Here is a 144,179-nt window from a genome sequence, read left to right on the forward strand (position 1 = left end):
TACGTATGATGACGTTAGCACGTATGATGACGTAAGCACGTTAGTGCATGCCCTCCCGGAAGCCATAGAGAATGCATTGCAGCGCCCCCGTTAGAAAAAAATCATCTTTGAATGTAAGTCTATGGGGCCACTCGGGGCGATTCTCAGCCGGAGTGAAATCGCCCAAAAAGAGGCGGTACTCCACAGAACGTGACATGACGCTGATTGGACTATATCCAGAGGCTGACAGTGACGGCTAGCGTGACTCTGGTTGAATGACATTGGTGGTGCGTCGCCCAATCGCCCTAATGAAGAAACCGCCCCTGGTTGTGTCTACAAGGAGCCAGATAGAAAACAAAATCCACTCCGTGTGTTCTCCCAAATAAGGCGACGTTGCTGAATAATGGTTCCCCTTCAAGATATTTGCATCTCAATTTATGTTTCTTTGTTTAAATATTTTCCCTGGCGGTGCAAATAATCAGAAAAACTAATGTTTGGTTACACCTCTCGTGTATATTTAATAATTTCGTCCAATTATCGTCTTCAATTGTTAATTTTTCACCTCCGTCAATTATTTTGATTAGCTTTAAACTTGAGGGATTTGTTTTCTAAGATTTTGCACGCACACCCTTTTACTGTTTTGTAATTGCCTCATTACTTGCGTTTGCCGTTGTAAGCCAGGTCCCCCCCCCCCCCCACCTTTGGTGTTCTTTTAGTCTTACGCTGATGTTACGTCCCATCTGTCCAATATAGCTTTTACATCTTTAAATTGTCTGAATATATTCAACAGAAACCATGCAACTGCCCATAAATATCATAAACAAAGACCCCCCCTCCCCCATATAGTCTTAACAGACTGCTGGGACAAGGACTGCTGGGACAAGTGCTGTTAGCGAGCGCCTATGAAGGCCGGAACGGCACACGAGGGATGGGTGGTCAGCACAACGCCCGGCCGCCTTTGTCTCCCTAGTGGCAATGTTTACATATATACACACAGACACGTCCATACCCAGTGGTAGCAATCACTACTAGCGGCAGCGCGTACACATCAGATGAACGTCGTGGTGTACAGCGTGGGCCAGATGTCTTGTGACCCCTAATTAATTGAGCCATAATATATTGTTTTTCCTGTGCATATACATTTCCTTTTTAAATAAACCTTGCTTAAACAACAACAAAAATTTAGAGAATTAAATCGGGGGGGGGGGGGGGGGGGGTTGGGGTGGTCACCAGACATCTAGACCACCCAGTATAATTTTCGCGAGCCTGTTCACAGCAATGGGATCTCCCTTCCCGGTCGCCCCACTCGAGCGCTTCACCTCTCAGCCGTCGCCTCGCTCACGAGGTGCCCGCTGCCCGCTACGAAGCTTTAAAAAAAAGGTGCATTGGAATAAGCAAGTCGCTTTTGCGATCCCGGCTCCAAATAATTCAAATTATTATTACAGATAATGTTAAATCCGTTTACTAAATACATCATCAAAATTGTTTTACGAACTGGGTGTACATTAAGAAGCACGGATTCGTAATTATTTTATATATATATAAACGATAACATTCAATTGACTTACATGCAACGTATACTTTCTCCGCAGTGAAAAAAAAACAGAATCCACGATTTTCTCAGTTACCCTAAATCCACAAAGGCAGCAAGACCCTCGTCACCTCTCCAAACACCTCCGTGTTTAAATATCGCGGCGCAATATTGAACCTGCGCGTTTACATTCGGTCAAGGCACGAGAGACCCAAGCGCGAATCCATCTTTATCCGTGTGAAACCGGTTCCGCCTGCGCCGTGCACCGCAACGGCTGAGTGGGGGAGATAATCTGGTCACGTGCCAGAAAAATAAACAATCAATTAACGACCACACCTGGATCACGTGACACCCAGCTCACCTGCAACGGCGGGGGGGGGGAGATCCCCCAGAGCTGTGACCAGGTGTTGTTCATGCGCTGTGAAGTTCATCACCTGGCAGACTTCTAGACGTTTCGGTGACACATTCTACACCTTCGTCGTGACACCGCCACAAACTCGACACGTTGATCGGTCACACTGCTCTGAAAGGCAACGTTTCGGGCAATGCCCCTTCTCCGCAGCAGAGAGATGCTGTTGCCTATTGCAATGGCATCGCTGCCAACGCAGCGTCACAAACAAACTCAACGCGATTTTTGTTAAGGCGCTCTTCCACCTCCAACCCAGCTTATATATAAGCTCCTAGCTTGGTAGTGTCTCATTATTCACCTGAAGACGGCTGCTTGCGTTGTAGCCGAAACGTCGTGAGAATTATTTTATTTTATTATGTTTTATTTTTATTATTTTATTACTTCCCTTCTACGTGACTTTACCGAAAGAACCAAGAAGAAAAAACTCGACGCGGTTCGCCGCATGCGGCCAATGTGTCCAAGCCGCCGCGGTGACCGTGAACCCATAGCGAGTGGGCTGGGGCAGGGAACACGATGCGACACGTCACTGTGGGATCCGTGGTCTTGTCTCGTTGTGGTCTGGGGACTCATGTTGTTCTTAACACGTCGTAGGCTTTCGCGACCAATATCATCCAGAATAGAGTGGTTTTTGGGGGGTTTGATCGCGTAAATGTATAAATGTGTCGTTAAAACCCGCCACCACCCGACACGGCCAACTAGTAAGGGTTGTTACGTAAACAGAACGTGGCCAATTCGTCACTAGTACAGCACGCCGGTGTGTTGGAGAGCCAAGCCACAACATTTACAATCTGAGAACGACGTTTCGCCAGTTCTGTTTAAGTACCAACCTTTACTAGTTGGCTGTGTCGGGTGGTGGCGGGTTTTAACGACACAGTTATATATTTACGCGATCTAACCAAAAAAAACCTCTTATGGGTTGTTGTTGTTCTTGTTGTTTTGCTGCCTTGCCCAAGCTTAGGTTTAGTGTTGGGAAATCGGCAGGAATTTATGTACATACTTACGCAATGTGATACTTTATTTATTTATTTGTATATATATATTTCAGTGACTTGCTTACCTTTTCTCTATTTTGCACTCCTATCGTTGTCGTTGTTGTTGTACTGTTTGTTGTTGTAACTTGCTGACCGGCGCTTACTGGACATCGGTGAAGCAGAGCTTCAAAAGTTCACCGGATTCCTCCTCCCGTCTACATTTTGCCATCGCTAGAAAGGATAAATCGGGCGTTCGAGACTCACTGCGGAGTTGCGGCCAAAGGAGGGAAACTCACTGCCGATAGGAGGCGCGTGGTGCGTGCGGAGCGGCGGACTTGAGCTCGTGTGCAGGAGCCAGACGGAGCGGTGCGAGACCACGCGAGAGAGGGAGTCGCGGTCTGCGGAGGCCTTCATCCAACGGTGGATAAATCGTGACCGACGACGATGATGATGGTGGTGGTGGTGGTGATGAATGTGTCACGAGTTGCAATGTTCATCGAAGGAGTTTAGTCGAGAAACACCGATCTAGAGGCATCACCTCGCTGCGTCTGGAGGGCGGGGGGGGAGGCTGGAGTGGCTGGTGTGTGGAGATCGCGGTGGTCTCACGCCACGCACGCTCCATCTCTGCGCGACCCATCAACCCCTACCGTCACACAGTCACTGGGAGGCCCAGGACCGATTCGGAAATTCGTCAGTAAGTGTTGGTCGTGAGCGGGAATCGAACCTCGGGAGGCCGGGTTTGTGACGAGCACGGAGGACAAAGACCACCACCACCACCACCACCACCACCACCACCACCACCACCACCCACCACCACCCACCACCATCCACCCGTAATGCCTTCGTCGCGAGCAGCAGCAGCAGCGTGCAACGGGGTGGACGATGCCGCTCGCGCGCGCTTCTGTGGAAGCGAGGAGGAGAAACACGAAGGGCAGAGGAGATGCGGGCAGCCCCCGGGGTCTGAACGGGCACCTCACATTAACAGCAATATAACAGACAAAGACCCCCCCCCCCCCGTGTAGCCTTAACAGACTATTGGGGCAAGTGCTGCATGTGGTCGTGTAGGGGTGAGCGCTACGAAACCGGCCAGCCGAGTTCGATTCCCGCCCACGGCCACCAACATCAGTGACTATTATCCGTGTGTAAACATCGCCACTCGGGAGACAAAGGCGGCCGGGCGTGGTGCTGGCCACCCACCCCCTCGTGTGCCGTGCCGGCCTTCATAGGTGTTGCTCGCGAACAGCGCTTGCCTCAACAGTCTGTTACAGGCTACACGGGGGATCTTTGTCTTTGTAGGCTAAAGTGACTCAGTGTCCCCTCCCCCCACTGCTCGTAGCGGATCCTCTTCTGGCCGTGTCTAATTGAGACGGACGCGCATTACGGGGCCACGGGGGAAAGAGGTTTTTGGAAGCCGCGTGGACTCCCGCGGAACATATCACGGTCTCTGCTGAAAATCCGTGGAAGGGCATTCGTTGCAGGTAACTTGGTTGAGCGGCAAAGGCGTACAAGGGCCGCGGACACGTGCGCAAGAATGCAGAGATTTTTGAGCTTCCGCGGATTTCTCATGGATACGCTTACAGGTGCATGCATACATCGGCGCGCGCGTGCGTGCGTGTGTACAGGGCCCATCTCTAATATCAAGGAGTCGTTCACGGGCACGCTCACTTGTCATTATTAATGGATGCCTCGCGTGCCATGAGAACATTTTAAATCATTATATCCTTCTCTACTTTATTCCTCTCTGATATTCACACTTTGTTGATATCAACCTTTTTCTCTCTCTCTACCTAATCACACAATTTGGGGCACACCACAATGACAAGACGGTGGGCAACCCGCGGGTGGTGGGGTAAAGTGTGGACAGTCCCACCTCTTCCAAGACGTCTGTCCAGCGTGGAAGAGTAGGCCAAATATATACAGACGAGACTTGTGCCCGTCCAAGGACGGGTGTGTTGCAGTAAATCTGAAACTTGCAAGCGAAAAGCAGACCGCGACGTGATATATTCATTGCATCCATTCGTGTGCAATTTGTAAGGCCGCGGTGACAGACTTATTTTATTTTAAGGTTATAATCCCTTGTTCATCGTGACGTCCTTTTTACTTTGATGTCTCAACAGCGTTACGGAGACCACGTGACGTGAGGGTTCTGACTTTGTCGTGAGGGTTGTGAGTTGACGCCGAGGAGGGGGGAGGAGGCGCCTCGGCCCCCCATGTGGAGTGACGTCACCCGCTAATTATTATTAATGGCGGGGTGTCCATTTGGAAGACGTCACCTCTTCATGATCATTAATATGGGGGGATGTTCGATATGGAGTGACGTCACCTGCTCATGATTATGAATGAGGGGGGCTGGCCGACGTGGAGTGACGTCACGCGCGGGACACACAGACATTCTTGGCTCATTATAGTAGTAAATATATACTCTAGAGGGGGTGGGGGGCTCTCTAGAGAGGGCAAACTCTGTAGAGGCCTCCCTAGAATGTTGGTAGTGGAGGCCCTTTCATCCAGCAGTGGAGTTAGCAAGATATTGCGGGGGCTGCGATCGGAAGGCTTCGGAGTTCCAACCATGGCTGGAGGTTGACTCAGCCCATCGTCCCTCCCTCCGGGGTCGATAAAATCGGGGGAACCAATTTATGGGGAAGTCAACTCGCCCCCCCTCCCCGCTGCGATGCGAATCGCTTAGACTGATTTATACATTTTTAAAAGCCTACACACGAGCACCTGGGTTAGAATCGTGCAAGCAAAGCGTTAAACGCACGTCCGAGACTGTTGCTGTTGTTGTTATTGTCCATTAATTTATATTTGTGGGTGGGGAAGGGGTTTGGAAAGAAAATGCCGTGACCGATGCCTCGAGTCAGAACTTGGATCAATTTTGGGGCGCAGCGTTGACAATGGCAGGTATTTATCAGGCCCGGGTCCCATTGTACAACAACCGAGAGCTTCGCAGGAGGAGTATAAGGGTGGACGAGAGGCCACTTTAGCATCGCTCAATGGCGCGCCGGGATTGATTGACTCTTGCTCCGCTTGCAGGCAACCGGGTCTCGTCGGCGTGGGAGGCAGAAATGTATTGCCGATCTGACTTGCGAGAGTATTGTCCCGGTCATAAGATGCTTCCGGATGGTAAGACGCACCCAAAACTTTGTTTTGCCGGTGTCCGTTAAAGTTATACAACTTTGGGCTCACACACACAAGTAAAGACAAAGATCCCCTTGTATAGCCTGAACAGACTGTTGGGGCAAGTGCTGTTAGATGGTGCCTATGAAGGCCGGCAGGGCACACGAGGGGAGTGGGTGGACAGCACCACTCTCGGCCACCTTCGTCTCCCGCGTGGCGATGTTTACACACCGCACCAGGTACTCATTTGAGGCTGAGTCAACCTAAGGGAGGTCCATGACCGGTTCAGATTATATTATCGTCACTGGTGTTGTCCGTGAGCGGGAATCGAACTCAGGTGGCCGGGGTTCGTTCGCTTTTCTGTATATCGCTGTTGTTACCGCATTGTTCCCGATTGTAAGATGCTCGGGATATTTCGACATGTGCAACCGGCGTCAATGGAGTTGTACAATTTACACTATGAGACCTCCTTTACCAGTGGCAAGATATAGTAATAGGTTTTTACCCTTTCATCCGGTACAAAAACTGACACCTTTATACAAGGGATCATGTTTGCAATAACCACAACACATGCAGTCAAAATGCTAACAAAAATAAACAACTCTGATAATGATAATGATATGCACTGTCCTTTAAACTCTTAGGCTTTTTCGGTAAAGTCACGTAGGTAAAAAATATAATTAAAATTAATAAAAGCAATAATATAAATAAATATAGAAATAAATATTATTTTATTTTATTTCTATTATTACTTTTATTAATTTTAATTTTATTTTTTACCTACGTGACTTTACCAAAAAAACCTAAGAGTATATGCATCCTTGCAGTCACGAAAGCTTCAAATCTAGAACTGTCCTTTAAGTTGATTGGTCCACACCCGAGACAGCTTTTCTTAGAGCCTCGTCTCCATTGGTGTTGGACCAGATGACTGCTTGTGTTGTGGTTATTGCAAACACGATCCCTTGTATAAAGGTGTCAGTTTTTGTACCAGATGAAAGGGTAAAAACCTACTACTATACTGGAGTTGTACAAGTTTTGGTCTCGACGCGCCGCCAATCTTTCAAACACCAGCACTCGTCTCTCAACCAATCAGGCAGCTCGCTCCGACAGTCGCCTCTCGCGAGATTATGATGACAATGAATACGCAAAACCGACTGCTGCTGCTGCTGATGATGGTGATGATGATGACGGTGTTTATTGTATTGTGTTTGTTGTTACGGCGTTCTGACCCCGTGTCCCTACTGGACATCTGTGGAAAATAAGAGCTTTACAGCGCATCGGATTCCTCCTCCAGAATATACTCTGCACCGCATAAGGGGCCGAACATAAATGACGTCACGCGATTTTGGACGATGTTTGACCCCCCCCCCTCGTCATAGGGCGTCACAAAAAGTCAGACCCCCCACTCAAATATGACGTCACAAAGCTCTGCACCCCCCCCCCCCCCCCGAAAAAATCAAACATGCTTCAAATCGCTTTAAACTATTGTCATTGTAGTGCGTATGTAATGTGGCGCTGCACTCTGATGTTGTAGGAGAAAACATTCATTACAAAGTATATTTAATTGAGTAGAACGTCTATATTTATTGAAAGTTGCGCATTTTGATGTGACGTCACATTTCTCAACCCCCCCCCCCCCATCGTCACACATCGCCACAAATGTCTGACCCACCCCCCCCCCTAAGCTATACGACGGCTCGACCTGAGATATTTGTGTTGGTCGTGCCCGCTACAAACCCGGCCATCAGAGTTCAATTCCCACGTGCGACCCAACAGACGAACACCGCATCTGTCTTGGCAACTGCGTCAGGTCTCCTCAGCCGACACACCGCACCCGGAGCGGTTGTGCGAACAGCAGCACTGGAGCGATACAGGCGACCGGGGCGTGTTGTGTTGGCCACACTTCAAAGGCGACACTCGCTAACAGCACTCGCGAGCAGTACCTGCTGAAGGCACGTGGCATCTTTGTCTTTGTATGCTCGCCGATCTCTCTCTCTCTCCGCGAGAGCTCAACAACACTCGTCACCGAAACCAGATCCCGACGCAGATTCCGTTTGAGTGAAAAGGTCCACTCCGTGCGAGACATTGCGCCGCGTGCCAATAGCTACGCACGGAGAAGGGTCTCACACGAGCGAGAGAGAGAGAGAGGGGGGTGGGGGAGGGAGAGATGGAGAGTGTCAGCCGCATGTCACGAGCCCTTTAAAGGACGCCAATTAAAGTGCGAGAGAGAGAGAGAGAGCGAGTCTCAGATTTACTTCACCCGTCGGCCCTGGGTCTATAGTCACCGATTGCCATGTTGCCTTCATGCTCCGCTCAATAACTCTCCGTGTGTCCCGCATGTGCGTGTGTGTGTCGTTGTCTATGCGGGGAGCGGTGGCGTAGCGGTTAGCGCTACGCTGCACTACGAACCTTGGTCACCCGAGTTCGATTCCCGCTCACGGCCAACACAAGTGACGGTTATCTGAACCGGTCCTGTGTCTCCACAAGGTCGACTCAGCCTCAAATGAGTAGCCTGCGTACGATGTGTAAACATTGCCACTAGGGAGACAAAGGCGGTCGGGCGTCGTGCTGGCCACCCAACCCCAACAGTCTGTTACATGTTAGACGGAGGATCATAATCAACGATTTTTGGGTTTAGATCGCGTTATTTATAAATGTGTCGTAACCCTCCACCACCCGACACGGCCAATCAGTAAAAAAAAGTGTCACGTTGCTCTATATAAGAACGGGAGACACAGCAGAGCCTCACCATTCTGGCGAATTGCCCGATGATGCTGGATGCAATTACCAGCGAAACGTCGTACAACTCAAATTGTAAATGTTGTGGTTTCACGCTTCAACACACCGGTGGGCTAAAGCAGTGAACTATTTGTCTTTTGTCAACGTGACACTTTTTTTTTTACTGATTGGCCGTGTCGGGTGGTGGAGGGTTACGACACATTTATAAATAACGCGATCTAAACCCAAAAATCGTTGATTATGAACAATATTGGTCGCGAAAGCCTACGTGTTTATTAGACGGAGGATCTTTGTCTTGCTTGTCTATGCGCGCGCATTGGGTATATTTTTTCAGACTATTGGGCAAGTGCTGTTAAGCGGCACCTATGAAGGCCGGTACGGCACACAAGGGGATGGGTGGCCAACACCGTGCTGTTATTTACACACTGAACTAAGGTACCAATTTAAGAATGAGTAGACCTAGCGGAGGCCCAGTACCGATTAAGATATTTGTCACGAAATGTTGATCGTGAGCTGCAATCGAACTCCGGTTGCCGCATTCGTAGCGCAGTTCGATAAGCACTCGGCTACCGCTCCCCACGTAGACACACACACGCACGCTCACACGCGCGCACACACACACACGCGTGTGCAAAAGGAATATTCAAAAACGCGTGCGCACGCATACACACACACACGCTCACACGTGCAGTGGCACGCAGAGCCCGTGGCTCGTGCCCACCGCGCGTGCCGTAGTTGATCGCTGCGCGGCTCTCGTCAGTCCGCGTCTCGCCGGATCCGAGCCGAGAGGAGCCGATCCCGACTCGGCGTGTGATTGGGGCGGGGGGATTTATTGACCCATTAACATTTCCCAGCCCCCACGTGAGCGCCGCGACGACCTTAAGCCAGATCCCGCAGGGCACGCGGGCGCGGCGCTGGTGAGGCGAGGTGAGAGGGAGACGCGGCGGGCGTGTTGAGCCACCAGCCTGGGAGCCACCAACTTGGGGAATAACAGTATGGGAAATAGCAGTATGGGAATATAACAGTATGGGAAATAGCAGAATAGAAAATAGGAGAATGGGAAATAGCAGAATGGGAAATAGCAGTATGGAAAAATAGCAGAATAGGAAATTGCAAAATAGGAAATTGCAAAATAGGAAATAGCAGTATAGGAAAATAGCAGAATAGGAAATAGCAGAATGGGAAATAGCAGTTTGGGAAATTGCAGAATGGGAAATAAATAGCAGAATGGGAAATAGCAGTATGGGAAAATACCAATATGGGAAATTGCAGAATAGGAAATAGCAGAATGGGATATAGCATAATGGGAAATAGCAGAATGGGAAATTGCAGAATGGGAAATAAATAGCAGAATGGGAAATAGCAGAATGGGAAATTGCAGAATAGGAAATAGCAGAATGAGAAATAGAATGGGAAATTGTAGAATAGGAAAGAGCAGTATGGGAAATAGCAGAATGGGAAATTGCAGAATAGGAAATAGCAGAATGAGAAATAGAATGGGAAATTGTAGAATAGGAAAGAGCAGTATGGGAAATAGCAGTATGGGAAATAGCAGTATGGGAAATAACAGTATGGGAAATAGCAGTATGGGAAATAGCAGAATGGGAAATAGCAGAATGGGAAATATCAGTATGGGAAATTGTAGAATAGGAAATAGCAGTATGGGAAATAGCAGTATGGGAAATAGCAGTATGGGAAATAGCAGTATGGGAAATAACAGTATGGGAAATAGCAGTATGGGAAATAACAGTATGGGAAATAGCAGAATGGGAAATAGCAGTATGGGAAATAGCAGTATGGGGAATACGAGCATGGTGAAGCATGCAATCCAGCAGTAGATACAATTCCTATATACACATCGTAATAATCAATTAATATTAAATGGTTACTGATTGGACGAGGATGCACATGATGGTCACACACGCGCGCACATCACATCCCCATAAACAAATTATAAAGATCCCCCTTATAGCCTTAACAGACTTTTGAGGCAAGTGCTGTTAGCGCGAACCTGTAAAGGCCTTCCGTCCACGGCACACGAGGGGCTGGGTGACCAGCACCACGCCCGACCGCCTTTGTCTCCCCAGTGGCGATGTGTACACATGACACCAGGTAGTCATTTGAGGCTGTACCGACCTAGGGGTGGGCCGGGGACCGGTTCAGATAATCGTCACCGGTGTTGGTGGGCACGAGCGAGACATCACAGGAATTCACTCCGCTGCTCCCGAATCGGTTGTCCGGCTTGAACACTTTCATGTGAGATCACCAGGTGAGGCCCACCGAGGCACGGAGCTCTCTTTCAGAAGCGACTTGGCCACAAACGATAGCTTGCTGCAGTGGCTCACCACGTGGACATCGATAGCAGCCAAATACTCTGAACGCGTGTTCATTCAAAATGTGGAGGGAAAAACCGAAGGACCCGGAGAAAAATCCTCGCGACCGCGGGGAGAGAGACACGCAAACTCGAAATATATAGCAGGCGTCAGGGTCGGGATCGAACCCACGGCCTCCTGTACACCAGGCGAGGTAGTTAACACCTCCTAGCCACCGTGATGATGAGAGACAGAGAGACGCAAACTTAAAATATACAGCAGCAGGCAGCAGGCATCAGGGTCGGGATCGAACCCACGGCCTCCTGCACACCAGGCGAGGTAGTTAACATCTCCTAGCCACCGTGATGATGAGAGAGACGTAAACTTGAAATATACAGCAGCATGCGTCAGGATCGGGATCGAACCCACGGCCTCCTGTATACCGCGCGAGGTAGTTGACATCTTCTAGCCACCGTGGCGAGAGCGAGACTCGAACTTGGCTCGCCGCGATTCGTATCGCAGCTTGCGAACCGCTGCGCGACCGCTCCCCGCACATCCTCATGGGCCCTCCTTCACATTCGCAATTAGGGGCCTTGGCGCTTGGCACAGATATCAATGGAGGTGGTGGGGGTGATGCGTCATTAAATGCGCTTCTCCCAGCCTGCTCCCCCCCCCCTCCTCTCTCCTCCGATCAATGTGCGCTCCTCGCCAAGCGCTTCACCTGCGAGAGAGAGAGAGCGAGCGAGCGAGCGACGTGCATTTCCCAAGTCGCATAAAAAAATAAAATAAAAAATTAAAACGACTTCTACTCGCGTGCGCTCCACCTCGTACCCCTCCTTCTTTTGGGGGGGTGGGGGTCACCGTTTCATCGATTTGGCACAATTGCAATGGACGCGCGTTTCCCATTAAAGTCGCCGCCGCCGCCGCCGCTAACGCGATGGCGTGCAATATGTATGTGCGCGAATGCAATGTATTCCCCATCGCCGCCCTCTTTAATCATCCACTCATCCTCGCCGCGCGTCGCCCCCACGCTTTGTCGCCTCGCTAAAGCTGCCCCCGTTTCGCTTTAATTAAAAGGGTTTTAGAGAAATGCCAATTCCCCCTGCGGCTGCAAAGCATATTGGGTTCTACATGCGCATTGTATTGACTCTTATAGGTGGAGGGGGGAGGTGGGAGGAGGGGAGAGGTGGGGGGGGGGGAGGTGAGTGGAGGTGGGGGGGTGGGAGGAAAATGCGGCGCGTGCCGCGCGCTGCTCCGCACGACGTCCGACGCGTCGCTCCCACGTGCTTCTGCAGGAAGGAGCCGTCGGAAGTGGGAGCGAAACGTCGGACGTAGTGCCGAGCAACACGCGGTAGAAGTCGAAAACGCATCGCTGGGCCGTACGGCACAACCGCGAATGGCGACGCAGGAGGGTCAGCGGCGAGTGGCGTCTGTACCAACCAACGCTGGCGAGCGTGGTGGAGTGTGGTCAATAAATCCTCATTCAGCAGGCGACTGCTAACGGGTGTGTACATTAGCTCGACTGCTACGTTTGCTCAGCGCAAAGTGAACATCTGGCGAGGTGGTTGGTGGCAGAGGTGGGACAAAGTCATTGTTATGCAAGTCCAAGTCGAGTCGCAAGTCATCAAATTCATGACTCGAGTCTGACTCGAGTCCAAGTCACATGACTCGAGTCCACATCTCATAGGTGGGACAAAGTCATTGTTATGCAAGTCCAAGTCGAGTCGCAAGTCATCAAATTCATGACTCGAGTCTGACTCGAGTCCAAGTCACATGACTCGAGTCCACACCTCTGGTTGGTGGTGTAATGTAGTCAGCACCAAAGGTGAAGATGGCGGCTTGAGCGTGCTTGGCGCTGTTCCGCATCATCTGTTCCGTCCGTACGGGATCGAGTTTTGCCCCCTCGCATGCGTGGGATATCTCCAGGCGCCCCGGTTTCCTCCCCGCACGTAAACGCGCATTCATTGTCCGATAACATCCGAACACGTAGAGGGTCGCAGATCTTGGGCGACTGTTGGTAGCGGCGTGTCCGGTTCCTCCTCCTCCTGCTCGCGCCTCTGAATCATCGAGAGCGAATACTGGGACGCTCGTTACAAGTTGATATTCGTTTTATTATTGTACCATTATATATGATCAACTTCTCGCGTGCTGCCTCGACCCGCTTGAATAGGTGACTCACCAAGTGATGATTAAAACATCCGCATTACCGACTTAAATCGTGTTCCATCCTTTTGAGTTTTTTTTAGTTTTGCCCAAGGGGTGCTCCGAGGGGGAGTGCTGCACGGCGCCTCTTCATTAACGTCTCGGGCACGAGCAACTCTCGCAGCACGACGTTCACACGTGCTGCGTCGGTGTGCTTCGTGGACTATGGATCTAAGTTGAACTTCCATCGCACCGCACGTAGCCAACCGCGCTAATCGGAGGTGCGGGAGAAATGACAAACTAAACACAAAAAGCAGTCCTCAAGAAATTCGTTTTCAATCTAGATTTGAAAGTGCATCGCTCCAGTGGCTTCTCAATGCTTGAAGGGAGAGCGTTACCTCCCCGAAAGCGTGCGATGCAGTGACCGGTAGTGTAGCGGGTCGCGCCACGCTGCGCTACGAACCCGGCCACGCGACTTCGATTCCCGCTCACAGCCAACACCACGATGACGATTATCTGAAGCGATCCTGGGCCGTCATTAGGTCGACTCAGCCTCAATGAGTACCTGGTGCAGTGTGTAAACATCGCCATTTGGGAGACAAAGGCGACCGGGCGTGGTGCTCACCACCCACCCCCTCGTGTGCTGTGCCGGTCTTCATCGGTGCTCGCTAACAGCACTTGCCCCAACAGTCTGTGAAGCCTACACGGGGGATCTTTGCCTTTGCGGTGGGATGCTACTGTGAGCGAGCCTTCGCGCATTTCTGCACGTGGGTTCGGAGTGCACCTGGCCCGGCACAAGCGCCGTGGTGACGCCAACACAGCCACTTAGTTGGCGTGTTGTTGTTGTTGTTGGGACGGTGCCGTGGTGTGCCGGCCAACAGAGGATTTGCAATGCAAAGCGGTTGCCGGTGCCATCTCTGGGCACACGGCAGTTCAAACCACGGCAGCAGTGTGAGCTTGTATGGGCGCCACGGTGGCTTTGAGATGTTGTATATTTGGAGTTTGCGAGTCTCTCTCTCATCGTCATCACGGTGGCGATGAAATGTTAACTACCTCGCCTGGTGTACAGGAGGTCGTGGGTTCCCTGACGCCTGCTGTACATTAGGAGTTTGCGCGTCTCTCTCTCATCATCATCACGGTGGCTATGAAATGTTAACTACCTCGCCTGGTATACAGGAGGTCGTGGGTTCGATCCCGACCCTGACGCCTGCTGTACATTTGGAGTCTGCGTGTCTCTCTGTCATCATCATCATCAAGGTGGCTAGGAGATGTTAACTACCTCGCCTGGTGTACAGGATGTCGTGGGTTCGATCCCGGCCCTGACGCCTGCTGTATATTTGGAGTTTGTGTGTCTCTCTCTCCTCGTGGTCGCGTGGATTTTTTTATTCGGGCCCTCCGGTTTTCCCCTCTACATTTGGCTGCGATACATCCCACGTGGTGATGACAAGCCACGCAGTTGAGCTCCCATTTGTGGCCAGGTCGCTTCTGAAAAATGTCTATACACATCAGCGGGCCTTACCTGGTGGAAAAACTTTCGTTTCGTTTCTAGTTTAACTGTAGACCACAATTAGTCGATCGGCAGATCGCGTGTAAAGTCTGCCCAGTGGGGACGAGTAGGCCAAAAGCTCTCTGTCGAGTGGGCTCACTACGCCCCCTCCCCAGTGCAGGTCCCTTCTGCTGCGCATTTACCCCACGGTGCAGTCGTCGTGCAAATCAGCGTTACGATCTGCGTCGTGGGCGAAGCTTTTCACGAATCCGCGCGCATCACCCGGCGTGGCACGTGGGGTTGGAGACGCGGACATTGACAGCGGATGAGAGATAGTGGCAAAAAATAAAATTACGAAAGGTTCGCAAGTGAAGGCGGAGAGACGCACACCGGGAATTCGCATTCGAGAGGCAACGGGACAGGGAACGCGTGGAGTATCGGAGAAACAGACGCAAATTAGAGAGGCCACATTTTCTGTCATGAAACGGTAAGCGCGGGCTTGGGCAGGAATAGGAGCACAACTAGCAGCGTGGGGCAGGCTGGGGGGGGGGGGGTGCCTTGACCCCCCCCCACCCGTGGTGGCAAAAGCTACGAGTTGTACAGCCCTTGACGACCACCGTCAGATCTGTTTTCAACAACAAGTGTCAAAAAACAGCAACTTGTTTTTCCACAGCGTTAAATGTTCGAGACCGTGAGCGTAACAATGATGTGATTAGGCCAGAGGAGCCCCGATGTGTATCTATAATAATAGCTCCGAGGTGCGACCGTGCGAGACAAATCAAATATCGCCGCACCCCCCGGAGCTGATAACGTCGTCACTACGCCAGTGGGCAGGACGCGTCGCTAGAACGAGGAAGAGGAGGCGGCATGACGGCTGATGGCCAAGAAGGAGATGAATGGAGTGGCAGGGCCAAGGATCGTGAGGCGTGCGAGGAGGAGGACGCGCACCGAAGAGAACGTCTCGCGTGCAGCCCCGGCACCGTCCGTCGTCTCGTCGCGAGGATCGCGAGAAGTGGCGGCGGATTCGGGAGACCTTCCTTCATCCAGCAGCGGATTGATCACGTCCGACTACTACGACCATGACGATGATGATAGTGACAATATCAATATTAGCTGGGCTTGAGGCAGTTCTGGATATGCGATTAAACACGCGCGCGCGTACCAAAAAAAAAAAGTCCCCAAACAATCAAATAAATAATCATCACCATGATGATGTTGTTGATGAATCATTCCATAACCAATATCCGGCAGCGACATTCCTCGTTCTGCTTGGACGCGCGTGGAGAATGAGCTCGAGGGCCGTGAGCTCAGGGCCCGCTAATTGAATTAAGAGCGGCAGCCGGTGGCGGCGGCGGCACGGCTCCGTAACGATCCCCACCTGCGCCACCTTCACTGCACGGAGGAGCTGGTCATCACCACCACCACCGCCACCACCACCGCCGCCGCCACCAGCCCGGAGCAAGTGGTGGAAATTCTACGTTCTCCTGGCGGGGGGGGGGGGTGAGGGCGGTGGGGTTGGGGGCTAGTCCATTCATAGGATAACCACTGCAGACTGCAAACTTCACGCAGCGGTACTCATTGACAACAGAGGAATGCACGGGGTGAGTCAACGCCCCCTGCTCCACTTGTACGTATGTTGAACTTTTTTCTCACCGTACGTTGCCAACCTTGCGAATCGGACAAGGGGGGCGGGGGGGGGGGCAACAAACCAAACACAAACAAAACAGTTCTGAATAAGTTAGTTTTCAATTTTATATCTAAAAGTTCATAGCTCCAGCGGCGTCCAAATATCGGAAGGAAAAGCGTTCCAGACGGCCGCACCATCGCACCTAAAAAGCGCCGTGAGATGCGGTGACCACCACCTTTGTTCGATGGCTCTCCTAAACGCCGCTGCTGTGTCCTCCACTGGTCTCGATCATCTGCAATTTGATTTGCGTAATAACTGCGCGCCGCACACCTGTACAAAATCCCGCCGCTGCTAAGTGTGTCTCGTGAATGTTGTTTTAACGTCCGCCCCCCCCCCCCCCGATTGTCCATCCGCAACACTCCCGCGCGGTGCACGAAGCGGCGAATCAATTCGGTCCACCTCGCACCGAGGAGGGCCACGCGTGTGACCTCCAGACGCATCCTGTCAGCACCGGCAGCAATTCCTGCAGCTAATAATAGTGCGCCATGTCTCCCACCCCCACCCCATGTACAGAGAGAACGTGCTGAACTCGCAATTCTGTTCATATGGAGGAAAAAAGAAAGTGGTCCGTATCCCAAAAATTCCGCTGCACTCTGCACCAGTTATTGAGCGCGCGTACGAATCTTACGAGTTTCGACTGAATGATAATAATAATGATCTTCTTGGTTCTTTCGGTAAAGTCACGTAGAAGTGAAGTAATAAAATAATAAAAATAAAACATTATAAAATAATTCTCACGACGTTTCGGCCAGGTGAAGAAACAGGTCTGTCGAGAAGACAGCGTCTGACCTGTTTCTTCATCTGAGGACGGCTGCTTGCGTTGTGGCCGAAACGTCGTGAGAATTATTTTATTATGTTTTATTTTTATTATTTGATCACTTCCCTTCTACGTGACTTTACCGAAAGAACCAAGAAGATGAATCCCTGCAGTCACGAAAGCATTAAATCGAAAAATAATGATATCGCTGCAAGTGTTATGCGTACCAAAACAGAAGTGTGTGCGTTTTAATACATGCCCTCTCAAAATGATTACGGCTGACTTGCCAATTCGTGACGAAGCCAATTGGCCACTTACTGACACGCCAAGTATTCGCGTGTTTACCGTCTTGTAAGATTCACCCCCTCATTCCCAGTGTATTTTAAAGAACGGTTTTGGGTTCATCTTGTCATCTGGTAGGTGTGTGTGTGACCGGATTTCTATAACCTTACTGGCGTCAGAAATAAGTTTTGTGTGCAGCTTCTAACTTGGAGAATACGATAGTCCATAAATGGACTCATACGTACTCCACAATTCAAAACACAAGTCGCATAATAGGGTTAATTACGTGAATAGGACGAATACAAGCAATCCGTGGCTGTACACGTCAACAGAAAATACCCGAAAACGCACACCTCGGTTAAATGTTGGTAAACCTTCGTTTGGATCAGCGCGTGTCGCATTCCCATTACAGGACGTATATTTCGCCAAATTGTTCTTGGCATTGTCCTTACAAAGTGTCATTTTTGGCCTCAAATTGGGTAAAGAGGGGGGGGGCTGTCACACGAGATGGGATTTAGACCCAGCAGCGCATCCAGAATCAGATTTGTGAGAGGCACGGCACGGGTCGGAAGAAAATCAAAATGACCAATGCTCGCAAGCTCACACGAGTGCGCGCATACGCGGACACAAATGTCCACAAAGATCCCCCATGGGGCCTATGGAGGACTGTTGAGGCAGTGCTGTTCGCGAGCTCCCATTAACGGCGGCACGGTGTGTGAGCGGATGACGTGGTTAGCACTATGCCCGGCCGCCTTTGTCTACCCCCAGTGCTGATGTTTACACACTGCAACAGGTGTTGATTGGAGACCGAGTCGAGCTAGGAGATGCACGGGAACAGTTCTGATACAACCAATCGCCGATGTTTGGGTGCTGCCAAGAATTAAACTCGGGTGACGGGTGAGTTCCTGGCTCAAGCGCATACAGATAAAGATTCCCGGTACAGCCTTGGGACACGTGCGATCAGTGAGCACCTATGAAGGCCAGCATGGCACACGAGAGGGTATTGGCCAACACCACGTCCGGCCGAGTTTGTCTCTGCATTGCTGATGTTTATTACACACTGCAACAGGTACTCATTGAAAGCTGAGTAGACCTAGGGGAGACCCAGGACCGATTCAGCTATTCGTCAAAAGGGGGTCCTTTGGCGTTCGTAGCGCAGTGCGCTAACAACTACGCCACCGTTCCCCACCAAAGACAGAAGCGTTTTACACAGAGGAGTGCAGTTTAAACATTTTAATATACAATTTTACACACATTCTATTATGTATACGCTGAAAGTTATTACAGGCACTGGCATCAGCAAGTGCACCATTGTTTAAGAAACACAGGGAAGCTTTCAAATTAGCCGAACACAATCTGAGAAGCAAACGTCTCGCGTCGATACAAATGAAGTTTGCATTAAAAAGAAAAATGTGGACACAAGAGAGTAAAAACGTTTATCCCAACAGAGATATTTAAAGAAAAATGCATTTTCACAAGGAAAATGTTACACGCTGTAACACATGCACGTTATGTATATGAATTTAGTTTGCACGCCACCAACACACAAAGCCAATGTGCGCCGATCAGATGGAACAAGCAAATGACACCGTGCGAGCGATTTCCTTTCCGTTGTTTTGTTAATGCTCCGCTAAAGTTAAAGCAAAGAAAAGGTTATACAATCGATGCCTGCTTTAAAATGTCTGTTGCTTCTTATTGATTACCATTTCATTAAATTATTATTACTTTTTACCCGCTACACGCTGCCAAAAGTTTGTTGTATTCAGCGACACGGGTTTCAGAAGGCGCAATTTGAGTCAAAAACCCACCAGCTGGGCCCCTGACCTTTCAAGCTCTTACCGAAATACAAGGCCTTTGTTTTTTTGTTATATATAATTTTTGTTTAAAGGAGCACCGTATGAGTACAGTATAAACGCGCGGAGGAATCTCAGCCGTGAACATCGACGGTATTGGATTCCCCCCCCCCACCTTCCATAGGGTGAGAAAGAAAGACCCGGAGTAAATAAGAGGGCGTCTCTCTTTTAATCCAATATATAATAAATAACAAGTTACAGGTTATAAATAAACTCAACGAGGAAATAAACACGTGAATAAAATGCTACACGTAAACCCTAAAACGTCATGGGGTTATTGGACGTGTTAATAGTAGGGGTGGCGACAGGGCTGTAAGGCAGAACGATTCGGGGTTTTTTGTTTTAAATCCGGGAGTACACTTCTTCGCTTGTTCATTGTGCCGAGCAATCAGACGCACGCAGGTGCAGACCCAAATCAATTCAGCACCAGCACCACCGTCGTCACTTTCAACAGTTTCCATCAAGTGAAATGGGTCGATGGCCAAGCTATTTATCACTCTGTGGTTTTTCATACGAAGTGAGTTTCAGTGACAATGGTGGTACTGGGTTTTTTTTAGTCTCCAGGCTTTACTTTGCGAGGCAAAAATATTAAATTTATGCAGCCAATATCCAAAATACTGTCGGAACGCTCCCGATCCCATCAGTTCTCGTAAGCCGAGCAGCGTTGGGCCCGGATCGTGCTTGGATGGGTGACCACCACGCATGAAACAAGTGCTGTAAGCCACTGCCTGGCTACGTTGTCAGCATAGGGCTCAACTCCAACCTTCACCAACAACCGGCAATGACCAGCGTGGCCAAGTCAAATAAGGCCCACGACCCACAGGGCATTGCGGCCACCCTCATCCAGCAGCAGCGGACTGACAGAACGGGCTGTGCACGCACACACGTCAGCGCGCTTGTAGATGAGAACGTTTGCATTTGCATTCGGAACGCTATGTAAATCCAAACTCAAATCTACCGCATTGCTTGGTTTGCTTTAAATTGAATGGATGGGGGGGGGGGCGAGGGGGGGCTACAGACAGAAGATTTGGGTGGAGAATGGCGGAAGTGGGTGGTGGGCTTGTGGGAGGAAACAGCGCCGTCCGCTTGTCCGAGGCGAGCGCCGCCACCCTCTTAATGGGCCTGGGAGTGCCCGTGTTGGGCGACGACCTCCGCAGGGCACACGCATCGATGCGTGAAAGGCAAGTGCCAGTCGGCGTTCGCCGCGAGCGGATCAATTGGCGGCGTTCGACCAAACTCGATGCCGACAACTCTGTCCACCCCCCCCCCCCCGCCTTTCGCTTTGCCGTGCGGCGGGGTTCTTGTCCCTCTGCCTGCGTCTGTGTCGACAGACCGGCCGGCCTTCACCTGTCCGTTCGTGTAAACACGAGCAGTTTCGTCTGTAAGCGCGTGTCGATCATTGAATGTTTGCACGTCTGCGCGTCTCGCTCGGACCGTGCGAGATTCTAGACTTTGACGGTAATGAGCCAACTTTGGCAAACGTCATTCCCATTTTTGAAACCGAATGATCGTCGGAAGGTAATAAGACAAGGAAACTGGTTGCTTGATATTAAAAGTTCAAGAAACAATACGCGTTTGTATGAAAATGCATGGCGTTAACCTAATTTCAAGCTTATAACAAAGCAATCAGTGGCTTATTTCTCTTCATTAACTACTTCGTTTTCCATAGAGCTGACATTTCCTGTATACACTGTCAATTGAGTATGTGTATCAGTGACTCATGCTGAAGCTTCTACACAGCATGGCATTGTATAATAGAGAAAGAAATTATTTTTTTGTCAATGAAAGGGGCCCAAACTTTGACACTTCCCAGAAATTTACAAGGAAATGTTTTTTTTTTGTCTCATGAAATTGTGTACATTCACAGAAGTGGTAGGTTCCAATATACACTGCATATATACACACACCGTACATAAGAAGAAAGTCTAAACATTGACTAGCCAAACAAAATTATGCAAGCCTAATATGCTAGGCATATTTGCATGAAATTAACATAATTTAAATCATAGCAGAGATGAGCGTTCTGGAAAAGCAAATACAAGCAGCCCTGTGCCGACATCGTATATTCAAATGAAGAGACAACAGACTCGTATTGTGTCTTTCAACGAAACGTATTGTACGTATCGCAACACGTCAAATGTGCTCGTGTCAAGCCCTTTCTGTCCCCCATTTAATGACCAAGGAATAAACTGAGTGGTGCTGCTTGTTGGTGTCAGCCGAGTCCTCCGACGAATCAGGCGAGAACCCAAAGAAATTCGTTATTTTATTTTACACGACAAACCTCGGTAAACCATCGTCGCGTAGAAGCGATTTTTTTTTCCTCCTCTCTCTCCTTTAAAGTTTACTTAAGGGTAATTTTCAAATGAACGGGCCGGCCATGACAAACCCTGCATTTCATGAAGTGAAAATCGATGGCAGAAAGAGGTTTCACTTTGCTCTTCCACTTGTGTACACACTTCACGGTTCAAATTACCCCGCATAGCGTTTCGACAGCGCCTACACGCACCTCGCGAGCATGCCGTCTGACGACCATTCAACGCGGCACACTAATCCCCTATCCTCTCTCTCTCTCCTGCGACAAGACCGACGTTCCCAGCCTCATCCACGTGCTAGAGCCTTCTACCCCCCCTCCCCCCCGCAAACCGCCAACACAGCCGACGTTTCTTCGTAAACCATGACGGACGCCGCGGCCGTCTTTGCGTCTGCGCCGACTCAACCCAGCGAGAAGCCACGTCGCACGCGCGCTACCCAAGTGGTCCCACCGGACTGCTGCCACGATGTGACCCACTGGCAGGGCGCGCTGGAGCTGAAATCAATCTCCCGACGAAAGGCAAAACGGCACTCGCTCCTAGCGTTGCAAGGATTCAACATCAATTGTGCACGCGTGTCTAGGGCAGGCAAGCTTTCGCCAGGTGTCCTCTGACAAGTAACCAATGCATTGCTGCTCTGTGGAACCGAGTCCAAAAAAACACGCCATTTGAGCGGGTCTCGGCACTAATTTTAGTCCCCAATGCACTTAGCGTTCCGAGTTTGGTTTGCACAACACAAGTGAAAACAACAAGAAATTCATATGGCACATCTGCAAGCCCAGGACGATATGTTTGTTCACCAGTGAGTTTTGTTTTGCTGATGTAAAATGCGCCCAGACATGAGCAGTTCACTTCAAGAGAATGTCAGCAAAGCTTGCGTTTCGCTGTACTGCGGGCCAAGAGGCTATTTTTTTGTGCTTTAAGACTTTTCATGACCAAGTGAAATTTGCAATGTCGTCGAGTCAATATTGTCATGACGAACATATACATAAACTAAACAAACGCTATCATGGTGGAGCCCACTGCGCAAAAGTGCACGGCGCCTCCACAAAAGCCTGGCTAAAGCTCATGCCGGCACTGTTATGCTGTGGTTGGACACACCCGCATATCACCATCAATTTCAATGACCACGAAGCAGAAATAACATTAAAAAATCACCTACTTCAAGTGACTCGCAAATTGCTAAAGAGTTTTTTCAACGTCGCCGCAATAAAACGTGTAATGGTATTAACTCAATTTTTGTTTTGCGTTGTATTACGTTAAAAGCCTTCATTGCACCACCGAACGAATCCCGACAAAGTCACTGCCGGCTGACGCACCCCGCAAACAGCAAAGTCCGATTTTTCTCAACGCCCCCGGCGCCAACCTACAAGTTCTCCCATCGATGAGCGACGCACCAACCCCCGAAGTCGGTGGAGCAAGTGAAACACTGGTGAGCACCGCCACACCTGGCCAAGTGCATGGCTCTTATTAAAGAAAGAAAAAAACTACTTAAAAAATCTAATCGCCCCCCAGCCACAACGGTGGAAAAATCCAAGCCGTTAAATAATGCCCTAAACTGTGCCAGGGTTGCCGAGATGAAGAGGATATCGTGCACTAGAAACAAAAAGTAAAAAAATTCTCACATGATCCCTTGTGTTTACGAGGACCCCTTGTGTTTGTTCCATCAAGTATACGCCACATCCACGTTTTCCCATTGCATAACAATTCAGTTAAGATGCTGCATCACTTGCCAACCCTAAGTAATCAATAAGTTAAAACTTTCAAAGTCTGTTACGCCAGTTATAATTGGACGCAAAATTGATGCAACGGGTTCCCTCGTTTGTCGTAAGCGACAAATACATCTTAAAATGTTTGTACTTTGTGGCCTATGACCTGACCACTTCAATGGATGCCATCAACAACACGACGTGACAAACAAACATAACAAAATCTGCATACGTTTCATCTCATTTCAAACCTATTCTGCTTCTTTCTGATATAAAAGTGGAAGGCAAGGAAAAAAAAATCCACTCATCTCACATCTCATTTTTCACTTCAATATGTAATGAGATGTGCAATGTAAATAAACGAGGCTTCCCAGAATTACCAAACGGGTCAATCCAAGATAAATACAAAACGATCGTGAAATAAATGACAAGACTTGTCAATATGATGCTACAAATGGAGAGTGGGGGACCTCATCATAGCGGCGCTCTCCAAAACGGGCCACACCAAAGCCTTGTACACTCCAATCAAAACGACGCCATGCAATCGGAGCTCAGTAAGAATTGTGGAAGATATAGAAGGGGGGATGGGGGGTTATCCATCCGGTTGGCCGGCCCAAGAGGAATATCCTAGCTTAACTCTCGCGGGTGGAACGCTGCAGGTAGTAAAACAAAAGACGCACGCCATCGACAAGGGCGCAAAACAGGCAGGCAGCGTTCGCTTTGAAATGAAACCACGCGGACATTCGTGACAGATGTGAGCCGATAGCTTCCAACGGAGGGGGAGGGCACGATGAATATTGAGCAGCAGCAGTGGCATTGATAGCGCTTGACCACTTGGAGTAAATGCAGGGCCCATATCTACTGTTGACGTGTTCACCACATTCTAAAGCCCTGTTGAGTAAAAATTTTGCACGTTTTCATTTTCGTCAATTTTTTTTTTAAATCATATCCGCCTCCACTCTACGATGGCGGCAATGAAACACATTGTAAAAGTGCAATTTTTATTAACAGCGTCCGGAGTTATAAACAGCGTCCTGTTAGCCCCTCACCTATAACGCAATTCGGATGGGCGGTTTCTCGTCTCTTTTGCCATATTCTTGACTTAATAAGACGTTCTGAACGAGGGAAGAACATGTTGCAGTTGATTCTATTTGTTTGTTCCTCTCTCTGCGGCCTTTTAAACTCCGTAATAACCGATGCAGCATGTGTACAAACGCACGCGCAAAGTCAAGGATCCATTCGAAAAGCAACGTCCGACACGCATGCAGAGAGAAGGCGGTGGCGAGCGGTCACGGAGTGAGCTGAGCTGCACACGGGGCGACAGGCGCCCGTGTCCGGAGATGAAACCGCTTCCCGAGACGTGCTTTGGTGGATGTCGAGCCGGCACAGCAGGGAAGAGCAGACAAACTAAATGGATGGCCACACGTGGAAAAAAAGGTGTTCTTGCGAGGCCAAGAACACCTCGCGCTCTCTCTCAGAACACTTGCAGGATCCTAGAGTTCCACTTGCTGCACGTTTGGACTTGGTGGTCCCGTTTGTTTTGCAGACTGCTTCGCACCCCCCCCCCCTCCGCCCCACTGCTGCTCACGCATGCGTTACAATGAGGCAATCCCGGAGTCAACTTTACCTTCGTTGTGGGTTCCCCGCGTAGATTCGCATTGCTCACTTGGCTCCACTGGCCGACAATGACCGCCGAATGCGAGCTCCGCTGCTTTTCTCACCGGGCTCCACCACGACCGGATGACCACAACCGTGACGGCAGTTCAGGGGGCTCGATGCGAATGCGGCCAGGGCCATGAAGCGAAGCATTTGTCCTCAGTTCGACGCGGCTTCCTCTTTTCTCCTTGCTTATCTTCAGCAATGTTAATACATCTTTAAAAAAAACATACGCTATCGTAGTAATAACAATTTCATGACGAACGAAATTTTAATAACAAAATCCCAGTGAAGCTTTTGTGTCGGGGGAGGGGGGGGGGGACACGACGGAGACGACGGAGACGACGGAGGGAGGAGGAGGAGGAAGGCACGGGCTGAGAGAGCGGGCTCATGCCGCCCTCTCACGACTGCTTTAAGCGCTTGCGAGGGAAGCCGAGCGGCGGGCACTGTGCCGTGGCAAGCGCCCGGAAGGCATCCGCCACCAGGTGCGGGTGAGAGCGGATCATGGCCTTCCAACCCGGGGTCTCCATCACGTCGGCCGCGTGGCTGCGGGTGGAGGAACAGGCGAGGGAGGGGTGGGGGGGGATCAGGAAAATAAATAACAGCGACCACCTATACGGCCAACTCTTAATGCTTCCCGTGAACAAAAAGGAGCTCATCAAGAACGCAAAAAGCGCGTGCAGCAATCATCATCCAAGTAAGTCAAACGTAATATTGCCACTTCAACGGTGCACCCTGATCCATGGGCCATGCGATAACTGTCACTTCAAGTGTAATATTACAACACGCAAAAGTGCCATTGTGACCACCAAATCCGTTCTCCCATAATGCTTTGCATGGCAAGTGACGTCATCGCTATGTGTGTATACAAAAAACACCCGGACTTATCTTAGGCCACAAAACTCAAGAGTAAAAAAAAAGTGATTATTATAGCCAAAACATCGAGACAGTATGGTGATGTCGTGCAACAACAAAGGCACAATGGGAGGACTTATCTTACAGTAACAACTGCTCCTTCAGCTCTCTGGAAATAACCTCTTGCATGTGTTATTATTACTTTTAAAAGGGACAGCTAACACGTGGCACAACAACCTAGCTAAAGGGACCACGAGCCGACTAATCGGTTCCCCAATAACAGTGCTGTTACTTTTCAAGTGAATGTGTAACTCACGGTTACCCCTATGATATGCAACATTTAGTTAAGGGCATCATGGCTTCCAATCGCGAATTCAGATTACAGGCATGGTAGAATCATCGTCACCTCCATCATCATTGCAAAACCTTTGGTGGGGCAAAAAAACAATGATCGCCACCTGCCGAGGTTGCTCCACTGCATGGGAAATCAACAGCCGTTATCCTCGACACGGCAAAACATTTTCACCCCGTAATTAATGCACAGCAGCGACGCTCACCAGGCACTAAATGAAGCCGACCGAATAGGGATTAAAGGGTTACTGGCGACGGCGAGAGGCAAATTAAATTGAGACGGCGCGACGCTGAGTGAGCTCAGCACATCGGAGGCGCAACGATAAAAAAGGGAGGGGGGGCACAAACACTAGGAAATCGGGCTCCCTGGGGAACATTCCTCGCGCGACGGTCATCGATCGTGCGTGAGCTATGGACTGCATCCCCGCCGGTCTCCGCACGCACATCAATCGGCAGCGCAAGCTCCACAACGCGGGCGGACAAACGCGCCGCGCTGCTCGCACGCCAAATATAGCCACCGATACCGGGCACCCTGCTGTGAGCAGATGCTGCTCATGAAACAATACAATTACAAGGCGATGCTCCGCGGGTTTGTGTAGCGTCTCGATGCGACGATATCCTCGAGATGCCGTGCAGGAAGAGGGCTTGCATGTTTACATTGTGAGCTTTCATTATTTACCCAGGAAAGTTTCGCAATGTTAAGAGTTGAGCGAGGGTCTTTGCCCGACATGTTATGCTAGAAACAGACGGAACAATTACGTTTGACAACGTGACAGCCCATTAACGCTCAGGCAAGTGTCTCTGGCACAAATATAGAAATGCCACCGCACAACGGAAAATGTAACCGAGATTTCAAGTCATAAGCAAATCATGCGATTGTAAAGAATGCAGAGCGGGAAACACGTTCAACATAACACAATTCAAATGTGATGAAGACTATGAGGCCGATTGCGATTGCGGGCATCTGCGCGTGGGAGGAATCTGGAGTGCCTGGAAAAATCGACGTGAATGAGCGACTAACCACACAGGCGCAAGGGTCGGCAAACCTTGCTGCTGCTACGCTCGTCCCGGCCGACACCTTGCCAGTGTGCCTCTCACACACAGTGGCGGCGGCCCAAAGATCCCCGCACGATCCACCAACAGCGCACCCTCAAAGTCACTCGATTACAGGCATGTGCGCCATCGCATGCAGCAAATACATTTACATTTTTGTTATGCACGCAGAGATAATGACGTGACTAATTAGCTGTAACAATTCATTAGCGTGGCTTGCTTAGTGTGGTAACCGCTACGGCCGTTTGCCCTCAAGCATACGCAGCGCATTTATAAAATGTGACGGTATACACTTGTTTGCGGGCGGGTTTTTTTTTTTTTGGTTCCCTTGAAACGTGCTCATCACTGCAGTCTCGCGTTTATGCTCGGAAATAAGTTTCGCGACCTATCAAACTTTCCCAGAGTTTAAACTCTTTGCCTAACGGGTCAGCACGTACCACTCGAGTATCTCTGCATGCCGATTTCGCTTTTATTGCGCATGGAGCGACAGGTCAGCGACATCAACTATCCGCGGCACTTCACTCCGCCCCCTTCACTGCGCAACAAAATAAAAAAAAGACTCGGGGCACATTACCACGCAACAACGTGCTAGACACGAGCCTCCCACTCGCTCTTCATCACAAATTGTAATTCGCGATCCCTTCAGCTCAACTGTTTAACAGTTCCAGAGCTGGCACGGAGTCTCGACGCGACGGACACAATGCACAGCGGAGACCGAACAAGTCGGCACTGCTGGTCAATGTGCTCATCCAGCTGGGAAAAGAGCGTGGTGGATTTTATAAATGAACCTAATTATTTTTGACCGTGTGCTAATTTTTTTTTTTTTTCACCGACTGCCTTTGAATTATGGAGCTGGGGTGAGCGCGCATTTGTTGTTTTGAGGGGCGTGCGTGAACAGTTTCACGAGTGAAGCGACAAAAACTTGGGGCCAGAAGAGCACGTCAAACGAGGAAACACCGGCCCGGGAAATAAAGATTCACGCGTTATTTGTTCACTCAACCGCACGCATGAAAGATGGCCCCCAGTGGTGACACACATGTGCCGGACAAACGCAAAGAGTGGCTATATTAAAACGCCCAGAGGCTACTACTTACACGCACTCTCACCCATGCCCCTCTCGAAAAGGCGCACCACTCCGAGAGTGAGCAATAAGCGCTTTTAATAGACGTCATCATGACACAAATGGCATGGCTTGTTTGCGCAGCGTCATCAAGTTCGCCGCCAATATGCCACGTCGGCAGATTCCAGTCACTAAACAGGGCACACGTTTTGCTGGTCTTCACTGCGGCTCATTAATAAGTAACACCTTCACCACGTCGCTGCATAGAAAGGCGCCTTTTGTTAGACTCCTGTTATTTTTAAAGGATGCAACTCAGAGAACAAATAGGTCTCTTGGATATGTACTCAGGCTCTATGTCCTGGGCTGTCCATCCCAAATGAGACAAAAAAATACTTAAAAATCACAGAAATTAACGATCGTATGCCAGACAAGTCAACGATGTCGCTCCCATGCGTTTTAATACGACCATGCAGTGATGTTACTAGAGAGCTACAATGAAGCGCACGATTGCCATTTAAAATCTTCACATTCGTATTCTATTGGGCAGCCTTTATAACAGACAGTCAAGGTAGGAATCCACCGGATAAGTGCTATTTATTTTTTGCGTTGCGTCTCCCTTTGCATCATCGTACCCCCTGTACGAAAACGCTGAAAGGCAACACACTTAACAGACCGTGATGGCAACAAACGCATTTCAAACCCTTACGGCAAAATAAAGCCAAGCTGCCCAAGTCCATCTTTGAGTCAAAGAGCGGCAATATCCTTAAATGACTGGAATGGGCCCGATCTTAACAGATCTTGCAAGCTAAGCAGGGCAGAGTGTGGATATGGATTGGATGGGCGACCAACACCCTGCACGAAACAGGTGTTCGCAGGGCCACATTGTCAGAATTCTGACAAATGTGCAGGGCCACATTGTCAGAATTCAGCGCGTCAAAATCCATTGTTTTACTGTACTACGCTCCCAAGTCTACAATCCCCGCGACTTCACCAATCTGCATAAACCAACGCGGTGAAGTGAGTTCAAGCAAAACCTCACAACTGGCACGGCATCGGGAGGAGGACCCCCCCCCCCTATCCAGCATTGGATCGCTGCATCGTTACCCGTAAAGGCCACCACTCTGTCAAATTTATGCTCCCAAAGTTGACAAAACGCCGAACAAAATGACGTGAGCGTCTCGGGTTTTTTTCGGGGACACAGCGGCCCCGTCACCCGCGGGGGTTTTAGCGAGCGCGGCGGCGACGACGTCGCTGCTTCTTCACCTGTTGATGAACTCGATGGCCTGGGCCTTGAGCTGCTCGGCGCTGTGCAGGTCGGCGAGGATCAGCGTGTCGGCCACGTTGTCCACCGACAGGTTCAAGCAAAGCGCCTCCTCGCACATCACCTTTAGGCGCTCCAGCGCGTACTGCCGTTGGGAGGGTGGGGGTTGGGGGAACAAAAAAAACGGGCGAGCGCACGCAGGCGGGCTCGGCGTCAGGGACGAGGCGGCGACGTTAAGGACGACGCAATGATTGAGCGATGTTCGTAAATCGGGAAAGGGCTTTCATCACAACACCACTCATTCTCCCTGCTTCACTTATTCCCCACACCACCACCCACTGACTCATCATCATTGCCACCACCATCATGAATTAATACTTTGAATGTGCTTCACATGCCATTACAATTTGAAGTGCATGCAAAAACGCTGCATCATTATCAGATGCAAATAAGCACGATAGAAACATTCAGTTTCCGTCTATTTCATCGCACAATGCTCGCAAGTCATTGTTCATAGCCTATTTAACAAGAACTGGTCTTGAGGATGTTTCAGAACGTATTGGAAATGATCCATACTGGGGTATGGTAAGCCAGACTGCCCGTTAACTTCAGCGTGGTCATAGTAAAGACATTGTACTTCACAGTTCTCATTCAAGCAACTGCCACCATTCGGAGTCACAATTCCACTCATAAGCATCAACTCATTCGTATCATCTACCTTGTTTGTGCTGTCTCGTTCGTTGCGTCGCGAGTTCTAACAAGTCACATTTGAAGAGATATTAACTACCTCGCCTGGTATACAGGAGGTCGTGGGTTCCATCCTGACCCTGGCTCCTGCTGTATATTTGGAGTTTGCATGTTCTCCCCGTGGTTGCATGGATTTTTCCCCGGGTCCTCCGGTTTTTCCCCTCCACGTTTGGAAACATGCGTTTTAGAATATTTGGCTGCTGTAAATTTTCACGTGATAAGCCACTTTGCTGAGCTATCATTTGTGGCCAGGTCACTTCTTAAAAAGAGGTATATAGTTCAATGGACATTACTTCATAAAAAAAAAATAATGGTATCGTTAATAACTGCATACATCGAAAGTAACTGATGTATTCCTACAACCACGAATCGATTCACATATCGCGAGTATACGATTCGATTTTAACCATAAAAATTCTTGCATGCTATACCAAATGGTCCACGCCCCCCCCCCCACCCTCCCTCTGCCCTAATCCCCACAGCACAGCACACATCATTTCACCAACACTCACGCCCGCAGGTTGGGAGTTTGATTGCTTCGCTCGAGTTCGGGTCCATTCATTGAGCACCTATTGGAGAGAGAAGTTGGTGGGGGATGAAACACCGCACACCTTGTCTGCTGCCGCCAAGAGGTCGTCGGCCATCTTGGTGAGGTTTGGGGCCTTGCCCGTGTAGACGAAGCGCATCATCTCAATGAACACCTCAGGTTCCACGTCGTGAATCTCCACGCGGTTCTAAACGTGAAAGCAAGCGGAGCAAAGGCAAAAAAACTAAATACATGTTTCAATAAAATTAAGTCAAAGTAATGCAAGCTTTTGGAAAACTGTTATTCAGGCTTGGCCGGCAGAGGGATTTACAGTAACGTATGATATAGTGGACATTTGTGAAAGATTTACAAAGCAAACTGAATGAAGATATCAATAACAAACCCATCTGTAGATGATAATGAGGTTCCCTGGTTCCATGGAAAAACAGAAATTTGTCAACATGCACAATGACCTAATTATTTTTTTTCATCATTCAATGACCACTACCAGTCACTATCCACTGCTGGATGAAGGCTACCTGACACCAAAGGCTCTTAGTTCTGTGTACATTTCTTCGGAAATGTTTAAATGAAATTTCTCGAGAAAACTGGGTGAAGAAAAAATGTGAACTGAACCCCGACGAGGAAAGCTCAAGCTAGAAACGTGAAAGCGTTCAAGCAAATACAAGCAATCATTTTTGTGTACTCAACTCGTGAAATGTGAGAATCCAGAATTCCGCTGTCATGGGAAAAAAAGAATGACCCGCAGACTGCCGCGCTTGATATCTCCGTCAAAAAATAAAGGTCTCAAAAACGTCCCACGTGTCGTTGTTGTTGGTGCATAAGAGTCGCTTCTTACCAGCTTGCTTTCCTCCATTTCGTGTTCAAACATGGCATTGAAGACCGGAGATCGGGCTGTAAAACAGCATTCAGAAAAATGTATAATTGTGTGGGTGTGTTATTCATATCTGGATGGAGGTCAATTTTGTCAAAAGAAACCTCCCCCTCCCCACCCACCCCCCCCCCCAAACATCTTGCTGGGTACAGCATTGAATCTCGCAAGCACACGAGCCTTGAAAGCTTTAAGTTTGTATAACTGATCTGCATTGCATGCAGTCAAATTGCAACATGGATATTTTGATTAATATTAATGAAAGCCATAATTCATGTCATTGCATCTTTGGAGTATATTGCATACTTTTAACCTATGAAACACGATATGTGCGACCCACTTTGCAAAGCGAACCGAACCCAGATTAGGCTGTGCAATTTTGCCGCATGGCAGAGAGCAAGAAAACTGGAGATGATTAAAACTGGGAAGAGTGTCTTGCTTGCAGAAACCGCTGCGAGGTCCTTCCCCACATACAGCCCATACAGACCAATGGGGCAAGCGCCGTTAGTGAGCTCCTATGAAGGCCACCAAGGCACACCCAGGTAGTGGCATGGCAACCATGAATGCCCGGCTGTCTTTGAAACCCTCGCATCGAGGTTAACACACCTCACCAAGCGCCCATTTAAAGCTGCGTACCTGTACGCCGCCCTATTTCTATCCAGTTCATTGCATGAAACACCTCGCATGTTAATTTTCACACAGTCTGGCAAGCCTGTACTGATATAATGGTGCTTGACTCACACTTGATTACAGGTTCAAATCTCAGTCGGAGTACATCTCAATTTAGCTTTATTCCAGGGGTCGGTAAAATGAGTACAGCTCATTGTGAGAGCTCAAGAATGCTCGAGGCTGGCCACTGCTTGAGGAATCTGGACTTTCCACTACTGGCTGAGGGACGTGAATAGATGCGAGCTCTAACCTACGCTATATTAAGCAAAAAGTGAGCATTGTTCGTCAGTCAGTCGTCAGTTTATTTCGTAAGACTCACCGAGCTAAGAAATTAGGATTCATCATCCATTAATGTACTACTTTCAAAATATCACTGAGAAAAGTGACTCTGATATGGCTGCAGGAGCCACATAAATCAATTACGTGCAACATTTTGTAATGGGCCTCTCTCCGATGACCATCAAAGCTCAGCCGAACAGCCAAGACTCACCTGCAAGGATGGCCTTGTGACCCTTGAACTCTCGTCCGCTCACGCAGAGCGAGCAGTCGGTGAAACGGGAAGCCTCCCACAGCAGGCCGATGTCCTCGCCCAGCTGGCACTCGGGCACCTTGAGCATGGTGCTGCTTGCGTGGCCCGAGATGTTCACCGAGTCCTGCACCACGCTCACCTGCGGCGGGCGGACACGCGCACCACCACCCACGCTTTGTCACAGCAGGCCAAGAGGCCCCCCCCGGGGGTGGCTTCTCCCGGTAGTCTTTAAAAGAGAACTCGTTGTCCTTTTCTGGCCACTGAGTTTATTGCTCATTGACAAAGGCTCTCCAATTCTTTCTGTCGTAAAGCAGAATCAGGATCTTTATTTATCCTGGAGAAAATCCGATGAGCTATGAAGCTCTTTTTCACGGATGTCTAGTGTGTGTGCTGCAGCTGACCTATTGCCTACCGTGTGCCTCTTTATTTCCATTTCCCGTCACTGAAGCCTTTGATCCGTCTTTCTCTAGGCCTTACCTGCAATCGATTTCCCTATATCATAGTAGCCAACATAAGTGCTGCAAGTCTTTGATGGTGCATTCATCGTACAGTGGACAAGTTGGGAAAAAATCACGCATATACATGGATTATGCAATGCTTTTCCATCAAGCGTTTGACAGAAAACAAACAAGTGCCTGCATGCAAAATAGTCTCCTTGGATCTGGTTTTGGGAATTCAAGTTTTGGCCAACCTTTTGGATCAATCTGGCCAGTTTTCTATTAGGCAAATCTGTAAAAGCAACGCAATTTTATGCAACGTAGTGAATCATCTCTACGCGAGTTAGTGCCCTGCAAACCCCTCCATTGCGGACGAACACATAGAGCGTATGCATAAAGGCTTTCAACCTGAGTTGGCAAACATTGGAGAGTCAGGAGGCCCAATTACCCTGTTGGTCAAGGTCCGCTTTGGCCAACATTTTGGAAAAACTTTGCTGATGTGTCCATTACCAATAGTGGAGTAAAATGCTGAGTCCATGTGCTTTGGCTGTTTCATCGAGTAGTCAATCGATCCTGATGTGTTACCTCGCTCATATGAGCTTGGGATGGTGCTCATTAATAGCCCCGAGCCAGTGGTGCCAATTCCACATTCCTATGGCAGATGGATAGATAACCACTGTTTAACTTCCTACAACACGATTCCCATTTTACCACCCTCAAAAATAATGCACAGTCATGACAACGACAATGCTGCTTCAATTATGGTAGTACATGCATTTTCTTAAAATAATAAAACGGCCAGATATATTCTGCTCAACTCTGGGATGACAGACCTTTAAAGAAGGTCATCAGGCAGCACTGGGAGAAACAGACGAGTTTTGCATTCATAAGATATCATCAGCATGCCAACCCCATCTGTAGACAACATTAGTTCCCCTGATTCCCCAAAATCAGACAATATATACTGTTACATTATACTTATCATTCACCCCTAATGACCAGCATTATCATTATTGGCCACCGTAAATCCACTGCTGGATGAAGGCCTACCCACCCCACTTCCAACGCTCATGGTTCTCTGGTGCCACAAGTAATCTCACTGATGCACAGGAATTTATAGCGTCGCTAGAACTAAACTGAACTATTGTTTTATTTGACCAGGTAAGGCCCACTGAGCTATGTAGCTCTTTTTCAGAAGCAACCTGGCCACAAATGATCGCTCAACGAAGTGGCTTATCATGTGGAAATTTACAGCAGCCGAATACTCTGAAAGCATGTTTCTAAATGTGGAGGGTAAAACCAGAGGACCCAGAGAAAAATCCACGCAACCACCGGGAGAACATGCAAACTCAAAATATATAACAGGCGTCAGGGTCGGGATCAAACCCATGACCTCTGGTATACCAGGCGAGGTAGTTAACATCTCACCATGATGTCCAGAATTTGCACGTGTTTCCTGACCCATGGATCCCGGTTCCGTTCCAAACATGATAATATAGAAATTGAAGTAATAAAGTTAATTATTAATCTATCTCTATATACATATATATATTTAAAAAGGTCATCACTGCGATTCGGAGTGGCTTTTTTTTCCACAGCCGCGAAGACGGACTCAAAATATACAACAGGTGTCAGGATCGAGAACGAACCCACGACCGCCTGCATACCAGGCAAGGTAGTTAACATGTCGCCACTGTGGTGCCCGTCATGCTCTCAGGCTCATTCGCTCCTTTGGATGCCCCTTCCATCATCGCCAGTCTTGACCATCGGCCATCATCTCACCAAGGGATGTCCTGCCCGATCCCACAACTTTTCTTAGCGGCCAATATGACGTCCCTGAGAAGCGTCCGTTTCCAGATCTGATTATAATTGACTTTCATCAACAAATATACAAGACAATAGTTTTCTATTTACTTAATGCTACAGCCACAGGATTGAATACCCATTAAAAAAAAAATCCACCAACGTATCTATCACTCCTGCATCCAGGCTCTTTACATGTACAGACAGGGCAGACGCATAAATGTATCGCCGAACAATTCAAAGACCCAAAGGAGTGTGGAAAAAAATCAAGTTGAGTACAGAATCGTTTAGCACATGCTCCTTTGTAAGAGCGTGTTTACAGAAAAAGCACTCGCACACAGGACTCACAGTGCTTTTAAAAAAATGTACCGAGTAGGTGCCAAAATGTGCCCTTTGCTAGTAACATCCAACTCGCTGCCAGTGATCAACCAATGTGCACAAAAAAGACGTAGGCTATTCAACAAAAATAAAATACTACTAACATTCTCCCAGTGCGTCACAACACTTTGGCAATGCTATTTCAAGAGTGTGCTTGTAACTTTTAAACGAACATGCTCCAATGGACAAAGCAAAAAAAATTACAGCATGTTATACTTTTCCGCATTTGCGCATGAGGATTTTTAAAATTATAACTATGAAATATAAATTCTAAAGTAAGTTTTCAGGATAAAACATAAGGCATACTTTCAAAATATAATCCTATCTGAACATTCTTTTTTTTGCCCGCAGCCATACGCACTTCACAGCTTAATTGCATCAGACTACAGATACTCAATAATGCTGGGCCTGGTCACTATTCGGATGGGTGCCCACAAAAGGACACTTTCCAAAAATACGCGGCGCCTATGGCTCCACCGGCAATGCATTTCCCAATGGATGCCATCAGTGCGAGAGGTGGAGGCATCGCTGTGGTTTTTCGGTATACACATCAATTTAACTTCCTTTTATGTGATGGTCCATAGAGGCTCATTATCTCGTTGGCAAGAAAGGCTTTGCTAAACATATCTACAGAGGCATATCTTTTTTTTTATTTTAGCAATTTAATTGTGGGTCATTTGTCAAATGCGGTGCTTAGGCTATGACCTGGGTAAATAATAGCACGCTGCTGCCAAATGATATGGCAGGGTCTTTAACATCTGCTTTACACCACACTTTGGTGATTTTTCGAGTCAATTGGTTTGACTCAAATATCTGCTAAAAACAGATCGCGCTGCATGGTTAAACACAACGGTGAACGGTCCACAAGATGAAACCTGGCTTATCTCCTATGTGCACACGCTCAAAAACGGAATGCTCTAAAAATGTATCACAACCCCAGCACTCGTGTCAATGCACGAGATCCAGTGCATGGTACTTCGTTGACTTGATTTTACTCGGTACAAGATGATGAAATAAAGGCAGATAAACATGATACAGAAAACAGGTGCAAAGAGTGCCATGCAAAAAAAACTAATTGTGGGAGTCGCAATTGCGCGCATTCGTTACTTGCGCTGGCGTGTACCATCTGCGCCGTGGAAACAAGATCTCCCCCGGGACCAGCTTCCGTCGCTTACACGCCAACCGCGGTGCTTTATTAGAGAGCTGCGGTTTTAAAAATCAAACGGCAATAATAATGTCCCCTTTAATGTAAAGACTCAAAGCACTGGCAGGTAGTAAGCCACTGCGCCTGTGGAGGCCGAAATATGTTTTATGGTCAAGAGGCAAAGCGAATGAGCGATAACTTGATTTAATTCTCCACTTCCGTCAAACGAAAACACATGGCGGCTTTGATAGCTTCATTGCAATGTGCAATTAAAGCCGAACGTTTGTAAAAAAGAAATGTTCGCTAAACAATTATATTATTTGAAACGACGTACGTACAAAGTTAAAGTAATCTGTAATTCAGTGCCCTATGCTTTCATCATACACATGCTGACATGTCTGTGTATGTGTCAGCCTGAGTGAAGGGTCAGACGCAAGCACGGTGTATTTCCTCTCATGATCTCACTCAGACTGCTCATTATTGAGTCACTACAAATAGATGTGTGCATTCCATTGACTCTCCAAAAATAAAGGGCCATTACTAAATTCATGGCAAATAAAAACACTGCCACAGTATGGATGTGAATGTGCATTGGGACTTGTTCAAATGAATAGGGCCTGTAATAAAATGTTGGTCAAGTGCATTTGCTCAACCCAGAGTGCCTTTTTAGTAACAAGACAAAGCAAATGCAGCGCTTGCTAACCATCGCAAATTACAACATCATTACGGCAGAGAGGCACACACATTGTTCGCAACAGTACTGCGAGTAGGTGCTCAAACGCTTTGTTATCGTCATGGCAGAAGGTCTGCAATGGTAATTATTTTGATGAGTTATTAGACGGTGTATTTATGTGAAATTTGCTTTCACTGAACAAACATCGATGTAAATTAAAAGCGGTCTGAAAAAATCCAGCAGGTTTCAGTAGAGGCATAAAGAAACGTGTAACTAGTGAGTATAGTTTTCATTTATAGTTTTTATTTCAAAGTAAACCTTGACACTGGAAGGCATTTTCCCATGTGCAATAAATCTAAAATTAACAGCAATAATTGCTCCGACAATAATTAAATGTGAATGCTCAAAGCAAAGAGCAAAGATTTAATATGAATGGATATAGTCAAGTCCGAAGGATATACTGCCAAAATGTATATGTCAACTAAAAAATCTGAAGCTTGGCAACATTTCAGATATTTTTTAATTATATATGGTACCTTGTAAATAAAAGCAGTAGTGATGAAAAACTAAGTCCTTTCATGGCAATTTAAACAAACACATAATTGGTTTTAAAATGTATGCCTTGTTTTGCAATTTATTTACATTTCAAACGTTTGGCACTTTAATGAACATATTTATGATCTCTTATTGAAATAAAACACCAAAAAAGGATTCCATTGCACACAATGAATCAAAGGAATTCAATTAAACCCTGGCAAGTGTTATGCGATACCCATTGTAACGGGGAAATATTTTTCTTGCGTCAAAACAAATTTTCCCCATTCCTCCGAACAGCAGCCACGTAATCAACGAGCAATTAAGGGCCCTCCTTCTAATTCTACCACAGCTGCCAAAGGAAACCAAATCAATCAGGTGCCCCCAATGGCCAATATTTACCAATTAGCAATGACAAGAGCACAGTCATCCATCGTTAGAAACATCCAACCCACGCACGCAAACCCGGTTACAGACACCGCTCACATCGGCGCACGAACCACGGCGAGCGCTGCGAACAGCACACGCGCTCGTTTCAAAACCCTCACGAAAAAATACACCACGAAGAAATGAGCCGTTGACAGCTTAGGTGTGCTCCTTGAAAAAAATCATCAAGAGTTCAGGGAATGCAGAAGGAATGGTTGCTCGCTTTCTTAAACCTTTATTTACAGCGACTTGTCACGTGTCTGCGATGCTACATGCATCGCAGGGACTTCAAACTGATGCGGCCAAATTCGGAAAACTAATTGGACAGATTCACACCCGGGCACGCATCCCACAAACTGCCAGTCAGAGCGAGCGCCGAGAGGAACACAAAAAAAAAACATGCGCGTGCCTTTGGACGATTTTCTCCCACTCCAGAGGCCCACATTTGCTCAGAGTGAACCCTGGCTGGAACATGAAGTGTAACTCTTGATCACATCGCAGTCCATAAACGCATCTTTTCACGACAGATAGTTTTTGCCAATGCTACGCAAAGCGGGAGAAACTAAATCCCGATAGCTTGGCAGCTGTAACACTGTGGCTGCTGCGCTTGTGCAGCAAGCAAGGCAGGATGGTGCAGAGGGGCACGGCTCACCTCGCAGAAGAGTGTCAGCTTGTCGTCCGGGAGCAGCCCATTGGCCTCGTCCAATAGGAAGTCGCGTCGAATGAACTTCTTGAAGCCCCAGTCTTTGCCCTGAACAAACCGATATGCCCTCTGGCTCTCTGCGTCCACAAGAGGGAAAAGTGACAGGCGGAGAGGGAGGAGGAGAATGAGGCTTGGACATGGCACGGTCGCAACATGTGCCACTACACTTGCACTCTGCTGAGATGTTTTTTTTTAAGTGACCGGGCCATGGGTGGCTTGGCTGTTGCGTGAGCTTTGGCAAAGCAATTCAAGAATCAATGAGCAATTTGGTACACAGCCAGCCATGAGCAAAAGAGGTAAAAATAGGGCAGATATTTTGTAAATAAAAAAGCCACAAACACACACAGTGAGGAAAGGTGGGGAAGAGAGGAGAGTCATGATGCACTTGCACCTGAATAAATGTCAATTCTCTTAAAACAAAATAAGTTTTCTACCGATGTTGTTGGCATGCGATGCATGTGGCATGTGCTCCAAAACAAAATTGCAACCAACATGCACTTGTTTAGTTGCAGTTACTCATTCCTCACCACCCCCTCCCCCCCACAGATGCATGCATACATTAGACGTAGTCGAAAAAGTGGCTGAAAATGAAATATCGCTAAAACTATTTTGAAAATGCCAATATTGCTGTAAAGTTTTTTTTTTTTAAACAAAATGTTACATTAAAACAGCAAAAGCGGAACAGCACGACCGAGCTGCCAAATTAAATAACCATCATCGATTTTCTGTAGCAAATTATTTATTTCTAAAGTGTCACGGAGTCGAAACACATGGGCAGTCACAAATCTCAAAGTGTCAAATGGCTTAGGTTAAAAAAAATGACAGAGTTATCTCGGGTCATAAAACCACCCCAGGCATGACCAAGGAATGTCACATCATGAAATAATGGAAGCCTACAAGCTGTTTTTTTTTACTTTTTTTCTTCCTGGCCAATTGAATTACTGGAGGAAGAAAGACGGATTCCTAACTGCCAGCGTTGGCAGGGCAGTTTTGACAAAGGGGCATTAAGCTTCGCCATAAGCAATGGCAAAAAACTCTACATTAACTTATTCGACGATGAAATTGTTTTAACGCTCTTCCCCTTTCAGCATGTATTGCATTTCTGCATTCTCAAACAGATCCAGTGGCATCTCAATTGAATGCCTGTCCATGGCTGTTATTGTTCACTGTGATTTGCATTGTACTCTCAGCATAGAATTATCTACATACGTTGTAAGTGGTGGGATGTGCTCCCACCTTCAAGTAAGCCACATGGCAATAATTGAGACCTCTACCAATAACTGGATTGGAAAAAAATGCTCTACTGTCAATGATTAACATAAAGTAGCCCATCATTATCATCAGAAGCAGCAGAGGCACAGTGGCTAGTACACTGCAGTATGAACCTGGCGATCTGAGTTAGACAGCCGACCATGACTAACATCAGTGGTGGGTGATCCAAAACACTCTTAAATGCCTCCAAGCTCTCACTTCACCAACACCCACTGCCCATCAAGAAATATGGCCAAACAAGCCCCCATGACCGACATGGCTTGGAGAGGCCTTCATCCAGCATTGGATTTTCAAAAGACTGCCAATTATTGATAATGTAATTTACTCCGATCGACACCCTCGTCTTGTCTGTAACGAGGAAATGTGTGGTGACAGCCCCCACGCCACAGAGTAAAAAAATCCCAAACCTTTCATCAGGCTACAAGCCTCTGTGCTTCACTCAGCAATCCATTAACCCCAAATAATTTTCGTGACTGCAGGAATTCATATTCTTTGGGTTTTTCGGTAAAGTCACATGACTTTACCGAAAGACCCAAAGAATAATAATTAGCATCCAATTTGAGATGTGAGCATTGCATCACTTAATTAACATACTTCTTTACCCAACGGTTACAAATGCCTAACGGATTTCTTTTGCATGCAATCTCATAGATATGAGGGTAATTTCTGTTCTTTAAGTTTCCACTAACAGAGCAGGCCTCCCTCTCACTTTGCATGGCTCCAGGTCATAGAAGCACATTGGATAAAACCATTGGGGAGACCTGACACTCAATTAGATCCCAAACTTGTACCTATCCAGATCACAACCTTCACCCGACTTCGTCGCAGCCCACCAGGGAGCTCTGAGCCACAACCGTTAGAAGCGGCAAAGCCCAAAGGCAGCAGTGTACTTGTATGAGAGGGAGAGAGACTGGGAGAGTGAGAGAGCGGCGCGATAACGGATGTGAACAAAGGTGGGAAGGTGGAAAAAGGGGAATAGCAGTGAGAGATCTTGATCTAAGGCAAGTTGAGATGACACTAGACTTGTCATGATTAAATTTCACGCCAATGCACGAGGGCTTTGATGGCACGAGAGTTTTCAAGATAAAAGAACGCAGCCCAAGGGTTTTCGTTTACTAAGCTTGAGTGGCATTGTTCTATGGTGCTGGAGACAATGAAAAACACCCCAGTGAGAACACAGTTGGCTCAGCAGAGATGCAACATTTCAACGTGCTTATATTTCCCTTGTTAATTCCGACATCAACTTATGAAACTGAGCAAAGTGCTCTTCCCATTTTACCATTTGCTCTGTATAGACAATCGTAAATCTGTGCGCCAATGCCCAAATTTGTATGCATGTACGTGCTTGACTTTGCGCTACAAAATGCCTCATTATGCAACATGATGGTAGCTCACCGATGATTGCAAATCTGATTACGTGTAAGTTAACATTGGCAGTATTTTCATTTCTGCTTGTGCATGCAAATGCAAGGGTGCGTATGTGTGTGTGTATGTGCTTGTTTAGCATGCAACGCACACCGACTATGGCATTCTGTAACTCCCAGAAAATTAACTGTAAATGAGAACTTGTGTGTGGTGTAACATCAACACGAGGTAGACAAAAACTGTTTGGGTGTGGCCGTAAACCCCACCACCTTCTCTCATGCAATAGCATCCTTACGGTCCAAATACACTCTGAAATTTAAATGCAATCAATGGTGGTAGGACCAGATGCATTAGGATTGCAAGCAATCGGAGGCAAACACTACCACAAAAGATGGAAGTTTGGGGAAAACAAAGAATCATATACACTTACACACACCTACATAAGCAAACACAGTAACCCATGCATAACCGACACAGACTATCAGAGCAAGTGTTATAAGCGACCACCAGTTAAGGCCGCCACAGAACACGAGGAGGCCATGTGGCCAGCGACACGTAGGGCCACCTTGGTCTCACCAGTGCTAATGTTTACACACCATCAAGGTGCATTATTGGTGGAGTCGGCCTGTATAGGCCCAGCTATTAATTTGCTAAGATATTCATTTGCACCGATGGCAATCGTGGCTGGAAATCGAGCTCAGGTCATTGGGATTCATAGAGCAGTGCACTAACCACCATCACCGAGCCATTTGATATGTCTACATTCATATACACAAATAGCCAAACGCGCCATGTGCACGTACATATTACACTGGTCACACTTTTTCTGGCATAAGGTATTCCAACGGTTTCAAGGTAATTTTGGGGTGCTGATTCCAAATCTGGCATCAGTTTTGGGCTATCACATCAGGTTTTTGAGATATCAAATATTGCATTTTCAATAAAAACTGCAGAAGAAAAATATTAAATAAGTGTGGATATCTACATACAATTATATTATAAACACACTATCCTAAAAATACAGCACCATATTTTAACACTAAAGCAGTCACTGACTCGCAACAACTTGCAATCATAAGTGACAGAGTTAATTTCGGGTAAAATCAATGAAAATGGGGTATGCCGATAACATAAAAATGAGATGTGATAGAGCAAATCTGAGATCAGATTTGGAATCAGCACCCTGAAATTAGTCTAAAACAGCTGCAAAAGTCCAGGCCAGAATTTTTGTTTTTGTTGACCAGTGCTATCTGCATAGTCAGGTAACTCTCACTTACTCACTAAATAGGTGAATATTGGATTGCGATCGCGTCCAATCTAAAAAATTAACAACGCAGATCAATCAAGCGTGGCAGTGTGCGACTGCATCACAACCGATTGCATGGCGCAATAGTCACGCAATAGCGCGTTGAGTCGTGCAATCGGCCGCTCGTGATAGGATCGTACCCCCACCGATTGCACCAAAATTGCATTGTGCATCTAAACCCTTTATAGATTATTGCCAACACCATATGCATTTAGTCTGCCAGGGCTGAACAAGGGTTAATAGGGCACTCACTACCTGTGTGTTTACATTGCTGCAAATGCAGTTCTCTAAAATTGGAATTGGCAGTTAAAATGCAGCTAATTCTATGTACGTTTCGGTATGCTACAAAGTAGCTCCTGTCAAAGGCCCCCCATCTTCAGTGACTTCAGATATATTCATTGGGTAATTTTCTAAATCGCAAGTGTCACGTAGCCAATTCAGTCAAATGTAAAATGACACGCTAAAACTTCGTCACCAGTTCAAAGATGCACTCAGTAAGGAAGCTACCAGCGGTCATATGTGATCTTGAAACGCAGTGTCACTAGTTCACTATCGAGGGAGAAACACTCTCAATGAGGCCGAGTTCCCATACACACACACACATTTACATTGCCTCCATTGCAGCTAATGTGAAGAAGGCTTAGTATACAAGTCTAATTCATCTTATTAAAGTACTCCACTTCAAACAAAGATAACTGCATGAACCAGATTAGTTTCACAGTGCATATATCAAATTCACGGGGGCGACGTCGCAATTAAAGAACACTTGTTGTAGCCCGATTTTAAATTAATGGGGGCAGGACATTTAGCCATTTTTGTTGGTGTCGTTTGGGGAAAATACTAAATAGCTATTGTTTGAACGCGCAGCTCTTTGAAATGCAAATATTCGATTGGAATACAGTCGGCTGCAGCTCGGCTTCTGTGCCAAATACAGTAAGTGCACCTCTTAACAGGCGCTATTCCCCGCGCGCCCGCAAGCGCACCAAAGCTGCTAATTAGATCTGAACAAGTGAGCAGCATGCGGCCGAAAGCGGAGTGCTATATCGCAGGAGTGTGCCGTGCCAGGGGAGATGGGGGTCGGGGGTGCGCGGGGTGGCGAAGGATGGGAGGGATGGTGCCAAGGATGAGGTGGGGGGAGAAGGAGAGAGGTGGGGAGGAGAGAGGTGGGGAGGAGGCAGGGGGATGCGAGCAAGGGAGGCGTGGGGCCACGACAAGAAGAACTGCAGCCGACTAAATCAACATCCCAGTTGCTTGATTAAGTGCGCATGACGGTGTGAAATCCCGAGAGCATGCTTTTCCAAGAGACGCCTTATTACACAAGCCCTAGCGAGGATAACGGCAGTGTAAACCCTTCCTTTAACTCCCTGCAACCCCACCTCATCGCCCTTTCGCTAATAAATGCGCCCCCGACGGAATCCCCGTGGAAATAACTTACGTTATTGTAAAATTGTTTAACATCTCAAATCCTGGCTCCCTCTCCCCCATCTATTGCCACTAATGGCCGTAATGTGAGCCTAATTACGATGAGGGATTTGTCGCGCGGTGTGCAGAGCACTTGTTTGTCAGCAGCCCGTCACGTTGGTTGAGCGACGGGTTGTTTTAGCGCAACTCTGACGTGACTGAACCTGGCAGCGGGAAGCGCTGCTCGGAGCAAAGGTTGTCGACAATTTGCTTGTGCAAAATATTACCATGCAGTAAAACCTTGGATTGCGAGCATAATTCGTTCCGGAAACGTGTTTGTAATCCAAAGCACTCGTATATCAAGGCACTGGTATATCAGTTGTGATCACGTGATGCTCGGCAGACAGAGCGTATACATACTACTCGTATTGCAAGACCTCACTCGTTTATCAAATTTATATTTATTTAAAAAATTTGCTCGTCACGCAAAACACTCGCAAGACCAAGTTACTCGCAATCCAAGGTTTTACTGTATATATAAAAAAAATATCTGGCTTCGATTGATTAAGGAAGTGTACATACGACGGGGAAAGGCTTGTAGAAAAATAATTTACAATGTAATGATCCAAGCTGGCAAGATAAGCTGGAATCGTGGGACTCTGCTTTCAGTCTCGTTGAGTGGAAGAGTAATGAGTTTGAATGCAGTTCAATTTGGCCTAACTGTCTTGAGAAAAGCCAAAAACAATACACATTATGAGTGTACAAATACACCCCTTTGTCAATCCAATAGGGCCACCCCATGTCATGTGGGTGGTGTGATTGTACTTCACGAAGCAGGCTGGTGAATGTGGGGAGCATATATGGAAGAGCATAGAAGTATAGTACAATGGATTATTCTGCACTGCCCTCTCCTGCCCACAATGTATCCCCACCGCAGCCTATAACCTGTTATATGCAGTGGTCACCCATTGAAGCATTATCCAGGCTCAAATCCCACTTAGCTTCTGAGATCACACAAGTCTGGGTGCACTTCAGGTGATATGATTATAATGATGGGTCTAATTTATGTTAATCATTGACGGTAGAGCATTTTTTGCCAAGCCAGCTATTGCTGGAGGTCTCAATTAATGCCATGTGGCTTGTTTGAGGATGGGAGCACATCCCACCACTTACAAGTACGTAGATATAAAAATGAGTGTGCAGAGGAAAACGTTTGGTCCAAGGATAATTCGCGAATAACTAATTTAATGAAAATATACCTTCAAACATTTCATGTCGGTATCACAGTCATTACGCTGCTTGCGGCAACAGCTGCGAATGCGGAATTCATTACGGTCTCTAGAAAATGTGACAGGTAAGATTTCCTGTGGATTGGGTGCACGGAATTCCCTTTCCATACGCCGCGTGTGGGGAGACGACGGAGTCGGCACAACGTCGTTACGCGAGCAGGTGGTGCCCGTCTGTGGGTGGTCGATCGTGGGCGTGTGCTCGCTTGCATGGTGTACAACGAACGGTGGAACAGCGGTAAGCGCACTGCGTTAACAAACCCAGCGACCCGATGTTAATTTCCGGGCAAAGTCTAACATCAGTGGCGAGTGACATCTGAACCGGTCCTGGGTATCTACGTTCACCAACCTGCACTGGTCAACATGATCAAGTGTGGTCGAACAAACCCCCGTCGTCACTCTCGTGATGTGGGGATACCTTCTTACACCTCGGTCTTAGGCCTCCCCTAGGTTGACTCAGCCTTACACGAGTGAGTACAAGATTGCAGCGTGTATCCTGGAGCACTGGGGGGAGGGCAAAAATGGCAATGCTGGTGACCCACCCCCTCGTGTGACGTGCCAGACTTAATAGGTGCTCGCTAATAGCACTTGCCCTGACAGTCTGTTAAAGACTATATAGGGGATCTTTGCCTTTGTGTGTAGGTATGCTGCAAAGAGCACTTGCCTCAACAGTCTAAGAGCTATAGGTGGAGGGCGGTCTTTATATCTGCGTACCATGAACATGCATTGCACACGTGTACTCATGTACATGTATGTGCAAAGAGCACATCGTGTGTACTCGGTGTTGTGTATTGCGTGTTTCGTGTGTGCCGTGAGTGGTGCAAGACATACAGGACATTCCGTGTGCATCGTACCCCAGGTACGGTGACGCGTGCAAATACAGCGTTCTGGAGGCAAGAGTTTGTGGATCGTGCAGATCCTTGAGATTCCCAAACCCTCTGGGGGTGCTCGACGCCAAGGAGTTGGACGTAGGGCAAATGGCGTTTGTGAAACCGTCTACGTTCTGGTCATTCTCCAGGCACTCAAGTTTCCTCCCACAGCCAAAACGCTCCTTAAAATAAAACTGGCTAAACGTCCGTATCGCCCAGACTGCAGCTGATCTCGTCAGATCTCAGAGGCTAGGCTGAGCCTGGATAGTGCTCCAAATGGTGAGCCCCAAGCGCAAACAAGTTGCCATAGGTGGCTGCGAGGTTACACTGCGAGCGGCAGAGGGCAGCGTCGCAAACGCCGTCGTTAAATAAAATTATACTCGCACGTCGATGCTTGCTGCCTTCACCAACACGCATTGACCAGCATGCTGAAGTACGGTCGTTATACTTCCATGACACGAATGGCATCGTGAAAAACCTCATGCAGCGGTGGAATGAGTAAAACACATGTACATCTCAAAGTACGACCGTGGAAAAAAAAAACTCTTGAGTGTCTGAGAATGTGTGTGAGCATCAGCATACGCACGGGCATGCGCACGGGCATGCGCACGGGCATGCGCACGCACGCAAGCACTCGACGCCATCCTCACCCATTGCCTTGGTCTCCTCTCCCTTCGCGTTGAGAATGGAGAACTTGAACTTAGCCCGGACCTCCGACTTGGGGCAGCTGACGAGCAGCAGGTAAAGCGAGAGGTAGTCTTTGCTCTCCTCATCCAGGCCTTTGGGGTTGACGCGCAGGCACCTGTGCGGAGATGACAGCATCGATCGTCACGCGAGCCCTGCAATCCGTCCCTGCCCCCTTGCCCCGACCAAGCTCCCCTGAACGCCCGTGACGTCGACGAGGATTCAAGAGAACAGAAAGCTTTTTATTGACGGATGGATTGATTGATTGGCCGGACATGGGGAATTCCATTAACCTTGGCAGCAAAGCTCACCGTGGGCGCTCGGCGAACAGAACTGCCGGAGTTTGTTAGCCGAGCAAACGCAGCTTTCCACACACCCAATCAATTTTCAATGAAACCGCGCAGGTTCATCACATCAGCGGCAACGTATTAGGAAGGATGCTTGCTTTTTTTTACGCTCTTAGGCTGTCGGCTACATCAATGCATAGTCTCTTAATCTGAATGGCTTCACCAGCCAGCTGTTTAAAAAGCAACAGAAAAAAACATATGGCACCTAATATACCTCCAACGAAGTACACAGTTCATAAATTCAGTGGAAAGATGGTTTAGTGCCTGAAATTAAGTGTCAACCTAATTAAACAAATGTAAACATAAAGAAGGATTTTTTCTTTCTCATTTTTTTATATAAATATTGTCAATTGGGACATTCCTGGCTCACTGGTTGGGGAAAAAAAAAGCTATGGGCAAGAGATGAAATCCTATAACAACATACAACCTACACAGTGATATTTACACAGTGAAACCCACACGTGCCAATTCAAGCTAAAGTTTAAACTCACAATACGCGGCAAGAAAGTATCATAGATGTAATCCGGAAAAGGAGGTTGTGATGGGTGGGGCATGTGTGCATGAATGGAGGAGGGCCGGGTTACCACTGGAGGTTGGGAACAAAGGGCAAGTCCAACAGCCAGATAGGGACATACTGTAAGAGCAGGTCTGGGAAGTCGGGTTTCGATTTTACAACGACGACATCTGCAGACAAAGTGCTTGCCACAAATGAACCGCAATACCTTGCTCATCTCGTCAAGAGGTATAAACCACCATGTGAACTCCGTGCTTCCTCGCAGTGGCTTTTGGATAGCCATCGAACAAAAACGATCACTGCATCGCGCACTTTCAGATGTTCTTCTGCGACCGTCTGGAACGCTCTTACTTCCAAGATTAGGAAGCCACTGGCGCTATGTGCTCTTAAATCTTGATTGAAAAGTAATTTCTTTACAGCTGATTTTTGTGTTTAGTTTGTTGTCATTCCCCCCCGTACCTCTGATGAGCACAGTTGGCTATGTATGGTGCAAAAGAAGATCGACATACATAAATACATTGCGATGTGTGGCCGATGACCTCTTGATCGAGACCATGACTACGAACATATGAAGGAATTCCAAAGTGTCACTGTGGACGCTCGGCACTTTATCTCCATGAGATTTTAATCACAAAATATTGCAATGAGCGATTTGCTGCCCCGCGTACGTCGACCTACCATTTCAGCTTGTCGTTGGCTCCCGACGAGAAGGTCGAGCTTTTAAGCACTTCACCCATCTCCTCCCGCGAGAAGCTGAAGTTGTTGATGGTCCACATGTAGGAGAACTTGACCACTTTCACCTGCGGCCACGCGCAGCGACGCACAAGGTCACTCCGACTCCGTCACCCCCCCCCCTCACGCATTTGATGACACAGCCGCGCTTTGCATCACTCCCCGCAGACCAACGCGGCCCAAAGAACGCTACTATCTCCGAATGGAATTCGAGATTATTTTTAAACCGTTTTTCGAGAAGGCTACTAATGGAAGACATTCTACAGCACATGGAGTTTGCTGTGGATATTTTGAGTCGGTATGCATGTTCTTCATTGTTCAGCTTGTGTAAGAAAGTTATGAGAACAACAGATTAATGTGCTGCCATTGTGTGAAATTGTATTTAATTACTTTACAAAGATAAAGATGAGTCCTTAATTTATGCAATAATTCCCGAGGGGCCCTGCTGCGAATGTTTGACCAATTCCTTAAGGCAACATTCATTTAAAATAACATGATAATATAGTAATGAGAACAACTCTAGGCAGTGGATTGTAGTTAGGCAGTAGATTGTGATGAAATGTAGTCTTCCGAACGAACAGAAATGAACCTCTAAACGAAAGACATGTCATTTGTTGACATACAAAAGTACATATCACACGGTCAAGTGTTTGTAACCAAAAGACTTGTTGTGTAAATGTGCTGACCACACTGCACACACACATATGCTTACACACACGAGTTGGCTCAGCTCTGCCATACACATGACCTTTTGCATTGAGCCCTGCGCTGAAATTCATGAAACGCTGGGTCAACGAAGACCAAAATGCATCGACTGTACAACAACCCAATTCGCAAAACGACACCGTGAAGAACCAATAATGAAAAGGCAACAAACGAGTGAAAAGAGGGTTTATGTTATACACAAGAGGTGGGGGCAATAAGAATGCGGTTCACGGTGTACAGGGCTCATGCTAGGGGGCTGCTTGGTTAGTTTGTTGGGAGTGAAAGGTAGGGTTAGTGTAAGGTTCACTAGAGTCTTTCTGCCCCTCAACAGTTTGCCCTTCACACCCTGCCCCCTCACCCACGCCCAAGTTTGGCCTTTTCACGTTTGTTTGATATTCACTAGCCGATGTTCACAGCGGCACAAACTATAATTTTTTTTTATTTTACCAGGTAAGGCCCACTGAGCTATATAGCTCTTTTTCAGAAGTGACCCGCCCACAAACGATAGCTCAACGAAGCGGCTCATCGAAACGCATGTTTCTAAATTTGGAGAGAAAACTGGAGGACCCGGACAAACATCCACGCGGACACAAAGACAACATGCAAACACCAAATACACAGTCGCCGGGGTCGAGATCGAAACCACAACCTCCTGTATACCAGGCAAGGGAGTCAACATCTCGCCACAGTGGCACCCTCAAGAGTTGCAAATGCGGCCGCTGCTCGCGCACTGACTGCATTTGGAAACTGGAGCATGGCAGTGCGAACTACCAAGCACCCGATTGCAGCACCGCTTCCAACATCTAGTGCATGTTCACTCACCACTGTTGGAAAAGCTGCCATTAAAAAAATGCATGTTTGGGCGTAATAAGCTCTTAACATTACACACTTCCAATTAACACCACGGTACAACAGCAAAGGAAAACAAATAACACTGATGGGGGTGAACCTGCACAAAATGCATTATTATTGCCGATAACATAGCTGCTGCATCGTGTTTAGGCATGCTGTTAGCAAGTGTTAATGCTGATGTTAATAAGTAACAGGATAAAAAACACATCAGATGGCATAAATTGAATGTTCTGTTGGAAATGAGCACACCATTCAGTGCTGTTGTAGGAATGCGTGAGGAACAAGGGCTCTGGCCAATTTCCCTGAACTCAATGCAATGTCATCTTGACACTATAAAACAGATGGGGAATTTGTATCTTTGCAATAGGAATAAAAGTTTGTGCAAAATTTTAGTCTGGAAATGTTTTAAATCGGGCAAGTTTAGAAAGTCATCTCAGGATTAATATAGGCATCTTAGCAAAAAGCACACGTGTTATTATTCTTACTACCTTTTTTTTGCAAACAAAAAAATAGACTTGCTGCAATGAATTCATGATGTCACCTCTGCCGGCCACCGTTTGGCATTATATATTTTAATCACGGTAGGGCTCTCTGTATATTCGTGCTTGTATGAACTTTCAAAAGAAATCGTTCAAAATCCTTGTCAAAACATATTGGAGTGTACAACTGAAAGATTACAATGTAAGTAAATGCCATAATGCCATGTAAATAAAGAAATGCTGAACATTTTCTTTTGGGGGGGGGGGGGCTATTGAGTTTCGTACATTGTTAAGAGGTTGTTTCCCCAATGGTGGAGAGGTTTTAAGATTCCATAACTATATGAAAGGTTAAATCATATATTGTTGAACAAATGACATTTCTAAACTCATTTTCACTTCCTAAAATTAACTGAATAAAGAGATCAATGGAGCAGGGATTTTGTTTTTACATTTGCAAAGAACAATGAATACTGTTTGGATTTATGGCACTTCTTCATTCAACCGCATCTCAAGAACACGTGAAATAATCGACTACAGGTTTCCCTCGCTCTACGCAGGTTCGGTTTGTGCAATTTCACGTAAATGCAGCGAACCTATTCTTACCAAAAATTTGCTATCGGCAATTTGAACTCGCTCATATGCGGTTGGACGTGGGACAACGCTGTGTGTACTGTGTCTACTGTGCGTGTACTGTGTGTGCTACTCGGCAAGCAGCTGTCTCGTGCGGTTACGCTTTTGTTGGAACGCATCTACCGCGTAAAATGAAGAAACCTGTATCTCCATTACGAGGAAAAGGTAGGCATTCCATTAGATAGAAATACAAAATGTGTGCATGCATCATAGATGTGCTCACAAATTTCGGGATTAAAACCAAAATCGGACATACACATGAAATGTTGCATCCGAAACTGGAATTGGTGTTACGAACACGACCTCACTTCCACTACTTTCCCACAAAAAGTGGTGTCACAATTGTTAGCAAAAATACATTTTAAATTAGCACGAAATGTAATTACATGAACATCTGAAATATTCAAAAGTCTGTTTTCATGGGTAACTAATCCCCTAGATACATATACATCCAACGAAAAGAAACAGTCGTAGGCAGTAGAGCAAGTGATTCATCTTGAGGCAGCTTGGGGCAGGGAGTCAAAAGCATGAATGGCTGGGGGAGTGGCTCAGTGATTTTGAGCCAGGATTAATCTCCCTGGATCATCAAACAGGCTTTGCAGACTGCCTACATCAGGTGTCACTGATTAATGCACAACGTAGGCAGATAGTTCTCACCACGTTCCATTCCTGGAGTTGCACAGGAATGGAGTATTCTGTGAACCTGGCAGCTACTGATAATGAACTTTCAACAGAGCTCAACCTTCGATCGAGAGGTGCACAATGGAGAATAAGAGAGGCTTGGCTCCACAAATAAAGTCTTACTGAACTGCTACGCAGCAAACATTCATATGCTTATGAATAAGACTAAAAATACGAACAGCCCTTTGTTTATCCAGGGAAGCGTCATTCAATCAAGGATTTTGAAATCAAGATATTACTTGGGATATTCAGGCAAAATACTTTATTTTCTTTCTGTGTGTATAGCGTGCAGCGAAAACCCATGCATAGCAGGGCTCATATAAACATACCAGGTCTGTATGAATAGGTCAACAACCTATTCTCTATCACCTGCAGACCAATGTCTCGCAAACATGACATCGAAAAAAATCGACCAACCCCTCCTGCAAAGCACCCAGTTAAACACCCGCATCACCAAGATGTCCTCTTTTGCCTCGTCACATAAACGACAACAACAAAAACTCACATTCAAAACAACACTGCCCCCAAAATCAAAAGGATACAACAGGCGACGTCTCAGGACAATGGCCACTCATGTTGTGCTTTATATGGAATGTATGGTGGTTGACTTCAAAGACTTGAGGAAAATATACAGTGTACTTTCGTTGTACGTTCACATGCACGATATGGCATTAACTCGTGGGCACTGGGGGACGTTATCATGTTCCATTTCTCTTCGGGGCATCAGTAATAGGGGACAATCAGTCGGCAGATGCTGGTAATGTTATCGAAAACAACGGTCGTGCTGTTTGCAGCGTACATCTTTCTGGATTTCTTTTGTTGAGTTTAATATTTATTTATATGCAGTAAATGGAAATGCAATATCAATTTTACCCGCAGGGTCAGAAAATGAAATAAAAGACAAATCAGGCAATAAAAGCTATTATGGGCAGGATAAAAAAGGACCATGGTTTGTTTTTTTTAATAGAGCGCATTTATGATGACATTTGATTAGGCCAAAATGCTGTGTTTTTAGCAAAAATACAAAAAGCAAGCAACGTTTTGTATATTTTGTTTGATCTTTTTGTTCCCCAAGGCTATATTTTCATCTATCAAAAAAAAGCATTCTGGAAGGTAACCATTCCCACCGTATTATTGCCAGCAATGCCTGAGCTCAGCACGCATTTACTGCAAATTACAACGTGCGTACTTAACACATTATGCTAAGCGCAACCCTGTGTGCCCTCTGGTTGTCAAATGCTGAAAAATCCAATAGCAGATTTGCTTCGCAAACATTACAAGTTGAATTTTAAACGACTTCAATAGCTGCCGAAATACAAGCTCTAAGGAAAAGGAATAATAACGTCAGACATCAAGCACCAACATTACCAAAGCCCGACCGACACTTAGCAGACAAACACTGCCGTTTTCGCTAGCGGGTCTTAATGAGAAATATAAAGTGCCATTGGCCACAAAGTCAATTTCCTACCAAGGAATGTTTTTTTTTTAAACTATAATTCTACACTATCACTGTAGTGGTTTTGTAAGGGTTAGCCATTCACAATGTCTGACACTGCAAGCTTTATTCATATTGCTTTCAAATGCCTCATTTCCGAACGAGCGGTATGCATTGCACACTGGGAGACATTTAGTAACGGGGGTGCGATTTTGCAGACATTGGCGACGGCACAAGCACAAGATGCCATCGTATTGCAAATAACATCATGGAATATTTTGCCAGTCACAGGACATCCTCTGCAGGGAATGGTATGCGTAATGGATCGTTTGCGCACAACTGTTAAAAACAGTGGCTCGAACCAGGTGAAAGTGCATGCGAGGCTTGAAGCTGAGCGAGCAGAGCACAATATAACTGACACCACATTAATCGTCTGAATATCAGAAGTTTACATGTGCACCACACACCACCCGCCACATCCAACATTACTGGAATCCACCAACGATCCTCATTGCGCATCTGTTTCTCCTTTGACCGCATAACCACTTGGATAGAGAACCACAATCACCTTCAGCTGGCATATCATGCATGCCAGGGCACCCCACTCATTCCGGCAAAGCGAGGCAGGACTGTTAGTACGGGATCTCTCAATGGTTAGAGCGCTAGAGAAAACAAAACTGCATAATTACAATGCATTAGTTGCTGGGAGGGCATATCCTCTTGCTGTTTGTTTGCAGTGAGTGCGCATTAAGAATGAATGGCGAAACAAACCCTGGTTCTAGACTTTACATTGGGTCATTGAGATCGTGTTCAAATGCCCAGTGTTGTAATCAGCTGTTGGCGGGCGTGCTGGATAGGGCGAGAGGAAACAATAAATGTGCCTCACTCCATTGGAGCACCCTGAATTGTCATTTTTTTTCGTTATTGTAACGGCATTGTAAGGTCTGACATTTGACGCCATTATTTTAGCACTTGAGTGCAGCTGAGCTGTAAATTAAAACCAGCATGCAGAGGGTGGAGTCGGGGAGGGGGGGGGTAGCTTTCCTACTTAAGTGTAACCGATGCTTGGTGCCAGTGCCAATCACAAACGTGGACACGCAATTAAATGGGGCTGCGGCACGGTGTAATCAGCTTAGTTTGCCATGCGGCAGCTCGCAAAGGCCTCATTCTCATGGTGTCCCTAAGCTGATATAGGCCCGTGATTGTCTTTACGCAGGTGGATTTGCTACCGAGGCAAAGTTGTGTTTGCTTGCCACAGTAAGTACGTGTGCTGAACCAGGATTAAAGGGAGGCCCAAGTGGTGTTAAAGGCCATTACGAGCAATGATATGTGCAAAGCGTAGACCTTAATAATGTCCTCTTTTCAAAGCTATGTCGTGATGGCATAACTATCAAAATATTTGGCTCTTCATGCAGGTTGTCTCAGGGCACAATACACAGTACAGGCAGCTTTTGCTGCAGGTAGCATAAACACATTCTAGATAACCAATGTTTGAATAAGATGAGACATGGCTTGTGAAAGTAATTTATCTAAACGAATTATTTCACTGTCAGGCAGGTATATACAACCTCATGACATGTTGCAGGCCACCACCAACCCAGCCAACACAAATGACGTCTGTCTTATAACCAACTTGCCCCGACAGATTTCTGGTTTGTTAGTAGATGAAGTCATATTTCAGCAGTTAGTTTTTCTAACTACATTTTCCACCTCCTGGTATATTCCAGTGTATTTTAAATGGTGTCCTCAATTTTTAGGCTTACGCATTCATGTAAAAAAATATTTAAATGTAAGCTCAGAATATTGGTACATCTCTGATGCAATGTAAGATACGCTTTACTCTGGTTACATTGCCGTTTAATATGAAATATTTCTCTCATGATCATATCCAGAGAATAATTTAAAAAAGGCATTTGACAAATGCTTTATATGTAAAAGAGGTACTTGGAGGGCATGGGTCAGATATTTAGGATAGATTTAGGTACACTTTCATCCATATGAAATCCAAAAGGGGATATTGGATTCATAAAGTGATAAAAAACAAGGGGCTTAATAACGTTTTCTCTCTCCCCAACAACTGCACTCAGCTCTTATCCTGCAAATTATTTTCTTACACTCGAATATTCTACACCAGCTGCAGATTTTAAAATAAGGAGCAATCTTCTCACGTGTTCTACATATAAATAGCATTTACTGCACACCAATTCTCAAGAATTCCGCTCACCCTATCCGACATTAATCTCAAAAAGGTGACCACCAACTCAAAGATGGACAGGCACCCATGCAGCTTGTATCTTGGGATCAGTGCTAACAGTGTCACGATAGTATTGAGGCTTGAGCCAATAGCAATAGTAAGTCAATTATTTATCCAGGAAAGCCACAATGGGTATTAAGACTCTTTCAGGAGCATACTGCATGGTACATCTGGTCAAATCCACATTGAGCATTTACATGTGTGAAAGGAAATCAGAGGGCTCTGTTTCACAAATAACATAACAAACAGACAAAGATTCATTTTTACCAGTGAAACAAAGTGCCAGACAATAATATAGTCTCTCAGCCAATGGGTCAGGCAATACAATTTTTATATCAGGGTTCGATTAAGCATGGAAACTCTGGACCAGTCCCCCACTTGCAGTACTGCTAACTCCTGGCCACCTTGTAGCCCCGCAGCTTTGAGTTCTACACACATGAGAAGGCCTGCATGATTTACCCATCCCGCCTACACACAAGCGTGGGATTACAGGCGTGTGCCACCACGCCCGGCGCGTCGGTGGTAAATAATCGCGCAGGGGCTGCCTGCCTGCCCCCCCTCCCGTGTGTGTTGTGCGTGTGCTGGTGGTGCCCCGGGGGGTGTGGTGCCGCACCTGCGTGTAGCACCAGCTCTCGGCAACGGGGCCACTCGACATGTCCGCCGGCGGGGAGGGGCTCGAAGCTCGAGACATCACGGTCGTCGGGGTGTGGGTGCCGATTCACACCGTCTGGAAACGTCAGCGCATGAGAGACACACAAACAGATAAAAAAAAACGTATGTAAAAAGTGGTAAAGATCCGGCTCTGCAATGGTTTGCTCATGCCACTGCTGCTGGAAGGGCCTACACTAGAGGTAGCTCTAGGGAACACCTCTGGTGGGTCTTTGGTTTATTCTTCCATGCTGGCCACAGGTCTCGGAAGAGGTGGGAGTACGCACACTCTACCAGACCACACGAGACCTGCCAATTGGCTAAATATACACAGATAACAGCAAGTAAGAATTAAATGGAACATCGTTGTGTTTTACATAAAAAATGATGTCCTTTGTACAGCCTCTTGTCTGTCAATGCACTGTGGTATGGGGGGACTACCCAGCCTGTGCGGGTCATGGGCATACTTCACCACACTGGTCAGTGCACGGTTGGCTACGTACGATGCGTAAGAAGTGCAACATACATACATGTCGAGTACAGTACAAAAAAATAATGTGCTGCAACTGTCCCCTGCTGACAATGTAGCCCTGTAAAAGCCTGCAACACCTGTTTCTGTGCATGGTGATCACCCGTACAAGCACTATCCAGGCTCAACCCTGCTCGGCGTATAAGACCAGGTGCATGTCATGTGATTTTGTCACAGGCAAATCCTCATTATTTATCATTTTAAAAAAAACTCAACAATTTTTTAAGGGTTCTGCTATGGATACTTGGCAAATTCATGATTGAATATTTAAATACACTATACCAAAAAGATTTCTGCATGGCAATTCATTAATTTGGCTTATTCTTTAACAGTAGCATACAAATAATGTATTATTTATAGCAGTTTGTTTCAAAAAATCCCAAATGTCTGAAATGTATGGATACATTGTATTTAGTGTTCGTTTACATTAATAAAAAAAAAAGCAATTTTACAAATTGGGATTTTAAATTAACACTGGCTGGTATGCAAAGCGAAGATATTATTTCTGTTTACTGTACCAGTGATCATGTTTCCAGATGGCAACATGCCTTCAAAATCAAGCTGAGAACACACCCGTCAACGTCATCTGGGCCAGAAAAACATCCCCGGTTCAGTCTTTTTTGCTTTCAAGTCATTGGCAGATCAGACGGTTTGCTGTGCCTCATATTTCAAACACAATAAACATGATGAGGATAGGCTGTTTTTAAAAGTATTGCATATTAAAGGCTTTCAAACAGATTTGGAGATTGGTTTGCAGTGATATATTAATCTGAGTCTGCATCTGTCCATCAAGAAACGCAAATCCGGCTGCAGGGCAACTTTAACACAAGGATAAACATGATTAACAAACCACAGGAATAAATTATGGTTCGGGTTCATGCAAGCCGCCAGCCGCATGCAAATTCACCTACCGACCCGAGGCTGTAGCAATAATTTAAAATTTCCTAAATGTAGATCTATAAATTAATCTGAATGATCCCTCATCAGTTATCAAATAAAACACTATCTAACCACCATGTCTGAAATATCCCTCACCAAGAGAAAAAGCCCCTCTGGCTGCAATCATAAACTTGACATTTTTTTCCACCACATCTGAAAGGAGAAAAACATTTCTGGTGTGCCTTTATTTGCCCTATATCTGAAAGGCCTTGAAAAAGTACACTTTCAGCTTCACCAGCATAGCAACAGAATGGCAATCGTGCACAACGTGATACAATGGGCTGTTTCCCGGACAAGTGACCACAGCTGCTCTGTTTAGGCACGCTGACAATTTTACTGACGTCACATAAATGCTGTTTTATTTAGCAGTTTGAGTATAGTGCAATTATACTGCAAAGACATGTGGCCACTTGTCCACTTACGTGGCTATATTAAACCTAACAGCTAACAACTGCACTGGTTGTTAAAAGTCGCTCTCGACTGCGGTGTCATATTCCGGGTGAAAAGTCACACACGTTCAACATTTCACTTTTATTTCACATTCCAGCTGGAGTTCCAAATCATTAACAAGTCTGTGTTAATTTCCGATCAAATGTAGACAAACATAGTTAATGTGTTCCATGCATGTAATGTTATTTAAACACGCAACCAGCCTTTACGTATCAATCGAGTATTAAAAAAAAGAATTCCGTGCAAATTTTCAGCAGATAATAACTAGTGTACCATAAATTATATACACGCTGTGTATCAAAACTTTAAAATCCAAGTTTTGCTTGTCGACAAATATAGCTCAAGCATTTGGCAGAGATACCTTTTCAGAAAGACATCAGCAGTGTCTGCAGCAGCATGGCAGAACAGCGTAGTCACTACAGTTAATCATCGCACAAAAGGGAGTCTCTACCACCGGATTAGTCTCTCAACTGTTCTTTTTACGCTATTTGCATCGCGTTCTGCTGTCGAAGCATTATGGAGCTATATGCCAAGCATCGTGTGCCTCTCACATCCAGCTTAAAAGTAGCATTATAAAACTATACTCTTCTTCATCTTATCAATACTAGAAGCCCGTATCGTGAATCTACGTACTCTCTTTGTATACGTGGCACGTATTTTCCCATAAAACGTGTTGCGTCTCGGTTCTGTCCTGTTACAAGACCCTTAAGTGGCGCGTATTGAACCTTCATAATCTCAGCTAAAAAGGACATTTACAGCCATTTGTCAATTCACTTATGGATGAATGCCTCCCCACAGTGTGTCGGACGTGGCAGCCGATTGACCAGACGAGCAGAGTACTTCACTACGCGCTGGTCAGTGACCCTTGCTGGCTGCGGGGTGGGGAAATCATCAGAATCCGTTCAAATGTCAGTCGCCACTCACGTTAACCGTGGCCGTGAATCGAACGATCTCCGGTCACCAAGTTCACAGTCACCGCTCCTCCCCCAAAGGATATTACAGATTAATAATATGATTCAGTAAATATCTCACCAATTACATTCCTCCACTACGTTCCGAGTGAATGCGTTGAACAAAAACCACAACAGCACAAAGCCCTTTTTGGCGTATTCATAAACTGCTGTAGTGCAATCGATTGAACTAATTTAAACCAGGTCAAACATGACTTACTGCTGAAAACGTAAAAAATGTATAACCCATCCGAAGCAAGGAGCTTAATCTCATGAAACAGTTTAGTTTAAATTAAACAAAATACATTTCGTTATACCACACTGCGTTGGCTGTAGTGGACAAACGATAATTACAAAGGCCATTCATCTCCCTTAAAGGGCCATTGCCCGAAACGTCGCCTCTTGTGTATTCCCCCTCACCTCAGCCACCACCTTTAAGCGGTGTTATTGATGAATGTGTTGAGCTTATGTGAAATGAGCTGCATTAGAGGCACCACTTAACATTAAACCTGACGGACGAAGCGCTACACTCGTGGTTTACTCGGCACAATAGTCAATTCCGACTCCCCCCTCCACTCACACTACCCGACCAGGGCCTCAGCAAACTTTACCAGACGCGACCAACGACGTCGGCACGATATTTTCACTCGCTCGGCCTCTTCCAAAAGCCTCCAAACATTTCTTACTTTGTGTTTCTACGTTAACGGCGGCGCTTGTCCAGAAAAGCGAAAAGACCGAGTAGGCCGCCGCGCCTACGGCCTTGCCTGCGTCGTTCTGCCGGCCTCGCTGCGCCGGGGTCCCGCGGGAAGCCGCCGCCGCGGCCGGCGTTGTGGGGGGAGGGGGGGGGGTTAGGGATGGGAGTCAAGACGCGATCACCTCACCGCCACAAAGCTCTTTAAAGCGCCGGCTGACTGCTGCGATTGTGTCGCGGACGGCTGTTTGCGCGTGGTTTGGGTACAGCCGTAGTAATTGTAGCCGCTGCGATATGAAGCTTATTGAACACTTATTTTCTATTCCACAGATCCGGGCACTTTGAGCCGCCGAGCGAGCTCGATTCCGGTACGTACGTCACGCGAGGCGGTGACGTCACGTCGCATGAGCTTTGAAAATGACGTCACGCGCGTAAATTGGGAGGGGACGTCAGCGCGCGTTGTTTGTGTCTGGGTTTTTGGCTTGGAGCTGTATTCCTGGGTGTTTTCAATTTTCAGTTTCATTTATTAGTTCAAGTTAATTTATTAGGTATAACCCTGTGAGCCATTCGGCTCTTGAATCGGGTGCAACCGCAACAAACAAAAAACAAAAACATGAACAAGAAAACATCTTAAAGTGACTATGTGACTATGTGCAAACAGAAAATCCAAGAAAAGACAGCAAAATATTGCAGAAAAAGCACCGTACACCAACGCTGTGTGCAAAAATCCCAGTGGGATGCAAGTCAAACAACAACAACCACAAGACAACTTAGATTAAGGCCATCAGTCTAACTCCGTACTACAACAAACAAACATGGCCAAACCAAAAAACTTTTTCGAAATCACCAAAATAAAGCCATAAAAGCAATGAAACAGGTATATATCCCTGTGAACCATGCGGCTCTTGACTCGGGTGCAACCGCAACAAACAAAAACATGAACAAGAAACATGTTAAAGTGACTACACGCAACAGAAAAATCCAGGAAAAAGCAGCAAAGTCTTCCAGAAAAGCACCGTACTTCAACACCGTGTACAAAAATCACAGTGGGATGCAAGTCAAACAATAACAACCGTAAGACAATTTAGATTAAAGTTAGCAAGCTAACTCTGTACTACAACAAACAAACATGGCTAAACCAAAAGTTTTCAAAATCACCAAAATAAAGCTATAAAAACAATGTAACAGTGATCATAGGAACTGCGATTCAAATGTAACAATAAACGATATACATAACATGTACGACCTAAACTTTGCAACCATATCTCGAGTCCCATTGCCCTCCAAGCTTCCGTTGTGCACGAGAGTGCTGCACAGCACGTAATTTTGCGTTCAGCTAAGACCCATATAAGACGCACAGCACAGAATGACCAGTAAGCTTCCTTGCCGAGAATGTAACAAAATAAGCAGACAATATAGCAAAGAGGCTCCTGGAATATCTGGCGGAACACCATCAGGATCGAGCAAGTCTGCCTGCTTGATGACACGCTGAATGGGGGGTACGTTTAAAACATGATTATCACCGCGTGGCCGTCATCAACCGGTCCACGCGTGTTCAGCCCCCATGCATTTTCGTCATAATCTGAACGCTGAAACCGACATCAATTCCCCTGCCCCCTATGTGCCGACGGATATTTCGCGGATGTCCAAGTTTGACTGCGGTTCACCGATTTATAAGAATGCACGCAAAAGCGACAGGCGTGCAAAGTAGGGAAAAGGTAAGCAAGTCATGAAAAATAAATATGATAAAATGAATAGAAGTACACATTGCATAATCAGCATCGGAAATATAATACTTGTTTATACTGGAGGAATCCGATGAACTATAAAGATCTATTTTTCGCAGATGTCCAGTATAGCTACGGTTCACCGATTTAAAACAATTCACGCAAAAACGACAGGAGTGAAAAGTAGAGCAAAGGTAAGCAAATCGAGAAAAATATGTTTAAAAAGAATAGAAGTACACATTGCATAATTAATCGGCCTCAGAAATATAGTATTCATTTATACTGGAAGATTCCGATGAGCTATACAGCTCGATTTAAAGCTTTCGTGACTGCAGGGATTCATATTCTTGGTTCTTTCGGTAAAGTCACGTAGAAGGAAAATAATAAAACAATACAAATAAAACATAATACTGGTAGGAACCTCCTGGTTACACCAGCCCACAGGGGATTATTGTGTCTGTCCGTCGTGCAGGGAGGGGCTGGGTGGGGATGGAGGGGCTGGGTGGGGAGGAGAGGGTGGGGAGGGTTGGGCTGGGTGGAGAGGGGAGGGTGGGGAGGATGGGGAGGGGCTGGGTGGGGAGGGGCTGGTCACCCCATGGTGCCCTTATAAAACTCAACGTTTAATCTACTCACGCCGGCTTGTGCCCGCCCTCACAGTCGGCATATTTGCAGAATACACCATGCCGCCGTTGACCCTGGCCATTGACCGAGCAACCCAACGTTCCTACCATCTCCCTCCGCAGGAATGTGTTAAAAGAAAATTCTCACGACGCCGAAACGCCGTGATAATATTATTTTATTATGTTTTATTTTTATTATTTTATTATTTCCCTTCTACGTGACTTTACCGAAAGAACCAAGAATATAGCTATAAAGCTCTTTTCACAGATATCCAGACTCACCCCTCCCTGCGTGACAGTTTATATGCCTTAATTTCTTGGGTTTCGCTACCGGTTTCTTCCTGTCTCAGTTCCGTTGGTGGTGTCCCCCAATGTTAGTCAGTCGGAGTCTCACTGATTTGAACCCCCTGGTCGAGGTTGACACGGTTATGCTACCCAATCACGCTCTTTTCTCCCCCAAACCAACTTGGGGGGGGGGGGGTTGGACAAACAAACCTCAACAAACAAACAACAAACCCGCAGCACTGCCTTTTAAAACAAGCCCAAGTGTCCGGAGGAAGGGATTCGGAGCGTGAAGGGAAAAATAGAAATAAGAGACTTCCAATTAAAACAGGAACCAAATGCCACGCAAACCATCTTCTTCGTCAGTGTCCATTCTGATCCACGTGCCAGATCGATATGCCATAGCAGGTAATACGCATTGATTAAAATCCAGCACTCATTTGAACAAAAAAATTAGGACCCCAGCATTTGTACTGTCATGCCTTTTCAAAGTTTCTTTCAATTATGAATTAAACCCCAATAGACAGGGTCTGCGTAATGCATAAAGTCGATTGCGTGGTTAAAGTGATGCAATCAATAACGTTGCTCGGTTAGAGCGCAAGAAATGGAAACCTCATTACCGAGTAGAATGTCAAACAATACTTCGTTATCCCCACCCCCCTCCCCCATTTGCTGCATGCATTCTGTCGAATGCCTTTCGGTGTTACGGCATTAATGTGAAACGGAAAATACAGTGCAAATATAAACACACACCGCCAGTTAAGGTAGCGAGGGCGCTTTACGTCCAGAACTGTCGCGGGGTTAAAATTGGTCAATGGCCAATTGTGGCAAAAATGAAACTGAGTTAAAAGCAAACAGAATACACAACTCAAGGCCAACGAGATAACATTGCGCGATGCAATTGTGCCCGATTTTTATGCCAAAATGTGGTTCTGAGCCCGCGGTCTGATCTGACCCAGGATTGACCCGGTACGCAGCACACTACCGCACAATCTACCTTTATTACTTAGTAATAAAGCGACGTGCTTTTTTAGCCACTTCCTGATGCAGAAAGATTAATTTTACCATTCGATGGCAATGGATGTCGCTCGCAGTTCACTGCCAGCACCTGTGGCGTTCTATGAAACATATTTTTGCTCAGATGTCATTTTAAAGCTCAGGAATCGATGCGCATATTCTTCACGCACTCGTGCTTGCTGTTGGCAAACGTCTGGAGGCGTTGCCAGCGCTTTGGAAACTGGTTTTGTTTTCAATATTTATTTACACCAATAAGTGATATATGACCGATTAATAGCCGGAAGGGTGGTGGGCAGAGTATGTGGTGAACTTGCTGACCTGATTTTAGATTCCAGACCACGGCTAAAATAAGTGCTGAGTGATATCTGAACTCCTACAAACCGACACGGCCAGGGGGAGGCCTTTACCCAGCTGTGGGATTGGCAAAGGGCTGCCAATTATTAATTGATAATCTTATTATTTGGTAAATGCTGCTGCGTTGGCAGTGGCACACAAGCACGAAGAATAAATATAACCTCAAGGCATTCGCCAATAGCACTGCCTTCAAGGGCAATGGCTCTTCTTCGTAGCACATAAAATCTAGATGATAGCCATGATACACAGAAATACATTTCTATGCGAGCTTTGACTAAAATTCACAAAACCCATTTATTTGTAATGAGAAATGGCTTCGTGTCTCTGCTCTGCCTTACAGGCCAATAGAGCTCTGTCTGGACTGGTTGTTTCTGGAAAACTGCCAATTTCCATTCCATCATTAAAAAAAATCACACAACTACAAGTAAAAATGAGTGTAGCACACAAGGAATGTATTGTGTCTTGCAAAAAAAAACACACAAATGTGTTCATTCATTTTGAGCAGCAGCTTTCAGCAAAGTAATTCAACAATCCGTCGTTTAATGTATCAGCAGGATAGAGAGAGAAAAACATAATTCGGTAGTAAAATTATATAGCATTTTAAAACGTTGTTTAACAAGCTTTGCAATCCATGCAGGGACGTGGACATGCAAAGCAGAATGTAGCATGGTGGTCTTTGTATACTACACTGCGAACCCAGTGGCCTAAGTTCGATTCTTGGCTATGGCTAAAATCAGTGGTGAGTTCTATTTGAACCAGTTCTGGATCTTCCCAAACCCCCCTTCACCAACCTGACCAGTGTGGTGAAGTATAGATAAAAATAATACCGTATAATCTGCATGGCTTAGGGAGCCCTTCATCCAGCAGTAGATTGACAAGTAAGTTGCTATTACATTGGTAGTGTATGATGATTATGAACGGGAAGAGTACCCGCACTTCACCGCACCGCACGTGACCTGCTAACGGACGAACTTTGGTGTACACAGTAAATGTATACTGCCGCAAGGAAGAGTACAACAAAATACCCTCTGAAGAGCCTCTCCAGAGGTCCCTCTACTGGAGGTCTTTCTGCCAGCAGTGGCGTAAGAAAGTAATTGCAGGGCGGCACCTTTACCGCGCGATATTAGAAAAAAAAGTTTTGCTGGCTGGTGCGCGGTCTGGCGGTTACGTCACCACGCACATCTGCGCGATGACGTCACCCACAGCGTCGGGGCCAGGTTCGTGCGTGCTGACGTCACGCCTCGCCCACACACACGGGATCGTGTGTCCCGCACAATTGCGTGGGCAGTGTTAGTTCTTACAAACGAATAACAGTACAATAGAGCTCAGCATAAACCCATATTCAGTACTGTGGTAATGCCAAGATATATCTTCTTATAATTAAACGTAAGTGGTTGGTTTATAGGGCAAAGTACTTGACTTATTGTTACGTATTGCTGCAGCCTATAATAAGGTCAAGCATCAAGGCCCCCATCGTCCAGAGGAATGTGTCGTCTGGCTTGAGGTCAAGGCAGTCCAGACTTTTTGGCAACATCGTTGTTTGCCCACTGGCAGCAGTGAGCCACTCAGCGGATCGCGTGCGGTGGTGAGGCAAAGTGTGGGTATCGATCGTGCAAGATAATCAGTGGAAAGATAAAACCGGCAGGTGCACAAACCGCTGCGTGCGGCATTGATAAAACCACAAGCGGGTGGATTGATCGACGGGGAAGGTGCCAAACGAAAATAATCACTTTACCGAACCTAAATGGAGTAAATATATTAGCAATATAGACAAACAGATAAACAAGCAAATGCGCAAACCAGAAGCGAAATTGATTTAGCAATCAACTGCAAAGAGCGTAATGGATTTGTGTTCAGGCAATTCCATGCCCTGCCAACATTTTACTGCCACAAAGTGCCAAAGACATTTTTACAAAGCGATTCCAGGGAACTTTTTGAAACATTTCAAAACAAGGGCAATTGGCTTGGAAAACTGCCGCTATTACCCGGTCCAAACATTCGCAAACGTTCATCTCTACGCGTTGCATTCATCATCAGTCGCAATTTATCCACTTCTGGATGAAGGTCTGTGCAGAGGATGAAGGCCATGACATCGGGTCCTCGTGTGCGGGTGGCTGGAGAGATGTACTGGACTGGGATTTCAATGCGACAATGTTGCCTAATGTGAGTGAGGTTCATCTTCTTGGTTCTTTCGGTAAAGTCACGTAGAAGGGAAATAATAAAATAATAAAAATAAAACATAATAAAATAATTCTCACGACGTTTCGGCCACAACGCAAGCAGCCGTCCTCAGGTGAAGTGAGTGAGGTTGCTTTGTTTTCGTGAAACAATAGACGTCTCCCCCACCCCCCACCTCGAATTCAATTCAATATATGCCACATCACCACCATTCGTGCCATGAGATGAAGAATCCATTTAATCCATTTGGAAATCTTGGAGGGCAGCGGGCCGCGGTGGTTCAGAGGACAACTGTGGAAAACACGTTTTACTTCTCCTGAACAACGGTGTAAAATTTCGATTTAAAGCTTTCGTGACTGCAGGGATTCATCTACTTGGTTCTTTCGGTAAAGTCACGTAGGAACAGGGCTGTCGGAAAGACAGCCCTGTTCTTCACCTGAGGACGGCTGCTTGCGTTGTGGCCGAAACATCGTGAGAATTGTATTTTATTATGTTTAGTTTTTATTATTTCAGTATTTCCCTTCTACATGACGTTACCGAAAGAACCAAGAAGATGAACTGCGTAAAACACGTCTTACTTCTCCTCAACACCGGTCCCCCTTCTATTTGAATGTTCATCCTCCACACAGTAGGGGGTAGACTTTGCCACACACCCTACTGTGCGCTTGTTTGCAGCATGACCATCAAACCAAATGTCTAATTCCCAGAGTTGTAATGTAGCCAAATTCAGTGAGATTTTTTTTTTATATTATGGGGTTTTTAAATCCTTTATATTAAGTTCACTTGCTTGCTTGCTTGCATGCTTGCGTGCTTGCTTGCTTGCTCGCTTACGACCGTGCAAATCTTTCGGTCGTTTTTTAACCCACTTCCCGTGATCCAATCGAGCTTACATTTTGCACACAGACTCGTTGTGCGTGACAATTAATTTTCGTGAAATTCCTAAATTTTACACTGTTTAGGGAAATTTTTTTAAATATTTAATTATCAATTGCTTAATGGTGGCAGACAATCATCTCACCCATAGGTGGCAGCCATCTCAAGCCAGAGGACGAGAGGACTCTAGCCGCCCGTTTCAAAGACCAATGTGGGCTGGGTTGTGGCCCATTGAACACGCATATTAAGTATTTATAGTGAAAAACTTTGTTTTTACGGGTTAATTTTTTCGTGCTGTCATTGGTGATAAAGCTGAGGACCACCAACTCTGCACTTGAGACCCAGTTTAACCCGCACCTCTGTTGAGCACGGTTGGCTACGTAGGGTGCGAAAAAGGTTCAACTTACACACATACATCATCGCTGGCTGCTGAATTTGAAACCCAGGATCTGAGAGCGGTGCATGCTCGGTTCTGTGACCTCTGAGCCACCCTGTAGCCTCATGCGATGTTGCTTTTAAAGTCCATCTATGAACATATACGACAGCTCTTACTGCGTTACAATACAGATTGGATTGTCACTAATGGCACATTAACACAGCGCACGTGGTGTTTTTCTTTGTAGGCTTAATAGGCATTTCTGAGGAAAGTAGGCAATACCCAGGACCGTATCCCGGCAAAAAATGATCTCGGGAAGCAAATAAATCAGGTTTTGCCGCCAACAGAAGTATTGCAGGAGGTGTAAACAGATAGTGCTGTATCGAGTTGGACGCGCGTGCCGTACGACAGCTGCCACGCTACATAAGCGCACGATAGGATACCCCGCGGTGCAATTCGTGGGCTATATAGCTGTCTGATTCGCCGGCTTTTAGCATGCAAATGACAGCTAATTGCACTTTCGCCAGTTCCTGCCTTGAAAAATCCTCCGGCGTTGGCGGCCCCTTTCGCCGAGGCTCCGGTAGGGCCCGCTTCCGCCGCGCGCCGGAGGGTGAATTTCGACGCGCTGGCCGCGATTCTCGTGACGGAGCCTTCGCTGGGGTGGTGTCGTGGGGACGCGTGGGCACAGACGTCGAAACTCGTGTTACTGGAAACGTTATTTAACTCGCGGGCGATGTATATTCGCGTAGAAATTTTAGATTTCTCTAGTAACGCGGTTGTTCCACTGTGATTTTGTTGCATTTTCTGAACTAAATATTTTTGTTGTCATTTTGTGGTGTTGACGACTGTTTTGAGTGTTTTGCTATTTGTGCTTGTACACCACTGTATCACGCAATAATTAATTTTAATCTTGCAAATGCGACGATCTTGCCTTCTCACCTGGTTAAATAAAATAAAGTAATTTTTGTTTACTGCATTGAAATGCAACAAATCGGTCTTATATATTTCTTTTGAGGTTGCTTTCAATTCTCAACTTAATTACAATGGTGTTGTAGGCATTCAGGTAATGAGATCATGAATCCATTCGGCAATCTCTAAGAGCGGTACCACCATCCATGTGGCACAGAACGTTCGCAGAAAAGACTTCTGAAATAAACCCTTCAAGTTTCCTTTTTACCATCAACGCCGGCGTGATGCAATTCGTGAGCTTTCGAGCTGCCTTCTTTGCCTTATTTCAGCATGCAAATGACAGATAAACGCACTCTCGACAGTTTTTTTTCTTTTAAATCCTCCAGTGTTTGGCGGCTTCGTTGCAATCCGTCCATCCTGCGCCCTCCGTGCCGGAGGGGCAACTGGCAGGAATTTGAAACTCTGGCCGTGTTCCTTTGGACGAGGCCATTAATGCCGGGGTAACGAGAGCGGCGCTGTGGGATTCTGGGGCTGGGTGGAACAGAGGGCAGGGGGGAGTGGGGAGAGGGAGGAGGTGTGGGTTGCTTTGTTGGCAGGGCTTCATAACAGCCAGGTCTGCTCGGATTCGGCGACCAGAAATATATTTCTGCACCATATCCAGTAATATGTCTTGCTGTATCCATGGCTAATATTAGTCACGCGTCACCCAATCCGGTCTGCCAGAGGATTCCGACGACAAACTTTCCACATCCGGCACACCACGTCCAGTCTGCCTCTCACTATGGCTGTGGTTGCGAGTGGCGTGTGCGCGGCCTTCTCCAGTTGACCAGCGGACACAGGACATATTCCGTGAGAGACACCAAGCCGTGGCTGTTGCGAAAAAAAAGGTCGCTCGCCCACGTCTAAGCGGGTGAACCCCTCGAAGGGACCCGGGTCAATCCCACCTTTTTCCCGCTCAACTCGCAAATCCCCTCCTCTCACTTGCTTTGAAAGCCTCTTAATCCAGGCACCTTGAATGTTTAATACGGGCCAAGTGCTATTGACCAGAGCGTGGGCTGCCACGCAAATAGCTATCTGCTTAATGCAAGTTAAGTAAGTATGTTTTTCATTCATTTATTTCTTTCACAAGCAGGATTCTGCGCAGTGTTTTGTAACACAGCATCGCCTCTGCTCGCTCGCTCGCTCGCGCGCTCTCTCTCTCTACCCTCCGTGAACATTTCCACCGTGAAAATATCCCTCTGCTGTGTGTGTAGTAGATCATACCAGAGGCCGACCTTAATGTACATAACTCCCCTGGTTTGCGTTTCACCATTATGACCCCGCTGTATATTTCCCCTTCCCGATCACCCTTTCGTCTAAGTAATGCCTCCCCCGTTGTACACCATCACGAGATACAAATGTATTTAGATGCTTTATAAATCCAAATTATACAGTGTAATTGTAACCAGACATCTGGCCCCATTTGCATTTTTATCAAATGCGTTGTATGGTTTATTTATTCGTGAACTGTGTTTGGTGGTTTTTTGGGGGACTTCTATAAACATATTCCAACGAATATGACCAGGAATACATTTCTTACTCGACATTCTCCTAAATACTGCTACATTGACTTGACTTTGGGTTACGATTCATCGGCATAAGGCACTAACTACTAGAGCAAAAGATATGCCCATTCATAATAATGCTATATTGTGGTGCCCTACATTTAAATGACCGAACATGGATTTGTATTTTTTTTGCGGGAAAAACACAGCACCGAAAATTGTTTATTCTCAAAATAAGTCTCGTAAGAGTGCTCCGGACAGTTCCGGCCGAAATGTCAACGCTGGGTAAGACAACAACAATCCCCGCCAGTTCTCGAAGCACGCTGTCGAGAGGCTCCCTGGCTTGGAGATGTGCGGCGAATTCTGTGCCTTTGTGCGTCGTCACATGCGGGAGGAGACCAGAACCTTCCAGCACGGATCTGTCGTGCGTCTTCATCGTAAAGAACGTGGCTGTATATTCCGCCGCCTTACGGCTGACATTCCCAAAAAAAAATAAACCCTGTTGCTGTAATTTGGAATGCGCCAGGCCAGGCTTCGTCATTCACCCGTTCATCCATTCACTTAATTATTCATGCACTCATTCTCAGGGGCTTCCTTTTGTTATAAAGGAGGGGATTATGAAGCTTGCGGATGCAAAGCAAAAAAAAATAACGTGGAGGAAAAAAAGGTACCGTCGTGACCTCCGACCTTCGAGTGGTTACAAGAGATGACCCTTAGGCTTTATCTCGATGAGCCAGCTGACCCTATGGACAAAAGGATCTCCGATGGCCTTCGCCAGCCTGCGGCAATTGTCAGGAGTGTGGCACAACCTGCATCGTTGTTTGTCGTCCCTCCCACCCAGCAAAGGCAAATAAACTGCTGCTAGTAATACGAATAATGTGCAGATACAAACGTATTTAGATGCTTTATAAATCCAAATGTAAAGTGTAATTGTAACGACATCTGGCCCCATTTGCAGTTTCATAAAATGCGTTGTCTGTGCTTTATTTATTCGTGAACTGTGTTTTGTTTTGGGACTTCTATAAACACATTCCAACGATGCTGTTGGCATGACCAGGGATACATTTATCACTCGATATTCTCCAAAATACTGCTACATTGACTTTACTTTGGGTTACGATTTATCGGCATAAGGCACTAACTACCAGAGTACAAATGCTGCATAATTTATAATAATGCCATATTGTTGTGCCCAACATTTATAAGATGGATGTATTTTTTTCACGGCAAAAAAAAAAAAACGGCGACAAAAATTGTTTATTGTCAAAATAACTCTTGGAAGAATAATCATGAGAAAATAATAATAAGAATTTACATCCCTTGGACAATGCACTGCCAGATGACGGCCTCCCCTTGCTATGTGGATCGTGGGGAGTGTGGGGCAATGCGAAAGTTACAAATGGGGACAGTTATTAATCTCACGGCATGGCGAATCATCATCATCATAATCATCCTCAGCCACGATCGATCCACTGCTGGATGAAGGCATCCTCGAATTGTCGCCATCTCTCGCGGTCCAAGCGTTGCAACAAACCCGCCCAGCATGTGCACACGAGCCAATTTCACCGCTCCGTCTCCGCTGTGCGCGGTGCGCGGTCCATTTCTACTTTCCACATGCTCTATGTACCATTGCCACGTGATCACATACAAGTATGTATGGTGAACTTCTTTTGGACCGTACATAGGCAACAGTGCTAGTCGGAGGTGCGGTGGAAGGACAACAAACTAAACCCAAGAAGCAGTTCCAAACAAATTAAATTTCCATCACATGACGCTGATGGTACAATTGAAATACAATTTTCAGAACAAACAAAAATAATTGAAAAAAAAAACCTATAACATTATACTACCGTCGACTTTTTTCGGGTGACAGTCCTTTTCTAGAGTGGAGAGGGTAGGGCTGGCAGTACAATTATTGCTACTCAAACCGTCAAGGGCTTCCCAGATCGGTTGGACCGATGCTGAAAGTTGGAGATTCAACTCGCTGCCACGGGATTTTTCTCGCCTGAATCTGCAAATGGCAATGGGCTACATTCCATCATGAAATACTCTGGTTTGCTCAAAAAAGGTATTGTTGATTGAGTTTGGTCATTACGGCCACGTAGCGTAATGGAGTGTGCAAGGCGACACATTTTCATTGTGGTAATAATAATAATAATCCCCACTTGGTTGGGGCAGTGGGCCCTATTTCACCTCTACTATGAATGTTCTCGACGCGCCGATGGGAAATTTCCGCAGATTTTATTTTCGTACCTCTCCTATTGAACACCGACGCATTGTACTCGACCCACGTTTTGTTGCAATAGCAACACTAAGTAAATTTTGTTAATACTCATAATATTACGTGACCAGCGTGGTGAAGTATGCTCAAATAACCCCGACGACCCGCACAGGCATGGAGAAGCTCTCACCCAGCAGTGGAAGATAAAGGTACAGCCGCGCAATTTTCTTGCCCACGCCACCTCTAGCAGGTCTTGACAAAAGGGCTAAAAATGTCCTCGTGAAATGTTAGTTATCTTCTTAACTGTCGTTGTTAACGGTTTAGTAAATGTTATGAAAACAAAAAAAAACATTCCATAATGAAAGTTCCAAACATACCGACTTATGCATGAACGAATGCATGAATGAGAGAAAAATCTCACTATCATCCTGTAATTTTATTTTCATTAGCAAAACTGTCTACAGAGAGATACACACACACACAACAAAAATCAATGCAGTTGTGGCTCAAGGACACGAGATAAAAGCGCGTGTGGGAATGGTCAAGAATGGCTCAAGCTCGTTTGGGGCAGTGGGAGTAGGCGGTGGTGGTGGTGGTTGGCTAGTGTGGGGGTGGAGGTCGGGAGGAGATGAGTCTGAGAGATGGAGTGAGAGAGAGGGAGAAGGGGCAAAGAGAGGGAAGGGAGGAAGGGGTTGGTGGTGGTGATGGGGGGGGGAGGACACTGAGAAGTTTGGTGCCAGAGGCAAGCAGCCCAACCTTCTGAAGCTTTCGTGGCAGATGCATCCTCGCCTTGCCTCCACGCATCAATTATTCAGAGCACTGCGATCCATCCTGGGCCAGCCTCCCTGCCGCGGAGCAAACTGCAGCCACCTCCAGTGGCGAAAACTCTTAACACGAGGCCCCATTTTTCACGGTTTAAACAAAAAAAATGTGTATCTCTCCGTTGCCCATGTGTTGTTGTTGTTGTTGTTCAATTACGTTCGTGGAAACGCTCCCGGCACGTGGAACGAAACGTCGGATATCGTTGCCAAACAACACGTGGGACAACCAGAAAAACAGCAGCGCAACTGGCAACGATTACGCGTTGTAAAATGAGTTTACAGCCGTGTGTCGGTGGTCTTCTCTTTTGTTTTTAATTGTATACACCATGCCCATTATTAAGCAATATAATAATAATCTTTGACAGCCCTTTGTCAACCCGCCATTGGATGAATGCCTTCCCATGTCATGTCGGTCACAGGGGTTGCTACACCAAACTTCACCGTGCTGGTCAATTCTGGCTGGTGACGCTGGAGCTGGAGAGCCCAGGACCGGTTCAGGCACGCTTCATAGTCCAGTGCACTAACCACTGCACCACCGCTCCTCTGATCGAACAACACTGCACACATTTACCAACTTGAAAAATGACCCGAAAATTACTAAATTGGGATTATATACAACAATCATCACCTCTTCTTGGCAGACTATTCCCCCAGGACACTCTTGCAAATTATATTATCCTGGTTTCTTCGATTATCACCTGGTTAAACAAATTTTTTTAACAATTTTTTTATTGTTTCTCACGTAATGTTTAGACAAATAGTTTTACTTTTATGCTGTTTATTAGGTTCTTCTCTTACGTTATGGGGTAGATTAGTGGCACAGCGGTTAACATACTGCGGTTTATCGCCAGTGCGAGTGATTTATGACTTGGGCTTGGATGCCACTTTTCACCAACCTTCATTGACCACCGTATGGTCAAAATCATTCTTATTACACATGATACAAAGTTATATGTTTCATTCTTGCAGTCTCAGAACTGAAATAAGCCAAATTAAGTGACAAACTGAATTTAATATCATGGGTTTTTTTTACAGTCATTCGTGACCAGGCTGAGACCATCACTACATTTGAGTTTAATCACTCGTGGCTGAAGCTTAGATTAAGATTTTGCCCACTCAGTGTTTTTGACCGCTGAGCCACTCGATCAGTCACATGTCTGATCTGCTCACGATATGAGGGTCTCGCTTCAGGCTTTATACCATTATTGGGGAATGTGTGGGGTGGATTTTTACATCATAGGGTCGTGGGAAATTGTGGTGGCTTTGGGAAGCTCTGGTAAAGCAGTGGATTGACGATGGCTGATTTATGCTGCTGCTCGTGATGATGTATCTGGAGTCGACCGCGCTAATCGGAGGTGATGACGATGATGATGTTAGAGCTCACTTGATGTAAACCGCCTGCATGTCCAGATGGTGCGTTGTCACGATGACACTTTGCCTGATTGATGTAGTGCCACGCATCATCACAAAGGGGCAGATCGAGTCTGTATATATATCAAACAAAAACAAGCACAATAAACAAAGGGAAGTTATATTTGTCGGGAAGATGGCCGTTTCAGATGTCCCTGAGTGTATTTAATGAGTATTTTCTTGTTTTATATGAAACAAAGTCACTTTTGGCCTTCATTTAACACATCGTGCAAATGCACCACATTTACATTCAACTTTGGGCCAATCTTTTTTTTATATATATCACGCATTCATTTTTTCATATTTTTTAATACAGAGCAATATGTTTTTTAAAAAAAAAATTCAATTAATTGTTAGATTTTAACAGGCTTTTTGTTGTTGTTGTCGTCTATTAGTTACTCATTGAGAACGAGAGTCCCTAACCGCGTGTCCAATTAAAATTTTCGTAAAAAAATTCCAAGGGGTGGAGTGGCGGCGCAGTGCTCAGCACACTGCGCGTTGAGCCCGGCGACCTGAGTTCGGTTAACATCAGTGGCGAGCAACATCTGAACGAGTCCTGGACATCTCCTTCACTAGCGTGCGTTGACCAGCGTGGTGAAGTATGGTCAAACAAACCCCAATGACGGAGGGGCATGGAGAGGCCTACGACCAGCAGTGGACCGACTCAGCAGTATAGCGAGCGGCTTTGTGAGGAAGTCAACAGTGGTTGATCTATAACAAGATTCGCCCCCGCCATAGGAAGGGGGAATTTCCACCGCTGTCTCGGGGTTGCAAAGAGGAAACGAGCACTGCCTCACTGCTCATTTGAGCCACTGACGCTGACGACTTATTGACACAGGGAAGAGCGTTTTCCCAGGAACAGATTGCCCGTTGGATTGTTTGGCCGATTCCTATTTGTGTACAAAAAAAGTTAGAAGTCAATGTGGTTCCACTCAATTAAGCATTCATCGCGTGGTGCTTGCACCAGGGCCCATTCCAACCGTGGTGCACCACTGACTTTTTCGGTGTAGTGTTGTACTCACACTGACACTCTTAACTTTTCACCTGTCACTTTACTTACCTTGCGTCCCGCGTGGATGCTCCTCGCGTACACTCACACCCTTGTTCCGAACTCCCCGACTTTCCCCTAACCACTCTGTCTCCCCGCTCTCTCTCTCTCTCTCCCACTCTATACTCCGCTATCCTGCCCTGCTTCCCTCACGCCTCTGCCCTCGTCCCTGCCCCCAGCAGGGGATCAGCCAACACCGCTGGGCAGGACGAGGTGAGGAGGGCGAGGTCCCAGGCGTCTTCTCCACGACTCTTGTCCCCTTCATCCCTTTGAGCACCAAGCCCGTGTTGCTGGGCACACCCCCTTAAACAATCCCTCCTCATTTGGAGTCCTCGATTACCCCCCCCCCCCCTATTAAGCTACCGTCTCCACGGCGTCTCCCGCACGCGCCATCTCCCAATTATCCCTCCCATCTCCCGCCTCTCCGGCGCCTGCCCCGAGCCCCGACGCTCACACCTGCTCGTCCCCAGCTGCACCCGCTCAGTCGAGATGCTTCGCTTCCTCCTGCGCCTCAGCCACGTCCACACGCGTGCAGCTGCGCAAGCTCAGGCGCAGTCCCTCCATGCCTGCCTCGCCACATAATTGCTGCCCCTCCAGTGTCACGTCACATCATCACCCTTTGCTAGCCACGCGCGTTACGCCGCCACATCGGGACCCTGACACCTATTTAGACTCGCGGGCTTACAGCGAGACACACGCAGGCGAACGCAGACTTGCACCAGGGCTCGTGCCACAAACCAGACTACACCGCCGCCTTACATGAAAACAAAGACAACACCCCCCGTGTAGCCTTAACAGGCTGTAGGGGAAAGTGCTGTTAGCGAGCACCTATGAAGGCCGAAACGGTACACGAGGGGGTGGGTGGCCAGCACCACGCCCGACCGCCTTTGTCTCCCCAGTGACGATGTTTACACACCGCACCAGGTACTCACTTGAGGCTGAGTCGACCTAGAGGAGGCCCAACACCGGTTCAGATAATCGTCACTGGTGTTGACCGTGAGCGGGAATCGAACCCGGAGTCGCCGGGTTCATAACGCAGCGTGCTAACCGCTGCACCACCACTCCCCTCATAGACACCTACAGACCTACATAGAGACCCGCTACACAAACACAGAGACTCGCGGACTCGCATGAAGACGCAAAGGGCAATGCAAGCTTGCACCAGGGCGCGTGCCGCCGAACAGGCTTACTGCACCACTGACTTACGCAGAGACCCACAGACTGCGACACGGAGGAGTTGCCACTCAGGCTTCGTGCCACAAAAAAAATCACGCTTTGCCATCATCGCCTGAAGATTAAATTCAACCCACGTCGTCAACAAGCAGCGGGGGGGGAGGCAGGGGGGTTTGGGGGGGGGTGAGTCCCATCTCGCGGCCGCCGGGGAGATTACGAGTGCCCAATGGGCTGAGTGGGAGCCTCTCCAGCCGGTCCGTGTCCCCGCATTCCGAGAGAGTCACGACTTCAAGACCTCCAAACAATTTACGCGATCGTACGATCGAGCCGAGCCCGAAAAAGCCACACGGGGGGGGGGGCGTGGGGGGGGGGGCGCGTCACATTAATGGCGTGTCAAATTAGAAACCTCTTCATCTGTCAAACCACCTTTTCACCTAAGCCAGCGGTAATGCGCTCACATTTTTCATTGCCAGATATGCTAATTGGCCGGCATCCAGCGCCGTCCTCGGAGGTTAAACTGACAGTTGAGTTAAGGAATTTTGCGGAGCGGCACGTTAACCGCTTGTCATCGTTCGCGATGACGACAATCTATTTCCATCACGTTGTTTGCGCTCTAAAGTGTAAACGATCTCGTTCGCTCTCCATCTCTTTTGCTCTCACCCCCCCGTCTCTCTCTCTCTCTCTCGCTCTTTATCTCTCTCTCGCGCGCGCGCCGTAACGAGCAGATGCGACAATTACAGTGGCGGCCCTTTTTCACCTTGCCAGCGCGACGTGCATCTGATGTCGTCGTGATTCGAGTGTCATCTCTGACAGAGTAGTCGGGGCGATTCAGGCAAGGGGATAAGATTAGGATCATAATCGGCAATACGGGCAGGGGCAATGATTGAGCCCGAGCTAACATTAGGGTCCGCATTGGCGTTAGGGCCACGGACGTTGCTAATGATCGGGTCAGTGTTAGGTCAGCGTGACTTGCTGCTCTATTGAGTCTTGAGATGGTTGCTCATGTCCCGTTTACAACATCTGAGCCAGCGGTGGAAGTTCCACATTTCTATGGCCGGGGGGAACGCCTATCCATAGGACAACCGCTGCGAATTTCTCCACAAAGTAGTACTTATATTTCTAGATTTGAAGCTTTCGTGACTGCAAGGATTCATATTCTAAGGTTTTCGGTAAAGTCACGTAGGTAAAAAATTAAAATTAATAAAAGTAAAATAAAATAAAAATCACGACGTTTCGGAGGCAACACAAGCTTCCGTCTTCAGGTGGAACCGTCACAGCACGATAGCTGTATCAAGTAGCAATCGTGCTGTGACGGTTCCACCTGAAGACGGAAGCTTGTGTTGCCTCCGAAACGTCGTGATTTTTATTTTATTTTACTTTTATTAATTTTTATTTTTTAACTACGAGACTTTACCGAAAACATTAGAATAGTACTTATATTTTAATGGAATCCAAATGAATGATGGACCGAGTCGAGCCCCAACCAGGATTTTTTTTTACTCGAAACCTTCCGATTGCAGATTGTTCGCTGAGCCGCGTGGCCAGGTCAGCCATCGTTAGAATCCACATTTAGAATCGACATCACGCGTTTTTGGGCTGCTGTTATAAATTTCCACACGATGATGATGATGAGCCACTTCGCTGAGCTATCATCTGTGGCCAGGTCGCTTCTGAAAAAAAGGTGCATAGCTCATTGGGCCTTACCTGGCAAAATAAAAATAGTATAGTATAGAATGTTTGCTGTTGCTGATGTCAATATCAGCAAATAGTGTTGAAGCATGGGCTCAGGTTACGTGTAATGTCACAAAATAAAAAATAAATACCAGGTAAGGCCCAATGAGCTATGTAGCTATTTTTCAGGAGCGACCTGTCCACAAATGATAGCTCAACGAAATGGCTTATCACGTGGGAATGTATAGCAGCCAAATACGCATAAATCAAGTTTCTAAATGTGGGGGGAAAACCCGAAGGACCCAGAGACAAATCCCGTAACCACAGGGAGAACGTGCAATCTCCAAATTATACAGGCGTCCGGGTCTGGATTGAACCTACGACCTCCTGTATACCAGGTGAGGGAGTTAACATCTCGCCACCGTGGCGCCCTTCATCATGGTTAGACTTCGAGCCACAATCAAGAGTTAAGGTTAGAGTGTGTAGTAGGATTAGTGATGGTGTTGTCAATTCATAAAACCCTCCGGCTATCTATTCATCTACCTCATTGACACAAAGCCAAGGACAAAGATCCCCTGCAGAGCTATATAGACTGTTGAGGCAAGTGCTGTTAGTGAGCACTCATTTGGGCTGGCACGGCGTACGATGTGATGCATTGCCTGCGCGATGCCCACCGCCTTTGATGATGTTGAAACACCGTATCAGGTACAAATGTAAGGCTGAGTCTGCCGAGGGGAGGTGCTCGGACAAAATCTGATAACGCTTTCCACTGATGTTACCTGGGTCTGTAGCTGAGAGTTGCAGTTCCCCACACAACAACTGACGCTTTCCACTGATGTTACCTGGGTTTGGAGCTGAGTGTTGCAGTTCCCCACACAACAACTGACAGTCGCCACGAAATGACGGTGACATCACAACAGCTTTTGTGCCAGGCCAAGTGCACTTTAAGGCCACGTGAAGTGTGGAAGGTTCGCTGCCAGGAGGTCACAACACAGACCCAGTTGTTATGAGTCAATTGAGTGAGATGACTGACAGATTTAGCACCTGTCCTCCCCAATGGTGCCATCTTGGTATGATTTAACCCACATACACGCCAAAGAAAAAGATCCCCCGTCTAGCCTTAACAGACTGTTGGGACAAGTGCTGCTCGAGGGGGTGCGTGGAGAGCACCACGCTCGGCCACCTTTGTCTCCCGAGTAGTGATATTTACACACTGCACCAGGTATTCATTCGAAGCTGAGTCGACATAGGAGAGGCCCAGGACCGGTTCAAATACCCTTCACTGATGTCGTTCGTGACCAGTGGCAAACACCGACACACACGTGCATTAAGCCCCGATAGGAGAAACACTTCCTTTGGGGAATGGAGCCCTGTTGGCGCATGTCCCTTGCAGATTTAACAATTTTTGAAAGGCATATAAAGGGGCAGCCCTACAATTCCTGGCTCTCGCCTCTGCTGGTGGAAAGGTCATCCACTAGAAGATTCTCTAGATAACCCATATATATAGAGAGAGAGAGGACATTTGGAGTACCCCCAATTTACCCCACTAAAACACGACCCTGCCTTTCGACTAACTCTGGGGCACCCATGCAAACTCCTGTGTGGACAGGGACAGAGTGGGGGGGGGGGGGGCTGTGGGATTGAATCGAGACGCCGACTCGCATTTATATAGATCCCAATCCCAGTGTGCGCTAACCGCTAATTTAAACGCACTGCACACAAGATGTGCTGGGGCACGTCGCGTTGTACGAGCGAGAGAGCGCGCGGTCGCCGCTGGGTCTCGCTTTGCCAAATCGTTACCCACTTAGCTCTGTTCGAGGCGATTAATCCATCTACTCCGCACTCCTCTATCACCGGCACGGCTCGCAAATTAAAAATTGCAAATTCCTCTCCGCTCGTCCCGGTGGAGCGGTTACGCATTGTCAGCCCCGCGTTGCGCACCAAAGCCACGGGATGAGTTAGGGGTCCCGCACATCGCAATAGTTTTGGAGTGCGGCCGTGTTTAAAAACGCATTTCAAAGCAGTTCGACATGTTAGCGTGGCTCCCATGGGGTCCCGTTTGCTCCTACCGTTGCTGTTATGTTTTTTGATGTTGTTGATTTGTAGCTTTGTTACTGTTGCATGTGTGTGTTCTCTCACGCCAGCGTAAATGTAATTAATCTGTGCGGAGAGTGCTTTGAAATGTACGGACTGCAGCGAGTTAGAGCACTGGCGGTGACAACAACCCAGCGGGGGCACCGCGTTTTGCCGCTAGTCGCAGAGGTTCGCGGTTCGAATCCGGCGGCCGCCCTCGTTAATCCTGCGGTGTGCACGGTAACCGTGCACGTACGGCGACTGCTACTATGCGCCGTCCGCTTCGCGGCAGACGTTAAAGATCCAGTGACGTCATGCCGCGAGAGGAGACCATCGCATGCCAGGCGTCGGCCTCCAAAATTTGACAATCCTACAAATTATTCAATTGAGATAATGCAGAGAAATTATCACCCCATAGTGTGGAAACTTGACAGAGAGAGTTATGACACTCAGTGATGCTTTCCTGCAGACAAGCGTCGTGTCTTAGACCATTAGGTGGTGCTATTGCTGATGCTGATATACGTAATTTTTTTCACATTTTTATTTTACCAGGTAAGGCCCACTGAGCTATATAGATCTTTATCAGACGCGACCTGGCCACATACAATATCGTGTGGAACTTTATAGCAGCCAAATACTCTGCACGCGTGATGTTGATTTTAAATGTGGAAGGGAAAACCGGAGGAACCCGAGAAAATCCACGCAACCACGGGGAGAACACGAACAACTCCAAATTTACAGGCGTCAGGGTCTGGATGAAACCCATGACCTCCTGTATACCAGACGAGGTAGTTAGCATCTCGGACGGTGACGAGATGCTAACTAATCATTATCATCAATGATTGCCGATCATTGATGATAATGGTGAATGACAATGATGTAGATGAAAATAATGATTATGATGGTCATAATCATGATGGCAATGATTGATGCTGACTGATTGTGATGATGTAGATGAGTATTACTGATAAGGTTGTTCAATGTAAACTGGTAAACGAGTAATCGTTCTCAGCCACACAGCCGGTAACCGTTTCTCGAGGGATTTGAATCGTGAACGCACACTGCTGGGCACACGCCGACTGACACATCGCGCAACGGTAAAGGTGCAGCCCTGCAATTTCTAGCAATAACTCTAGAGTGGGCATCAAGCCTCTACTCTTCCACGCTGACCAGACGTCTTGTGAACGGTAAAGATTACCCACGCTCTACCCCACCACATGCGCACGTCCGATCGACTGACTGGGGTGCACGAGCTACCCATTGCCACTGCTGGGTGAACAGAAGCGGTGGCGGTGGATATTCTAGAAGCTTTCCCCATCGCTCCGACTGCCGCGCCGGGAGAATGAATCGAACGGGCGACCTCTGGATCGCAAGTCCAGCGACAGTTCCCTTTCGTTTCTCAGCCTAAGAAGTCACAGACGTTGTGTTTAGTGCTCTATCGCCATTTGTATTCGCTGTAGTCTGCGTTCCGTAGGCCGGTTTAAACCGGGGTTTTTTCAATACCAGTTTTGTTAATCGGTTACCGATAATGCAAATGAAAAGATTTTCAAAAACCCCAACTGCTACTCACATTTGATGATTTATCACAATGATGATAATGATGGTGATTATAATTGTTGATGAACGCCGATTGTTGGTTGATATTTGATGTGTGAACAATAAAATATTTGACTGAAAATGCCAATCGTTTATTTATCATGACGACAACGATAACGACACAGAGCGAACACGTGACACTTTCAGGACAGCGCTTTGCCCCCCCCCCCCACGCTAACTCTGTGAATGTGTCCCCAGCTCTTTCAGCGGCACGAAAATTGACGGTGAAACCGCGGAGACCGAGAGGGCCCTCTGGAAATGAGGCCTGGGCCGAGACGCGGACACGCGCGCGCGAGGCTCGGCGCTCACTCAGTTTATGAGATCACGTGGGCACCCACCGGCCACGTGCGCCCGTCTCGCGGTGTCCTCGCGACAGCCAAGACCCCAGCCCACCGAGGCCACCGCGCCGAGACGCTAACGAGCGCCGGTAAATACGCGTTGCCCGCGCGTATTGATGATGGGTAGGCGGGGTGTGATGTGGAACGCAGGAGCGAGGGTAGAGGAAGAGTTTCTCAGTGAGCGGAGTTTCTAGGGACTGCTCGGCGGTCAGAGCACTCAGCTGGCACCGCGGAAGAGTCTGGGTTCTAATGAACGTGGAATTCAGCCGCCAGTGAATAAACCGAGTTCTCAAGCCCAGTGAGTTGATGGTGCCAGCCAGGTCACCGAATTACTAACAACACACACGCCCGCGCGTGAAATAACGTTCCGTTTTTCGCTTGATTTGCCAAAGCCTCAACTGTGAGAATTACAAAACTTGGATTTGACAAGCGGCATGTGACAATCTCATAGTAGAGTGTATGGCAAAGAGGGGGGGGGGGGCGGAATGCCACTTGACGGACTGTTGAGTAGTTCCGTGAAACATCTCTGCCGCAACCGTTCTCTGACACGGGGAGAGTGGAGGGGGGGATGGAGAACAACGCGAGTGGAGCATGGAAACTGTGGCACAAGAATAATGGGAAAAAATCATGCGGTGTAAATATTGTATCCCAGCTGCCTTCTAATTAAATAACAGATTTAGTCCTACATTAATTTCCGTGGTCATGTGGTGATAATTAGCAGGGCGAAAGTAAAATAAAACGTCAAAACACAATTCAGGAACATCGTCAAATACGACTTGTAGAGACTCAATTAATGGTGATGTACTCGAAGACTGCAAATATTTTAGCGCAATCATCATCATTATCATCACGAACACCGCTGTATAAATATTATACTATTTGGTTATTTTGGTAAAGTCACGTAGGTATATAATAAAATAAATTAAATCACGACGTTTCGGACGCAACACATTTAATTTATTTTATTTTATACCTACGTGACTTTACCGAAAGAAACAAAGAGTATAGATCCCTGCAGTCACGAAAAACTTCAAATCTAGACAAATATTATACTTAATAAGTATGGCAGTAAAATTATGAACAGACTTGTGTTAATCCATTGCCGGAGGAAGGAGTCCCGATGCAATGTAATTCGTGAAGTTGCGTGACCATACTGCACCACGCTTGTCAGTGAGATTTGGTGAAGTAAGGTGGACACAAGACTGGTTCACTCACCACCGATATTCGCAGTGGCTGGAAATTGAACTCTGGGAGCACGTTCCATTATGTACATACACATTATACGCCAAATGCCTCTTACAGGCTAAGAGAACAAACTCATAATAAACAGGATAGCACAAATGAGTGAGATACAAGGCGGACAAGTCAGTAAAAGCGAAATTACTCAATTCTTGCATCAAATCGTGACCCTGGGTCACGGTAATTCATTCAATCGCTGGGGGGAGGTAAAGAATGAATAAAACATAATCACGAATTAAACGAGAGACTTCCCTTCTTATTCCATGCTTGGGCTGGATATCCACGATCTCAACTTTGCATTGTATATCCACCACATTGCACACAGCGTTGGTGTACGGTGTTTTTTCTGCAATACTTTGCTGTCTTTTCTTGGATTTTCTGTTTGCACTTAGTCACATATTCACTTTAAGATGTTTTCTTGTTCATGTTTTTGTTTTTTGTTTGTTGCGGTTGCACCCGATTCAAGAGCCGAATGGCTCACATGGCTATACCTAATGAATGAACTTGAACTTGAATGTGGATTATGGCTGATGATGTAAAAGATTGTTAAAACCATGATGATGATGACGATGATGACAATTAAGGGTGTAACAATTCACTCCCCTGGAAATATTCCGTTCGTTCGTCCGTTTCTCGGTGGGCTTGTCCTGGTGAGGGTCGCGGCGGCAGCGTGTTGGGTCGTGGCTGTCGACACCTCCCTACTCAAAGTCTGTTCTCACATTGCGGTGAATGATAGCGCCTCTAGTGGCCATAGGAGGCACGTAAACCGCATGACAAACAACATTTGCGAACTGACCGATTCTTGCAAATACGATTAAATGTTAGTCTGCGGGCAGTGTTAGTCTGTGGGTAGTGTTAGTCTGTGGGCAGTGTTAGTCTGTGGTCAGTGTTAGTCTATGGGCAGTATTAGTCTGTGGGCAGTGTTAGTCTATGGGCAGTGTTAGTCTATGGGTAGTGTTAGTCTATGGGCAGTGTTAGTCTGTGGGCAGTATTAGTCTGTGGGCAGTGTTAGTCTATGGGCAGTGTTAGTCTGTGGGCAGTGTTAGTCTGTGGGCAGTGTGAGTCTATGGGCAGTGTTAGTCTGTGGGCAGTGTTAGTCTGTGAGAAGTGTTAGTCTGTGGGCAGTGTTAGTCTGTGGGCAGTGTGAGTCTGTGGGGTGTGAGTCTGTGGGCAGTGTTAGTCTGTGGGCAGTGTTAGTCTATGGGCAGTGTGAGTCTGTGGGCAGTGTGAGTCTGTGGGCAGTGTTAGTCTGTGGGCAGTGTGAGTCTGTGGGCAATGTTAGTCTGTGGGCAGTGTTAGTCTGTGGGCAGTGTGAGTCTGTGGGCAGTGTTAGTCTGTGGGCAGTGTCAGTCTGTGGACAGTGTGAGTCTGTGGGCAGTGTCAGTCTGTGGGCAGTGTGAGTCTGTGGGCAGTGTGAGTCTGTGGGCAGTGTCAGTCTGTGGACAGTGTCAGTCTGTGGGCAGTGTGAGTCTGTGGGCAGTGTGAGTCTGTGGGCAGTGTCAGTCTGTGGACAGTGTCAGTCTGTGGACAGTGTGAGTCTGTGGGCAGTGTGAGTCTGTGGGCAGTGTCAGTCTGTGGACAGTGTCAGTCTGTGGGCAGTGTGAGTCTGTGGGCAGTGTGAGTCTGTGGGCAGTGTCAGTCTGTGGGCAGTGTCAGTCTGTGGACAGTGTCAGTCTGTGGGCAGTGTGAGTCTGTGGGCAGTGTGAGTCTGTGGGCAGTGTCAGTCTGTGGACAGTGTGAGTCTGTGGGCAGTGTCAGTCTGTGGGCAGTGTCAGTCTGTGGTCAGTGTCAGTCTGTGGGCAGTGTGAGTCTGTGGACAGTGTCAGTCTGTGGTCAGTGTCAGTCTGTGGGCAGTGTGAGTCTGTGGACAGTGTTAGTCTGTGGGCAGTGTTAGTCTGTGGTCAGTGTCAGTCTGTGGGCAGTGTGAGTCTGTGGACAGTGTGAGTCTGTGGGCAGTGTGAGTCTGTGGTCAGTGTCAGTCTGTGGGCAGTGTTAGTCTGTGGTCAGTGTCAGTCTGTGGACAGTGTGAGTCTGTGGGCAGTGTCAGTCTGTGGGCAGTGTCAGTCTGTGGACAGTGTGAGTCTGTGGGCAGTGTCAGTCTGTGGGCAGTGTCAGTCTGTGGTCAGTGTCAGTCTGTGGGCAGTGTGAGTCTGTGGGCAGTGTGAGTCTGTGGGCAGTGTCAGTCTGTGGACAGTGTCAGTCTGTGGGCAGTGTGAGTCTGTGGGCAGTGTGAGTCTGTGGGCAGTGTCAGTCTGTGGACAGTGTCAGTCTGTGGACAGTGTGAGTCTGTGGGCAGTGTGATTCTGTGGGCAGTGTCAGTCTGTGGACAGTGTCAGTCTGTGGGCAGTGTGAGTCTGTGGGCAGTGTGAGTCTGTGGGCAGTGTCAGTCTGTGGGCAGTGTCAGTCTGTGGACAGTGTCAGTCTGTGGGCAGTGTGAGTCTGTGGGCAGTGTGAGTCTGTGGGCAGTGTGAGTCTGTGGGCAGTGTGAGTCTGTGGGCTGTGTGAGTCTGTGGGCAGTGTTAGTCTGTGGGTAGTGTGAGTCTGTGGGCAGTGTGAGTCTGTGGGCAGTGTGAGTCTGTGGGCAGTGTGAGTCTGTGGGCAGTGTGAGTCTGTGGGCAGTGTAAGTCTGTGGGCAGTGTGAGTCTGTGGGCAGTGTGAGTCGATGTATAACATCCGTAACGTCGTAGAACGCCCATGACATTGAGGCCCTTTCTGCTGAACTAAATACATTGTGAAATCTGAAGTGCATTGACCGACGTGACGTGGCCATCATCTGGGTCATAGCTTGACCTGTAAATTACAAATAAATGATCACTTACAATAACAACAAATACAGCGGATGCACGCGTGCGCGTAGACGCACGCACACCGTCGAAAAAACCCAAAATCCAGTTGGTGGCCAAATGTGTCGTTTTACCATTCTCGGCAGCAGCAGCAGCAACAACAGCAACAACAACGTCTGATCAATTAATTATCAGCCCCAGTGCCGGTGGGGAATGCGGTGGATGAGACGGATCCATTAATGGGCGAGGAGGACGTCCGCTTGCGATCCGCTCGGCCCCAAAACGCCACCGCCGCTCGCTGCCGAGGATTTGCAGGAGCAGAATTAGCATGTCCCGAGGTGCGACGTTTCTGAATTTCAGATTAGGGTCACGTGACGCTGTCTGGAAAGCCCAACTGAAGCTAATTTATGTGGATTATGAGATGGCCGGAGGGATTAAAAACAGACAAAGAGAACGAGAGAGGGGTGGTGGTGGTGGTTGTGGGAGGGGAATCGCGTTCCGGGAATGCATGGCGAACGTGTAAAATTGTATTTCTCAACCACGGAGGTGGGGATCTGAGGGTGCGATTCGCGTACAGCAGCAGCAGCAGCGGCGGCGGCGGCGGCCTCCACCCGAGGTGTATTCAGCCGGCTGTTTCTGTCCCCTAAAATATGGACTGCAATTTCCTGGAGAGGAGTCTTTGCTCCCGACGCTCATGAAAATTGTATTTTTTTTTTAGGGCGTACAGATAATGCAACATGACCTCGAGGGGAGGTAAATGCGGTGCGGGCTCTTGTTCCTAATGGAACAAGCCACAACCTCGATTTATTTTTCCCTCCCATGTGTGGTGGTGGTGGTGGCAGCGGGCGATACAACTGCGTTTCTTTCATTTAATTCGAACTGCTTCTTGTTTTGAGCTCCTTCCCCTCACCTCTGGTTGGCACGGTTGGCTACGTACGGGGCGAATGAAGTCCACGCGTAAATACGATTGGTGGTGCCAGCAGGTGTGTTTCTGGCCATGCTCGATGCACTGCTGGATGAAGGCCCTCTCCACGCAGTGTCGGTCACGGGGGCGTGTTGGGCGCGGCGCTACTCAGCGAGAGTTCCAAATGGACGCTACGCCACGTGGCGTGACACCAAAAATCATCGTCGTCGTCGTCAACCATCATCGATCTACTGCTGGATGAAGGGCCCCTCCCCCAAGCTGTCGCCATCTCTCACGTCGCTGCGATGCCAATAATACAACGACAACGCCTGCACGCCAGCTGATTTCATCGTTCAATTTCCGTGGTGGAAAGCGTTGTCACCTTGTCTGATGCCCCCTTTTAATATTCATCTCAGCGCTGTCTTCATGCACTCGAGTGACACTAAAAGCACGGTCGACGTCAACATTTGGAGAGAGAATGAGAGACAGGGGGGAGGAAATAACTAGAATATGTTCATGAACAAAAAATAAAGGGCATGTTACTACAATAGAACGTGCTCTGAGATCTGCAGTGTGGTGAGTGGGTGGGGAATGACGCAGTTGCTCATGAACTGTGATTAACCCATCTGGTAATTTGTACTGCATATTTTCAGATTAACGTTATCCATTGTAATGTATATGATTACAATAAACTCCCCACTGATCTATGCTCACAGTCATGACATCATCTTGCTCTATCTATTTAAGACCGGAAGCAGGAAGACTTCTTCACAATTCGGGCAAATCGCCTGATGAAGCTGGTTGTAATCACCAGCGAGACGTCATACTAAAATTGTACATGTCGCCTAAATATATATCTTTTTTGTAATTTTATTAACTATTTTTTATTTTACCAGGTAAGGCCCACTGAGCTGTCTAGCTCTTTTTTAGAAGCGACCTGGCCACAAATGACAGCTCAACGATATGGCTTATCGTGTGGAGATGTATGGCATCCAAATACTCTAAACGCGTGTTTCTAGATGTAGAGGGAGGGGGGGGAACCAGAGGACCCGAAGAAAAATCCACGCGACCACGTCGAGAACACGCAAACTCCAAATATACACTCATCAGGGTCGGGATCGAACCCACGACCAACTTGCATACCCGGCGAGGTAGTTCACATCTCGCCACCGTGGCGCCCCACGATGTCATCAGCCCATGCAGATCGCGGTGACAGTGATGTGGACCTTGGTCCCTGGTGCAAGGGATTAAATGCCCCCCCCCCCCCCCGTCAAAATCCCACCGGTCCCCCTCACCAACACCTCCACCTTCGTAGCCCGTGGGCCCCGCTGCAGTTGCACCGCCTGTGCAGTCGACAGCAACCCCATTGCCCCACGCAGATAATTACACAAGTCGGTGGGTGGGGAGGAGGTTTGGGGGGGGGGGTTGCCGTACGTTTTGCAACAGCTATTTGCGAATCCGAGAACAGCAGCGATTTTCCGAGAGGAGGAGGGGGGGGGTCGGTGACTCGGTTGGAAAGAGTGCGGCGGTGTGGTAGGGAAGAGATGTTTGGGGGGGGCGTGGGGGGGCGGGGGGAACAGGAGGAGGAGAGGCATCACAGCGAGACAGAGAGAGAGAAGCATGAGCGTGGGCGGGGTCCGGAGATTAAACTTGTAATTGAATGTCAAAAACGAGCGGCGATAATCTTCCATCTTCCGCCCGGATCACGGCCCTCCGAAGTCGACGCGAGAGAAGCGCCGCGAGATGGCAGCAGAAATTAGGGGGGGGGGGTGGTGCACGCGCGCGTTCACCGCCACCACCAGAACACGACCACCACCACCACGAGCAGCACCACCACCACCCCCCAGGCCAACCTGGAGGTGTTGGGTCCCTTAATTGTCTCTCACCTGGGCAACGGCCAATTTGCGAATTGATGAATTGCAACGGTAACCTAAGCAGCATGGGTTTTGTTCTCCGGGACAAGGGGTGCGTGGAAATTAATGACCGGCTTCTGGGCGCAAGGTTCTTATATTATTTCCCCCTTTTTTATTTTACGATCTGTGCGCCGCGTGTGTGCGCGCGTGTGTGTGCGTGCGAGCAGAGTTACGGTTGACACACAGTATAGGTGTATATGTAATACTCATCGCAATCATCACTTTATGCCATCATCCTCACATCACTATCATCCATCCGTCTATCTCCAAATCATTGTCAATTCATTATTATCCAGCCATTTATCATGAGTATGATTCATATTTCTATCACGATCAACTCATTGTAATCCATCTATTATGATCATCATGATAATCGATACGTCAATCATCCCATTTATTACTATCAAAAATCACGTAATTATTATCATCATAACCGACCCATAATCATAATTATGATTCCATCTATCACCATCATCCATCGTTAAGACCGTAATTCAATATCTCCATGAGCATCATCATCATCATCCTTTATACTGGTAGGAACCTCCTGGTTACACCAGCCCACAGGGGATTATTGTGTCCGTCGTGCAGGGAGGGGCTGGGTGGGGAGGGTGGGGAGGGGCTGGGTGGGGAGGGTGGGGAGGGGCTGGGTGGGGAGGGTGGGGCTGGGTGGGGAGGGGAGGGTGGGGAGGGGCTTGGTGGGGAGATTAGGGAGGGGCTAGGTGGGGAGGGGCTGGGTGGGGAGGGTGGGGCTGGGTGGGGGGTGGGAGGGGTGGGGCTGGGTGGGGAGAGGCTGGTCACCCCGTGGTGCCCTTATAAAACTCAACGTTTAACCTACTCACGCCGGCTTGTGCCCGCCCTCACAGTCGGCCATATTTGTGTTCACGAGAGCGTCAATCTCATGTTTGACCAATGCCTTCACTACTCTGGCCACAAACGTGGAGAATTAACAACTGGGCAATACATTAAACCTTTCCTGAAGTTCAATTCAATTCCAGAGCGTGTACATTATTTAACAATAAATGAAAGATCACTTTTCTGTATGTATAGTCTATTCATCATTTTTATTGTCAACAGAAATAATTAGATGCGCAATCTAAACGAGAGTAATTGTTTTCCGCTCGCAATTAACAGTGAGTAACACTAACAACGTAGCGTAGATTGAGTGAGACTTTGTGATTTAAATGTTTTTTTGAAGTTACAATTACAGAAATGTTTAAATTATCACTTAATTATTTGAAATGCGTAATGTATTTTAAAATATGTAGAAGGGTGGGTTTTATTTGTTTTGACTTCAGCTGATCAGTGAACTCGTAGCTAACAAAAATTCCCGTACTTGTGGGATGTGAGCTCCATCAATAAATGGGAATGACGGCCCACGTTCATCCGAGAAACATAGCTCCGTAGCCCATGGGATTCCTCCGATCTAAGTAATGATTCTGATTCTTTCGGTAAAGTCACGTAGAAGGGAAGTAATAAAATAATAAAAAGAAAACATAATAATTGCATATGCATATGCAAATTCTTTTGTCAAGGCGCTCTTCCCCCCCCCTCCAACCCAGCTTAAAAAGACGCTCCAAGCCTGGGGTTGTCTTCCAGACTCTGTCTTCTCGACAGACCTGTTCTTCACCTGAGGACGGCTGCTTGCGTTGTGGCCGCAACGTCGTGAGAATTATTTTATTAAGTTTTATTTTTATTATTTTATTACTTCCCTTCTACGTGACTTTACCGAAAGAACCAAGAAGATGAATCCCTGCAGTCACGAAAGCTTTAAATCGAAATTTAATGATTCTGACTCCGAATAAGTGACGGAGCGGACACGTCACCCGTCCCGATGCACAAACTCCAGCGGCAAAATTGCGCGCCCCCGTTGACGGTGGACGCCCGAAGTGAAGAGTGCGACCCTCAAAGGGATGGCACCGCCACCCGTGATGCGTAATGCGTGGGGCGTGGTGCGTGATGTGCGTGCTGCGTGGTGCGTGCTGTGCGTGGTGTGCGTGGTGTGGTGTGGTGCGTGGGGCGTGGTGCGTGATGTGCGTGCTGCGTGGTGCGTGCTGTGCGTGGTGTGGTGTGGTGCGTGGGGCGTGGTCCGTGATGTGCGTGGAGCGTGGGACGTTGTGCGTGATGTGTGGTGTGCGTGGTGTGGTGCGTGGTGCGTCATGTGCGTGGGGCGTGGTGGGCGTGGTGTGCGTGGCGTGGTGTGGTGCGTGGGGCGTGGTGCGTGATGTGCGTGGGGCGTGGTGCGTAATGCGTGGAGCGTGGTGTGTGGTGTGCGTGGTGTGGTGTGGTGCGTGGTGTGTTGTGCGTGGTGTGGTGTGGTGCGTGGTGTGTTGTGCGTAGTGTGGTGTGGTTCGTGGTGCGTGGGGCGTGGTGCGTGATGTGCGTGGGGCGTGGTGCGTAATGCGTGGAGCGTGGTGTGTGGTGCGTGGTGTGTGGTGCGTTGTGCGTGGTGTGGTGTGGTGCGTGGTGTGTTGTGCGTGGTGTGGTGTGGTTCGTGGTGCGTGGGGCGTGGTGCGTGATGTGCGTGGGGCGTGGTGCGTAATGCGTGGAGCGTGGTGTGTGGTGCGTGGTGTGTGGTGCGTGGTGTGTTGTGCGTGGTGTGGTGTGGTGCGTGGTGTGTTGTGCGTGGTGTGGTGTGGTTCGTGGTGCGTGGGGCGTGGTGCGTGATGTGCGTGGGGCGTGGTGCATAATGCGTGGTGTGTGGTGCGTGGTGCGTGGCGAGAGCGCTTGATGCGAATGCTGTCGCAAGAGGTCACGCGTGGGTGATGACCTTTGAATCTCTGCACCTTCTGAGGAACGCAGCGAAGACGTCGGCTTCGTTGGCTCGATTCGGAGTTTCTCCAATTGTCTGGTTTGAAGAAAAGTATCCTTCCCCATGGAGTTTAGTGATTTTAACGCGTAGGCTTTCGCGACCAATATCGTCCATAAGGTCACGCGAGTCGGCACAACGGCCCTTCGCTGACTTTGCACGGTGCTGGATGAATGAACGATGGATCGCGGGAACCGAAGGAACGGAACAGCGTCCGAGAGAGTCCGACCACGTGGGAGATGGAGAGCGATGCGGGCTGTGTGAGATGGCGACCACTTGGGGGAGGCTGTCTTCCAACAGTGGTAGACTCAGCTACCATTTTCTTGGTTCTTTCGGTAAAGTCACGTAAAAGGGAAGTAATACAATAATAAAAATAAAACATAATAAAATTATTTTTATTATTTTATTACTTCCCTTCTACGTGACTTTACCGAAAGGGAAGTAATAAAATAATAAAAATAAAACATAATAAAATTATTTTTATTATTTTATTACTTCCCTTCTACGTGACTTTACCGAAAGAACCAAGAAGATGAATCCCTGCAGTCACGAAAGCTTTAAATCAGCTACCATTGTTGATCGCAATCATCGCGGCTGGCTGATGATTGCGATCAACACTGATAGCTGAGACGACGCATCGCTTGTAAAGTGTTTTGGTTTCGGCACGAGTTACTCGCTCGAAAAACGATTTCGTGAGAAAGAGTTTTTGACACGATACAACTCTGACCCGATATAGCGAGCATCTTTTCCTTCCCCCCCCCCCCCACCTTAACGAGGTTGGTATTGTTGAACGTCCCTTATCTTCCTCCGCGCAGAATTTTCAATAATTACGCGTGGAAATTAATTGTCTTCCAAGAACGATGGAATCGCTCCGAACGTATTACGTCAAGCAAGGTCACAAGAGAGCGCGCCGCCGATGGGGATAAGTAAATATATAAAAAAATAAAAAAATAAAAATAATTACCCCCGAAATTGCTGCTGTATTATTTATAACCTCGGTAAATAATCTTAACGGCGAGCGCATTCCTTCAGAAAAAATATAATGAAACTAAAATAGTGCGAGTTTTATCGGAGCCAATAAAGAGCTGACACACGGTCATTATAATATTAACATTTGGTTGTAACATTTTTCCAGAAGCAGAAGAAAAAAAAATGTGGTCCTTTTTTCCACTTTGGGCAATTACAAAAGCAAAAAAAAAAATTGTGTTGAGAGTCCCCGATAATGATATTACTCGGCCTGAAAAATATCGCCAGTAATTGCATGTGCGTTACGTGGGCTAAAAGCTTTGGCCCCCAACCAACGCGCACCATCATTGTGGGTTTACTCTGAAAATTAGACTTCTAAAAGAAAGAAAGGTCAACGTCTTTGCTTAAGTGTTCACGAGTGTTCTCGGAGCTCGACTGAGATCAAATATATATTTTTAAAGTTTAAATACTGCCAAAACAACCGAAAAGCTTGGCAATTCCTTCAAGTTGTAAGACATAATTCTCCCACAACCCAAAAAAGGTTTTATCCGTCTTCAAACAATTTTGAACTTGCCTTGATCTAAACCCACCCCCCACCACCCAAAAAAATGTTTCCATAGTAAGTATAAAATAAGACCATTCCAGTACAGCCACAATTACAGACTGACAGACCGAAAGTAGCGGTCGTGTTATTTGGACAGTCGATTTCACTGGTCAACACACTTTTCCGATAGCATAAAAATGATGTGATAAAGCAAATCTGAGATCAGATTTGGGATCAGCACCCTGAAATTAGTCGAGAACAACTGCAAAAGTCCAGGCCAGAATTTTTTTTTTTTGTTGACCAGTGTTTGTTACGCATGTACAATGTGACGTGTGTGTCGGAGTGCACACTCGACATCCATGCCACTAATGACACCGCGCGCGTGCTCCACCAACCCTCGTCTTCAAATCTCGGGATCACAGACGGGCTCACACCACGCATTTCCGTGCGTCTACTCTTTAAATCTCACTGTAAACGTTCTCATCGAGCATGCCGCCGTGCTGTAATGGCTAACGCACTGCACTCACGAGCGAGAGGTCACCGGCTCAGTTTGACCTTCTGGCACACGGCAGTTTAAACAATGGGGCAAGCTGCTCACCCCCCACCACATCCGAACCCCACCGCGCCTGCTCCTGTCCACCATGCAGTGCCAAGGGGCTCCACTACAGTCGATCGGCAGGTGACAGTGTGAGTACCCCCACCTCTTCCACGGTGGCTATGAGATGTTAACTACCTCGCATGGGATACAGGAGGACGTGGGTTCGATCCCGACGTGTTCTCCCCGTGGTCGCGTCGAATATTCCTCTGGGTCCTCCGGTTTATTTCCCCTCCACATTTAGAATCATGCGTTTAGATTGTGTGTCTGCTATACATTGCCACGTGATAAGCCACTTCGTTCAGCTATCATTTGTGGCCAGGTAGCTTCTTAACAATAGCTATATAATAATTGTTTTTTTACCCTTCTATCTGGCAACAAAACTGACACATTTTTCACAAGGAGTCATGTTTGCATATACCACAATACCTGCAGACATAATGCAAACAAAAAACATAACTCTGATAATATATGCACTGTCCTTGAAGTTGATTGGTCCACACCCGAGACAGCTTTCCTTAGAGCCTAGTCTCACATGGGTTGGACCAGATGACGCCAAAAGGCGCACAACTCAAAAAAGGTGTTAGTTTTGTTGCCAGATAGAAGGGTAAAAAAACAATTATCATATTTTTTACTGGCAAATGAGGTTCCAATGGAATATCTATATAGCTCAGTGAGACTTACCTGGTAAAATGAAAATCGTTTAGTTCATAGTCTCCAAGACATCTTAGCCAGCGCGGAAGAGTAGACCAAATACCCTATAGAGGGGCTCTCTGTAGCTCCTTCTAGGGAAGACCTTTTGGCCTCCAGTTGCTTGAGCAAGCAATTGTAGAGCTGCACTTTTGTTTTAAAGAGTCAAAAGTCAAAGTGATTTCCTGCTGAAAGGAACATTGTCAGCGCCCTTGTCACGGCATGCCATGTTATGGCACTGGTGGTGGAACGTGACTCATTCCTTACAGCGGAGGGCGAGTTTATCCATAGGATGAGCACTTTTGACTTCCCCAAAAAAGCGCTAGTCATTTTACCGACCCCAGAGAAATGAAGAGCTGAGTAAAGCTCCAACCAGGGCTTGAACTTGCAACCGTCCGAATTGCTAGCCGCTCGCTCTACCGCCGAACTGCCTGGCCGGATCGAACCTTGTGTGCGTGCTTTTTGTTGTGGAACATTTATTTTTTCATTTATATCCCTGAAATGTATTTATTTAGCGGCGCCACTTCCTTGGGGAGACCCCTGACCAACCCCCCCCCCCACCCCGTAGACCACCACCAAGGGAGAAGCCTCGTGGCCCCCAGCGACCCGCCCGTCCGCAACTCCGGCTCGCCCGCGGCTGGGCGCTCCGTTAATTTGCTCCCCGAATGCAGAGTCAGCACTCGGAAGCCGTGGCCACAGCGCCCAGCGCTCCGAGCAGATGTTGCGCAGTCCATTAGGCACGCGGAGCGATTCTCCCTGGCACGCCGGGAGGCGCCCGGCACCATATGCCCCGGGCTACCGCCCATTCACCGTGGCGCTCTGCCATTAACCCCTTTCAGCGCAGCAGCAGCAGCGGTGGCAGCGAGAAGCGAGCCCGAGGCGATGCGGCCACATCGGAGTGAGTGTAATGCGTGGTATGATGGAGCTCACCCGCCTCCGCCACTTCTCCAATCAACACACCTGGTCACCACGTGCCCCCTACCCGTCTCACCACCACCCGGGTTGCTAAGGCTACACTAGTGAAAGGTCAGATGTCAAGGCCTCTAGTAAACGCGGTGCGAGTAGACGGCGTTTGTTCCACGCTGCCCACCAGCGTGTGTCGTGTTCGGAAAGTATTTGTTCTATGTATTGGCGTGTTTTGTCACTGCAACGTGCCATCGAGCACATGACAATTTGTCCTGCACGGTATCCACGCCGCAGCCTGCCCCCCTCACGGCGAGGGTGTCAGGGGGGTGGTGGCGCAGATGAGATTGAGAAGCGCTGCCGCAGTGTCGGCCTTGGGGTAGTACCTCCCCATCCACCAGACATTCACGAATCTCACCGAATATGTTCTGGAGGTGCTGGTAGACTGGAGTCGAGGCGGCATGAGATTAACTCGTAACCAATTAACTTTCGTTTTTTGTGTCCAGCGAAGCCACACCGAGTCGTATGACTCTCCTTCTGGATGGTCTTCCTGCATGGTGTTTTTTTTATTTTAAGAACTTTACAGGCAATTAATAATGAGCGTTTGGAAACCGTTGCACTTGGAGAAAACGCACGCAAGGGGGCGGGGAGGGAGGCAACAATCAATCCCCGTACCGATGGAAACAGAAGGTGATGAGGTCATCACCTGTACCGCCTTCTCCACGGCAAGGGAATTTCATGACATTTGTGTAATCCGCCAAACCCTCGCTGCTGCCTCCACAGTGCTGGACTCAGTGCCGGATTAAGCTAGTGCGGGGTCGATGTTATAAAGGGGCCCTAAATAAAAAAAAACACGTAAATATTAAAACACAATTTTTTTACTTGCATAGAAAAGTAATTGTATTTTTTCATTTTCTATACAGCCAGATAATACGACAAAAATTGTTAACCTTAAACACCCGGTCGTTCATAAAAGTTGAAGGCGGTATAGTACTACAGTAATAGAGCAAGTGCAGAATCACTGAAGCGGAATTGATAGCTTGAAAGCATTTAGCGCGGGGCCCTTTAAAGTGCGGGGCCCGTAACATATGTAGCTACTTTTGCTACGACGATAATCCGGCACTGGCTGGATTGCAGGCCACGTGCGTGCCCACCACAGCCCGGCGAGCAGCAACAGCATTTCGAGGTAAAGGTGCAGCCCTGCAATTGCTCGCTCACCCTCACTGCTGGCGGAACGGCGTCCGCTAGAAGAAGCTCAAAGAGCACCTCTGAAATAGAATCCTTGGCCAATCCTACCACGCTGAACAGACGTTTTGGAAGACCTGTGAGTACCCACACTTTACCCCACTACACGAGACCTGCCAATCCCGGGGTAAACTGAACGTGGTGTGCTGGGGGTGGAAATAATTTCACGGGTCATTGATGTCGATGTACACGCCCCGAAAACCAAGCGCCGAGTCCATCACTTTAGCGTTGTCCGCGTTCGCCTCTCTCTCTCTCTCTCGAGTCCAATCGAGTTGCTCAACCAGTGGTGGGAATTATCTGTCTACAGCCACGCGATGGAGGAACGGTGGCACAGTGCGGATTACTCGAGGCTCTAGGCCCCCTGAGTTTGACTCCCGGCCAAAGCCGACACGTCAGTGGCGAGTGATAATTGTTGAAGTCAGGGCCACCTTCACCAACCTGCGCTAACCAAGGTGTGGTCAAACAATCCCCATGACACGGGGGGGGTGGGGGGAGGGGCCTTCATCCAGCAATGGATAAGCAAAGTTCTGTATGATACGCTCCACGTGCTTTCGGACTTCTCACGTAGTCGCGCTCGCGTTCATGACCCTGGAGTGAGCGATTGGCTGAGACAAATCCCCCAAAGTGCAACTTTTTAAAAAAAATTAATAATCGCCCGAGATGATTGCCGTGCCGGGTGCCGTGTTCGCTCCATCAGCGCCTCCGATGGGCACGGTGGGCTTCGTACGGTGCAAAGACATCCGCACTGGGAAGACAAAGGTGACTGGGATGTGATCGATGCTGACCAGCGCCAGCTCACCGTGTGCTCTTGCGCCCTTAATAGGCGCTCGCTAACAATGTTTATCTCAGCAGCCTGTGAGGGTAAGGAGGGAGGCGGAGTGCGGAGATGTCTTTAAATATGCCGAAGTGTGCAGATTGGGTGTAAATAATTCAGACTGTAATACGTGATAAGTTGTTTATGCATAGAGGTTGTAATTAATGAGAACAACTGCAAGTGCACTTTCAAAAACAAAATGAACTACTTGCTAAAGTTTATTACATTGCTCTTGTTATATAATTTAAATAAAGAATGCTGCCTTAATTGATTGTGCGAAGGAACATTAAGCACAACTTGGCATTTCATTAACATAACGTAATAGAGAAAAAAACAAGTGCATTTATAAACACAGTACAAGGAATGATGCACCTACTTAGCGCGTGGCACACCCCGTAGCAGATGCGGATCTCACGGCACGGAACAAGGGTATTGGCAATCCACTGCTGGATGAATGCTTCGCTACATCGCATTGATCGGGCTTGGAGGGGGTTGTTTGACCATACTTCAGCACACTGGTCAGTGTAAGTCGGTGAAGGCGGTGGACTGCAGAGCGGAGGGGGGGGGGGCATAGGACTATTTTCAGCTAGATTTGAAGCTTTCGTGACTGCAAGGAATCATCAAATTAATTTTGATGTTTTACCTACGTGACTTTACCGAAAAAACCTAAGAATACTATTTTCAGCTATCGCTCGCTACTGACGCTAGCCGTGACCAGAGATCAAACTCGGATGGCGTGCTGAGATCCCGGCTCATCACGCAATCTGACCCACCACTGCGTAGAAATGCCACCTGTCCACGCGACGTAACCTTTTGAACGAAAACAATACGAACTTATAATAACTGAGAAAAGAAAGACGGGAAAAAAGCTGAATAATATTCACAGCTGTGATCAATGTGAGCCCGTGTCACCACCACAACCCTAACCGCCGGACGCAGATGACACGCGCGACACAGTACGCTCGCCCCCGCGAAGTAAAACATCCTCCGAGCGCGCCAGTCGATGGCGAGTCGAGAACGAGAGGAGCTGGACCATTACTTATTTCGATTTTTTTTTAAACGGAGGTAGTGGGCGGCTATTGACACAGTGGGGTCGGAGGGGTGGTTGGCACGGCGAAGGCTTTGCGCCTGGTCCAAGGATTGTAGGTGGGTACGGGTGGGGGGTGCGGGCAAGGCTGGTTTCGGGCGTTGCGAATCGTAGAAAGTGATTAGAGCTCTGCGTTAATTAAAAGTCACGCTGCTCTGCCATCTGCCCACCCATTACCGCCCCTCTCGGCGGCGGCGGCGCCACTCGGTCGCGCGGCGCGCCGCACCACGAAGCCCTCTCTCCTGCGCGCTGGCAGCATTAGCATACAGCACGCACACGAAGACAAAGATCCCCCATCACCACCACCACCACCCGTATAGCCCGTACAGACTTTTGGGGCAAGTGCTGTCAGCGAGTAGCACTTCCGAAGAACGGCACGGCCAAATGCACGGCCCGCCGCCTTTGCCTCCGCAGCGGCGATGTTGACCCGCTGCAGCAAGTACTCGTTCGGGGCCCAGAACCGGTTCAGATTGTAATTGTTAACACTGGTCAACACACTTTTTCTGGCATAAGGTATTCCAATGGTTTGAAGGTAATTTTGGGGTGCTGATTCTAAATCTGGCATCCGTTTTTGTCTATCACATCAGGTTTTGAGATATCAAATATTGCATTTTCAATCAAAACTGCAGAAGAAAAATATTAAATAAATGTGGATATTTACATAAAAATGTATTATAAACACACTATCCTAAAAATACAGCACCATATTTTAACACTAAAGCAGTCACTGACTCGCAACAACTTGCAATCATAAGTGACGGAGTTAATTTCGGGTAAAATAAATGAAAATGGGGTATGCCGATAGCATAAAAATTAGATGTGATAGAGCAAATCTGAGATCAGATTTTGGAATCAGCACCCTGAAATTAGTCTAAAACAGCTGCAAAAGTCCAGGCCAGAAAAAAAACTTTTTTTTTGTTGACCAGTGTAATCGTCACCGGTGGTGACCGTGAGTGCGGAATCTTACCCGGGTTACTACCGCGCGCGCACGCACACTCCGCACGTACGTGAGTAACGTGCACACGAAAGAGACGGGAGGATTGGAGCACGGCATACTTACGCGGATTGTCGGGGACGAGTGATGCTGGACATTGCGCGTGGCTTGCTCGCTGTGTCCCAGCTCCACATTTGGCCACCTTTCTTTGCTTGCCCAGTTCCGACGTCCGCACAGACCGCGTGCGCTGAGGAGGTGCTCGTTTGTGGCTCAGGTGATCTCGGGCAGGAGGCTGACGATTGATGTTAGGGCGTGCGAGTTCAAAGTTGTGTTCTCAGCTTTTTTCGGTAAAATCACGTAGGTAAAAAATTAAAATTAATAAAAGTAAAATAAAAATAAAATAAAAATCACGACGTATACTTATATTAATATTTTTTTTAACGAAAAAACCTAAGAATATTAATCCTTGCAGTCACGAAAGCTTCAAATCTAGAATTTAGAGTTGTACTCAAACAATTTAACACGTAGGCTTTCGCTACCAATGTTATCCATAATACACATTTTTGGGGGGGGCGTTCGATGGTGTAAATGGGTATATATATAATCGTTGTGGCTTGGCTCTCCAACACACAACCGGTGTGCTGTACTAGTGACGAATTGGCACGTTCTGTTTACGTCACAAACCTTACTAGTTGGCTGTGTCCGGTGGTGGCGGATTTAACGACACAGTTGTATATTTACGCGATCTAACCCCCCAAAAAACCCCCGTCTATTATGGATGTAGTCAAACACCCCCCACCACTGTCAATCATTCACCCATGAAAGTGGCATTGCTGCTCAAGAATACTTTTCGGGAGGACCCTGCATTGGGATGTTCGGTACATTCCATTCGTGTAAAGAATTTAATTCGTTAACAAATTCACATTATAGTTGTTGTGGGGGACACCGGGGTACCTGGAGAAACCCCACAAATGAGAGATAAGGCGGTCGGGGCGGGGGGCACTCAATACTTCCACAGCTCCTGGCCACACCTCACCGCCTCGCGCAAACTACAACACCTGACAAGCCCTATTGGTGGGCACCTTGACAAGAACGAACCAGGCGTTAAAATCCTGCTGCTGAACTTGCGAGCACGGGCGGGCGGGCGAGCGAGCTCAGGGTGACTGGGTCGCAGGCGATGGCCAGAACACACACGCGCACGCACAAACTCACGCACAAACCTACGCACCCAATCTCCCACTCACGCACAAACCCACGCACCCACGCACCCACGTACCCATTCACCCACTCACGCACAAACCCACGCACCCACGCACCCACGCACCCACGTACCCAATCATCCACTCACGCACAAACCCACCCACCCACGCACCCACGTACACAATCACCCACTCACGCACAAACCCACCCACCCACGCACCCACGCACCCATTCACCCACTCACACACAAACCCACCCACCCACGCACCCACGTACCCACGTACCCATTCACCCACTCACGCACAAACCCACGCACCCACGTACCCAATCATCCACTCACGCACAAACCCACCCACCCACGCACCCACGTACACAATCACCCACTCACGCACAAACCCACCCACGTATACATTCACCCACTCACGCACAGACCCACCCAGCCACGCACCCACGTACCCAATCACCCACTCACGCACAAACCCACCCACCCACGTATACATTCACCCACTCACGCACAGACCCACCTAGCCATGCACCCACGTACCCATTCACCCACTCACGCACAAACCCACCCACCCACGCACCCACGTACCCAATCACCCACTCACGCACAAACCCACCCACCCACGTATACATTCACCCACTCACGCACAGACCCACCTAGCCATGCACCCACGTACCCATTCACCCACTCACGCACAGACCCACCCAGCCACGCACCCACTTACCCACCCACCCACGTATACATTCACCCACTCACGCACAGACCCACCTAGCCATGCACCCACGTACCCATTCACCCACTCACGCACAGACCCACCCAGCCATGCACCCACGTACCCATTCACCCACTCACACACAAACCCACCCACCCACGCACCCACGTACCCACGTACCCATTCACCCACTCACGCACAAACCCACGCACCCACGTACCCAATCATCCACTCACGCACAAACCCACCCACGTATACATTCACCCACTCACGCACAGATCCACCCAGCCACGCACCCACGTACCCAATCACCCACTCACGCACAAACCCACCCACCCACCCACGCACCCACGTACACAATCACCCACTCACGCACAAACCCACCCACCCACGCACCCACGCACCCATTCACCCACTCACACACAAACCCACCCACCCACGCACCCACGTACCCATTCACCCACTCACGCACAGACCCACGCACCCACGTACCCAATCATCCACTCACGCACAAACCCACCCACCCACGCACCCACGTACACAATCACCCACTCACGCACAAACCCACCCACGTATACATTCACCCACTCACGCACAGACCCACCCAGCCACGCACCCACGTACCCAATCACCCACTCACGCACAAACCCACCCACCCACGTATACATTCACCCACTCACGCACAGACCCACCTAGCCATGCACCCACGTACCCATTCACCCACTCACGCACAAACCCACCCACCCACGCACCCACGTACACAATCACCCACTCACGCACAAACCCACCCACGTACCCAATCACCCACTCACGCACAAACCCACCCACCCACGTATACATTCACCCACTCACGCACAGACCCACCTAGCCATGCACCCACGTACCCATTCACCCACTCACGCACAGACCCACCCAGCCATGCACTCACCATCCTTCCCGAAAGAACATTTGTTACCAGTACCATGGCAAATAATACACACTGGGCAATTGCTTTTAAATTGGCCGGTGCAATTTGACTGTTTAGAACAAATGGATGCATTACTGTTATTATTTTTTGGGGAAGTGGTGGGGGCGTGGGGAGAAATTGCCCACTCCGCTTTATTTTGGGTTCTGCCATTTGCGAGGAACGGCACGGTCCGTGCCCTCTGCCAGGAGCGTGGTGCCTTCCTCCCTCCTCGTGGTATCGGTGACATCAGGCTTCAGTAGCGAGGGACACTCAAAGTTAAATTAGCTTCAACGCAATTACTCGCGCCATATAGCATGCACCACACACACACATATAATAATAATAATAAATGGCTTGTTTCCAGTATTGTCTACGGAACATTGTTGTTTTTAACTACATTAACAGATATGAGCTGCTGCTGCTGCTGATGCTGCTGCTTCATCGACACATCATCGTTAGTCATCATCAGCCATGGTCAATCCACTGCTGGATGAAGGAAGGCCCTCCCCCCCCTGCCTCCCCCAGCCGTCGCCAATTCTCTCCCAGTTCCTTGACGCAACCATTCACCCACCCATCACCCGCACGTGATATGATTGCACATGTGCTTGCCACAACTGCAAACATAACACAAACAACGACATTTATATATCTTCTAGACCTGCTGTAGTGCTACATAGCAATAATGGATTTATTTATTCGTCAACACTGTTGTCCGTCGGTGAGATTATCAGAAGCCTGATATAAGCACACCCCCTGCGAGCAAGTCCAGCTGTGCTTCTATCCGAAGTCGAGTGCTTGTGCCACACGTTGCCCTCCACCCGCCAATGCAACGTAAGCATGCGTTGCTTATATGCGAACTGTGCTTATACACGGTGTGCTAATATCCACTGTAATGTGACGACACACCTTCGTTGTCCTGGAAACCGTGCGTATAAGTATGAGGGTGAAAGTAATTTAAAAAAATATATAGAAATACTATCATGTATTTACACTCAGGAATTCCTCACCGAGTCTCAAGCTTTTCGTGACTGCAATGATTTGGTTATTTCGGTAAAGTCGTTATTATTTTATTTTATACCTACGTGACTTTACTTTAAAATAAAATATTTTATTTTATTTAAAAATATTTTATTTTATACCTACGTGACTTTACCCGACGTAGGTATACATTTTTTATTTTATACCCACGTGACTTTCCCGAAAGAACCAAAGAGTACGAGTCTCAAGACTCATTGTCACTGAGGGCCCCTGCGACATTGGGGGTGTTTGCCCAAGTGCATGACGGGAGGAAACCGGAGAACCTGTAGAAAAACAAACCACGCGTGCGAGGGAATATCACGCCAAGCTCCACACAGATGGATTGCTGCGCTTCCATCACCCCCCTTAACTCCAGCACCATCGACCACGCACCCACCATGCTTATTTTCCGAAATATGACGAGGTTTGGGAGCGTTTCGGGTGATTCGCTCATAATTGTGTACACAGTAACATTCGTGTGTAACAGTGTGTGCCTATCTTCTTGGTTCTTTCGGTAAAGTCACGTAGAAGGGAAGTAATAAAATAATACAAATACAACATAATAAAATAATGCTCACGTTAAAGGACATTTAATATCAGCAGTGTGTGCCTATATACGTCCATCGCATTGTCAATTGCGAAATCCTTTAAGTCGACAGAACCGGCGTGGGAGGTGCAGTTGTGCAGACGTCCGTGAACCTCGCTACGAACTCGGCGACCTGAGGTCGTTTTAGGGTCACGGATGAATAAAAACCAGGGATATCAGCGACCAGGCAGGGATATCTGAACCGGAACTTGGCACTCCCCATCCTTGACAAGCCCACGCTGACCAACGTGGCGAAGTATGGTCAAACAACTGCCATGACCAGAAGATGCAGCGACGCCTTCATCCAGCAGTGGATCGGTAAAAAGGCTGTACGTGACATATTAAATATTTTAAATATTGCTAGTGGATGTGTTCACCGACACCCCCAGCAATGCAAATGCCTGCTACTTCTCTATTTGCGGCTGCTGTTGTGCGTGTGGTTGTCGACTCTGCCTCAAATGAGTGCCTGGCGCGGTGTGTAAACATCGCCACGAGGGAGACAAAGGCGATCGCGCGTGGTGATGGAAACCCACCCACTCGTGTGCCGTGCCGGCCTTCATAGGTCCTCGCTAACAGCACTTGCCCAAACAGTCTGTGAAGGCTTTATGGGGGATCTTTGTCGTTGTAGATGTTGCTGTCCTCATGCACAAGCAAGTGCTTGGCAGTCCAGAGCCAGTGGTGGAAAGTTCCATGTTTATATGCCGAGGACCAGTCCGTCTTAAATGCGACTGTTGCTGATGTCCCGTAATGTCGACCTTGGCGACGGTGAGTGATGGTGGAGATAGTGGCTATGATGATGGTGGTGGTGGCAAGGGTGATGATGGGTGGCACATGTCATGATGGCAAGGATTGTGAACGATTGATGACGATGGTGATGAAGGTGTTGCAGGCAACGGTGATGGAATAGTTAATGATGGTGGCATTGGTGATGGTAGACGATCGTTGAGGATGGTCCCAATTCTGGCATTGGTGATGATGGTGGCAATGGTGGAGAAATTATGGTAACGGTTATGATGATGATGTTGATGATGATGTTATTGGCATTAATAGAGTGGTGACTGATAATGATGATCACGATTACGACGTCATTATAATTATTATTATTACTACAATGATTCTTTATCCCAGAACGATGGTGCGATTGAGTCAGCGCTGGCCTGGATTTGACCTCAGTGGGGCAGGGGGCATGGTAGGTGAAGGGCATGGTGGTTGGGGGGCATTGTGGGTGGGGGTGGGGGGGGGTTCCTTCTGTGGCATCTCATCTCGGTCGTCATCTCCAGCATGTGCAGTAGCAGCGCAAACGAGCGCATTAAAAAAACTATAAAATATATTTTTTTTATTTTACTAGGTAAGGCTCATTGAGCTATATAGCTATGTTTAAGAAGCGACCTGGCCACAAATGATAGCTCAACGAACGTGGCTTATCATGTGGAAATGTATAGCAGTCAAACACTCATCCCCTGGAGGTGCCGAGATGCCCTTTCTGGGGTGCGAGAGACGGGCAGATGTTTTCAGAAGGTAAATAATCGAAAGACAAATTAAGCACGGACACGTTAAGTACAGCTACTTTGTTTCATCAAAACCTTTGTGTTTATTAACATTCCGCTTTTTACGATTGAGAACCAAAGGGGTGCAAGGCTACAGTAAAGATGAATGACGGCTGCTTTAAACGCACGTTGATTTGAAATGTGGAGGGGAACACCAGAGGACCCGGAGTAAAATCCACCCGACCACGGGGGTAGAGATACATGCAGACTCCAAATATACAGCAGCAGGGATTAGGGCCGGGATCGAACCCATGAGCTCTTGCATACCAGGCGAGGTAGTTAACATCTCCTAGCCACCGTGATGATGATGATGATGAGAGAGACATGCAAACTCCAAAGATACAGCAGACGTCAGGGTCGGGTTTTAAACCCACGACCTCCATCATACCACCGTGGCGAAATGTCAACTACCTCACCTTGGGACGTGACCGGGCGTTTATGCAAATGGACACACACCCACACACACACCCACACAACAACAAAACGATGTCGACGCCAAGTTACGCGGCGATAATTGATAGCAGCCAAAGACTTGGCGAACCAGGAGGTGTGGAGTAAGCACCGACGAGGCTTCTCCTTTCACATCTGCGCGTCACCTGCGCGCTCCGAAACCCTCCCTGGGCGGGAGCCCCCATTGTGGGAACCAAGAAGTGTGGATTAGCAGCAGCAGCCATCCTCAATCCACTGCTGGATAGCGCTCTTCCCAAGCCCACGCCACCACCTCTGCTCTCTCTCTCTCTCGGGCTCGGTTCTCGCAATGCATCGTCGCACGTGGCCTCTGCAGACACGGCCCGATGGCATCGCTCCATCTCACCGGTGGGCGCGTCCTCTCGATGTGCGTGAAATTGCAGAGAGTCGAGATGAGCGTTGCGCGAGTCTTTTTTTTCTTTGCATCGTGAGCGGAGGAAGTCGACGTTTTGTGATCGAGGACTCAGTCGCGTGGCAACCCGAGCGAGACGGGGAGAGAGCGCGCGAGACGGGGGGGGGGAGTGTGGGGCGGTGGTGACAGAGCCAAGCTGAGAAGGGAGATCTAAGTGAGAGAGTGGGGTGGGGTGGGGAGATTGAGAATGAGAGAGAGAGAGGAGGGGAAACCTTCAGCGAGTGTGAGAAAGAGACAGTGACGGAGGGAGACAGAGAGCAACAAAGGGTAAGAGACGGGAGAGGAAAGAGAGCGGCGCGAGAGAGAGAGAGAAAGGCCGAGGCAGTGGCTCAGCTGTCGAGTGCTCGTGGTGACGCGGTGCGCCTGCGTGGGGAGGCCACGAGACGGAGGGGGGCAGACGCCGCGATATTGAGAGCAGGAGGGAGGGGGGGCAGGTGGACAAGGAGACCCATCGATTGAATTCCTTGCACCAGGGCCCATGCCACCAAGCGCGCTACAAGGCCAGTCAGTGGCTGCGAGCGAAAACGCGGTTCGAGACAGGGGGCATGGCCGAGGAAGGGAAGGAGTCAACGAGTGAGCGAGTTGGGCGAGTTGGGGAGTGCGTGGGTGAGTGGATAAGACAGTGGGGTGAATTGGCGAGCAGATGGGTGAGTGGGTGAGTGGATGGGTGAATAAGCGGGTGTGGGTGGGTGAGTGAGTTGGGTGAGTTGGGGAGTGCGTGGGTGAGTGGATAAGGCAGTGTGGTAAATTGGCGAGCAGATGGGCGAGTGAGTGGGTGAGTGAGTGGGTGACTGGGTGGGTGAGTGGGTGGGTGGGTGAATAAGCGGGTGTGGGTGGGTGAGTGAGTCATAGTGAGTGAGTGAGTGGGTGAGTGGGTGGGTTATTGAGTGAGTGGGTGGGTGAGTGAGTGGGTGGGTGAGTGAGTGGGTGAGTGAGTGGGTGGGTGAATAAGCGGGTGTGGGTGGGTGAGTGTTATCAGAGTGAGTGGGTGAGTGGGTTGGTGAGTGAGTGAGTGAGTCGGCGGCAGACGAGCCAGACAGGAGACATCCACCTCGTGCTCCCCGGAGCCCACGAGCGATGGGAGTCGCTGCCCCCGCGACACCCCCGCCCCGCCCCCCTCTCGCATCCGATTCGTCCCCGAACACAAATTGACAGCTCTGAGTGTATGCTGAACTTCTTTCGCGCCGTACGTAGCCAACCGTGCTAATCAGAGGTCCTAATCTCTGCATTATTCACCAACCCCAGCTCAAGGTTTGTCAAATTCCACGCACTGTGCAACCCCCCCCGCCCCCACCACGTGTGTGTGGTGTACACACTGTGTGTGTGTGGGTGTGGTGTACACAGTGTGTGTGTGTGTGGTGTACACAGTGTGTGTGTGTGTGTGTGGTGTACACACAGTGTGTGTGTGTGTGTGGTGTACACACTGTGTGTGTGTGTGTGTGGTGTACACACTGTGTGTGTGTGTGTGTGGTGTACACACTGTGTGTGTGTGTGTGTGGTGTACACACTGTGTGTGTGTGTGTGTGGTGTACACACTGTGTGTGTGTGGTGTACACACTGTGTGTGTGTGTGTGGTGTACACACTGTGTGTGTGTGATGTACACTGTGTGTGTGCGTGATGCACACCGTGTGTGTGTGTTGCACACCGTGTGTGTGTGTGTTGCACACCGTGTGTGTGTGTGTTGCACACCGTGTGTGCGTGATGCACACCGTGTTTGTGTGGTGCACACTGTGTGTGTAGTGTACACTGTGTGTGTGCGTACACTGTGTGTGTTTGTGGTGCACACTGTGTGTGTGGTGCACACTGTGTGTGTGGTGCACACTGTGTGTACACTGTGTGTGTGGTGCACACTGTGTGTGTGGTGCACACTGTGTGTGTGGTGCACACTGTGTGTGTGTACACTGTGTGTGTACACTGTGTGTGTACACTGTGTGTGTGCGTGGTGCACACTGTGTGTGTGCGTGTTGCACACCGTGTGTGTGCGTAGTGCACACCGTGTGTGTGTGGTGCACACCGTGTGTGTGTGTGGTGCACACTGTGTGTGTGTGTGGTGTACACTGTGTGTGTATGTGTTGCACAAGTGTCTTGGGGTCTCCCTCCGTCGATCCCCGCCTGTTATCGGTTACGGCCGTGTGATTTACGCATCTCTGCTCATAACGCAGCTTTGAATGGCCTCGACCCAATTTTCTAATCGGCCTTCATTCTAAACGCGGGGCCGCTCTGTTAATCTTTATGACCTCTGTTCTAATTGTGTATGTCCTCTGTCCTTTGGCTGGCAATGCATGGACAGCGGGGACCCCGCATCGGAATGGATTCCCCTTCGAAGTATTTACCTGGCTTATCCATTCCGGATTGAAATGCTCGCGGCCTGAACCTGTGGGGGGGGGAAGGGGTGGGAGAGTGGTGGGGCAGTCGTTAGCACACTGCATTACGAGCACGGCGAACCGACTTCGAAGCCCATGGGCGGCTAACATCGGTGACGAGTTACAACATCTGAAGCGGTCTTTGGAGAGAAGCTCCCTCTCTCACCAAGCCGCACCGACGAGCGCTAGGTTTGAGGAGGCCTTCATCCAGCAGTGGATTGACAGATTACTCACTCATTAAGCCGAGGCGTGTGCCACACGCGCCGAGGATGAGCGACGGACTGGAAGAACGTTCCTTTCACATGATGCTTCACCAACTTGGAATGATTTAGCATCATCATCTTGATCGTCAGCCCTGATCACTCTACTGCTGAATGAAGGGCCTTCCAGCACATTGACAGCTCTATGATGGAACAAAAGGCTAAGATCCCCCGTATAGCCTTTAACAAACTGTTGTGGCAAGTGCTGTTAGCGAGCACCTATGAAGGCCAGCACAACGCCCGACCGCCTTTGTTTCCCCAGTGGAGACGTTTACACATCGTACCAGGTACTCATTTGAGGCTGAGTCGATATAGGGGAAGCCCAGGACCGGTTCAGAAAATTGGCCTCGTGTCGCTGGGTTCGTAGCAAAGCACGCTAACCGTTGCGCCACCGCTCCCGGCGGTGTGACAGTCCATCTAGTACTATGGGAACCTAATTTGCCAGTAAAAATATGATAATTGGTTCTTTACCCTTCTATCTGGCAACAAAACTGACACCTTTTTACAAGGAGTCATGTTTGCATAGACCGCAATACCTGCAGTCATGATACAAACAAAAGAACATAACTCTGATAATGTGCACTGTCCTTAAAGTTGATTGATCCACACCCGAGACAGCTTTCCTTAGAGCCTAGTCTCATATGGGTTGGACCAGATGACGCCAAAAGGCGCACAACTCAAGGACAATGCACCATCAGAGTATGAGAGCTCGGGGCAAGCATCTACACTATGGGAACCTCATTTGCCAGTAAAAATATGATAATTGGTTCTTTACCCTTCTATCTGGCAACAAAACTGACACCTTTTTACAAGGAGTCATGTTTGCATAGACCGCAATACCTGCAGTCATGATAAAAACAAAAGAACATAACTCTGATAATGTGCACTGTCCTTAAAGTTGATTGATCCACACCCGAGACAGCTTTCCTTAGAGCCTAGTCTCATATGGGTTGGACCAGATGACGCCAAAAGGCGCACAACTCAAAGACAATGCACCATCAGAGTATGAGAGCTCGGGGCAAGCATCTACACTATGGGAACCTCATTTGCCAGTAAAAATATGATAATTGGTTCTTTACCCTTCTATCTGGCAACAAAACTGACACCTTTTTACAAGGAGTCATGTTTGCATAGACCGCAATACCTGCAGTCATGATACAAACAAAAGAACATAACTCTGATAATGTGCACTGTCCTTAAAGTTGATTGATCCACACCCGAGACAGCTTTCCTTAGAGCCTAGTCTCATATGGGTTGGACCAGATGACGCCAAAAGGCGCACAACTCAACGACAATGCACCATCAGAGTATGAGAGCTCGGGGCAAGCATCTACACTATGGGAACCTCATTTGCCAGTAAAAATATGACAATTGGTTCTTTACCCTTCTATCTGGCAACAAAAGAACCAATTATCATATTTTTACTGGCAAATGAGGTTCCCATATTCTTTGGTTCTTTTCGGTTAAGTCACGTCTAAAAATAAAATAATAAATCAAAATAAAACAACACATTACGACGTTTCGATTGCAACACAAGCAATCATCATCAGGCATAAAGGAAATAGCAACAAAAATCTAACTAGAAAACTATAGACCGACATACAAGCAGACAGACATCACAACGGCACACAGAGAGGAGTATACAGGCACACGAAAATTAAATAACCTAGTAAAATATTGAAATGTGATGTAATACAACACAGAGAGTCGGTTAACACACAATTAACGCATGGCCTGGTTGACTACGTGTTTCAAAATTTGCTAAGTTAGAATTTTAAGTGTGAGCAACAAATATCTAACTAGAAAACTATAGACCGACATACAAGCAGACAGACATCACAACGGCACACAGAGAGAGGACACAAATCGGCTGTGTGAGCAACAAAAATCTAACTAGAAAACTATAGACAGACATACAAGCAGACAGACATCACAACGGCACACAGAGAGAGGACACAAATCGGCACAAAGAGATGGTCGTTTCTGTGACGGTCCCTTAAATATAGAGAGGAGGGGGAGGGGACGGGGAGAGGGAGAGGGCGGGGAAAATCAGCATATCAATGAGTGCACGCCAACGTACTCCCATTGTAAGTGAGATGATAGACGCGGTACGGGAGGCAAGCCTGAAAATTAGGAGACAAGCACACGAAAATTAAATAACCTAGCAAAATATCGAAATGTGATGTAATACAACACAGAGAGTCGGTTAACACACAATTAACGCATAGCCTGGTTTATTACGTGTTTCAAAATTTGCTAAGTTAGAATTTTAAGTGTGAAATTTCAAGGAGAGGACACAGGCAGAGAGAACAAATAGCCAGAAAGAAAAAAGGATAAGTTTAAAACTTCCCCGTAGAAGTGGTTCAATCTTAATTTATACTTTTGTTGCCAGATGTATACTCCTCTCTATGTGTGCCGTTGTGATGTCTGTCTGCTTGTATGTCGGTCTATAGTTTTCTAGTTAGATTTTTGTTGCTATTTCCTTTATGCCTGATGATGATTGCTTGTGTTGCAATCGAAACGTCGTAATGTGTTGTTTTATTTTGATTTATTATTTTATTTTTAGACGTGACTTAACCGAAAAGAACCAAAGAATAATTCCTGCAGTCACGAAAGCTCCCAAATTAAGATTGAGGTTCCCATAGTGTAGATGCTTGCCCCGAGCTCTCATACTCTGATGGTGCATTGTCTTTGAGTTGTGCGCCTTTTGGCGTCATCTGGTCCAACCCATATGAGACTAGGCTCTAAGGAAAGCTGTCTCGGGTGTGGATCAATCAACTTTAAGGACAGTGCACATTATCAGAGTTATGTTCTTTTGTTTGTATCATGACTGCAGGTATTGCGGTCTATGCAAACATGACTCCTTGTAAAAAGGTGTCAGTTTTGTTGCCAGATAGAAGGGTAAAGAACCAATTATCATATTTTTACTGGCAAATGAGGTTCCCATAGTGTAGATGCTTGCCCCGAGCTCTCATACTCTGATGGTGCATTGTCTTTGAGTTGTGCGCCTTTTGGCGTCATCTGGTCCAACCCATATGAGACTAGGCTCTAAGGAAAGCTGTCTCGGGTGTGGATCAATCAACTTTAAGGACAGTGCACATTATCAGAGTTATGTTCTTTTGTTTGTATCATGACTGCAGGTATTGCGGTCTATGCAAACATGACTCCTTGTAAAAAGGTGTCAGTTTTGTTGCCAGATAGAAGGGTAAAGAACCAATTATCAGTCCATCTAGTAGTTGCGTTAGAGCAGATTTCAGTGCTCCATCTCCTTTGGGGCACCTCCCTCTCGGATGCGTCCCGTCTCTTGACTGCCGCTCCGTCCCTATCATTGACCATGGGTCATCGTCTCTCTGTGAGCGACGTTGTCCTTCTCGAGCGCGCTCGTGTTACTCAACAGCGCGCACGGCATGTTTCAGCGGCGTGTGTTCGCCAATCCGCGTGTCCATTCTGTATCTCAGTTGTGCATCTCTATTGCAATTAACACCAGTTGCCTCTCAACTCATGTCCTGCGAGAAATGTAATTAATTGGCCAGAAAGTTTGAGCGCAAATTCCTTTTCATACATTTTCTGCCTCGCCTTGTGTACGGTTTTATTTTTGTACGAACATGTTTGTAAATTTTCCAGAACGTGTAATTGGTTTAAAATGATACAATACCGGTAAGCGTTCTTGTTATTCAATTCGCTTTCCTCAAAATGTCATCTTGGGGAAGCCTTCAGCCTCCGGCGGGGGGAGGGGGGGGTGGGGACTTTATCCTAGCAGTGGAGTGACCATGGCTGATGATGATGTCGATTCTTGCATTTCCATTTGTAATCCAGGCCTCTTGAAATAGATTCGCGCGGTCTCAACGGGCTCTCGCCTCTGCTGACAAATCAAGCGAAGATAATGGAGGAAACGTGATGGCGATGACGGTTGTGAATATTAACGGAACGTGGCAGGGGCCTCTCACATTAATCGCCACCTTGCTGGTGTGATACACAACGTGGGTCCACGGTTAATTACTCCTTTATTTATAAAAGTGTGCAAAAGGTACATGAATTGTGGTGGGGGGAATGTGATTTTCACATCCGAGTTTGTTAACTAGAAGTGGATATATTCACTTATTTATTCATTCATTCAAAACTTCGGTTCTTCGATTCTAATCGCATTGGGATCCTCGGATGGAATATGCATTGTACATTTGAATTATTATATTTGTTTGGCATCGTGTTTTTAAATGTGGGCATTTTCAGTCTTTAATTGTCACGTCTTTTTTACTTTTGCATATACAAACACTCATTATTTTATCTTAAAACATCACATGTTTAGAGGACTACAGAGCTTGGGCAACTGTTGGTGTCTGCTCTCTGTCTGGCGGCTGATGCTTTCCATCATTACCTGTGGTTGCTCAGCAACTGTGAGATGCAATTTGCAATAACGACAACGCTATATATATATACAACTATTATTAAACTGAAAATTAATAATGCAGTTCCTGAAATATGTTTTAAATTTGAAGTTTTTTAAGTCGTTATATTTTTTTGGATTATTGAGATGAAAACAATATACGATGTGTATATTGTTAAGTCACATTTTTAATCTGATGAGCAGCAGCAATTTTTTTTCCGTGAACTTAAACTAATTGTAATTGAACAAGAATTTTAAATATATAGGCTGATAGCTTGGTGGTTAGGTCTGTCTATTGCTAGATGTGTGGGTGGGTACACAGGTTATACAGATGATGCGTCGTCATCATCTTCATCATCGTCACATATGTACTTTGGTAAATAACACATTTTTCGAAAGAAGAATGTTTTCAATCAGTGCATATTCACCTGCGAAGACATATCGCGTCAACACCATGGACAGTCAAATACAATGTAAACAAGATGTAAAAAACAAATGTAATGCATGGAGAAATGCATTTTAGGAATATCGCCGAGGCAAAAAAGGGAAGCACGCGGATTGGAGGACATAACCATGTTCCGATTTTTTTTATCTCAATTATTTCTTTAAGAGCGCTTCGTTCAGGACACGTCACAAGAAGGGATGCTGGCCGGTGATCGAGACTAAAACTGGAGTGGCAGCTAAAGGAGAGAACCCGCCTAAAGATTACGTCCAATGTGGTGATGGAGCGATTGAAATCAGCTCGTGTGCAAGAGCCAAATTGTGGGATCGTGATACCGTCAGAGATGGCGACAGTTTGTGAGAGGGGAGGAGGGGGAGGGGGGTTCATCCAGCAGTGGATGGACAATGTGGACAGCGGCTGAAGATCATCAGCCATCCTCATACCGTCGCCATCTCTTACAGTCCTGCCATACCAATTACCCAACCTTAATTTAAACCAGGTACAGGATCCACTTACACACAGCACATCATTTGCAAGTAAAGAAGAAGAAAAGCCCTACCCCGCACACCACAAGCAATTGCCTTCCCATCAACGGAATTATTTTCCGCACACCCCCCTCCCCACCCCCCCGAGAAAAGAAACACATCTTTAACAAGTAAACCCGTAAAAACAAAGTTTTTCACTATAAATCCTTTATATGCGTGGCGGCTAGAGTCTTCCCGTCCTCTGGCTTGAGATGGCTGCCACCTATGGGTCAGATGATTGTCTGCCAGTATTAAGCATTTGGTAATTAAATATTTAATTTGTTTTCCCTAAACAGTGCAAAATTTTGGAAAAAAAATTTAATTATCACACACAACGAGTCTGTGTGGAAAATGTCAGCTCGATTGGATCACGGGAAGTGGGTTAAAAAACGAGCGAAAGATTGGCACGGTCCTAAGCAAGCAAGTGAACTTAATATAAAGGATTTAAAAATATATTCGCCTGTGGAGGACGCGGGGATCGATCCCGCGACCTTTGGCATGGGAAGCGAGGGCGCTACCAACTGCGCTACTCCGCCACGGCCTGTGGAGGGGTTACGCTCTGGGCTCTTATACTGTGAATGAGTTCTATTTGAATATATGTAAAATACAAAAATTTTGACTAAAAAGTGTAAAATTTTGGGAATTTTTTTTCACGAACATTAATTGTCTCGCACAACGAGTCTGTGTGGAAAATGTCAGCTCGATTGGATCACGGGAAGTGGGTTAAAAAACTACCGAAAGATTTGCACAGTCGTAAGCAAGCAAGCACGCAAGCAAGCAAGCGAGCGAACTTAATAAAATTAACCCGTAAAAACAAAGTTTTTCACTATAAATCCTTTATATGCGTGGCATCGGTTTCATTTTATTATTCATTTCTGTTTTTCTTGAGTAAGCAAGCAGGCAAGCAAGTGAAGTTAATATAAAGGATTTAAAAATGAAAGATCACCTCTTGACATGCCCCGTATATTCCCGAGGGCACTAGCGTTGACCCGTTTTACCACTTTCAAGAACCTGGCGGCTTCAATTTAACTGCTCTATAAATAGTCTCCATTGTACAGCGTGGGGGCAGGGATTTCATGCCATGTGGTTAGTCAACATTTGCGTCATCATGAAACGGGCGGCTAGAGTCCTCTCGTCCTCTGGCTTGAGATGGCTGCCACCTATGGGTCAGATGATTGTCTGCCACAATTAAGCAATTGATAATTAAATCTTTTAAAAAAATTCCCTAAACAGTGTAAAATTTAGGAGAAAAATTTTTCATGAAAATTAATTGTCAAGCACAACGAGTCTGTGTGCAAAAAGTCAGCTCGATTGGATCACGGGAAGTGGGTTAAAAAACGACCGAAAGATTTGCACGGTCCCAAGCAAGCACGCAAGCGAACTTAATATAAAGGATTTAATAAAGGATTTAAAAAAGAGCAATTGGCCACAACCGAGCAGTCGAGTTTTGATTTGCTTCAGCACACAAGTGGCGCGCGCGTGTGTGCGTCGTGCAGCGGTGATCGGTGCAATGGTGCGCTCACTGCGCTTGCAATCGGCAGCTCCGCCAAGGCAATTGGATCTCCTGGCGCGGCAGCTGAAACAATGGGGGAAAACTTATTACATCCCTCGCCCACCCCTCGGTGGGTCCACCACGGTTAATCGATGTTGCAGCTTGCGTGTGTTGTGGGTTCATTGTTTTGTTGTGGGTACTGCCACCCTCATCCAAGACTGCTTGGCCAGCGTGGAATAGCAGGCCAAGTCTCCTTTGTCGAGAGTTCGCTTTGGCGGAGGCCCCTTCTGCAAGCGGTGGCGCGAGCAAGCAATTGCAGGGGCTGCCCCCTTACCTCGGACAGCACATTAAGCCGCACACACACAGACACACTCACACACAACAACAACCGCCATTCGCCACTAAGTGGCGGTGACGTCACCACGACTCTTGTGCCAGGCCATGTGCACCTTGAGGCCACGTGAAGTGTCGAACGCCCGCTGGCAGGAGGTCACGGGGCAGACCCAGGTGCCACGGGTCGACTGACTGAGAAGACCGAGATGATTGGCTGATGCACCACCTGTGCCTCCGACTGTGCCAACTTGCTGTGCTTTAGTCACCCGGCGTTCCACACACACACACACACGCAAACTCACACACTCACACAGACACACACAGTCACTCACACACAAACTCACACAGACGCGCACGCACTCACTCACACACACACAGTCACACACACACAGACTCACACACACTCACACAGACACTCACACATACAGACACTCACACACTCACACGCACGCGCGCGGAGGCTTTGAGGAGAAGCGAGCGCGGTGCGAAAAGCTGCGCCCCCTCGTCGAGTTGCTAATTGTTAATGTCCCGCCACTAAACGCGTAAAGATGTTCTCACACGTCACCCTCCCCAGCCCGTGCCAGAGACACGTGTTTCACACTGCTGCCATGCTCCCAAACTTCGGACTCCCTCTTTCTGCTACTGCCTGCTTTTTCTCTTTCTCTCTCTAAATCAAATCAGTCATTATTATTATTATTCGTACGTTTCGTGTTTGCGCGGCAATGTCGGAGTAGTTTCACAGTCGAGGGGGGAGCAAGGGGGAGGAGGGGGGGCAAGTTGGCAACTGCCTTCAACCCAATTAAAAATAAACATAAATAATCCTTGCGAGAAAATTTTTAAAATTCCAGTGCAAATTTGGACCGTGACGACGACACACACGGGAGACTCTTTTTTTAGTGCAATGACGAATGAGGTCACGGGATCTTTATCGTCCACGGAGCAGCCAAATGGGCACATACATTTTTAATATACTGTATATATGCGTCGTCTGCTTCTCATTCACCCGAGATATTAACCAGGGCGGCCGGCTGGGCCGGAACCGCGAAGCTGCCGCTCGAACATGTCACCGCCAGAGTCGTCTCCACAACACGTGCAATTAACAATTCCAATATTATCCATAAAATTTTTTGGGGGGTTAGATCGCGTAAATATAAATTGTCAATGTTGTGTGTTTTACTCTCCAACACACCGGTGTGCTGAACTCGTAACGAATTGCCATGTTCTGTTTACGTGACAAACCTTACTTAATTCTAGATTTGAAGCTTTCGTGACTGTAATTATTCATACTCTGAGGCTTTTTCGGTAAAGTCACGTAGGTAAAAAATAAAAATAAAATTAATAGAAGTAATAATAGAAATAAAATAATAAATCACGACGTTTCGGAGGCACCACAAGCTTCCGTCTTCAGGTGGAACCGTCACAGCACAATTGCTGTATCAAGTAAAGAGAGAAGTCCCAAGAGACCCGACCTTGTATTAATACTAGTTAAGGGGTGGAGGAGCAATTGTGCTATGACGGTTCCACCTGAAGACGGAAGCTTGTGTTGCCTCCGAAACGTCGTGATTTATTATTTTATTTCTATTATTACTTCTATTAATTTATTTTTATTTTTTACCGACGTGACTTTGCCGAAAAAGCCTAAGAGTATGAAACCTTACTTATTGGCTGTGTCGGGTGGTGGCGGGTTTAACGACGCATTTATATTTACGTGATCTAACCCAAACAAAACCTCTATTGTGCTTAACAATCGCGTTCTTACATCCGCTGCAGTGAGCATCTGTCGGAATGGAGCGCCACCGAAGGGACTCAAACGTAGGAGATGGAGCGATGAATTCAGTTCGTGTGCAGGTGGATTGTTACACCACAGGAGGTGGCGGCGGTGACGGCAGTTTGGGAAGGCCATCATCTAGCAGTGGATTGACCATGGCTGATTACGATGGTCGTTTGTATCGTGCCACGGAGTGGTGGAGACGCATGCCAGTGGTCGAGAAACGTTGAGGTGAGGGGTTGGTGGACCACGCAGAGACGAGCTTTGTAGTTTGGATTAAACCACGACACTGCAGGTGGCTGCCGACGCTCATTGACTGTGCAAACATTTCGCCCTCTGCTGGCTGATTGAGCCTACAACGCAAAATACCCGAGGAGTTTCAGAATTCTGGCGAAATCCATGTTGCCACCAAATATTTGGGCAGAACACCGGACCCATCGCAGATCAAGTGGAGATGTTGGGATGACTTTCTGGAATAGCGGCACCACGTCAATCTGACCTATTGTGTTCAACCATCTGTACATTTAACATCAGTAATATAATAATAATAACAACATGATTGGACCCACCACAAATACCGCAGCTCAAAGATTTTTGACGAACACTTTTTTTGACCTTATTGTATTAGTGGAGTAACGAAGTTGCTCTTCACTTGACAATAGTGTTTACACCAATGAGCGCTGTAATTCAGAAAAAATAAATCATTAGTCCACCTTTCTTTATAAGAGGGGAGACATGCTCGCGTTGAGGCTGGATCTACGATTGGTGCTCGTTGTAGCGGTGTTGATGCATTCACAGACGTGTGCGTTTGTGTGTCAACCCACCGCCTTAATCTACAAATGCACCGTAGTTTCCAAAACTACAGGATAGATAATTCGCACTCAAATTAAAACCTCATACGAACGAGGATGGTGTCTTCCACTCTGAGCAGCGTTATTAACATTGACAATGGGGTTTAAGGGATTGTGCGTTTTCTTTGATGCCAAAACTAAACAAAGCACTTGGTCATTACATTCAAAATGTCAGATTTGCACCGAAATAACATGGAACGGTTCCAACCACATGTATGTCAGCATGTTGAACTTTTTTCGCACCGTGTGTAGCCAACGTTGGCCAAACGTTGCACGTTTACCGGGTAGAGACGGCTTTATATAGTGTATATACAGTCTTTCGGGTTAACTTATTTTGTTTGAATGTGTGATTTAGTGGAATAAACAATAATTATTAAATATATTTTTTTTTATATCCCACTTCCCTATTTAAAAAATACAACCTACTGGCAAACGAGGCAATGGTATAAATATATTTTATATTTCGTCAAATAATTTGATTTAGGATGTGGTTTAATTGGTTTAAAGTACGTGAAGTCCTCCACACGATAATGCGTGATCGCCATTGCACGGTTCTTCCATTAGGGAACACTTCGCAGAACGTGAAATGCTCACACCTTTATAACGCGCTCGTTATAATGCGTTTTCTGAGATTCACGGTACAAAAGACAGATTCCATTAAATGACTGGAGGCTCCTCGATAACCGACGCATTTCTAATCATAACACGCGGTGTCGGCAGTGACCACTGAAGAACATTAAATTCTGCCAAAGTTCCTCATTCGAATAAAATAACACAGGGAAATTTAGATTTGAATAATTCGAGTTGCTTCTCCGACTTAGTGATGAAAATGCAGATAATGTAACACATTAACTTTAACCTTAAGACCAAGAGAGATGCCACGTTGAGACTCAAAGGTTTGTTTTTGTATCAATGCAGAATCCTCAACAACAACAAGAAGACGTTACGACATTGCTCAAGAGCCATGCAGCGTCTCAACCCAGCACAAGCGAGAAGGCAACCGAGCAACCAAGCAAGCAACCAAGCAACTAAGCAACCAAGCAAGCAACCAAGCAAGCAACCAAGCAAGCAACCAAGCAACCAAGCAAGCAACAAAGCAACCAAGCAACCAAGCAAGCAACCAAGCAAGCAACAAAGCAACCAAGCAACCAAGCAAGCAACAAAGCAACCAAGCAACCAAGCAAGCAACCAAGCAACCAAGCAAGCAACCAAGCAAGCAACCAAGCAACCAAGCAACCAAGCAACCAAGCAAGCAACCAAGCAACCAAGCAACCAAGCAACCAACCAAGCAACCAACCGAGCAACCAAGCAACCAAGCAACCAAGCAACCAAGCAAGCAACCAAGAAAGCAACCAAGCAAGCAACCAAGCAAGCAACCAAGCAAGCAACCAAGCAACCAAGCAAGCAACCAAGCAAGCAACCGAGCAACCAAGCAAGCAACCAAGCAACCAAGCAAGCAACCAAGCAAGCAAGCAAGCAACCAAGCAAGCAACCGAGCAACCAAGCAAGCAACCAAGCAACCAAGCAAGCAACCAAGCAAGCAACCAAGCAAGCAACCAAGCAACCAAGCAAGCAACCAAGCAAGCAACCGAGCAACCAAGCAAGCAACCAAGCAAGCAACCAAGCAAGCAAGCAAGCAACCAAGCAAGCAACCGAGCAACCAAGCAAGCAACCAAGCAAGCAACCAAGCAAGCAACCGAGCAACCAACCAACCAAGCAACCAACCAACCAAGCAACAAAGCAACATAGCCCTCCAGCCCTCCCTTCTCTTGCGTCTCGGACAGGAGGGGCGGGTGGGGTAGAAACTCTCGCACCCGCGTGCGTCTGCGCGGGTTCGGGGAGGCGAAGCGAGCTGCGAGGTCGAGCCAGAGCGAGTCTCGTGATGGCGCGTGACAGCTCGGAAGGGGTGACACAGTCGTCAAAGTTACAAAACGGCATTTGACACTTTGGGGAGGGTGGTGGGGGGGTTGTGGGAAGGGGTGGGGGCACGACAACTCGATACCAGGTCTCCGCCACACGGAGGGAGAGGCATCTGGCGCGGTGAGACGAATGCGAGGAGGCATTCGCGACTCGTCGACTCGCATCGGTGTAGAGGGGAGCGGGTGGAGAGGGAGGGAGGGAGGCGTGCAGAGTGAACGGGAGCCGTGTGATTGAGGGTCACGTGTGCCGTCTGCGTGCGGTGAACTTCTTTCGCGCCGTACGTAGCGAACCGTGCTAATCGGAGGTGCGGGTGCGTGACAATAAACGAAGCATAAAAAGCAGTTCTAAAGAAATGTGTTCTCAGTGTAGTGTATTGTGTAGTGGTGTAGTATAAAGTAGCGTGTAATGTTGTGGGTCGTAGTATAGTGTTCTGTATAGTAGTGTAGTGTATAGTAATAAAATAATAAAAATCACGACGTTTCGGAGGCAACACAAGTTTCCGTCATCAGGTGGGACCGTCACAGCCAGATTTGCTGTATCAAGTGTGTTGCCTCCGAAAGCTTCAAATCTAGAATTAGTGTATAGTAGTTTGTATGTCGAACTGATTTTGCACCATACGTAACCAACCATGCTAATCGGAGATGCGGTTGTGGTGTAACGATTTTAACTCGCACGACCTCAGGTTCATAGTGCAGTGTCCTGACCGTTGCGCCACCGCTCCCCACTACTCCCTACACGTGCCCGATACGGAATCCCTTTCGTGTGACGTCTACCTCTGCGGATGCCGCGGCTTCCACGACGAGCGTTCAATGGCATCACTTTTGAGTGACCTTTCGAACCTTCTGCTAAACATCACTACCTGTGCTCGTGCTGTGGACGGACCCGTCTACGCCATAGGAACGTGGAGGGGCGGCGGGGACATCCAGCACTCGCACATCCGTTTAGCACGATTGGCTACGTACGGTGCGAAGGAAGTTCAACATACACATACATACAGAGGGATGCCTGCAAAAAAAATCGTGAGCGCTGCAAACAAAGTCCTTCGCACTGGGGAAGCCAGGGACGTTTTGACTTTGGGTAATCATCACAATTTGAAAGGAACCACCACCAACCAACAACAACAAAAGAACAAATGAATAAGAACGAGCAGCATCCGAACGGCACAATCTCGTGTGCTGCATCACGCCCGCGCAAAGCTTGCTGGGAACAGAATGTATGAGGTCATTCACCATCGTTACGTTCCTTGTCAGCCGTGGGTGTTTCCGTTTCGCGAGCACGCAACGAGGTGATTCTGGGGGGGGGGCGGGGTGGGGGGCACGGTGACTTTCCACGTTTATTATTTATCGCCATTAAAAGGGAACGCATAGCACCTGCAGGTAGTAATCCTCGCTTCAGGTCGCTAATCACGCAAAACCAGCATCACCTGCACGCGGACATTCTCCGTCCACTGCTGGACAAAGGCATGTCCGCCGCTAAGCCGTGATCCACGTCCCTCACCGCTGATCCCCACTTGCTCCATCTCCCGCAGGGTCGGCCCTAGCGCATTTCCTCCTTTGGCTACCGCTCCAATCAACAAGCCCCTCTCGCCCCTTCCACCACCACCATCATCCCTTTGTTCTCCGATCCACGCGCCCTTCTTTCTGCTCTCGCTCCACTTCCCCGCGTGAAGTTCTCCACGCCTTCGCTTGTGTACCTTTTGTTCAGCTTTTGCTCCATCCTCTGTGTCAAGAAGTGCCCATGTCTGTGTGCCGATGACCGCGCGATCGTCATAGTGCGCATCTCGTCAGGAACGTGCCCTCCTTCAGCGGCCAATCAATCACCGGTCTCGTCCAGACAGCAGTCGTCGTCGCGTGCGGCTGTTGAAACTAAAACTTCACGACTCTTTAGTATGAGGAGGGGGGGGGGTCAGATTTAACTCACCACTGGTTTGAGTCGCCGCTAGGAATTTTACTCGGGTCACTGGGTTGATAGTGCAGTGCGCAGGCTTCTTTAATTGCTGAAGAACTTTCTTATTTAAAAAATCTATATATTTTTTTTAAATGTGTGAACTTTTTTTACTTTGCCAGGTAAGGCCAACTGGGCTATGTAGCTCTTTTTCATAAGCGACATGGCCAGAAATGACAGCTCAACGAAGTGGCTTATCACGTGGAAATGTATAGCAGCCAAATACTCTAATCGCGTGTTTCTAAATGTGGAGGGGGAAACCGGAGGACCCAGAGAAAAATCCACTCGACCACGGGGAGAGAAACACGCAAACTCCAAAAATACAGCAGCAGGCGTCAGGGTCGGGATCAAACCCACGACCTCCTGCATACCAGGCGAGGGAGTTGACATCTCGCCACGATGTCCCGAATTTGCGTGTGTTTCCCAACCCATGAATCACGGTTCCGTTCCAAACATGATAAACACATAAGTTATCAAAGTAATTAAGTAAACTAGGAATATATCTTTAAATACAAATGTATTTATATATTTTTTAAAAAGGTCATTCCTGCAATTCGAAGTGCTTTGTTTTTTCAACAGCCTCGAAAACCGAATGACAAACGACTTCTCTGGCTTTCACCTTAACGGGACGGGGGTGGGGGGTCGGTTGTTATTTGTTTATTTGTTTGTTTATTTGTGTTTTCTTCCCGCCAGCGCGCCCGCTGTTAACTTCGTGACGTTCCATTTTGTTTCCCCGGACGGACGCCCTCCTCCTCCCTGATGGAGAGTCGGGGCCGCGTGGGTGCCCCCGTGGCCCCGGATCGCAATCACAGGCGTTACACCCAGATGGCCCGCTCCGTTCGCCCTTTGCTTTGTGTCACTCACTGGGGGGGTGGGGGGTGGTGGGGGGGATTTGTCGGCTGGGGGGTGGAGGGGGGAGAGTGGACGGAAGTTAATAAATAAATCGGCAGATACATAAATGTATACAACCCTATATCGAGCCCCCACCACGCCCCTCCGCGACGCTTTTGTGTTCAAAGGTTGCTGCAGTTGTTGCAGTCGTGCTCTGCTCCATTGTCTTCAAATGTCTGCACAGCGTTACGTTTGAAAGAAGTTGAAATCCGCACGGTGTTGTTGTTGTTTTAGTTTATACAGCAAGGAGGGAGGGGGGGGGGAGAGATGCACGTCCATCAGAGAGGACGTCCGGTGTAGAGATGGAGCGATGAAATCGGCGCACGTGCACATGATAGATTTGATGGCTGCATTGATATCCCGCTCACGGCCAACGCCAGTGGCCATTATAATCGTCACTTGTGTTGCCCGTGAGCCATGTTCAAGGATAGTGAATAGTGCAGAGTGAATGGTGCAGAGTGAATAGTGCAGAGTGAATGGTGCAGTCAAGAGACGGGACGCATCCGAGAAGGAGGCGCCCCAAAGGAGATGGAGCATTGAAATCTGCTCTAACGCAACTACTAGATGGACTGTCACACCATCGGGAGCGGTGGCGCAACGGTTAGCGTGCTGTGCTTCAAACCCGGCGACACGAGTGCGATTCCCGCTCGCGGCCAACACCAGTGTCGATTATCTGAACCGCTCGTGGTCCTCCCCTACATCGACTCAGCCTCAAATGAGTACCTGGTGTGGTGTGTAAACATCGCCACTCGGGAGACAAAGAGGGTAAGGTGGTGGTGGCCACTCACCCGCTCGCCAACAGCACTTGTCCCAACGGCATGTGAAAGGCTACAGGGGGGACATTTGTCTTTATTGCATCGCACGACCGTGATGGATGGCGTTGACTTTGTAAGACGCGTTGGTCCAGCAGTGGATAGATCATGGATAGTGATAACGACGAAGAAGCTTAAGCCTCGTGGAAATTAGTTTTTATAATAAAGCCACTAAGACATTACGAACACAATGTCCCTTTATCCAAGAAAGCCTCACTCAGACTGACAGTTCTCAGCAGGGGTGGTTGCAGACGGGACTAAGACTCCATACCTAGAGGTCAGACACCTACTTGCTGTACTGCATCATTGAAAATCGATTGGCACGGTTGGCTATGTAAGATACGAAAGAAGTTCAACATACATCCAAACAACGACAAAGATCCCCCGTATAGCCTTAACAGACTGCTGGAGGAAGTGCTGTTAGCGAGCACCCAGGAAGGCCGGCACGGCACACGAGGGGGTGAGTGGCCGACACCACGCCCGGCCGCCTTTGTCTCCCCAGTGGCGATGTTGACACACCGTACCAGGTGCTTATTTGAGGCCGAGTCGACCTAGGGGAGGTCCGGGACCAGTTCACATAATCGGTGTTGGGTGCGCATTAGCGAGAATTTAACCCGAGTCGCCAGGTTCGTAGCGCAGCGCGATAACCACTACACTACCGCTCCCCACAACATCCACACTCTCCACAAACACAACTGCCCAGCTAACGACACACACCACACCACACACACAGTATCCAGCATTGGCGAAAACCAGATCCCAATGCCGAGAAATTACCTGCGAAACGACTCAAATGGGGATCACACACAGCAGAAATATCCCCCCCCCCACCCCTATCGCGAGTTAAAACTTGACAGGACCTTCCTGGGGAAAAAGAAAAGACTCGATACTCGGCAAGCCCTGTCCTGGGTAAACGCGCAACAAGCGGAATGCGAAGCGCAATGAGCACACCTCGGCGTCCGCAGGTTGGGAATTCTCGCGCAAACGGCGATCTCGGCGTGATCCACCAACCTCTCGCTGACGAGTGCGCCGTGTTCGGAGGCGTGCACCTCCGCGACAGATTGAAGAAAGGGGAACATCGCGGGGGTGATGGGTGTGGGGAGAAGGAATAAACTCGGTAAGCCACAACATTGCATCGAGCACAACGTGGGCATTTATCGAGAGTGGACGGATTGAGTGGATAAAACAAGTGAAGTATTAAGTGTGTAGGGTACAATAGGAGGGGCGGTGGGATGAGTTGATGGTCCCGGAGATCGATGATCGATGTTCGGTCGCCCGGGTTGATGACGGCATTAGTCGTGATTTCTCAAATTGACAGAGTGGGCCCCGCGTGACGGCTGCTGCCACCTTCAACTCCGAAGATAACCAGAAAAGCGATCAAAAGTGGCTTGTAAAGTGTTTCAATGAAGCCAGGCATGGGGTTTTCTCCTTAACGAAACAATTATCTGGTTGTCAGCGTCGGTCTGCAATATCACCGCCGCAAGGCAAAAATTTGGCAACTTTACAAAAAAAGTAGTCCAGACAGAACCAAGCAGCCAACGTCACAGGCCGGGACGGAGTGCAGCCACCGTGGGTTGTCAACTTCCGGCAGAGCGCCACCCTTAATCACACACGTGCCCGATTTAATATACTCTCGCTCACAGCAGAGCGCACTTGACCAATCTTTGTCTTTGTGTGCGAATCCAGCCACAGTTGGTTACCATCGTCTCGCTGTAACAACAACAACAAGGACCGCCATTCGCCACTAAGTGGCGGTGACGTCACGACGGCGCTTGTGCCAGGCTGTGTGCACTTCAAGGCCACGCGTGAAGTGTCGAGCTGGAAGCAGCAGGGACACGACCTCCACACCGCGATGGCGACATCCACAGCCGCCTCGGGCACCGCCGCTCGCTGCTACTGTGGCCACCTCCGACCTCGCTTCTCTAATCTCTGGATTTCTTTTCGATTCAGCGAAATATGTTTTTTTTTATTACAATTATTAAATATATAAAAACTGTCCCTACCAGCAAGAGCAGACCAATGAGCGACGGTTCAAACCGCACATTTTATCATTTATATTTTATGGGTTTATGTTACGTGAGCGCCATTTAGCAGCTGGGCACAAAACAAGCGAAGCAAACTTAACCGTGGCTGTTGGAGTTGTTTTAGAAAGAAACGTCAGCACTTTTTTTCTCTCTCAAAGTTTTATTACGTAATAATAATAATTACACATTATTGGAAGCTGCGTGAAGATGTACCGGCCATGGATTATAGTTTCATTAAAATATCCACTCGCTGCTCCGGTTAATTATACATTTAATTGCAGTGCCGTTCATAAAGTGGTAGCAATGGTCGCAGCGATTCGGACGCTCTGTCCGTTAAAAGATTGATGTCTGAGTGTGCCCGTGTGTGTGTGTACACGTGTTCCAGGCTATACGGGGGGGGAGGAGGGAGATGGGATCTATGTTTCTGTGAATGTTTGCAGACTCTCCAGGAGACTGCGTGTGGATTGTGCCACGAAGCAAGAATAACGCGGGGGGGGTGGGGTTAATGAAGTGACGAACCACAGTAATTATTAAAGTCTGCACATTTGCATGCCTTTCTCAAAAAGTCGAGCCACGAAAGCACATGGGCGAACACAACATCAATCTGTGCACACCAACAACAACCAATTGCAGGTGAACAACGCAATAACTGCATCAATCCACTGCTGGATGACCACAATCCCCCCCTCCCCCGTAAGCCGATGAGACAACCCCACAGATGAATCCCATCCCTTCGCTGGCACAACAACCTCGGAGGAATAATAGCGTAGGGCTAGAGAGAAAGATTGGAACTGTGGTGACAGCCCATTTAAAAACTACCACGATGAGTTTAAAACATGAAATACCGGCTGCAGTTAAATCCTCTTCAAATGCTGAAGTGTGTCTCCCCGTCTTACCGGGTGCTTAAGAGATACGTGGGGAACAGCTGGCGATGATACACGTGGGTCTGGGTTTCGTCTCTTATTGACCTCAAAAATAGCAAGTTAACAAAAACACTGAAAACTAGACAGAGCCATCGAGGAGTTGTTCCAAGTAATCATGGTATCGCACAATACGTGTCTCTAAATTAAAACTGGGTTTGCTTCTATTCCAATGACATAGCGACTGTGTGACGAGTAGCCATGGCATGAGACGAGTAGCCATGGCATGAGATGAACATATCCCAGATCTGCTTGTACTACTGAAGTCCCATCATTATTAATAGACCCGATTCATAATGGTTACCTTCGGGTTAGACCGCGTGGGTATATTGTCAACTGTAGATGTGTTACCCGCCGCTACCCACCAAACAAATACAATCTCGAATGAAAACCGATTTCTTGAGAACTGCTTTTGGGTGTTTAGTTTGTTTGTGCTCATCCCGCACCTCCGATGAGCACGGTTGGTTATGTACGGTGCGAAAGAAGTTCAACGGACACAACATAAATACAGGTTATTACATTGCCACATGTGACAACTTGATTAGTTGTTTGCTACGTGCACGGTCGAACCGAAAAGAAACCAATAATGATGGACACTGTTGGTCGTGACAGCCCACGTGTTGAAGTTAATAGACCTCGTCGCTGACGAGCCTCCTGCTAGCGGTACTCTTCACATGCCAATCAAAAGATTAACATTTTCGAGTCGGGAATAAGCGGAGTGAAGTCACACGCCAAGTATTTTGTGATGGGGTTTCATTTTTTTTGCGCAGTAATTTTGTCGATCGGACTGAGACTAATGACCTTCGACGCTCTGTTACTCCGTTTGTGTGTTTGTGTGTTTGGAGTGTATGTTTGGAGTGTTTGTGTGTGTTTGTGTGTGTGTTTGTTTGTTTGTTTGGAGTGTTCACAGCTGCTATACATGTCCACGTGATAAGTCACTTTGTAAAGCTGTCCGTTGCGGCCAGGTCGCTTCTGTAAACGAAGTTCATACCTCAGTGGGCTTTAGCGGGTAAGATAAAGAAAAAAGTTTAGTTTCATTTGTAGATTTGTAAGTGATTTGATTATCTTTCCTATACTTTGCACTGCTATCGTGTTTGTGTACTGTTTGTTGTTGTAACGTTCTGACCAGCCCCTACTGGACATCTGTGAAAGAACTTTATAGCTCATCGGATTCCTCCAGTATAAATACAGATTCTGATGATCGTGAGCGGCTGAAACCCGGACAATAATCTAGGATTTCTCTGCACTGTCTGCATTCGCCACCTGAGTCACCCAATTTCAACATTTGAGGGTTACTTTTAAAGCAATTAATTATTTAATATTTACAAACATTTGCGTGTGACTGTATATTTACGTTTCGATTTAAAGCTTTCGTGACTGCAGGGATTCATCTTCTTGGTTCTTTATTTTATTATTTTTATTTTATTATTTCCCTTCTACGTGACTTTACCGAAAGAACCAAGAAGATGTATATTCACGATCGTTCTTTCCCACAGCGTTCCAACTACTAAACGTTGAAAATTGGCAATTTATCCACGATGCTCCCTAATACATAGAATATATCTCTTACATAATATTGATTTCTTTCATTTAAAAAATCCCTTACGTGAAAAAAATTCACCTGTCTCTCCGTTTTGAATTAACTCTTCAACTTCTTCTTGCTTGGGTCAACATGAACGTGAATGCGTTTCCATAACTCATTTAAAATGGACTCGGACGTGCACCGCAATTTTCTTAATCTATCGATCCACTGCTGGATGAGGGCCTTCCCCCCCCCCCTCCACACCTTCCAACCGCACCATGCGAGTTGTGGAGCGTTATGTTGACCATACTTCATCGCGCTAGTCCGTGCGGGTTGGTGAAGGTGGGGAGCATAGATATTGGAGTATAGTACGGTACAACAACAGGTGTTACTTCACTGCCCTCCGCTGAACAGCAGTAGTCCCACAGCAGCCTGTAGCAGCTGTTATGTACGGTAGTGGTCGCCCATCTAAGCACTGTTCAAAGCCCAAACCTGCTTAGGTTGAGATCTAATTAAAAGCTATTTTTCAAGAATTTGTTATTGTATTTGAAACTTTTATATATATATATAATTCATACATAGATTCATGTGTTTGAATAGTTTCTTGATTGACTGGCCGGTTATACCATTATTAGCACGAAGACAAGCAGAGGCATACACACACACATGCAATCACATCCACGGGTAGGAATTTAAAGCGTCTATTTTAAATACCATTCGTGTAACTCGCGTAATTAGGTGCTAAATTCCCAAGGGTGATATGTGGGTTTTTTAACGTATGAATTATTGATGTATTAATAGGGTCCATAAATTCAAACATCCATCACTTAATAACGGTGTTGAAGACTCCTCGGCATCACAGGCGAACTTAGTTACAGCTCACTTCAACACGCGCGCGCTTATTAACGACTTGCCGCCTCTCTTCTGCTCCAAGCCAATTATGAAAATCGAGACGCGAATTTTCAATTAAGCAATTCAATTTGGTTTCACTGCAAGTTCCGCGTTCCAGTGTTCTCCCCTCGCATGCCTGGATTTTCTCCGGGCACTTTGCGTTTTTTGCTACATAGGGGATAAATAGCAAATACTGACAAAATGAATCGGCCAGAGAATTCAGAAAAGGCATTTATGGATAAATAGTTGAGACTCCGACGCCGCATACCGGGCTGGCTTGGGTCTGAGGTCGAGGCGAATTTGTGCACAGATCAGATTTGTCAACGTGACAATTTTTTACTGATTGGCCGTGTCGGGTGGTGGTGGGTTACGACACATTTATAAATAACGCGATCTAAACCCAAATACGTTGATTATGAATACACAGGCACTCTGCACTGCGAACGGGTGGTTAATTCATTTTGTCAGAGTGGATGTGTGATGGTCAGATATGCGCCGTTGTACCGCAACGCAGGTTTGTCATAAATCATAATTTACAATTGCAATTTATTTTGTTGTTGTGGTTGGAAATTCACAAACACCAACTTACGTCCTTTGCAAAGTATTTTCTACGCGGACCAGAGGCATGCGTGCGATTAGCGACAAGATTGCCACTGCCAGTGATGTATTCACTCAACCAAATTGTGACCACTCGGTTTTATTAAACGGACAGAAGCCCGATTAAAACACAAACCAAGCTGTAATGGAAATAACCAGGTCAAAAAACAGTACCTTAGAATTGTGTTAAATGCCTTCAACTTCATATTTCATTTCATTTTTTTTCCATCATGTTTCCATTATTCAGTGAATGGCGCTGCAAATGGTTAAATCTATCGGGTCGGGGACAAAAGTGGCGATTAATCCGCAGCTGCGGGGCCCGCTGTGTCGCTCACGAGGCCCCTTCAAAGGCCCTGGCGTAAATTAAATTAATTTTTATCGATCCTATTCCACCCCACGGGGCAAGGGGTTTGAGGAGCAGTGCGTGGGGTGGGGGAGGGGGTGCAACGGGTTATGGTGCAAGAAGCAAACGAGATCCCAGCTTGGGGTTTATTAGGAGTCCGGATTAATTCCCAAGTGTGCTGTTGTCGCATCATGTCACGAGATGGAGAATCCATTCGGAAAGATCAACGACAGCAATGCACCCCCCACCGTTTGTCAGAGAATGACCCCCCCATTGAAGAGATTATTTCAAAAGACATCTGGAAAAAAATAAACTTTTTTGGTGGCTGTTTCATCAGTTACGCAGGAGAGGGCGCATTTGCTTACACACTGCTATGAGGTTGTTTGTCGCATGGAAGTAAAAAAGTTTTCATTTTAATTCCGAGAACTGGAAATGTAGCCAAATTAAGTGCGGAACCAAATGAAGCATGATGCTCTCTATATTTTCTGGTTGTTTCGGTAAAGTCAGGTAGGCAGAAAAATTAATAGCTAACAACGTTTCGATCGCAACACAAGCAACCGTCATCAGGTGGAACAACCACGGCAGGAGAAAACTGCTGAAGTTTGCAGCCACAGCAAGAAAAAACTGCTAGAGTTTGCAGCAGTTTTTTATTGCTGCGGTTGTCCCACCTGATGACGTTTGCTTGTGATGCCATCGAAACGTCGTGATCTATTATTTTCTACCTACGTGACTTTACCGAAAGAACCAAAGAGTATGGATTCCTGCAGTCACGAAAGCTTCCAATCAAGAATGATAAGCTCTCTGTTGTGCAGTCTTCGGTATGAATGGGGCTGAGACGATCAACTCGCTCATCTTGAGAGGTCGCTTTCATCGTGGGTGGCTGCCGAGATTCAAAACCCAGCATCTGAAGAGGCATGGCTCGGTGCTCAGACCTTTGAGCCAACTCTTAAAACACAAAGGGGAAATTCAGCCCGGTCACTGATAACTGCATGGGAAAAACATGATTCAACCAAGTTAGCTTTCACTTATCTCACCATTGGCCCAGCGTCAACTAAAATGACTCAACCCCACCATACTGTGGAATTTACATCACTGGCTCTCGCCCATGAATAGTGATGAGCTACATCCTCGCTTAGAGTCGTGGGAATTACATTTTACTGTAAAGTGTATAACAAAAAAAGCGTGTCATTAGGAAAATGTATTCTAAAATGAAATGAACAAGCTATTTAAATAAATATTCATAATTCGAGTTCACACAAAACAACACCATCATTGCCAGTGTTGCATTATTTAAAATGATCGTTATAGCTAAGCAATAAAAGATTCCAACACTTTGTCAATCCACATCTGCTGATTTGTAAGTCATGGGAGGGGGGGGGGGCAGAGATGGGAGGGGGTTGTTTGGTCATACTTCACCATGCTGGTCAGTACAGTTTGGTGAGTGGGAAGAGGAGGGGGTGGGGGGAGGTGCATGGTCAGAGGCAGGACATATTCACATGGCCTGCTCCACTTCGGCGAGCCGTGGCTGGGATCGAACTTAGGTCATCGCCGGGTTGACCGCGTGCGGTGTTGTGCGTTAACAACATGCACCCACGATTCCACTCCAGCGTATTATCAACAATTAAAGTTATATATATTTTTTGTAGATAATTTGTCTCTCCAAATGTGCAGCCTCAATTAGAGTTCTGCAGTGGAACAACAACAACAACTGTTTGGCTTGAAGTTAATATCCTCGCACTTAAACGGTGAATACACTCCATGCAGTGTATTCACTGCGGAGCTTGTAGAACACTTATGAATACATTATCGAGAGGTTACTAATATATGAGCACGTTAAGGATGCGTGAATAAAACATTCGCCCTACTTCGAGATTGTAATTAATGCGTTATTAATACTGAACGCACACGCTAGTAACGTGAGGCGTTACTGGCTAATTAGGTATAAAAGTGGGGGGGGCGGGGGGGGTGCAAGCGGAATCGATGGTCAAAAAAAGAAGTCGTAACTGGCTGTGTGAACTGCCCGTGAGAAATGTTAAGCGGGCGTATTACCATACAAAGGGCAACGTGTTTGCAGACTAAACAAGGTACAAAAAGTATTTTCCATCCGTGAAAAGTTCTCCCTCTCTCCAAAGGACGTTGTGTCTGTGTGTGTGTTCGCCGAGACAGCCGGTGTTTGATCGATACCGGCAATTTCTGTGATCCAAATGCCACATCACATCACGGGCACCGCACGCGTGGCTCGCGGCGCGGGGATAGTTGGGGGGGGGGGGGGGGGCTTCCACTCCCCTACACACTCCGGGGTCGTGGGCAGGCACAGCGCCTCCTGTGCCGCGACGCACGCGACTAAGATGATGCTGCGTGGAGCCTTCACAGATTTAAAGCTTTCGTGACTGCAGGGATTCATCTTCTTGGTTTTTTCGGTAAAGTCACGTAGAAGGGAAATAATGAAATAATACAAATAAAACATAATATGAAGAACAGGTCTGTCGGAAAGATAGACCTGTTCTTCACCCGAGGACGGCTGCTTGCGTTGTGGCCGAAACGTCGTGAGAATTATTTTATAATGTTTTATTCTTATTATTTTATTATTTCCCTTCTACGTGACTTTACCGAAAGAACCAAGAAGATGAGCCTTCACAGACTTTTGGTGGACGAAGTGCTGTTGCCGGCACGGTACAACAGCTGGTGGGGGAGGGGGGGGTTCGGCCAGCGCCACGCCCGGCCGCCTTTGTCTCCCCACTGGCGGTGTTTACACCAGGTACAGTGCTCGTTTTAGGCCGAGTTGACCTAGATGGAGGTCCAGGACCGGTGGAAATAATCGTCACTGGTGTCGGCCTTGAGCAAGAATTGAACTCGGGTGGCCGGGAGTTCGGAGCGCAGCGCGATAACCACTACACTACCGCTCCCCATGCATATACAAAGACAAAGATTTCCCCGTAGAGCCTGAACAGACTGTTGGGACAAGCGCTGTTAGCAATCACCTATGAAGGGCGGTACGGTACACGAGGGGTTGGTCAGCCAGCACCACCCCCGACCGCCTTTATCTCCGCAGTGGCGATGTTTTTACGCACCGCACCAGGTACTAATTTGAGGCCGAGTCGACCTAGGGGGAGGTTCAGGACCGGTTGAGATAATCGTCAATGGTGCCGTCGGTGAGCGAGAATCGAAATCGGGTCACCGGGTATTTCGGAGCGCAGCGCGATCAGCAGCACGACACTTCCGCTCCACGTGCGTGAACAGGGACACTCGCTCACTCGCTCGTGCAGATGCGACACGCACGACACCGCCGCAGGATCGCAGCTCTCTGGCTAATTAAACAAAACGAGAGCGCCCGAGACGGCGAGCGAGAGCTGAGTGCTGGGTCAAGAATGGCTTTAGTACGTCAGAGCCATAAATTAAGTGACCATCAATCCATATAAACGCTCTCTCGCTCGCTCGCTCGCCCCCTAGCCACGTGTTTGAGGAATGTCTTGGAACGATGGAGATATTTCCATCAAAACAGCCAACACCCCCCCGCACCGTTCTCTTCCATCGACCGGCAAATCTGCCCCCGTTCCATGTCAACCCACGGTTCCTGGTTCTCACTCACGGCCTTCGTACTAACGGAGCTGTGGGGAAACTCGACGGCCGCCATCCACCTGAGGCTGACGTGCTTCGAAACCCGCCCAAAAAATGTCATTCACCTGCCACCGCGAGCATCTTTAGCGGCACTAATTGGGTACTGGACGGGGAGAACATTTTAAATCTGGCGGCACGATGTCTCTAACTTCAGCACAGAGGCCCGTCACCTCTGTCACCGGAAGATGCCCTTGCAGTGACAGAAGCAAGCGCAGCAGCAGCAGCAGCTGCCAGTGAGCGTAGCTGCTATTCGAGTTGCCACGACGATGTCGCGTCCCAAGAGCAGACGATCACCGCGATGATGTCAGATTCTCACGACTGCTGGGTGCTGCACGTCATGCCGATGGGAGGGTTTTGTTGAGAATGTTTGCTCTGCTGTACTTTGGGTATGGTCACTGTGTATGCCCACTCCATCTCTACCTTACTGTACGGAGCCGAGACGCAGATGACATTCAGGAGATATCTCAACAGCGCGAGAGAAGTACAATCAATGCTGTCTGCGGAAAATCCTTAAAATTAGGTGGGCAGACAGACGCACTGCTAACATCGGCGTCCTCTCTCGCAAACAAACACCACGAGCACCGAGGCCACGATCGTTCGACTTCAGCTTCGCTGGGCCGGCCACGTCGTCTGTATGTCCAACTCCAGACTCCCGAAGCGGCAAAGCCTTCCAAAACTCCCAGATGAGTCGGGGTGTGCCTTCAAGAGGCGGGCAGAGATAGCGCTTCAAGGATGTCGTCTTCAAGGCCAACACGAAGAAGTGCTCCATTGACACCAACTCATGGGGGACCACCTCAGCTGGAGACAAACACGGAAGGTTTAGCTGCTGCAGCTCCTTACTATTAAAATGCCTTCCCTCTATTACTGCTAACCCTACTCCCTCCCTTTGGATGCTGCTATATCCTGCATACTGCAAAATGCACGGACATAATATGACTTTGACCCCCCCCACCTCCTACGCATTCCACAAGTAGTGACTAATCCCATATCTGCATTTCCCATAAATATGCTAAATTCCTCTTGATATGCAAATTCCTTTGTCAAGGCGCCCCTTTCCCCCTCCAACCCAGCTTAAATATACGCTGCCAAGGGTGGTGGTGCCCATTCAGACGCTATCTTTCCGACAGACCTGTTCTTCACCTGAGGACGGCTGCTTGCGTTGTGGCCGAAACGTCGTGAGAATTATTTTATTATGTTTTATTTTTATTATTTTATTATTTCCCTTCTACGTGACTTTACCGAAAGAACCAAGAAGACAGAAAGTTTATTTCAAGGATCCAAACTTTTTGAAACTCAACAGCGGAAACAGCCGGAGGAAAAGCGGGAACAGCGGAAACAGCGGAAGCAGCAACGCTGCAGCCCGACTAACTAACGCAGTTCCACACCGCCACTGCCTCCTCCTCCATCTCGACAAATGTGCACGAGCTGCGGCAGAATCAGTGGATCCCAGATCGGTGTCTTGAGCCATCTTGGGACCCCGCAGATAACACTGGCCAACAACAACAAAAAAAACTTTTTTCTGGCCTGGACTTTTGCAGCTGTTTTAGACTAATTTCAGGGTGCTGATTCCAAATCTGATTTCAGATTTGCTCTATCACATCTCATTTTTATGCTATCGGCATACCCCATTTTCATTGATTTTGCCAGAAATTAACTCTGTCACTTATGATTGCAAGTTTCTGCGAGTCAGTGACTGATTTAGTGTTAAAATATGGTGCTGTATTTTTAGGATAGTGTGTTTATAATATAATTTTATGTAGATATCCACATTTATTTAATATTTTCTTCTGCAGTTATTGAAAATGCTATATTTTATATCTCAAAAACCTGATGTGAGACAAAAACTGATGCCAGATTTGAAATCAGCATCCCAAAATTACCTTTAAACCGTTGTAATACCTTATGCCAGAAAAAGTGTGTTGACCAGTGTAATACAACTTCTCTATGGAAGACAATCATCCTCGATTGCGAGGGAAAGCCTATGATGATGCCACTTAAATGTTAGCTGCATTCACTGCCAATACGTCTAATAACCACTGCACGTTTAAATAAATGTATACAGCACTTGCAACACACGTGCTGTCAGATACAAACCAATAAATGAATTCAACTGCTACAACAGCTTCGGTTTTAAAGTCGTGTTGCAGGAAAACGCATGCTTACATATGACGAATTATTTACATCTTAAATGATCGTGTTGGTCATTCACTAATATGTTATCGGCAAATACGATATCCTAATCGATTAGGCGAGCGACGATACGACGATATTTCGCAATGCAGACGACGCATTCTCAATTAGTTTACTCACCGTGACGCTCGGCGTGGGTTGCTGAATGCGAGTCGCATGAAGGAATCTGTCCGGTAACGATGCACGATCTGTATCGGGGTGCGTTCCAACATGCCGGTGTTAACCGTACAGGTGTGTTCCTCGAGATAGGCCGTGTCATTGCAAGCAGGTGTGAATTTGTGCTTTTTGTTTACTCCAGTTAAAATGACACCTCTGCCGATCTAACCCGAAATCTCATCGTAATTCAAAACTGTATTCGTGGTAACAGCTTCCATATAAAATTTTACGGATAATATATTTCGGACCGGTTATCGTACGAGGAATCGTAGTATCGATGTATCCGTGGTGCCGTGTGTGTATAGACACAGCGGCGCACCTACTCGCTAGGGTGTGCAGGCGGTGCACCTGCACCGGGGCACGTGGGGCTGTAGAGAACCTAGATGCCGGGCAATGGAGAGAGAGAAAGAGTGGAGGATAGCGACGACATTGGATCGAGGGGCTCCATTTCGTCCCTTGCACCCCCCCCCCCCCCCCCACGTGGCAAGACTTTGTCTTTGTTTGTGAATAAAATTGGCCAGTTTCGATTTTGTCTCCAGCCAAGTGAGTCGGTCAGCGTCCTTTATTTAACTTGGATGGAGCGACTCCAGTGGCTACTGCTGCTGGAAACGAGGGTGCGATGCTTATGCCGTGCGCTACCGGGAGCTCCAAACGCAGGCGCGAGTTTTTCCTCGGCGACTCCCGACACTCGAGGCCTGATGCGCATGACATTTAAGTCGTCCCCCGCATGTGCTTCGCCCTCGGTGTCATTTCGCTAAGCCCCAGGGTCAGGCCTGCCACATATCACCCTGTATACAGCAGTAGCTACTGCTGCTGCAGCAGTAGTTGTGCGGTTTTTTGTGTAATGTGTAAATAAAAAACACACACAACCGCACACACTGTGATGTATTGGCCAAACATTGTTAGCAAAAACGCTCTTCAAATATATTTCAAGTTCGCCGAGACCTTCGTGCACGTGACATACATAGCCTTTTGTCAATCCGCTGCTGGACGAGGGCATCCCCATGCCATGTTGGCCGTGAAAGTTAATTTAACCACACTTCGCCATAATGGTCAGTGTGGACGGGTTATTGAAGGCGAGCAGGATACTGGGTTTCTATTGATGCAGATGTTGCATCGATATAGGTGTCATCCTTAAGACGTGTTTACAATACAGGTGTGTTCCTCCATTCCAGGTGTGTCTATCCATACAGGTGGCCACCTTCATATACAGGTGTGTTCCTCCATTCCAGGTGTGTCTATCCATACAGGTGGCCACCTTCATTACAGGTGGGTGTGCCCATCTGCAGAGGTGTGTTCCTCAATTACAGCTGTGTTTAGAGCTACACGCTTGCGAGCAACGATAATTAACTGAATTTGCTGACGTGGAGCGAACCCGTCGCTCCCCCTGCAAATCGCGTACTGCCAACCATCACAGAAGCGTCTACGAAAATTAATCAACGTTCAAACAGTGGCCAAATGAACCTTCTCAGAGCAGAGATCGGTTAAAAGAGAGGTTGGTTGCCACGGGGAAGTTCACTTTGCAATGTGGTGTCGATTCGAAGTGACGGCTGCCGAACGAACTCCCCGGTGAGATGCGCTCCGTCGGTGGAGTAACGGAGCCGCGGATTCGAGCTCAAAGTCGTTTCATTTTTTTTTCACATCCGAATTCGCACAACCACTCTCCCCGCCGCACAACCCAGCTGCCCGTTCTCTAACAAGGCCAACCCGTCCGCTAAATGTTTAATTGATTTAAATTTCTAAATAAATATATTTTATCTATAAGTATCCTGCACAATTAGCTGCTTGAATAAATCCGGGATGATCGTCTGGCGCGGCTTTGAATTTAACTCATTCCTTGCCCTAATGCGAGCTTCCAAGTCCCAGCAAGGTGCTAGTGACTGTCTGTGGGGAGCGGTGACGCAATGGTTTAGCGCACCGTGTTACGAACTCGCGAAGCCTGCGTTCGATCCCCGGCCACGGCTAACATATCAGTTGGCGAGTGATACTTGAGCCTCCCAGAGGTCAACCTCAGACCTAAATGTGTGGCTGGTGCGGTGTGTGAACATCAGCGCCATTGGGAGGTGGCGGTGGCCAGGCGTGATGCTGGCCACTCCTTGCGCGGCATGCCGACCTTAATAGGTGTTCGTCAACAGTCGGTGTGGGTTATATGGGGGACATTTGTCTTTATTAGCATACGTCGTTAAGCAAGTGGCAGGCCTGTGAAATTAATTTTATTTTTTAAAGGCACACATACATTTACTGTATATATACTCACCGTGCACATTGATGCTGTGTATATATTTACGCAAGAAAGTCTCAAATAAATCTCAGACTTTTTCAAATCAGAATAATTTCTGATAGGGATGTCTGGCTACTTGAAATGATTTTTGTTTCGCGTGGGGAAAAGCCTCGGGGGGGGGGGGGGGGGGGGGAATAATACTCCCCACAAATAGCTAGCCTCTCAAAAATACTTCACAAGCGTAATGTGTATCATCTGAAATTAACTTAATTGATTATGCTAAAATCAATGTGGAGAAAAAATAATATCGTCAATCCAGAGTCTTGTGTCAATCCACTGCTGGATTAAGGCCTTTGACACACCGTGCCACTCATGGGGGGTCGTTTGACCAGACTTGAAACCACGCTGGTCCACTGTGTGTGGGTGAATGAGGAAGCCCATGGAGACCCGCACCGATGTCACTCGCCACTCACGTTGGGCCATGGCCAAGACTTTTGACTCGGGGACTCTGAGTTCACAGCGACCATACAACTCTAACCCCCCATACACAATCCACGCAGCCTATCCGGAATAATGCCCCCCCCCCCCCCCCAATCTCCCTCGGCAAACGTGACAGCGACTCTCATTTGTTACGCTCATCCGCGCTATCGAAAGCCATTCCATTCGTTCGTCGCTTTTTATTTTGGAAATAAAATTCTAATGTTGTCAGAAAAAACTTCATGGACATAAACGTAACAATGTATTGCGCCATTTCAAAATAAGTAAACTTACTTCGCAAGCAAAAATATGTTTTTATCTATCGCATTATAAAATGCACTTTATTTTCCCAAAAACAACTTCAACGAGTCTCACTACTCACATGCTTTGTTTTATTACTTACCGAGTAAGGCCCACTGAGCTACATGGCTCAGAGGGCCACAAATAATAGCTCAACCAAGTGGCTCATCATCAAGTGGAAATTTAGAGCAGCAAAATACGATAAACGCGCGATGTTGATTCTAAATGGAGCGTAAAACTGGAGGACCCGGAGAAAAATCCACGCGACCACGAAGAGATCATGCAAACTCCAAATATACAGATGTCAGAGTCGAAACCAAACCCACGACCTTCTGCATACCAGGCAAGGGATTTAACATCTCGCCACCGTGGCACCTATATGCATGTCCCGCACTGGGATATTTGGCCAATTGCATTGAGTGTTTTGGCTTCAAGTGAGAACGAAACCAGAGCACCCCAAATTGCCACCACAAATACAAAAGGCATAACACTTAAAGCTCTGCACAGATAGTTTAAAGAATCCGATCATGCACTTCCATCTACTGGCCACCTCATCTGTGCATCCGCGAGGATGACCGTGCAACGCTACATTACTACAATCGTAATCTTCACCGAATCTAACCCAAGCAAATAAAGACTGGGAACACAAATTGATGTATGTAGGGGGAGGGGGGGCAGTGGGAGGTTAAGAAGCAGCTGCTACCATCACCTCTCGGCGAGACCCCGAACGGGTTACGACCTTTCAGCCGGAACAGCCACGTGTGCCCCCCCCCTCGTCTCATCGATCCAGTCCCCCACCCCTAATCCCCTTTCCAAAGCGACCCGATGCTCGCCGACCTTGTGCAGAATAAGAAAGAAAAAAACTGCAGCGTGTCTCTCACTCTCTCGCTCGCTCTCTCTTTTTCTCCCGGGCGGCAGATGCGTTAAAATTCACTTGCGGCGTGAGTGCGTTTGCTAATGAAACGCGGAGCTTCGTCGAGATTATGACCTTTAAAGCGCGCGTCACGCCGCGTGAAGGCGCCACCCCGAAGCCTGGGGGGGCTCACGGCACGCACCCTTTTCTCTCAGCGCCGCAGTCGCGGACGCACTTTCCACGCGCGAGAAGCCACAGACGTAGAACCCGGCCACTGTCGTCTGCACTCCTTTAACGGAGGACCAGTGAGACGACGATGAACTCTCTCTCTCTCTCTCTTCTCTCTCCTCCTGAAGCGATCTCACGGCTAGCAGGCCTTCAATGGAGGGATAGCAAAACTACACGAACTCTCGCCAAGTAAAACTTTGTGCGTGGAAAAGGAGCCTCTTCAATGTCGGGTCAGGGTTTAATTTCAGTCGGTTCTGACCAAGTCGGCAATTAAATTTCGATTTAAAGCTTTCGTGACTGCAGGGATTCATCTTCTTGGTTCTTTCGGTCAAGTCACGTAGAAGGGAAATAATACAATAAGGGAAATAATACAATAATAAAAATAAAACATAATAAAATAAAATTCTCACGACGTTTCGGCCACAACGCAAGCAGCCGTCCTCAGGTAAAGAACAGGGCTGTCGGAAAGACAGCCCTGTTCTTAACCTGTCGGAAAGACAGCCCTGTTCTTAACCTGAGGACGGCTGCTTGCGTTGTGGCCGAATCGTTGTGGCCGAAACGTCATGATAATTGTATTATGTTTTATTTTTATTATTTTATTATTTCCCTTCTACGTGACTTTACCGAAAGAACCAAGAAGATGAAGTCGGCAATTCTTTAAAATGTTTCCACGGCTGGCAAACCACCAACCTCTCGCTATGTGGCTGTGGCTCGCAGTAACGAGCCCACTCCAGTCCATCAGCGGTCCTGGAACATAATGAGTGGCTAAATTAAGCACTGTGTGGAATTTATGTTTATGTCAAATGCTTGTCAGCTCTCGATGGACGCTTGTCAACACAACAATGTCGTATTAATTCTGTATGCCGCCCGAATTGGTGGTCAAAATAATCGCACCTACCTGACTGTCTATCTCCTCAAGTGGTGTTGTTGTTGTTCAGGGGGCCCATTCAGATGAAACGGAGACATGGATAGAAAGATTGCAGCATAGAGAGCACAACGCAAGTACAGAAAATGTGTGCAAATTGTTTACCAAAACGAGATTTGACTCTAAATATTAATAAAAGATTAATCTAATTCCGAGCAGTATAAGAAATAGAAAATAAGTCCCATAGCCTTTGGTGGAATTCAAATAAATCCTCGAAAATCACTGCACAAGGAACCACAAAATTTAACAATCGCATCCCGTGTACACAATAATTGTTGTACATGCTGTGTACAAGCTACACGGACACGAGGTGCAATGATGTATCAATTCATCAATAAATATTGATTATTAAGCGCATGACACATGCATCAAATCTAACGTAATGTTTTTTTTTAATGTTATACGTGTTGTGTTCAGGTAACCACCTCCAACCCACTGGAGGCCGCTAATTAACACAATCAAATCTGTCATTCAAATGAAGATGCTACAATTAATGGCGTCACCAAAGTGTCGTTCCCGTGTTTGTAAAGAAATCCAATGGCAGCTCGAGCAACTGTAACAACATCCACAAACGGAACAACAACTAAACAGTCGATCTATTGTTGCGGTTCAGCTCCTGTCACCTTGCTTTTGCCGACTGCCACAGCCACGATCCAAGTGTTGCTGGCATCGGCCAAATAACAAAAAAAAAGGTGGCAGCGGCAGCAGCATCAGAGGCAAGGACTTGCGCTTGAAAGGAAGAGTGCCCAGGAAAAAAAAAAGGCTTTAAGCCTCCACTTTGCCACATTAATCTGGCCTCTGCGCTACTGTGACACATTCAATTATATACCGCCGTGACTTTTGGGAGCGCTATGATGGATGTCTTTGCAGGAATCGCCCCTGCCCTTTCCTCATCAGCATCTTAATACTTTCCCCACCTCTTGGCAACCATTTGTCAGGAAGCCCGGCCCATCAATCTGTGGGAGATGGACAAAGAGCGATGGGCGGGTAGGTGGGGAGCTTTACCACGAAGTGGGAGAGGTGTGTGGAGAGGGGGTGGAGGAATGGCGAGGTCTTGTATGTGGTGGGGGAGCTCAGACATTTTTGGACGAGGGAGTCGCTGAGGTTGGGTGGTGGGGGGCGGGGTGCTTGGGGGGAGAGAGGTTGCAAGGTGGTGGATGACGGAGGCGGGTGGAAGGTGGATTGGGAGGCTTGAGGCTGGGCAGGAGAGCCACTTGGAAAATGGCAATAAAACCTCGCAAAGCGGATGGGCCTGCGCAATCCATCACGCGGCCGCTTACGCAGAATGTAGCGGCAGAAAAATGACAGCCACCGGCACTGAGGGTTGTTTTTTTGCCTTTTCTTGCCATAGGCTTCCCCCTCCTCCTCCCCCGGCATCGCGAAGACCGCGTAGATTTTAAGTCGGTAGCCGGGGACCTGACAGAATTTTCTGTACAGCAGCAGCATCTTCTTGCAAGCAGCAGCAGTATCGGGTTAATGCCAAATTGTGTAGAATCCCAATTTCAAAAATGTAGCCTAAAACTCCGAGCCACTCGCCGCCACCCCACCCCGTTTCTCCCCTCCTCCAAACCCACCTCCGGGCAGTGAACATAAGAAAAAAAATATTTTACGCGCGATAGCCACGGCACTTTAGGTCCTTCGGCACGTTTTTACATTTAAATCGGCCATAATAAGGTGGCGGGCGTCCACGCAGCTTTTAATAAAGTTAATACTTTCTTGTGCCCGAGGGCGGCTATAAAGCTAGAGATTTCATTCCTGGTTAATGTAAAAGATGCTAATAAAACATTTTTTTCTCCCTTGTTCATGGCCGGTACATCAGATGAAAAAGGCTACGGGTGCAGATACTGTAAAACAAGTTCAAGACCTGCCTGTGCTCACTTAAGAGTACATGGTATGACTAAAGGAGCAAAATCATCGCACGAAAGTACAAAGTAAAAACACCACGTACAGAAGTGGGTTAGTGCAGTGCACAACAATCCAAGTCACCTAGGTTAATTACAGACTGTACACACACACGCGTAACAAAGAATGAGCTTTGTTTCTTATTTAAATGTTCAGATCTTAAAGGACAATTTCGTCATCTTAATATTTGACGTCAACTTGAATTCGTCTTCAGGCTCACAAAAGCGATATCACCCAGATGCCACATGCCACCAATTTTGTTAAAGTGACGTCATATAAGCGACGCCATTTTCTCTGACATCACACATTGTGGAGCAATCCGAAAAAACACGCAATTTTATCTGAAATTTCAAATATATTCCTGATATTTAAATATTTACTTTGAAAATCAGTATCCCTCACTCGCAGTGGCAGATCTAATGGAGGGAGAGGCGGGCGGGGGGGGGGGTATCACCATTCCTCTTGAGACTCTCGAAAACTGG

General features: G+C 47.5%; 1 protein-coding gene and 1 long non-coding RNA gene across 6 annotated transcripts; both read right to left on the reverse strand.

Moving 5' to 3' along the window:
- Positions 1–18,627: 18,627 nt before the first annotated feature.
- Positions 18,628–72,897, reverse strand: LOC144943436 (speckle-type POZ protein-like). Of its 5 annotated transcripts, XM_078870851.1 has the most exons (11): positions 72,854–72,897; positions 59,992–60,091; positions 56,403–56,516; positions 48,700–48,821; positions 47,127–47,278; positions 38,927–39,054; positions 32,841–33,018; positions 31,649–31,704; positions 30,875–30,997; positions 29,519–29,661; positions 18,628–25,482 (listed from the first exon to the last, which is right to left on the reverse strand). In XM_078870851.1, the coding sequence occupies exons 3-11, from the start codon at positions 56,478–56,480 to the stop codon at positions 25,338–25,340; spliced, it is 1,125 nt and encodes a 374-aa protein (XP_078726977.1). In that variant the 5' UTR covers positions 56,481–56,516; positions 59,992–60,091; positions 72,854–72,897; the 3' UTR covers positions 18,628–25,337. The 5 variants fall into 5 exon arrangements, with proteins under 5 accessions (XP_078726977.1, XP_078726979.1, XP_078726978.1 ...); XM_078870853.1 differs by lacking the exons at positions 59,992–60,091; positions 72,854–72,897 and adding an exon at positions 60,187–60,367; XM_078870852.1 differs by lacking the exon at positions 72,854–72,897 and having other exon boundaries at positions 60,070–60,367.
- Positions 72,898–108,906: 36,009 nt separating this feature from the next.
- Positions 108,907–116,493, reverse strand: LOC144943570 (uncharacterized). The gene is made up of 3 exons (XR_013639507.1): positions 116,461–116,493; positions 116,043–116,095; positions 108,907–108,920 (listed from the first exon to the last, which is right to left on the reverse strand). It is a non-coding gene; the product is annotated as an uncharacterized LOC144943570 (long non-coding RNA).
- Between the last annotated feature and the right edge of the window lie 27,686 nt (positions 116,494–144,179).

The sequence above is a fragment of the Lampetra fluviatilis genome, chromosome 31 (assembly GCF_964198595.1).
Source record: "Lampetra fluviatilis chromosome 31, kcLamFluv1.1, whole genome shotgun sequence".
In the NCBI taxonomy this organism is placed as follows: Eukaryota; Metazoa; Chordata; class Hyperoartia; order Petromyzontiformes; family Petromyzontidae; genus Lampetra; species Lampetra fluviatilis.

Excerpts from the sequence above, each read along its gene's own strand:
- LOC144943436 (XM_078870851.1), bottom strand. The coding sequence starts at position 56,480 with ATGTCTCGAGCTTCGAGCCCCTCCCCGCCGGCGGACATGTCGAGTGGC. Across the intron at positions 29,662-30,874 it reads TCTTGGCGGCAGCAGACAAG|TACGCGCTGGAGCGCCTAAA; the intron begins GTGTGCGGTGTT and ends TCCCAACGGCAG. Across the intron at positions 25,483-29,518 it reads GCCATCGAGTTCATCAACAG|CCACGCGGCCGACGTGATGG; the intron begins GTGAAGAAGCAG and ends CTCCACCCGCAG.